General features: G+C 36.7%; 1 protein-coding gene across 2 annotated transcripts; it reads right to left on the bottom strand.

Annotated features, from left to right (window-relative positions):
* Positions 1-1,253: 1,253 nt before the first annotated feature.
* Positions 1,254-89,764, bottom strand: UBE2E3 (ubiquitin conjugating enzyme E2 E3). Of its 2 annotated transcripts, none has more exons than XM_077776355.1 (6): positions 89,655-89,764; positions 88,804-89,022; positions 86,948-86,998; positions 7,161-7,293; positions 3,515-3,662; positions 1,254-1,892 (listed from the first exon to the last, which is right to left on the bottom strand). In XM_077776355.1, exons 2-6 carry the CDS (start codon positions 88,995-88,997, stop codon positions 1,795-1,797), a joined length of 624 nt encoding a protein of 207 aa, XP_077632481.1. In that variant the 5' UTR covers positions 88,998-89,022; positions 89,655-89,764; the 3' UTR covers positions 1,254-1,794. The 2 variants fall into 2 exon arrangements, with proteins under 2 accessions (XP_077632481.1, XP_077632482.1); XM_077776356.1 differs by lacking the exon at positions 89,655-89,764 and adding an exon at positions 89,466-89,601.
* Positions 89,765-122,829: the final 33,065 nt, after the last annotated feature.

The following is a 122,829-nucleotide window of genomic DNA, read 5'->3' as shown; positions in this document are numbered from 1 at the left end:
GGCGCGCAACTGCAGCTCACCTACACAGAAATCCTTACGCTTACATAAAAGGTCCCTGCTCTCATCACACTGACTTGAACTCCATTACAGATTTTTACCACCTAAAGTAGTCAAGGATAAGAGGTTTTCAGAGATCCAAGCCTGAATTCTTCTACCTATTTGCTTAGTGTTCCTTTGTATGTGGAGAGACTAGGGGAAGTGGGTAAGAAGTAAAAAATAGGCATATAAATGTAGCTTTGATTTTACCCTGATTTAAGACTTCTGTTGACCAATACTCAAGTATTGAGTATTCTTAGTGAGGGTCTTTGCAACTATAAATGTTTTACTTTACTATCCTGAAGCAATGTATTTTTATGCTAGTAAGTCCACTCCATAAATTTTAAAGTGGTGCTCTAAGAGGCTCCATATTTAGAACTGGAGAAGACATTTGCTCCATATTCCATTCTCTTGGCTACCTGACCAGAATATTACCTCAATAATTACTATAGTAATTTAAAAAAAGCGCATTTATACTATTTGCCAAACCTGAATATTGCAAAGAAACTAACTCCTGTAAGAAATCTAATAGTTCGTAAACTGTAATGAAAAAGAAGAAACTTGTATTATCTGCAAAATCCTTAAAATATGTTTATTTTTTCCAATTAAGAACTAATGCCGCCTCTGCACACTAATCCAGAGTTCTATTCCACCTTCCCGGCAGACACTGTTGAAACAGTTTCTGTGTTCAACTCTGCCTCTAGCTCTATCTGCTGGCTAAGTGCCACAAAAAGAATGGTAATGCACACCATACACCATGAAAATGCTAGACAGGACTAGAAGTGAAAAATACACCAATGACACAGAAGCACTATCAGATTAAAGTTATTTGACAATATTGTCCAATGGTAGATGGCAATCACCAATTTGGAAACAAAATGTTCTACAAGATAATACCAGATTCCTGAGTGAGGCGCGATTTTATATTATCTTTTGCTCAAATACCGTCTTATCAAAGTAGAGCTTTATGTGTTTTGAAATCAATGGTTTAAAACTCAGTTTTGCATATTTAAGTTCATTATATTTTCTCATCAGTACTTCAAGGGAAAAAAAAAACTCTACACATTTAACAAGATTTCAAATGTTTTCAACTTAACAATTCATTTATTTGTACTGGTCCTTAGTAGTCAGTCTTCATATCCGCATTTTTATCTCGTCAACAATCATCTCAGACACACCTTCTAACAAGATTGACTTAAAATATTACGACAGGAAACTATGCCTTCAGGAGCATGTTTATTGTGTTTGAGATGATACATCAGGTGCTCTCTGAGCTACAAAGGGTAAAAGGAAATCCTCTCATTACAAACTGACAAAGGTAAAAGGTAAAACATTTTTCACAACAGCATGAACCACATACTCAGAAATAGATCTGGGTTTAATACAAATGACATAATTCCTAGTCATCTACGGCTACTTTTATAACTTCATACAGATAATGAATTAGGCTAAAATGCACTATAATATTTGGTAGACTTCAGGACCAGTATCCTTAGTACATCACAAAATACATTTTGATATCCCAAAGAAGCAAGACTTGCAAGTAGGCGTTTTAAACATAACTAATCTACAGCTACAAAGTTCTACTCTTGATAGCATTTACCTTTTTGGGGAGTCTCCCAGTCTCCAAAGGATAAAAGCAGAGAGTAGAATCAGTATAACATATACACAGAAGTCCGTATTGTAAAGGCTATAAAGATCTGCAGCACAGTGAGAAGAGGCCCTCTGCCCCTTCACACTGCACACAAATTATGTGAATTATGTGGCGTATCTCTTGGTCCACTGTCTGGCTATCCTGTCATGTTCTGCTCTGTTGGTCAAATACTGAGTGGCTATGCTTCCAACCAGAGGATCCGCTGAAAAAGTAGAAAGAACATTAAAAAAATAATATATGGTGTCTTGAAGTTACAGTTTCAAGAGTCAATTAAATCGAAACACTAATTTCTAAGGCAGAACCTTGATAGATATATAATGGCTAAATTTTCAAACTTAAAATACTAACATAATCATCTGTATATTTTAATATTCAAATTAAAAATGCCCTTTTAACTAAAAGATGCATGTTGAGTTAATACACTTGTTGTTGTTTTTTAAATGTATGCCTTTAATAAAATACAAAAACTATTTTTTCACTCTTGGCATTTTATTCAGTAATGCTAGGTGACTATGTTTCTACCTTCTTATCAATATTTAAAAATATAAACTTTTAGTGATGCATTTTTAGGGATGCCTGGGTGGCTCAGTCAGTTAAGCATCTGACTAGCTTAGGTCATGATCTCTCGGTTCATGAGTTCAGGCCCTACGTCAGGCTCTGTGCTGACAGAGCCTGGAGGCTGCTTCAGATTCTGTGTCTCCCTTTCTCTCTGCCCCTATCCCACTCGCTCACTCTCTCTCAAAAAATAAACGTTAAAAAAATTTTAAATGCAATTTTTAAATAAAAACTCAAATCTTACAACACAGTGCTACTCAGAATGAAGTGTTTCCTTCATTCTGCAATAACAGGATTCAAATCCTTATCTTTATCTCCATTTGAAAACTTGTCGTTTTGTTTTAAACAGAATTCTAAACTAAAAACTGAATCTCAGCTGTAAACTCCTACTGTGAATTTGTATTTCAAAAAGGTAAATATGTACACACAGCATCATACTTGAAGTGCACCAAAAGAAAGCCAGTGAAAAGAAGAGCCATCTTCCCTCCTGATTCCCAATTACTCAGAAGCCTCTCTACCTAGCAAACTATGTCATCATCTGACAGCATCTCTACCCAGGGACAGTATGCACATGGACAAGCATTTACAATAGGACAGGTATGCGTGCGTACTTTTTTTCGATGCCTGCTCTTCCACTTTATATATTAGCGAGCTTTCTCTATCAGCTCAGTTAGAGCAGCCTCACTCTTTTTAATCCTGTTTTTCTACTTTTAGCATATAGTATAACTGTTGGGCTTAAGATAATAGTTAAGAGCCTTTGGTGATTAGTCCAATATTTAGAAAGAATCATTCTACTTCTTTAAAAATGACCACTTAGTAAGACAGATAACATATGCAAGATCCCAGGCTTAAACGTCACTTTTTCGAGTCAAATACACATATTAATGTGTGGCAATTATGCACTTCTTAAAAATGTTATGAATTATATATTAATGACTTTGAATTTCTAGAATCGTAACCCTAGTCCAACTCTCTCACCAGCTATCACTTTAATATCCACTATTACTACACTTAAAACAACCAATGGTATCCCAAGAAGGAAGGGAGAACAAGAAGCTTTTCATTACTCGGTGGTAGCTTTAAATAAGAAAGTTAATGTGAAGCTCTGGTCTATTCTAACTGAAATGACATTGGTCATTTTCTTGCAAAATGCTTTATGTTGATCTTTCCACCAGTAGCATTTACTTTCTCAAATCCACAGTTAAGGTAACCAAGAAAACACACTGGTTTTTGCAGCCTCATTGTATGTGTTAATAAAGATTTGCTTACCAGGATTGCAATCTGTCAGAAGAGAACAAATCGACAGCAAAACCTTTGAAATAGTCAAAGCAGGACTCCAGTTGTCTTTAAGGATGTCCAGACAGATGACTCCCTGACTGTTGATGTTGCAGTGATAGATTCTCGTGCGGAAAGTAACCTAAGGGCAGTTCCATTAAAAAACAAAGAAAATGAATGCTTTATTACCAACTGAAACTCTCACCAACAAAAGTGAAGGGTAACACGGATAATAAGTAGAAAATAATTTGACTGAAGAGCTAATTAAACACTGGGTGGAAGTAATATCAAAAATAAGTGGTTTTTATTTATTCAATTCAGTTGACAGACATTTCTTTCACCCACCAGAGCAGGAACTATGCTGATTTCACACCAAAGTGAGTTGCTGATTCGCTTGGTTTTCTCTAAATGATACAATAATTCTAGGTACCTATGACCATATATATACCATATACACATATGTGCACACACATGCAGATACAGCCCTCTGTTTAAACATGGCAAGTGAGAAGTGTTTTACTGCCAAGGGTTAGAACTGGTGAAGAATTCTTTTTTTTTTTTTTTGCCATAAAACAAACATTATGCTAGTTTCTTAGTAGGAAAGATCAGTATCAACTCTGCTAATGTCCTGTCATGTATCAGAAAATAATGGACAAAGATTTAAAGAAAGGTTGATGAACACCAATCTATTTTCCAGCCTTTCATTTCTACAACTGGTTCACTATCTTATTAGACTAAGAGAATAAAATGAAACAAGCAAGGTACTTAAGGTACTGAATAAAGGAAACGAACATATCTTTTTTCATGTTTCTATATATGAAAAAAAGGGAATAAATACTGGCAAGTTTCAAAACAATCACAAACATTACTGGGTGGGTAATTCTTAATTTGGAGTTGCAGAAAAAAAAGAAAGTTCCTGACGTCTTAGAACTAGCAGTGTACTATGATCTCCCACATGGAATCTAGAAAGAAAATATTAAAAGCCCTCGAGTGCATTTCTGATAACGGTGCATAATTAAAAACAAGAAAGACAACAGTAATCTAGCAAGGGAGAAGAAGGAAGAGGCTGTACCTCTAGAACTTGTCTAATATAGTACACATATTAGTCATACATCGCATTAATAATACTTACATTGATTTCATGTTCAAATGACAGTATCTTCGGTATACTAGGTTAAATGTTATTAAAATTAATTTCACTTTTTTTTTTTTTTTAATTTTAGAGTGAATATGAGCAGGGGACAGGAGCAGAGGGAGGGAGAGAATATCTTAAGCAGGCTCCACAATGAGCATGGCTCAGCGGGGGCTGATCCTAGGACCCTGGGGCCATGACTTGAGCCAGATGCTCAACCAAGTGAGCAACTCAGACACCCCTCTATCTTTTTTAATGTAGCTTGTAGAATATTTAGAACTATACATGTGGCTTGCATTGTATTTCTATCAGACAACTGTGTTCTAGAAAATGGGAATAGTATGTTTAGATCATTGACAGCTGACTACTCAATAGATGTGTGTAGTTTACAAACACGATGCAATAAATACTTTGAATCCTTTCAGCTATTAATAACCAGTGAACAGAAGATAATTAAATTTGTACTATTCTGCACAAAGTTCAATACTTTATCCGAACTTCAAAAATAAGCAGAACTGTATAAAAATAATTGTACCTAACACCAAGATAAGAGCAGAAGCATTACTTCTTTTTCACTTGTCCAACTACAGATCTGAATAATGCTTAATAATAAATACTGTGTAATATATCTCAGACAAGAAAAATGAATCAACGCGGAAGGTTAGAAAATTAAAATACTGAGACTTCAGCCAAAAAAAAAAAAAAGTAACATGCTAAAATAAAACATAACCACTATACTAACCAAAACAACTGATAGGTTTCAAACTATAACTCTGTATACCTATCTTAGTCAATATCTATTTTACAGTAAAAGATGTTAAGAAAAACAGAAGTCTTTTATTTCATATGCAAATATAATTTTGTAGAAAATAAATCTTGCAAACTTTTCTGCTAATTTTGCTACATCTAAATACTAATTTCAAGAAAAATGAGGCATGTAGAAATAAGTATCACTATTTATAAGTACAGCCCTGAGCTATTTTGCTAAGGTTTTGTTTTCTGTAATACAGAAAACTTAACCATTGAATGCAAATTGAGGAGTTAATGATATACTGGCATTTAACATGTATCATTGTGAATGCAATTTGTAGTATTATTAACATGAGGGCTTTGTTCCTTTATTTAATCTAGCAAGACATACTCTACATCGTTGGGAGAATTAAATAAGTCAATCATTTAAAGAACTTAAGTTCAGATGAGATAGTATAGTATTCAAAACACTGGTAACCCTAGTACACAGCAAATACCTCTAGATGATAGGAAACCTGGGTGTCTCTACTGTGAGGTAGATATCACTAGGTAGAACTGTTGTTACCTTACTAGATAATGGAGAAATAATCCTGGGTTTAAAAAAAAAAAGTCCTTGATTTTTATTTTCTCTCTCCCCCTCCCCACCCTCACCCAAGTATACATGTGAGCACAGGCATTAAATTGCTACATATATTTTAAGTAGTGTAAGGATCATAAGGATCATGAGGAACTATGTTGAAAAGAAAAACATTCCATCATATTTAAAGGCCTGATAACAATATACTTTTCCCTGACATGTCAGAAGTCTCTGTAACTAGACCACAATCATGTTCAGGCTTAATATTGGCAGTTTTTACCTGTTGGCTTGACCATTTTATAATAAGAAGAGGTAACTATTCAGGTAATTGTTATATTTAAGACTTGAAAAATAAGTGCCAATCATTACAAGACACAACCCCTCTGTTATCCATCTAATTCATACTGAGAGACAACTAAGGCTTAAGACACCCAGCCCACCCTTATTCCCATTACTAACTACATCGTATCTACAGAGGGCACAAGGTAAGCTTTTTATTATTTTTTAAATTTTTACATTTTTCAAATGTTTATTCATTTTTGAGAAACAGAGAGAGACAGACCAAGAAAGAGCGTGAGTGGGGGAAGCGCAGAGACAGAGGGAGACACCGAATCAGAAGCAGGCCCCAGGCTCTGAGCTGTCAGCACAAAGCCCGACATGGGGCTCGAACTCACAGGCAGCAAGATCATGACCTGAGCTGAAGTCAGACCCTCAACCAACTGAGCCACCCAGGTGCCCCAAAGTAAGCTTTTTAAATAGTAGTAGTTTCCTTCTTCTTTGCTGTGGTTTTCTAGTTTTGCTGGGAAGAGATGGTAATGAGGACAAAATTCAAGTTACTTAATTCTTATTTCTGCAAATAGGTTTACTTTTTATCCCGAAAGGTATCTCAAGGAAGCTTCATAGGGTATTTTCCCTTATAACATAAATCTAAAATTTATCTCCTAATTGGTGTGCAAAGGTGGCGTATTTTTATTTACAATTAATAAACCCTCTTTCTGCTGACTATTAAGTTATCTGTACAAGGCAGGAAGCAATTTTTCAGTTTTAAAATCCTTGGCTATAAGAGTTTCCATAACAATTCATGAAAAGCAATGAAATGAAAATGATTACATCAGTACATATTTAACCTCTAGAATTTTAGAGAAGGATAAATATTAAAGAATGGACTTGTAGGTTCTTACCTTTGGTGGCTTAAATGGATAATCAGATGAAAAAGTGATATCCAGAAAAAACACACCACCTTCATATACAGAACCTGGTGGACCAAGTATAGTCGATCTCCATTCATAAATGTTATCTCCTTTAGGCCCAGCACTATTTAAAAGAAATTAAAAATCAATGTGTATATCTACAAGCAATAAATGTTAACATCTTAAACCAATTAAGTATTAAAGGGAAATTAGCAATCTAGAGCAATAAGAGACAAATATAAAATACAAAAGAAATAAATTCCAAACGTGTGTATACATATATGTATAAACATATTTGCAAATATCTCCTATTTCCAGAAAAACTGAAAAACAAAGAACACACCTGTATTACTTCACCCAGAACTCCCTGTTAGCATTTTGACCCATTAGCTTTTCGATCTTCTCTCCCTCCCACGCACGCTGTCTGTCTCTCTCTATGTACGCATGTGCACACACACACTGACACCCAGAACTTTTTTTCTGAGTCATTTGAGAGTAAGCTGAATACATCTGGCCCTTTCCCCATAAATACTTAAGTTTTCACATTTCCTAAATTAACCTCCAATATAATCAGAGTACAACCACATTTCAGTAAATAAAATATTAAAAAACACTTGAACCTATTATCTGGAAAATAATGTTGTCAACTGACCCAATAATAATCCCTTTTAAAAAAATTAATTCTCGTCCAGATACAGAATCTACTCGGGATCATCTATGGCTTGTGTCTTTAGTTTTCTTTAATATGGAATGTTTCAGCCTTGACTTTTATAACATTTGAAGAATACAGTCATCCTCCTTTCCCATCATCTCCTTCTTTTAATAGAATGCTCATCTTCTTGGAGTTCTCTGATATTTCATGATTAGATGCAGACAGTGGATTCCTGGCCACAACAGTGCAGAAGTGATGTGTTCTCAGAGTACCAAATATTCACTCACCTGTCCCTAAATGGTGATGTTAACTTTCATCATCTGGATCAAGTGCTATGTGATTTTCCTACTGCTTACTCACTATCTTTTTACTACAACTAATAAGCAACCTTTGCTCTTCAACAAAATTTCTCCCCTAGATTTAACATCCATTTGTCATTCTTGGCTGAACTAAACTTTACCATTTTCCAACTTCAGCATTTCCTTTCCATTTACCAGCTGGCCCTCGATCCCTCTCTTCTCCGGTTTGTATGAATGTGTGTCCTATTCATATGGTCCCACAGATTCTTTTTTTCCCCCTTAATAATTTATACAATTCATCACTGCCTTTAATTGTTTTGATGCTCAAATTATCCCAAATTTGGCCAGTGGGAGCCCCTTCAAAATGGCCCCTCTATTCTTGTGATAGGTTGCTGTATTTTTATAAATACTGCCTTACTTTCTGGCATAACAAGATGTTCCAGGATCAGGCTTGCAATCAGTCATTTCCTTAAGGAGCCCTGGTTCCTTTTAGTCCCATATTTAGGGAATGTGAGAAAGCCAAGCCTGAATGCTGGGTCCTACTAATTCCCAGGCACACTGCACTGTGTTCAACAACACCATTTATAAAATACAAACAAGAAAGATAATTCAAATAAAATTTAAACTCACAATTATTTGCTGATAAGGCATAGCCAATATTCTAAATTCTCTTCAAATTTACCTTATAGAGTTTTATTTTTCCCTAGACTTTCATAAGTTACCTGGACATATAATCCATTTCTTCTTTTAAAGTGACCATTAGTTTACAAATGATCTGCATGTCTGATTGAAAATAAGGGTAAACCAGCAGTGAGAAATCAAACAATTTGATAATCAAAACCTACTGTATTAATTATAATAGGACAGACTTTCAGGTAGGTATAGTCAAAATAACAGCTGTGTATTATTAATCCTGTAAAACAAACTGAACTATAAACATCAGATAGGTGATGCTATGAAATCAAACGTGTGCTCTAAAACACAGTTTGTACAGAAAGGATGTAGAAAACTTGATGGTATAATCAAAGTATTTGCAGCATGTTTTAAAAACCTATCTTTAAGGCAGGTCCATGAACAATAAAATCTTATTACTTTGGCCTATTTAGGGAAAAGTATTTTTTAATGTAAATACTGTTTTACACGTTTCAGTTACAGCAACTGAAACTAATTACAATAATGGCTCACTGTTCTGTCATCATTTGAGAATCAAGTATATTCCCTAAGTGAATTTTCATTGTAACTAAAAACATAAAATTGAGCACTAATTTTGTAAACAAACAAAAAAGGGTTTAACCTGATTCAACAGCATTTCCTTTTCTAAGTTAATTTTTCCCTTGGTGACTTAAAGTAATCATCATAAAATTAAATTATAGTGTCAGAGACTTTTATGGTAGAACTGCTTTACTAAAATGATTCTATACTACACATGTCACACACTTGTAATGTTAAGAATAATAATAGTAATAGTAGGAGTAGTAGTAATAATATTATTATTAACATTAGTTAAGGTTTCCTCTATCCTTTATTGCAAGCCAGGCATTGTTCAAAGCATCATAGGATAACTCATTTCATTCTCCTTACAAAGTAGGTACTATTAGTACATTACTATTTTTAGATGAGGAACAAAGGTTCAGAGAGTTAAATAACTTTCCATATGTCCCAAAGCCACAAAATGACTCAGACAGAACCTGGACAAAATCTGTGAACTAGTCTGCATTGTCTTCAATAGTGTGCTATATTTCCTGTTATAATTTCAGTACTGCTACATCTAATTTAATCTCCAAATTATGCTAATGTCTATTTGTTTAAGAACCCAAAGGGAGCTGTTATCCAAAAAAAAAAACAAAAAACAAAAAACAAAACCCCACAAAAAATCCAAACATTACCACCCAAACACAAACTTCCTCAATAATATTTCTTAGTTCATAGCAGTACTATGTTTCAGAGAATAAAAAGAAGTTAGGTTGGGGTTACTAGACATCTTAATGAATCACAGGATTTCAGAATGAAAAGAATCTGGATGAAGCCAAACCCATCTCTTTACACTTGAAAAGACCAAGGCACAGAAAAGTAAATGGTACATCTTAAATCCCCTCTGCCAGCTGGCAGTAGAGCTGGGATTCCTACACCAAACTTGTATTGGTTCTTAAGTTTGCTGCTTTCTTCTCACTTACACTGTTTTGTCCCAGGGCAAAGGATGTGTTTATTACAGCAGAATATTAAATGACGATTCCTTTGTTGTCTTAGAGAAGACTGAGCAAGGCCAAAGCTTATAGTAGTATGATTCCTTTACTGCTCCAAGAACACTGAGCCTAAGGTGAGTTAGGGCTAAAATTCAGCCCTAGTGTTGTCTGCCTTGTTTGGAATAAGGAGATCCTTACCCTTCTTAGAAGGTGCCACCTGCAAATCCAGACATTCTTGGTTGGGAATGGGGGAGTGAGGTACTGGAAGCAAGAACTGACTCCACCAAAATTCATCCAAAACATTTCTTACAGGCTGGCATCAGACCTGCCACTCAGGCTTCACAGTTGAGTTGAAAATTAGTGATAAATGCTGACAATCTCAAGACAGGTGCTACTCATACCTTTTCATTAGTTCACATTCTGTTTTGCACAAGGGAAACACTCCAGCAGTCCCATATGCCATTCTAGATCACTTGTTGTTTCCCTCTCTGGTGAATCATGTTCACAAGAATATCAAGATACCATTCCCCCAATCTTTATTAAAAAATAAACCTCTATTACTCTACCCCTTCCAGCTCCCATCTCAATGATCTCTGAACAGGCTTTTTACTCCTTATCACTACACTGAAACAGCACTTATCAAAGGTCACCAGTGACCTCATTACCAGACCTAATGCTCATTTCTCAATCCTCATCTTATTTGACTGGCCCAGCAACATATTGACACAGTCGATCACTTCTTTCTCCTTGACATAAACTTCTGTTTTGTTACTAAAATAACATACTTACTGGTTTTCCTCCTAACTCTCCTGGTCCTTTCTTCTCACCTACTAATGCTGTTCTTTATCTCCCTAATCTATAAACATAGCCAGTCCCTCAGAACTCAGTTTTTGGACCTCTTTTCTACTAACATCCACTCTTTTGCTGATCTCATACAATTTTTGTGGCTTCCAACAGCACCAGTAGGCTCTTAATTTCCAAATCTGTATCTCCAGCCTAGAGTTTTATCCTGAATTCCAGAGTTATACATTGAAATGCTTACTAACAGTCTTTATTTTAAAATCCAATATTTGGAAATCTAGTAATTTTGAAAACTGCCTCATATTTATGTAACATGTCCCAAAATGAGTTCCTCATATTCCAATGCCTCCTACAATCCTATTTCAGTTAATGCCAACTCCACTTTTCTAGTTCCTTATGGTGAAAGCACAGACCTCATCTTTAATAACACTTTACCCCGTATCCAGTACATCAGTAAATTCTATTGATTTTATCTTCAAAACAAACCCAAAATTGTACTACTTATCACAACCCCTTACCATCCTGACCCTGATTCAAAACACCAGAATCCCCTCCTGGTTAGTTACAATAGTGTCTCTTCGTCCACCTTTGGCCCTACTCCCACCATGGTGCTCTATTTGCAAATGACAAGCCAGCAAAGCAATAGAAAGTAAGTCAGATCTTCTAACTCTGGTCAAAAAGTTCCAAAGGCTTACCCTCCTGTTTTATGTGAAGATCAAAGCCTTCTGACCTAAAAGGCACTGTATAATTTGCTGCCCCCATTATCACCATCATCCTTCTTATCTGTTCCTCTCTTCCCTGTTCAACTGGCTGTAACAACCTGTTTCTCCAACACACAACATACAGTTCCACCTCAGGCTCTGCATAGATGTATTTCTGCCTGGAATGTTCTTCAAGATGGCAACATGGTTTTAGGATTCATCACTTTCTGCAGGTCTTTTTTTTTTTTTTTTTTTAAATGTTTTATTTATTTCTGAGAGAACGAGAGAGAGAGCGAGCGAGCGTGAGCAGGGGAGGGTCAGAGAGAGGAGGAGATACAGAATCTGAAACAGGCTCCAGGCTCTGAGCTGGCAGTCAGCACAGAGCCCAATGTGGGGCTCCAACCCACAAACCGTCAGATCATGACCTGAGCCGAAGTCGGACGCTTAACCAACTGAGCCACTCAGGTGCCCCTGCAGGTCTTGATTGCAAAGTCACCTTCTCAGTGAGGCCTTTCCTGGCCACTCTCTAAAAATGTGATACTTCATCTCCACATATTTTATACATTCCTTTCTATTTTCTTCTCCATATAATTTATCACTCTCTAATATATAGTTTACTTATATATCTTACTTATTGTCTGTCTCTCTCATTAAAATATAAGCTCCACAAGGTTATAAGATCAGGACTGGGCTGTTTAACTTACAGTGGGTGGTGCTTTTATGGCCTAAAAATTAGAAGTATTTTAGTAACTCAAAGTGACTGAAGAGCTATGGGATCTGCCCAAGGTAAGAAAGGGAGATCACACAGAGAAAGTTTAACAACAGGGGGAAAGAAAGGAGGGGAACGAAGGGAAAGGGAATGTTTTCTTACCTTACCTCCATAAAGAAGCATTCATTTACTTATTTACTTCACTGATAAAACAAAGTAAAATTTATTCCAGTTCTGAGTCAAATTATGAGAAAACAGAGACAAAACTGTTCACTGACACCTCACTATGCACGAATACCAAAAAACAACAACAGAAAAGATTGTTAAGTTCCATGAGGGCTCATTTTTTTGTTTAAATGCTCTTAAGAAAATGAGAAGTACCTTTTTTTTTTTTTTAATTTTTTTTTTTTTAATTTATTTCTAGGAGAGAGAGAGAGAGACAGCGTGAGCAGGGGAGGGTCAGAGAGAGAGGGAGTCACAGACTGAAACAGGCTCCAGGCTCTGAGCTGCAGTCAGCACAGAGCCCGACGCGGGGCTCGAACCCACAAACCGCGAGATCATGACCTAAGCGAAAGTCGGACGCTTAACCGACTAAGCCACCCAGGCGCCCCGAGAAGTACCTTTACTCTATTGTTTTTTTCCCTACAGACATTCATTCCTCCTTTTAAATACCATGTTTCCCACAAGGTAATATATGTTCTACACAAAACAACAGAAGTAAAAAACATGGAGAAAGTTTAGATAGGGTGACAAACTTAGCCTAAAATTTTTGTTACTAGCTGATCTCACTGTTAACAAGTGATATAATTTTAAACATTAGTAGCATGAGGAAGGATATATCAGCAAAATCCATCTTCTCATTGCTTGGATATTAATTCAACAATTACTGTGACTGCAAGGGTCATTAACACTGTCCTTTTCTAGCACTGGAATAATTCCCAACACAAGGTTTCAAATGCTCAATTTAATAAGAGACTCATTTTACAAATATCCATTTTTTAACACAAAGCTTTCACACACACGTTTTAATCCCTACCAAACTAAATGCCAAGATTTATACTAAAATTCCATATGCTTTCTACCCCAATGGCAAAAAGTTCTATCTTAAAATAAGCTGAACTAAATTCAAAGAGAAAAGGACATAACAATGACTTAAGTCAAAACTTGACATAACTATGAAAACTGTGGTGTAATGGTGAATGTTCCATTTGAAATTATTAAAATGTTAAAATGAGCATTCCTATGTGTGTAGGATGCAATTAAAATGAAAAAAAATATCTTACTACATAAAGTTTCTACTGAAGCATGGGTTACATAATGAACCACCTTGAATTAAAGATGCTATAATGGCATTACTTCAATAGGACTTATCCACCCTCATTGAATTTTAAAGTAGTAGGCAGTAATACAAAATCTACTAAAAATATAAATGAAACCAAAAAGAATTAAACACAGGGACAGGTACTCTATGTTCATGCATAAGAAGACTCAAGTGTCAACAGGCTATTTCTTCCCAACTTGATCTATTCAGTCAATACAATCCTAATCAAAATAACATCAAGTTGTTTTGTGGATATCAACAAGCTGATTTATAAAGTTTATATATGCAGAGGCAAAAGAATAGCTCACACAATCCTGAAAGAGAACAAGTCAGACACTACCCAACTTCAAGACTTAGTACAAAAGCAACAGTAATCAAGTCAGGATGGTATTGACAAAAGAACAGAGAAACAGATCAATGGAAGAGAAAAGAGAGCCCAGAAATAGACCCACATAAATAGAGTCAAGTGACCTCTGACAAAAGAGCATAGAAAAGCGAATGGAACAAAGATAAAGGCAGCCTCCTCAAAAAATGGTGCTAGAACAACTGGACATCCAGAAGTAAAAAAATAAAATTTAAACACAGACCTTATATCCTTCACAAACATTAACTCAAAATGGATCACAGAACTACAATAAAATGCAAAACTATAAAACTCCTAAAAATAACACAGGAAAAAAGGTGACTTTAGGTATAGCAATAACTTTTTAGAGACAACAGCAAAGGCACAATCCATGAAAGAAATAACTAAAAGCTGGACCTCATTAAAATTAAAACCTTCTGCACTGCAAAGGACAATGTCAAGAGAATAAAAAGAGAGGCCACATCTGGGGGAAAAAATATATGCTAAAGACACCTGATTAAAGACTGTTGTCCAAGATATACAAAGAACTCTTAAAACACAACAATAAAAAAATAACACAATTTAAAAAATGGGCAAAAGACCTTTACAGACCCTTCACCAAGGAAGATATACAGAAGGCAAATAAATTTATGAAAAGATGTTCAATATCATATGTTGTTATGGACTGAATGTTTGTGTACCCTCAAAATTCATGCTGAATCTGTTTAACTTTCAGTGTTGGTATCAATCAGGAGGGAGGCTATCGAGAAGTTATTAGGTAATGCGCATGTGCCCTTCTTAAATGAAATTAGTGCCCTCATAGAAAAACAAAAACAGACCCCCCCCCCACCCCCCCGTCCCTTCTGCTATGGAAGGACAAAGCAAGAAAACAGCTATCTATGCACGTGGGGGCAGGTACTCACCGGATGCCAAATCTTAGGACTTCCCAGCCTCCTGAACCATAAGAACTAAACTTCTGTTGCTTATAAGCCACCCAGTCTAGGAGTGCCCGGGTGGCTCAGTCAGTTTGACATCTGACTCCTGATTTCAGCTCAGGTCATGATTTTACAGTCGGTGACATGGAGCCCCATGTTGGGCTCTGCACTAAGTATGGAGTCTGCCTGGGATTCTCTCTCCCTCTCTCTTTCAAAATAAATAAATAAACTTAAAAAAAAAAAAAGCCCCCTAATGTATGGTGTTAGAGACATGTCATTAGAGAACTACAAATTAAACCAAAAATGAGGTAACTCTGTACTAGAATGGCCCAAATCTAAAACACTGACAACAACAGATTCTGGCAAGGATGTAGAACAACAGAAACTCTCATTCACTGATGGGAGAAATGGAAAATGGTACAGCAACTGTGGCAGACTGTTTGTTAGTTACTGAAAAACTAAACAAATTCTTACCATATAATCCAGCAATTGTGTTCCTTGGTGTCTAATGAATTGAAAACTTAGGTCCACTCAAAAACCTGCACACAGATGTTTACAATAGATTTATTCATAATGACCCAACAAGGTGAATGGATAAATTGTCGTTCATCCGGATGATGGAGCATCATTCAACGCTCAAAAGAAATGAACTATCAAGCCATGGAAAGTCATGAGGAAAACTTAAATGCATTTTACTAAGTGGAAAAAGCCAATGTCAAAAGGACATATTGTATGTATGACTACAACTATACGACACTCTGGAGAAGGCAAAACTATAAACATAGTTAAAAGATCAGTAGTAGCTAGGGCTTAGTGGGGAGGGAAAGATGAATAAACAGAGTAGAGAAGATCATTAGGACAATAACTATAGGATATATATTCTGTATGATACTACAATGATGATACATGTCATTACACATTTGTCAAAACCCATACAACAAAGAACACCAAGAATGAGACCTAACATAAACTATGAACTTTGAGTGATTAATGATGCATCAAATATAGGTTCATCAACTATAACGTGTCACTATGGTAGTGGGGAGGCTGTGCATGTGGGGACAGTAGGTATATGGGAACTCTGTACTTTCTGCTCAATTCTGCTATGAAACTAAAACTGCTAGTAAAAATATAGTTTATTTTTTAAATGTTTATTTATTGATTTTAAGAGAGAGAGCAAGGGTGGGGCAGAGAGAGAGGGAAAGAGAGAATCCTAAGCAGGCTCTGCATTGTCAACACAAAGACCGATGCTGGGTGCCATCTCATAACTGCAAGATCATGACTTAAGCTGAAATCAGGAACTGGATGTTTGGGAGGCCTGGGTGGCCCAGTTGGCTACCTGTCCCAATTCAGGTCAGGTCACGATCTTGTGGTTTGTGAGTTTGAGCCCCACACCAGGCTCTGTGCTGACAGTACTGAGCCTGCCTGGGATTTTCTCTCTTTCTGTCCGTCTCTGTCTTTCTCTCTGAACTTTCCCCATGCTTGCTTGCTCTCTCTCTCTAAATTAAGTAAACTTTGAAGAAAAAAAAAGTCAGATGCTTAACTGACTGAGCCACCTAGGTACCCCTAAAAATAAAGTTTATTAATTTAAAAAATACAGGGGTGCCTGGGTGGCTCAGTTGGTTGAGTATCCGACTTCGGCTCAGGTCATGATCTCACAGTTCGTGGGTTTGAGCCCCACACCAGGCTCTGTGCTGACAGTACTGAGCCTGCCTGGGATTCTCTCTCTTTCTGTCCGTCTCTGTCTTTCTCTCTGACCTTCCCCCATGCTTGCTTGCTCTCTCTCTCTAAATTAAGTAAACTTTGAAGAAAAAAAGTCAGATGCTTAACTGACTGAGCCACCTAGGTACCCCTAAAAATAAAGTTTTTTAATGTAAAAATACAGGGGTTCCTGGGTGGCTCGGTTGAGTATCTGACTTCGGCTCAGGTCATGATCTCATGGTTTGTGGGTTCGAGCCCCAGGTTGAGCTCTGTGCTGACAGCTAGCTCAGAGCCTGGAGTCTGTTTCAGATTCTGTGTCTCCCTCTCTCTCTGACCCTCCCCTGCTCCTGCTCGCTGGCTTGCTCTCCCTCTCGCTCTCAGAAATAAATAAAACATTAAAAAAATTTTTTTAAATTTTAAAAAATACAAATAAAGTTTAGATGAATAGATATTTCTATATTAATGCAATAAGTAGTACTTAAGTGTTGGCTTATTAAAAAGTTTCCAACCTACAAAGGGATGCTTTCCAAAAATTTGTGTTAAAGTCAGGTACTTAGGAACTTGAACACAGTAATATAAACGGTGGTTTCAATGCTGGCTCACAAAAGACAATTTAAACCACTTCCCCCATAACTTTTGAAGGCATCAAGAATACCTATCCTCCACTACAAACTGTTAATTCCAACACTCATCATCCTTTTTTTCCCCCTCCCAGGTCTTCTACTATCTTTCAGCTGCAAGAAGGGGAGCAAAGGTAATCTTAATTTATCAATGAGGAGTTTGCTTTAACAAGATTATCAGTGGTTGTCGGAGCTTTGGAGTATCTCTGGCATGAAGAAGCAATTTAATTACATTAAGTAACCTCAAATACTAAATGGACATGTGTGAACTAGACTGGAAACCTAAGCAACCTTTGCACTGGGAAAATGTGTGCTAACTGTAATACCAGCAGCAACAACAACAGACAGCAAAGATGGGGCATTTGTATGTTGCCAGGAGTCACTATGTTAAATGCTATATATCTCATTTAATCCTCACGGTAATACTATGAGATAGACACAGTAACTATCCCAGCTTCAGAGATGAGAAAACCAAAGCTCATGGCAGTTAAGCAGCTTCCCCCTAAAGTCTCCTGGTTCCTAAGAAGGCAGACACAGAGAATCTATCTAGAGAACAAATGTAAGCTTAACCACAATTTGTTTTAAGTCAACAGGTGCTTTCCTGAGTGCTCTGGAAATAATCCTATTTCTCTAGGTTGAACGTAATTAGAAGTTCACAACTTATTCGGGAGAGACAAAAGACAACGAGAGAGGGGAGTAGTTTAGGAAACACTACAAGGAAATAATTCTACTAACTAAAAAGATAGGTCTAGCTATCTGTTAGCAGTTCATAATTATCTCCCTATCACCTCCCTCAGAATGACCTTTCTTTCTTTTTTTTAATGTTTTATTTATTTCTGAGAGAGAGCAAGCGAAAGCAAGAGCAGGGGAGGGTCAGAGAGAGAGAGGGGGATACAGAATCTGAAAAAGGCTCCAGGCTCTGAGCTAGCTGTCAGCACAGGGCTCAACCTGGGGCTCGAACCCACGAACCATGAGATCATGACCTGAGCCTAAGTCGGTCGCTTAACCGACTTGAGACACCCAGGTGCCCCCAGACAGACCTCTTTCCAGTAAATATAAGACCTGTGAAGACTGGTGAAAAATGATGGTATTTATTGCTTGTTAACTCCTACTGTGCCTTCTTGAGCATATGAATTCACTCTGAATCTGAAAAATTCTCTGAGCTTTTATAATATGCAAATTACAGTACTTTGCATACTTTCCTCAAAAAATTCAATGGAGAAAATAGAAAGAAATTCATTCATTCACTGAAAATTTAGTAAGTGTTTGCTATTTTGTGCTGAGCACCTACACGGGAAACTAAAGACATACTGGACACTGCCTTCAGGGAGATTACCACCTAGCTGGGGATAAAGATATTTTAAAAAAACACACACACACACACACACACACACACACACACACACACACACAAGCAAAAGAGAAAATTTGGTACAAAGGAGAGTTATACCTTGCTCAGTGCCAGGGGAATGTGACCTAGTTAGGAAGATCAGGGAAGTGTCACAAAGAGAACAAAGCTTGAAATAATATTTGAAACACCTAAAGGGAGTTAACTAGAAGCTTTAAAAGGGAAGAACTGGGGAAGACTGAATAGCAAATGTAAATGCCCTGAGGCAGTAAGGACCAAGGTACAGTATCATGCACTAAAAATGAGGCCAAGGTAGTTAGAAACAAAGTCAACAGGGGAGAGTACAACAAAAAATGAACTAAAGAGGGAAATAGTAACAAATGTCTATGCAGGACCTTGTCCGGCAATATGAAAGATATTTGGTTTTATACTAAAAGCAAGAGAAAGTCAATAAGCATTTTAAGCATGGGAGGGGGTCATACTAATATTCACATTTTGGAAAACCTCCTCAGATTGCTGTGTGGAGAGTGGTGTGGAAGAGGACCAGAGGGGCTGTGGACGGATTACTGTGGTAATCCAGGTGAAGATGGTAGGCTGGACTAAAGCAGTACTTGAGAAAAACAGAAAAGGACAGATTTGAGAGGGATTTCAAAGTTAAAAATCAACCAAAGTTATGTTTTTGCAATATGGAACAGGAGAAGGGGTATCAAGAATAGCTCATAGTTTTTTGGAGTGTACAATGAGATGGATACAGATACCATTTACCAAGATAGGGACCCTGAAAAAGGAGCTCATTTTGGTCCTATTGGGATTAAGATGCTTTAGAGATACACAAGAAATAGATCTCTCAAGGAGATATGTATCTACAACTCAGAGCTGAGGCCTGGGCAGTACATACACATTTGTGAAACCTAGGTACTTAGGTGGGAATTCAGGTCTTGCAGGCAGGGTGGACCAAACTGAGATAAGGGACACGTGAGATGAGATTATGTGTCACAAAAGGCACACCCGTAAGAAGTATATAAGAGAAGGAGAAGGTAAATGAAAGTGAAGCAGAGGAGAGATTAATTACCTGAAGAGATGTAAGAACAAATTGGGTTTGAAAAAGGATGTCAGAATCTAAGGAAGACTTCATCTGGTAAGGATACAGGGATCATATCAACTCACAGTGAGGAAAATAAAGAAGTAATCTAGAAAGATCTCCAAGATATAGGTTAAATTAAAAAAAAGAAAAGGAAGGTACAGAGTAGCATGTGTATATTAATGCTTCTATTATAAACCGCAAAAGCTATCTACATGCATACGCTAGCAGTAAGAACAGACTCCTTCTAGAAAGCTACACAAGAAAATGCTAATAGTGGTTTCCTCTAAGAAGGATCTGATGCTGTGGAATAAAAAGGAACCCACTTTTCACAGTATATTCTTTTTCTATGCTTAATTACTTACTTGTTCAAAAACGCTTTCTTTAATTTAAAGAAATAAGGGGGAAAATCCCAGTGAGTTTTATATCAATGAACATAAAGGATTTTAAATATGTAGAGTGAATTTATACGATAGGTTTTGTTATCCTCAAACCTAAAACTAGAAAATTGTGGTGCCAGAGATACCCTAATTCTGAAATAATGTAGATATATTTATTTAAAAAAAATTTTTTTTGATGCTTATTGATTTTTGAGAGAGAGAGAAACACACAAGTGTGAGTGGGGGAGGGTCAGAGAGAGTGAGAGACACAGAACTTGAAACAGGCTCCAGACTGTGAGCTGTCAGCACAGAGCCTGACACAGGACTCAAACCCACAAACTGCAAAATCATGACCTGGGCTGAAGGTGGACACTTAACTGACTGAGCCACCCAAGGCACCTCTGAAATAATGTAGATTTAATAAGAGCGTTTAGATATCTTAGCTAGAATTACTTACACTTTCTCAAGTACTTTTTTCCTCTGTACATTGTAAAATTAAGGGCTCATCCAAAACTTGAGCCATTTGCCAATATACTGTAAATTAGTATCACAAATCAGTAACAATTCATTGGATCATCTCATTTTTATTTTCCACCTTACACTTTAAGACAAACTATGACTGGGTAAAATACAACTAACAACTTAATAAATGTGCCAAGCTCTAGTCTAGTTTATTGTGAAGTTTAAACTAAACGCAACTCTAATAAAAGTACCCGTTCACTAGTTTTTCTAAATGTTTTAGCTTTGACACTTGATATAAGGGGCAGGTATGTAAATACATACTTCTACGAAGAAATGTTCTATTGTGAGCTGCCCACACAGAATCCCTAACCTGAAAAAGACGTTCAAAATTCAGTAATTCTTATTTTCCTTCTTATATTCAGCTTTACAGAAGATCTTTTTCCTTAGTGGATAATGTACTTACAAAGCTTAATAATATAGGTAGTGCACATAGATATAAAACAGTGAGGCATTCCCAAAACTCAGTGTTAAGGATTCATTCTTGTAACATTTACGGAGTACCTATTATGTGTTGGGCACAGACAGGAACTAAAAATAAGAGTGATGAACAGAACAGATATGACATCTGCCTCATAAAGAATGCACAGATAGTGAACAAACAACATCCAATTATCATTGGATATGGTTATGAAATAACACTAGATAAATGCAAAGTCACCTATGTAAGCAGAATTATCTACCAAAAAGAGTACAAGAAGACATTACTTAACATACTGATCCTTTGTTTTTTTGTCCTAACATATCTAAAGCATGGACTACACTCCCATCAATTAACACTGGTTCACTCAAGTAATAAGGGGAAAGAAAGGTAAGGAATAGGGTGGAGAAATCTTCCAGGTGATTTTAATAAGCAACCTCCTTAAGAACTAGTAAGTTCACCAATGGCATTACCACATTTAAAATCATGAACCACAGAGCTTTGAAAATTACTGATTCCTAGGCTCTACCTAGGAGATTCTGATTTAATCAACACAGCTGTTAAAGAGGTTTAAAAACTGATGGGGTGATATGATGTGCAACTGAGATTCAAAACAACTGGGGGGAAAAGATTTGATATGCAGGAAGAATGGGAAATGAAAGAATGGAAACATAAGAACATATTCCAATTCTCAGATATGAAAGAAGTATCCTGGGCTCTGTAACTGTTACGCCTACTGAGCAGACAGATGTAAGAGACTTTAATAATTTTGCCAAACTCAATACAATATTTGGATTATAGTGATTACTACGGTGATGCTACTCTGGTGGGTTCAGCCAGGAGCATGGCACCCCCCTGCACAACTTCCCTGATCACCACACCTTAAAAAGCTGCAACGGTAACCAGCAGAATACGACAACTTTTTTCCAAGCACTGGTCAAATAAGGGAAGGTTTTTAAAATATTCTTACTCATATAATGCACAAGTAACTTTGCCTAATGTATATCTGCCATTAAAAAGTAAAAGGTTGTTATTGACAGTTTAAGATCCTTGCTCTTTCTGCTCTGTGCTTTCTTGCCATTTCCCTCCCTTTCTGCTTATAAAGCAGCAGACTTAAAAGCATAAACATGAAGTAGAGCTATCAGAAACAGGTAAACTCTTATTTCAAAATCCTACTTGAAAACATTTATTAAATTCTCTCACATTATATTCAACATTTAGAAAAGTCTACATAATAGGAAAATATATTATTAATTGTACGTAATATATAATTATTAAATCTAGAACATTCACCAATAACATCACTAGTTACTACAGGATCGTTGTGCTGTAAAATACTTTTAACAGAACTGAACAATTTGAGACCTGTAACTGCCATTCAAGGATTTAGTAATACCTTATCATCTACAAAAGCAAATATTCACTAAGAAGATCAAGAATACAGTAATCGGGGCGCCTGGGTGGCTTAGTCGGTTAAGCATCTGACTTTCGCTTCGGTCATGATCTCGCGGTTCGTGGGTTCGAGCCCCACGTCGGGCTCTGTGCTGACAGCCAGCTCAGAGCCTGGAGCCTATTTCAGAGTCTGTGTCTCCCTCTCTCTCTGACCCTCCCCTGCTCACGCGGTCTCTCTCTCTCTCTTAGAAATAAAAATTAAAAAAAAAAAAAAAGGAATACAGTCTGGGTGGCTCAGTCGGTTAAGTGTTGGACTTCGGCTTAGGTCATGATCTCATGGTTCGTGGGTTCAAGCCCTACATTAGGCTCTGTGCTGACAGTTCAAGCCTGGAGCCTGCTTCAGATTCTGTGTCTCCCTCTCTCTGCTTCTCTCTCAAAAAATAAATGAAAAAAAAAAAAGAAGAATACATTAATCCATGTGACACAGAACAGTTTTATTGGTATAATAGTGGAATACTAAGATGGGGTCAGAAATTTGATATTACAAAAGCAGTCGCTACACAGTAAGCTAAAACCAAATACTCCTTAGGATAGGCCTGACATAGAACTTGTTACTAATGTAATCCATACTCTGTTATCTCCAGTATTCTCTCTCACCTTGATAGATTCTTTTCTCTATTTCCATCCCATATGATCTGGGCTCTCCCTGAATGCAGTTCAGTCTTTAGCTTCCTACTTTTTGCTATATGTAATGCCACAGATATTATCACCCATTATATATTAATTGCTTAGAAATATCCTATTTCATAGACAGTTCCTAAATCTTCAGTTGTAGCATTGCAGATTTGCATTTATCACTCTGCTTCCTCAAATATTAAACACAGTACTTGTCTGTCCTACTGTCACCTGAAACTCAATGAAGTTAAAGTAATTTTTGAAACAAACCTGCCCTTCTAAAGTCCAAAAATTATAGCACTTGACAAAAGTGCAGGAGGGACAGTCATGTTTATCCACGACTGGTGGGAGGAGGAAGGAGAACAACTTTCTGAGAGAAACTATCCTAAGAGAATAAACACAGATGTGGATGAAGATTTTTCTACAAGGAGGCTGAAATATAACAGTAATGAGACTCAAAATGACTTCAATGTCCAACAAAAAGTACTAAGTTAAATCATTTGTGGTTTTCAAAGAACAATGATAACTAAAAATCAAGTGTTGAAGGTTATTCAGTGGCATGGAAAAATATGGTTAAGGTGAGAAAGGTCACCAAACTATACCAATAGTAACTTAAAAGTGTAAAATATGTATATGGATAAAAACATTAATAGTGGTTATATCTACAGTAAACTCATAGTTGATTATATATGGTTTTGCCTTTGTCTTACCAAATATTGTATAATAATTATACTTCTATAATTAGAAAAAAAAATTTTTAACGGCACTTTATCACCAACTATGAAGGCATAAAACTAACGGTATCAGAAGGGCATGGAAGTCCTTTAGAACCCTTGCAAACATTACTCAGGTCTTTGCTCAAGCCATTTCTTCTCCCTAACCTCATCATTCCTACTTCCTTCAATACTCTATCTGAATTCACTAATAAACAGAAGGCCCTTTGTAATGTTAAGAGGGACTCCTCCTTCTTTTTGAGCTTATCTAGAACATACTGCTATTTGGCTTTTTGGTAAGGGTGCACTGACTGAAGGCCAACTAGAAGTGCACAGGGACTTGAGGTCAAGGAAAAAACAAGAAACATATAAACAACCCCTGAAGGCACAGAATAGTAGCATGTTTCAAAATAACAGCCTTGAATTAACAGGAAAAGACTGAGTGATGTTCAGCACATAATTTGTTTCCTCAGCACATATTCTTTAACACTTAAAATTAATGTGTTAGACCAAAGAGACAGGTCAACTAAATCAAATGTGGTATCCTCGAATGGACCCTGGAATCAAAAAAAGGGAGATTAGTGAAAAACTGATAAAATATAAACAGAGCCTGGAGTTTACTTAACAGAAACTAGTATTAATTTTCTAAGTATCTAATATTAATCCAGTATTAATTTCTGGTTACTAATATTACTTGTCACAAATGTAGCAGAAGACTTCATAAATACTTTGTCATTTGCAATTGCTTTCTATTGCCTAAGGGACAGGCACCAGTACACAGTACTAAGTCAACAGTAGTACTAAGGAAAGTCGATATGACCCTCTCTACTCTGTGGGTAGAGATGAAGTCTTCGCCTGGCACACCAGTGCTCTTCTGGACCACACTGCCTCATGTCCAGGGCTTGGTTTTCATTCAGCTCTCGGAGGGAAGGTTTCAGCCACTACAGCATTAAGAATCTTTTTATTTCACAGCATTCCCAGAAATGGCATCCATTTTTAACAAGTAGTATGGAGCTATACTGATCATTTATATAAAAAATATTTCCTACTAAGCTTCTATGTCCCGTTCAATTTTCCTATGAGTAGAGGTAAAGGTTTTGTCTCACATTTGATACCCTGTATGAGGACCAAAATCTACTTAAAAGGGTAAAAAATAAACAAGAAATGCCACTGAATCTTAGAGGTATTACTCTTCCTTATACTTTTTTAGAGAAAAGGAAATGTGAAGTATCAGAAGGAACCACTAAGAGCCTACTTATGAAAATTCAAGTCTTCCGCTCTCCTAAGGTAAAAAGTATTTCATTTACTGCACAGTCCAACTCTTTTGAACAACTTCACAATGTGACAGTAAGGAGAATGGTTTTATAAAAATCCCAGCAAGTGTTTTGTTAAAAGGCATTTAAACTATGATTATTTTGAATAATAGCTGCTGAAGTGATTTCCTGTCACCAGATTAAACAGTTTTTCTAGTATTTTTAACCTGCGATCTACCTAAGAGCTCTAGTGATTACCTATCCTCATCCTTTATATCACACCTTACACTAAATAGAGATTACATTTTATTCTAACCTTAACAGTTTAGATGTTACAGCATTTTTATATGTCCCAAAGCAGCTAGTATAATGCTTTACACATAACACTCAATGAATGCTTGCTGAATAAATGTCAAACATTATAAAAGGCATCATGGCACAAGATGGATTCTTTATAAAAATTGTTTTGTCCTATCCACCAATTTTTTACTTCATGTACACCAAAAGCCAGGTACTGTAGACTGTGGTAGGGATAAATAAGATGCCACCTAACTAAACTTACAGATATGAAAATGGTTAAATGCAATGGGGTATATAACAGGTGCAAAACTACAGATAGTGCAATGACCCATGGAAGGAGGAGGAGGAGGTATTAATTCTGTTTAACTGGGTTGAATAGGAGGCTCTATGCGTGCCCAAACACATGGCAATCCTCCATTTCCCAGTAAAAGGAGAAAAAGTTTTCCTCAATTTATTTTTTTTTTAAATTTTTAATGCTTATTTTTATTTTTGAATGAGGGAGAGATGGGGAGAGAGACAGACAGAGAGAGAGAGAGAGAGAGAGAGAGAGAAACAGCATGAGCAGAGGAGGGGCAAGGAGAGGGAGACACAGAATCCAAAGCAGGCTCCAGGCTCTGAGCTGTCAGCACAGAGCCTGATGCCGTGCTTAAACTCATCAATCACAAGATCATGACCTGAGCCAAAGTCGGATGCTTAACCAACTGAGCCACCCAGGCACCCCAAGTTTTCCCCAATTTAAGTGTATTAATTTTTGGAACACCAAGGAAGCCGTCACATAGCCACTTAAATTATTTACTAGTTTAGCTACAAATATTTTAAATCACCTAATATAATAATAAATTAACTTGCAAATAATGCTTTCTTCCACTGTTTCATTAAAATTTTATTCAACTCCTTGGGGTGCCTGGGTGGCTCAGCTCGTTAAGTGTCTGATTCTTGGCTTTGGCTCAGGTCATAATCTCATGGTGGTGAGCTGAGCTCCGCGTCAGGCTCTGAGCTGCCACCATTGGAGCCTGCTTGGGACTCTTTCTCCCTCTCTCTCTGCCCCTCCCCTGCTCTCTTTCAAAATAATAAACATTAAAAAAAAAAAAAACTTATTCAACTTCTTATCATTAGTGTTATGATTGTTACTAGAAGTCTTTTCTAGAGTATATTATCTTCACTTCTAAATTACTGAGATGCAGCACTTTTTGATTCTTCAATTGATGCTGTTGTCAAATTTTATCAGCCAAAGTATTGTTTGTACAATGTTAAGACCAATGTTTTTTCATTCAGACTAAAAGGGTATTTATTCATTATATGCTCAATTTAACCATTTATTTTATTCTTTTAACTGTTTTAATCAGGTTGGTTGATGTATAATTTATAATAAAACTCACCATTTTGAAGTAAACAATGTGATGAGTTTTGACAAATGTATATGAATCCTATAACATAGCCACAATCTTGAAACAAACATTTCTACTACCTCAGAAGAGTTCCCTGGTGTTCCTTTGCCGTTAATCTCTTCTTCCCACTCCATGGCTCCTAACAACTACTGATCTACCTTCTGCCATTCTAGTTTTGTCTTTTCTAGAACATCCTATCATTGGCAGCATGCAGTATGTAGGATTCTGTAACTGAATTCATTCGTTTAGCATAATCCCTTTATACTCATCCATGTTGTGGTGTTTAACAGTTCATTCAATCACACAGATACTTCACAAATTTATTCATTCATTCATTCAACTAATTAGTAGACACTGGATTATTTTCAGCTCTGGCCAATTAGAACCACACAACTGCTAGAAATATTCAAAGTACATCTCTGTGGAAGTATGCTTTCATTTCTCTTCAGTAAAAGCCTATAAATGATATTACTGAGTGTATTAGCTTCTTAAAGCTACTACCACAAAGTATTATAACATGGGTGGCTTAAAACAACAGAAATGTACTCCCTTTACAACTGCATAGGCTAGAAGTGTTTCAAGGTGTAGGTAGAGCCATACTGTCTTGAGGCCTCTAGGACTGAATCTGTTTTGTCTTTTCTTATTTTCTGGTACTATCAGTAATCCTTGGCAGCACTTGGTTTACAATCGCATAATTCTAACCTATACTTCCATCGTCATATGGCATTCTCCTTTTATGACTGTCTTTATGTGGCCTTCTCTCCCTTCTTTGTCTTCTGTGGCTTTCTCTTGTAAGAACACAAATCATACTGGATTAAAAACTCCCTATTGCAATATGAATTTATCTTAAGTTGTGATAGTCTTTTTTTTTTTTCTTTTGANGGAAGAATCTTAAGCCAGCTCCACAGCTCAGTGAGGAGCCCAATATGGGGTTTGATCTCAATTAAAAGGCCATGAGATCCTGACCTGAGTTAAAATCAAGAATCAGATGCTTAACCGACTGAGCCACGCAGGTGCCCCCAATGACCTCATTTTTTAAATAAGGTCACATTCTGAGGTACTGAGGGGTAGGACTTAAATATAAATAATAAATTTATAAAAATAAATATACCCTTCTGGGGAACACAATTCGACTGACTACACTGGGTCATATGGTAACTGTATGTTGATAACCAACAAAATGCGAACCTTTATTCAAAGTGACTGTAACATTTTGCCTTGTACCTCAACAGCAATGTAGGTCAGCTCCACATCCTCCCCAATCCTTGGTATGATCCATTTTTGTTTTAAAGTTCATGTGTAGTTGTATCTCACTGTGGTTTTAATTTGCATTTCCTTCATGACTAATGATGTTAAGCATTACTGTTAATTTATAAAGCTTTGTAGGTGACATGCCTATTCAATCCTTTGCCCATTTTGAATTTGCTTCTCACAATTAAGATGTAACAGTTTGTTGAATGCTCTGGATACAAGCCTTTTATCAGATATAGGTTCTGCAAATATTTTTGTCTATAACTTACTTTTAATTTTCTCAACAAAGTCTTTGATCTAGAGGACGTCCAATTTACCCATGTTTTTCTTTTACTTCATGCTTTTTTTGTGTCCTAAGGAATCTTTGCTTAATCTAAGAACATGAAAACTGTTCCATTCTTGAAGTTTTATCATATTTAGCTTTTACATCTAGATTACCATTTTGCATTAATTTTTATGTATGATGAATGGCAACGGTCAAAGCTGGTTATTTTACAAACAGGTATTCAGTTATTCTAGCATCATCTGTTGAAATCCTTTCCCCACAGGATTATTTTGGCACTTCTGTAAAAAGTCAGTTATGTGTAGATTTATCTGGGGACTCTCTATGCTGTTCCACTGATCTGTATGTCTACCTTTCTGCCAATACCACATGATTCCGGTAGCTTTATAATATGTCTCGGAATCAGGTAGTGTGAATCCTCCCATTTCTTCATTTCCAAAAATTAGAATGTCCAAAATGGTGCCAGACACAATCCATTCCCTCCATCCTATCCATTTCAACTTATGAAATACGGTATTTCAAAGATATCATCCCCAAAAAAGACAATTACATCTCTGTTGTTTAAAGAATATACTGTATTAATATCACCTACAACGCTGGAGGCTTACTTTAACATATACCAAAAGTTCAATTTCATATAAAATCAATCTTGAAAACTAAGACAGCTGACTATTAAAAGATCAAAAGAATTCATTACCAGCTTATATTGTCATTATGTAAGCCTCCTCCTGCCCCCATGGCCCCAGTGAAAGAACCCTGAGAACGTACAGAGTAAGATTTGTATTAGCAATAATAATTATCTAAAAATTAATTCATACTCTTTAAAAACATATAAAAACTCAATAAAATGATAATTCTTGTATATAAAGAAAATTTAGTCATTATAAGAACTGTATAATGACTAAAATACCTCAGGAAAAGAGATATTATATATAGATCACTATATCTATCTACATACCTACCTGTATACATTTCCATGTACATCTTGCTAATATTATATAAATCACAGAATAAGTGTTACCTCAGAAATTTTTTACTTCTAGATTTCACTAAAAACTACCGAAAATGGTGTTGTTCCTTAAAGAGAATGCATACAAATACAGAAACAAAAGTTTTTTCTATAATATACACAAATTAAAAATTATGAATCCTAATTCTAAAGTCCTTAAGTTAAACAGTTTATGAATGATATTTATACTATATATTATATAATTTTTCCAAATGAGATTTTGCGAATTATCTAAATAGAATTTACCTATTAGTCAGCTAAGCGTCTGACTCTTGATTTGGGCCTATGTCATAATCTCACATTTCATGGGATCGAGCCCCATGTCAGAAGGCTCTGCACTGTCAGTTAAGAGCCTTGGGATTCTCTCTGTCCACCCCTCACTCCTGCTCGCTCTCTCAAAAAAAAAAAAAAAAGTATCTACCTAGAATTATCTAAACACTAGCACTTTGTTTTTTTCCTCTACATTTCATAAATTGTGTCAAAATTCTTCTGTGAAAATGTTATCACATATCCTTCAAATATGTTAACTTTTGAAAAATCTCCATGACAATGATAAAATTGTGTTTAAGTTCAAATTCTGATTTTTTCTATTACTCAAACCACTTCACCTGTTGAAAGCCATTATTTTGTTCTTCTCAATATCTCTTTTGAGACATCAATATAAGCTGAACTAACATACAATTGAGTATACATACTATAATTTGAGTGGGGCATAAAATAATATTATGACATGCTAGTTCCAGCAAATTTCAGATAGAGTTTGATAAGCCTAAAATTAGGTTTGTGTAAAAATTCCAATGGTTCTAAATGATAGTTGGGATATGGAAGAAATTTAAAAATTATATTTTTCAATCTCATTTTCTTTGTATGTTCAAATTATAATGATACACTTAAATTTTTCTTTTATTTTTCAGACTGAATTTTTCTTTAGAAAAATACTAGCTTAAAAAAAAGCTATAGAGTTAACAAAAGAATATGTACAAATGAAAAAGTACTAAGATTCAAAGAACAAAGAACATATTCAAAAGCACAGCATGATTCACTCTGGTATTTTTTTTGAAACTTCATTATTTTATCCGTATCATCTACACTACAGAGATTCCCTATGATAGCAGCCATTTGAATAAATTAGCCAAACGGTTCTTCTGTAGTCAACATGTATGCAAGAATAATATACATCTCTATCAGATAGCAGAAGCTGACTCTCCAGAAAAATAAATGTTTCCATTTAAATATTAATGTTGAATATGTGTTATTTCATACAATTGCTACCAGATGAATAAGGCCAAGTTCTATTTTTCTTTTCTTTTGAATACTGATGTTCACTTTAGCTTTCATAAGATATTACTTCAGCACAAAGCTTCACAGTGTCAGAGATGTCTCCCAAGGAAAGCTGGGCACAGAATGTGCTCCAAGTAGCACTCTAAGCTTCTGCTTCTTCAGAGAATAAAAGCCTCAGAAGAGTGATTATCAGCAGTTTTTGGTTTCCAGTTCTGGCTAATGGAGTACCTCCCTGATACAGGTTCCCCAAAGCAGAAAATAACTTCTGCACAGTGAGACCTGGTTACATGGCATTTCCAAATCAGCTTTTGTGGGCCTGGCAAACTCTGAGCTAGACAGAAACAACAGTGTTTAAAAAGTCATTAGTCTGGAACCATTTAAATCAGGGGAAAAGCTGACCAAGTTAAACTGTTACACAGTCCCTGTGTTATAGGAGAAGGCACTAAGATATTAACACAGGCCTTTTTTGAGCAGGCATGGTAAAATTTCAAATGAACCATAATAAAACTGAAATAGTGTATATCTTCCAAAATGGAATAAAAAAATAATAAACAAGTAAAAAGTCTTCAATAAATTTACAAAGGGAGAAAGAAAAAGTACAAGAAAAAGGGGGAGGAAGTAGTAAGTCAGGGACAGAAAAAGAAAAATCGGAAGCACTAGGTAGATGAGAGAAACATATTCCAACCACAATAAATGTAAGTAGATCACTTTTCAGAGACTGTAAAACTGAATTCCCCGACACACACACATGCATATACATACAGTAATATGGTACTTTTAAAAGACAAAAAAACCCAAAGCTATGAAGATGTTTCAATTTATTGAGGCCTATCATTTTTTTTTTTTAAATTAATGTTTATTTGACAGAGACACAGCGGAAGCAGGGGAGGGGCAGAGAGAGAGGGAGACACAGAATTGGAGCAGTCTCCAGGCTCTGGGTTGGCTGTCAGCGCAGAGCCCAACACGGGGCTCGAACCCACAAACCGTGAGATCATGACCTGAGCCGAAGTCAGACGCTCAACCGACTGAGCCACCCAGGTGCCCCGAGGCCTATCATTTTTAACTAGCTTTTACCTAATAAAATATCCTCAAGACACTGCTAACAGGAAAGATGAAATAAATGCATACCTTCCCACACTTCCAGTTTTCATTTTGGTTAAGTCAAGCAGGGAAAATAAATGAAAATATAAAATATTTGAACCACAAAATTAATGCAGACATACAGAACTTTATATAATGGAGACATTACAGAACCTTATACCTAACAAATAGAGAAGTCACATTTTTCTCAAACATACTGAAAATACTTACAAAATCTAACCATGTATTAAGCCAAAAAGCAAATTTCATCAAATATTTAAATTCACAGTATCAGAGGACCCACAAATGCAGCTCATATTAAAGTAAAAAAGCTGAGGATCAGCAAGCTAAACATCCTACAACTACAAGAAGAGCTACAGTATAAAGTTACAATAAATAAGAAAGGAAGTTACATAGGGAAGAGTATAAATTATTGAAAAAGAACACAAACACAAAATACAAAATCAACAAAGACTGAAAGGGTTTTTTTTGGCTAAAATTCATAAAATAAATAATCTCAGACAAGAGTGAATGAGAGAAGGCACAAACAACAGACATGAATAAATCTTAGACAAATGATCCTATCCTTAGAGAAATTTAAGTTACCAAAAGGAAGCTACTATGAGAATACTGCTGTAATCAATGAAGTAATTGATTGGTAATTTTCCTCGACATTTTTCCCCACCCCAAACCACCCCAAATGCAAAACTTCCAGATCCAAATATTATTTTACAGAGCTCTAACAAATTTTAAGCAATAAATCATTCCAATTTCCAAAAAATTCCTTCTGAGGCCAATATAACTTTGATATGAAAAAGGCGTTAAAAGTACAAGTTAAAAAGACTTAAAAGCTAATCTTATTAATGAACACAGATGCAAAATTCCTAATAAAAGACCATATCCAAGTGTATATTTATTAAAAAAAGATAATATACAACAACCAAACTGTGATGTTTTTTGCCATCATAAAAACATACAAACTTAATTTCTCATAACAGATAAAATAATCATAAAACCATGATTATTTCTTGATAGCAAATAAACATTTTGATAAAATTTAATAACCAATAAATAGTTTACATAGGAACACTACTAACACAAAATATTTTCTTAGAAAATCAGAAAAAAGGGGAGCGGGACTTTCATTAAAGACTCAAAAGAAACCTCATATTCAAAGATGAAAATCTGTATCATTCTTGTTTAAAATCTGGAATAAGACAGGAGGCACACTTATGATGTTGTAGACCTGAAAATTACAGTAAGAAAAAGAACAGAATGGAAAAGGATTTCAAAAAATAAGGAAACTGGTCATTCAGAAATAACAGGATTGTCTACACAGAAAGCTCAAAAAATACATATGCAAATTATTAGAACTGATAAGACTTTAGGTAAGGGTGCTAGATATAGATAAAAAGACAACAGAAAAAATAAACTTAATTTCTATATAGCAGGACAGGAACTGAAATTTTTAGATGATATAATTTATAATACCACCAAAAATATTAAACACCTAGCAATAATTCTAACAATAGATATGCAATACTTCAATCAAAGAAATCCTAAATTAGTGCTTATGCACTATTAGTGCACTCTTCACAATGAAGAGTCAACATTTTTAAAAATTTTACTTTTCCCTAATTTGATAAACAAATTTGATAAAATGTGAATCAAAACTACAAAAAGAAATTTTTAAGGAACTGATAAGCTGATTCTCAAACTATATGGATGCGTCAAGCAGCTCCTGGTGGAGATATGGATTCTTGCCCTACCAGACATAAAGACTCATGAGAACTATGGTAATCAACACAGGATAACGAAATATTTGTGCAAGGACAGACAACTTTATCAATAAATCAGAAGAGCCTGACATAGAAACACATATACGGAACCATGAAATGACAGAGGTGGCACTCCGGACACTGGAAAGACTATTCAATTCAACAAAGGTATCAGAATACTAAAACAGTCACTCAGATGGGGAAAATACAATTGGACCACTAATTTACACTGTCCAAAGAATCTATTCTTGATAGATTTAAAATAATATCTTCAAATCCTTAGAGCAGGGAAACAGTTCTTAAACCAGACATTAAAAAAAGGGCTAACTATCCAAGAGACTGACAGAAACAAAGTTCACTACACAGAAATAAAAGTTGGAATGGAAGATAAACATAAAAGATGTTCAACTTCATTATCATTCAGGAAAATGCAAAATTAAACTATGACAAGATACAATTTTTACACACGTGAATTAGGAAAAAATCAAAAGCTCTGAAAACCGTCAGTGTTGAAAAGCATCCAGAGCAAAGGGAATTACTACACTCTGCTGGATGGGACCGCACAACGGTGCATCACCTACTTAGCATTAGCTTGCATGGATGAACATAAAACATACTCTGTGACTCCCCCACCCCCCCATCCCATTCCACTACTAGATATATAACTAAAGAACCTATTCACATATACCAGAACACATGTTAAATAAACTTCACGTTAAAATTTCCTATAACAATATTCCCTACTACTACACTATATCACAGTATATTCACATAATACAATGGTATACAGCAATGAAATTTAATGAGCTATATCTACATGCCATGACTCAAACCTTGAAGCAAGAGTTTAGGGAAAAAGGAGTTTTGCCTCAAGGTGGCAATGTAGGAGGATCCTGAACTCACCTCCTCCCATGGACACACTGAATCTACAGCTACATATGGACCAGGTCTCTTTGAAACAAACCTAAAACCTAGCGGAGTTACTCCTATACATTGAGTGAACAAGAAAAAACCCACAATGAAATGGGTAAAAGAGGCTGAGACATGATCTTGCTGTTGCTACTACCCCCCTGGTGTGGGGATCCACATCAGGAGAAAACTCACAACTGAGTTTCTCCCTGAGAAACAAAGGGTTGTTTCTCCCTAAAGAACAAAGGTTTGAACCCCACATCTGGCACAACATTTAAGGTCTGCACCTAAGGACAGGCCCACAAAACATCAGCTCTGAAAGCCAGGAGGGCATATATCCACAATACCCATAAGGTTACTGTAAACTAAGAACCAGGTCTTAAGAGGCTCACACATATTCACAGGGGCTACACTACACCACAGGACCCAGAGGAGAAGCAGCTTATTGAAATACTCAAGTCTTTCCATGAAAGAGGCCTAAGTGCTTATCTTGAAAGCTTCTATTTAAGGGGCAGACATCTAATTTAATACATATTTAGCCTACTGAAATACTCTCCAAAAAACTGCAAAGACCAGTGGGCACCATCTTCAGTCTCTCCCTTCACCTCACTCCAGGTCATGGTAGCTCCTAGAAAGGAGCTTATGAATATGTCTGGCACCCACCCCCTTGACAGCGCAGCTCTGATGGCCACCAGAGCTTGTGTTGACAGGTTCAACAGATGGCAGCAAACAAAGAAACAGTTCTTACGTGGCTATCACCCCAGGGGTCAGTACAGAGAGAGCAGAGAGAACATCCATCTCCCAGTTGTTCTGTGAAAGAGGTTTAATTGCACAACTTTAAAAGATACTACCTAAAAGCCCAGCTTCTAATCGGCTGAATCCATGTGCTGGCTGAGATCCTCCCCTTTGGAACACTGACAAAATGTTAACACACCCTGAATTACTGGGAGCAACTAAGAACAAAGCAGGCTGAATGGACAATCACAAGGTCTGAAAGACACCTAAGAGCTGGGGCAGGGTTAAACAATGGGGTTCATCTAAACTAGGCCATTCCTTTAAAACTGAGAGAGGTGGCTGTTTTATCTAAGGCATAAAAACCAACCCAGAGAGTGAGGGAAAATAAAGAAATAGAGGAATATATTCCAAATGAAGGAAGATAAAACCTTAGAAAGAGAGCTTAATGAAAGAGAAGTGATAAATAGTTCAAAATAGCAGTCATAATGATACTCACTGAAGTCAAGAGAACAATACATAAAGACAGACTTCCAAGAGAGACAGAACATACAAGAAAACACCAAATAGGAGCACCTGGGTGGCTCAGTTGGTTGAGTGTCTGACTCTGGATTTGCATTCAGGTTGTGATCCCAGGGTTGTGGGATCAAGCCCCATGGTGGGCTCTGTGCCTATCACAGAGCCTGCTTGGGATTCTCTCTCTCAAATAAAAAACAAGAAAGGAAGGGGCGCCTGGGTGGCTTAGTCGGTTGGGCGTCCGACTTTCGCTTAGGTCATGATCTCGCGGTTCGTGGGTTCAAGCCCCGCGTCGGGCTCTGTGCTGACTGCCAGCTCAGAGCCTGCAGCCTGTTTCAGTCTGTGACTCCCTCTCTCTCTGACCCTCCCCTGTTCACGCTGTCTCTCTCTCTCCTAGAAATAAATAAAACATTAAAAAAAAAAAACTTGTAAAAAAAAAAAAAAAAAAACAAGAAAGGAAAATACCAAACAGAAATCATACAGATCAAGAATATAGTAACTGAACTGGTAACTACAATGAAGGGTGTTCAGCTGACCTTAGGACCAGCCACCTTAAGGACTCATCCAATCAGCGCAACCACGCCCATTAAAAAAACAAAGACTGAAAGAAAGAAAAAAAGTGGAGACAGCCTGTGGGACTTATTGGACAACAGCAAGTGTACTAACATTTGCATTATAAAAGTCTCAGAAAGAAAAGAGAGCGGAAGAAAAGTTTTTTGAAGAAATAAAGACTGAAAACTTCACTAACCTGGAGAAGGACAGCCCAAAAGATCCAGGAAGCCCAAAAGGACCCAAATAAGATGACTCCAAAGAGACCCACATCAAGACACATCATAATTAAAATGTCAGGAAAGACAAGGAGAGAATCTTAAAAGTAGTCTGAAAAAAACAACTTGTAACATACAAGAATAACATAACTGGATTTTTTAGCAGACATTTTGCAGGCCAGAAGGAACTGGAAAGATAGAATTCAAAGTGCTTGAAGGGAAAAGAAAAAAAAAAAAAAGCCAAAAAACAAGAATACTCTACCAGCAAAACTGTCCTTCAAAGTTCAGTAAGAGAGTTTTTCAGACATGCAAAGGCTAAAGGATTTCACCACCAGACCAGCCTTACAAGAAACATTACAGGGACTTTTTAGCTGAAGTGAAAGGGTGCTAATTAGTAACAGAAACACATATGAAAGTACAAATCTCTCCTTAAAGCAAATAAATAAATAATAAAACTCAGAACATTCCACTGCTGAAAAGGTGTTTGGTTAATCATTTGGGAATCTAGCTTGAAGGTTTAAAAGATAAAAGTATTAAAAGCAGTGATAACTATAATACTTTTGTTAATGGATACACAAGACAAAAAAGTGTTAAGTAGTGGTAACATAAACATAAAACACCCGGGAAGAGGGTAAAAACATAGACACTTAGAATGAGTTCATTCAAAGTTAAGTTGCTATTAACTGTTAGAAGTTATTTAATGTAAGCCTCTAGTAACCACACAGCAAAATCTTACAACACCTGCACAAAAGATAAAAAGAATGTAAGCATATCACTACAGAAAATAAATCACAAACAAGCAAGAGAAGAGGAAAAGCACAAAGGAATTATACAACATCCAGAAACAATGAACAAAATGGCAGTAAGTCCATCCCTATCAATAATTACTTTAAATGTATATGGGCTACCTTCTCCAGTCAAAAAACAAAGACTAGCAGATGCATTAAAAAAGCCCACAGCTACCAACACATTCACTCCAAGAGATTCACTTTAAATATAAGGAAACACAGAGACTAAAAGTAAAGAGATGGAAAAAGAATCCATGCAAATGGAAAGTAATAGACAAAACAGACTTTAAGGACAAAGAATGCACTAAGAGACAAATAAGGTTGATAAAGAAAATCCAACAAGAAAATAGAACACTTGTAAATATTTATAAACCAAACATAAGAGAACCTAAACATGTAAAACAAATATTAACAGGTACAAAGAGAGAAATATAAATAAAATAACAGCAGAGGACTTTAATTCTCCTTTTTAATCAATGCACAGTTCATCTAGACCAAAAATCAACAAGGCAGCCTTAAATGACAGGCTAGACTGGATGGACTTAACAGACATGTACAGAACATTTCATCCAAAAGCAAAATATATCTTTTCACGCACACATGGAACATTTCTAGGATAAATCATGTTAGACCACAAAACCAGTCTTAATAAACTTAAGAAGACTGAAATCATATCAAGCACCTTTTCCAACTACAATAGTATGACACCATAAATCAATTACAAAAAGAAAACTATACAACACACAAATATGTGAAGATTAAACAACATGCTACTGAACAACCACTGGGTCAAAGAATAAATTTTTAAAAATTAAAAAAATACCTTGACACAAATGAAAATACAACACACCAAAGCTTATGGAATGCAGCAAAACCAGTTCTAAGAGAAAGGTTCATAATGCATACAATTAAGACACAAGAAAGATGTCAATTAAAATTACAAACCTAACTTTATACTTCAAAAAACTAGAAAAAGAACAAACTAAGCCAAAAGTTGAAGGAAGAAAATAATAAAGATAAGAGCAAAAATAAATGACATAGAAGCTAAAAGACAAAGGAAATGAAACTAAGAGCTGGTTTTTTGAAAGGTAAAATAGAAAAGCCATCAGCCAGACTCACCAAGAAAATGTGAGAGGACTCAAAGTTAGGGGGAAAAGAAAAACAAAAAAACAGCAGATAAAACAATGGATAGCACAAAGGATCATGAGACTACTATTAACACTTATGCACCAAAAGACTGGACGAAGAGAAGAAGTGGATAAATATCCAGAAACACACAATCTATCCAAGATGTAATCATGAAGAAATAAAAAATCTGAACAGAGCAATTACCAGTAAGGAGATTGAATTAATAGTCAAAACCACCCAACAAACACAAGTGCAGGACCAGATGACTTCACTGGTGAACTGCACCAAACATTTAAGAAGAATTCATACCAATCCTTCTCAAATTCTTCCAAAAAATAGAAAAAATGGTAACACTTCCAAAGTCATTTTATAAGATCATCATACTCTGATACCAAAACCAGACAAGGACACTATAAGATAATTATAAGCCAATAACCCTGATAAACATAGATATAAAAATCCTCAACAAAATATGAAGAAATCATATTCAACAGTACATTAAAAAGATCATATACCATGATCAAATTACATTTACTGCAGGAATGCAAGGATGGTTCAATATATGCAAATCAGTTACTGTGATACACTACATTAATAAAATGAAGGATGAAAATCAGTATCATCTTGGGGTGCCTGGGTGGCTCAGCAGGTGGAGCGTCTGACTCTTGCTTTTGGTTTAGGTAATGATCTCGCAGTTGGTGAGTTCAAGTCCTACACGGGACTCTGTACAGACAGCACAGAGCCTGGAGCCTGCTTTAGATTCTGTGTCTCCCTCTCTCTCTGCCACTCTCCCACTTGCGTTCTCTCTCTCTCTCTCTCTCTCTCTCTGGCAAAAATAAATACTAAAAAAATATTTTTTAAGAATCATTATCTCAATAGATGAAGAAAAAGAATCTGATAAAACTCAACATTTATGATAAAAACTCTCAAGAAAGTGGGTATAGAGAGAACATAATAAAGCCAATAATCTCAAGCACATCATACTCAATGAAGAAAAGCTTAAAACTTTTCCTCTATGATTAGAAACAATATGATGATAACTACTCCCACCACTTTTATTTGATCCAGTATTGAAAATTCTAGCTCGAACAAATGGATCCAAACCAGAAAAGTTAAACTGCCTCTGCAGGTGGCATGATATCATAAAGATAACCCTAAGGATTACACCAAAACAGTGTTAGAACAATAAGTAAATTCAGTTACAGGACACACACACACACACAAAATCAAATGCACAAAGTCAGTTGAGTTTCTATACACTAACAATGATTTAGCAGTGAAATTAAGAAAACAATTCCATTTACAATTGCCATCAAAAAGAATAAAATATCTAGAAATGAATTTTACCAGGTAGGTGAAAGACCTGTACAATAAAAACTTTAAGACATGATGAAACAAATAGAAGAAATAAATGGAAAGATAATCCATGCTCATAAATGACAAGACTCAAGATTATGAAAACATTCACACTGCTCAAAGCAATCTACAGAGTGAATGCAATCTTTATCAAAATTCCAACGACATTTTTCACAGAAATAAAACAATCCCAAAATTCATATGGTGTAACTACAAAAGATTCCAAATAACCAAACCAATCTTGACAAGAAAGATTAAACCTGGAGGCATCACACTTCTTGATTTTTAACTTTATTACAAAGCTGTAGTGATCAAAACAGTACAGTATTGGCATAAAAATACATACATGAAATGAATAGAACAGAACAGGGTCCAGAAATAAACCCATGCATATTTAGTCAATTAATTTACAACAAAAGCGCCAAGAATATACAGTGGGAAAAGGACAGTCTCTTAAAGAAATGGTGCTAAGGACAACAGCACTGGTAGGAATTTACCCAAGGGATACAGGAGTGCTGATGCATAGGGTCACATGTACCCCAATGTTCATAGCAGCAGTTTCAGCAATAGCCAAATCATGGAAAGAGCCTAAGTGTCCATCAACTGATGAATGGATAAAGAAGATGTGGTTCATCTATACAATGGAATACCCATGGCAATGAGAAAGAATGAAATCTGGCCATTTGTAGCAACTTGGATGGACCTTGAGGGTGTTACGCTGAGCAAAATAAGTCAGGCAGAGAAGGACAGATACCATATGTTTGCGCATATAGGTGGATTAGGAGGAACTTAACGGAGGAGCAGGGAGGAGGAGGAGGAGGAGGGGAAAATAGTTGGAGAGAGGGAGGGAGGAAAACCATGAAAGACTCTTGAATGCTGAAAACAAACTGATGGTTGATGGGGGTGGAGGAGAGGGAAAGGAGGGTGATGGGCATGGAGGGCACTTGTTGGGATGAGAACTGGGTGTTATATGGAAACCAACTTGACAATAACTATTTAAGAAAAAAAAAAAAGAAACGGTGCTGGAGAAACTGGACAAATGCTTACAAAAGAATGTAACCTTACCATTATCTTATACTATAGACAAAAATCAACTCAAAATGGATAGAGACTTGAAGGTAATACCAGAAACCATAAGATTCCTAAAAGCTTCTACCCAGCAAAGGAAACCATCAGCAAAATGAAAAGGCAAACCACTGAATGGGAGAAAATATTTGCAAATCACCCATCTAATGAAGAAGTTAATATTCAAAATATATAAAAAACTCATACAACTCAAATGCAAAAGAACTATCTGATTAAAAATGGGCAGAGGGGCAGCTCTTTCTGCCCACAGGTCCTGTCCTCGTGCTTTAATAAAATCACCATTTTTGCACCAATAGTAATAATAAATAATAAAAAAATAAACAAAAATGGGCAGGAGATCTGAAAACACAATTTCCCAAAGACTGAGCCACCGAAGCACCTCAAGATACTGATTACCAAAAAAATGTCCAAATAAGTTTTTAACAGACATCTTAAGAACATTCCTAAATGCAGTGTAAATTAGGAACACTAGATAAAATTAGAAGTTTGAATATTGTGCACGATGCTCATTCACAAATCTTACAAATAATTAGCTTCATGGACAGAGGTATTTGATTAGTAAAGTTGATACTGAAACATTTAAAATAGCAATTTCCTGGGTAACTGGTTATCAACCTTACCTATGCAATAACCGTAAAAATGATACAAAATGCCATATGGTCAACAGACTCAAATTAGACAGGAGTTCTAATCAATTAATAGAAGTTTACTGACAATATATGTACAATACATCCAGTACTGCCATTACCAAAGGTTTAAACACAACCAACAGTGCTTGACGCAAAAGACATGTGTATCTCATCTACAAAGAGGCCAGACCAGAGACAAACATTTAAATTAATGGCATTACTGCAACTTGAAGAACACTAATTAATCCCATCTAGTCCTCATTAGATGCAGCTTTTCCATGCTCTTGTTTCTCAACCTTTGGAGGGCATTTCCCAAGGATTAGCAAAAAATGGATCAAAGATTTAATAACTGAGTGACAGAAAACACACACACACACCTCTTCCCTACCTTCAAACAAAAAACATATGGAAATAAGCAGAAATCCAAATGCTCCATGAGAGACTGAAGCTGTGTTTTAACTGAAGCAGTTACCTAAGGTTTATTCAGTGTCTTCTTAAATTAAAAAAAAAAAAATTCAGATTACCAAAAAAAATGCCAAAACAATTTTTTTAATGTTTCTTTATTGGGGGGGGAGGGGGAGAGAGAGAGGGAGAGAGAGGGAGAGAAAGCAGAGGAGGAGCAGAGAGAGAGAGAGGGAGACAGAAACTGAACCCAGGCTCCCAGCTGTCAGCACAGAGCCCAATGCAAGGGCTCAAACTCAGACTGTGAGGTCATGACCTAGGCCAAGTTGGGCACTTAACCAACTGAGCCACCCAAGCACCCACCAAATAAATTCATAGAATATGTACTCTATATCTGCAATACTCAAAAAACCTGTTTTTCTACTTCCATGAAAATGTCTAAAATATTAGCCTCAAATCATTATATTCCAAATTTTTTACTAATCTTTCAAAGGGTTTGAGTTTGCTTTTTCAGTTTTTCCTGATGTTTTAATTAGAGCTATTTATGTATTCATTATCCCAACACACTCGATCCTGCAACAAGTCTCTTCAGTTCTTTTTTTAAACAATAACCATTTTACGTTCATTTATTTATTTTGAGAGTGAGTGGGGGAGAGGCAGAGTGTGTGAATCCCAAGAAGGCTCTGCACGGTCAGCACAGAGTCAGTCATGAAGCTCAATCCCACAAACTGTGAGATGATGACCTGAGCGGAAACCAAGAGTCAGTCAGACACTTAACCTACTGAGCCACCCAAGCGTCCCAAGTCTTTTCAGTTCTATCATCATTTTATTAACTATTCTATAAACTCTCTAAATGAAATAAAATTGCTTCTTGGTATTATTCAAATTTTAACATTTTTGTGAACACTGAAAATAATCTGTACACATTTTAGACAAAATGTGAGTGCAAATTTATGTGAAAATTTCCATAAATCCATTTCCCACTCCTTTGAAAATTGCTTCCATACAAAACTGAACTATCTTAGAGTGCTTTAAAAACAAAAAAGGAAGGGCTGTCCACTGACATTAAACTCGTTCTTACAGAAGACAAGGTGTGAACTCAAATTTTTCTGTCTTCTTTTTTATTAAGACAGATTGTCACTAAAATGAATCTACTGCTAATGTATGTAGATGTGATTCTCCAATATTATTAATAGCCAATAATATGATTCAAATCCAGAATTAATTTAATATAATGACCATGTATTTCCATAATTTTTGAGACAAGTTCAATAACACAGCATGGTAGTTGCTTAAATCTGGAGAGTGACATGTGGTATTTAACAACAGTAATTAACACTATCTCTAAGATAACTGTTCTAAAATAGTACCTTTAGATGCATACATTCCAGGCAATTATACCTGTTTTCACAATAAATCAGGTAGAAAAATATTAAAGTTATCTTGCCTGACAGGGCTAAACACATTTAACACTAAATACCAAGGGAAAAAAGTCAACATCTTCATTGACAGAATCAACATGACACCATGAAAAGTCTATTTGTAAATAAAATGCTGCTAATAAAAATGAAAACATGTTCAGAAAATAAATTCACTTCACTGACTGTATGTTATTAGGATCAGGATTTCTGCTGTATTTACTAGGCTAGTGAATACAGTTAGGAATTCAAGTATCTTAGCAAAGTGGTCTGGTTTTTGGACAAATGCCCAGACCTACCCTAAATCCTAACCTGTACCTCTAAGCAGTGTTGTCCCTAAAAATTATTTGCTATTTTTAATTCTCCAAGAATACTTCCACCTTCGGTCCCAAGAACCCTGGCCAGGTGTGAATAACCAAAGTCACATAAAATGGTTATGTAGAATTCTAAAACTCTAGTTAATAAAACTATTTTTTTAATTGGCTATCTTGCAATGAGAACATGAGAATTATTCTGCTATTGTTCTACTTCTATTAGTAGAGCTAATGTGAAATAATATTATAATATATATCACAAAACCTATTTAAGAAATTGTATTTGAATTACTACCTATGGGTGGTCACTGTAAATTTTTAGTTTTGTGGTACGCTGTTAACATTTTCAGAATAAAATGCTGAGAGAAAAACAGATTTCTATGACACTGTATCTTATCTACCCAGTAGCATGCTGCAATTATTCTATTTACAAAGTCCTTATATATAAAATGTAAAGTTTGAAAATAAGTTGAAAAAAATTCAAAGTGTTATTTATACTTCTATAATTCTATGTTATTATAGCTTCACCCATCTTGGTTACTGCTTGTTCATTCCATGACGACTGAAACTCAGTTTCTAAAATACTAAATATTAAATCTTCCTTCCGTTTTGAAAAGTTTTCTGGATTGTTTTTCATAGAAGGCAAGTAGATGATAGGATGGCAGATGAAAGGACAGTCTCACTTGTTCCTAAACGAAGTCTTAATCCATGATTCACCTTAAGAATCAATCTTATATATACAGAGTCAACCATTTTCTGAGAACAAGTCAGTCAAAAGACTAATTAATCTTGGAAGAAGACAGAAGATATTAAAACAAGTATGTTTTAAAAAATCCTTTTTTGGGGGGCACCTGGGGAGCTCAGTTGGTTGAACACCTGATTCTTGATTTTGGCTCAGGTCATGATCTCACGAGTTGTGAGATCAAGTCCTGTGTCAGGCAGCGCAGGAAGCCTGCTTGAGATCCTCTCCCTCTCTCTCTCTCTTCCCCTCCCCAACTTGTGCTCTTTCCCTCTCAAAATAAATAAGCATTTAAAAAAAAAACCTTTAGTGACTCATTGCTAAAGCCCCCATAATGGCTTTAATTGGCTTATAATGGAGGACTGATCATATGTGGTCTCCTCCTACATGATCTCTTGCAATGATAGTAAAAGTGGGGAGATGAGAAGTAACCAATCAAATCAACAACAAACATTTGAGTGCTAGGAGAGGTTACAAATACGAGAAATATCATAAAACACAAGTTTTTCAATTGCTCTATCACCCCCTCATAGCAAGGGGGTAAAGGAGGAATAAAAAGGGTCTATTTAAATTTAGGAGAATAATAATAGTAATAATTATGATAGCTAACATTTACTGAGCACCAACAAGTAGTGGGCATTATTTTAAATATGTTCCATGTATCAGTTTATTGAATTCTGCCACCAAAATCACGGGGTGGATACTATTACTATCCTCACTGTATAAAAGAAATTGAGGCACAGGGGCGCCTGGGTGGCTCAGCAGGTTAAGCATCTGATTTCAGCTCATGTCATGATCTCATGGTTCATGAGTTTGAGCCCCACTTTGGGCCATACTAATCTTGAGCCTGCTTGGGATTCTGTGTCTGCCTCTCTATCTGCCCCTCCCCCACTTGCCCTGTCACTCTTTCTCTAAAATAAACATTAAGAAAAAAATTTTTTTAAGAAAGAAATTGAGGTACAGAGAACTTAATGGACCTAAATGCACACATCAAGTAAGAGACGACACCAAGATAGAGCCCATACTCATAACCCCTTTGCTATACTCAATGTTCCTGATTTTTACACCCAGAAATACCTGAAGGTTGACTATTACTGAGTAAGGCAGTAAAAGGGATGCTGCATGCTCACTACAGTGATCAAAGTCCTCTGTCTTCCTTCTGATACCACACAGTAATTCATGATTCTTTTAAGTTCCAGATTCCTTATCATCAAAGAAAAGGGCAAAGCATTAAATTTATTCATTACAAATATCACTGATAATAGAGATTTTGTGGCTACACTGAGTAATCAGAAGACAAACAGAATGTACTATTTACTATAAACATAAAATTGGGAAATTAAGATAAAAATTATCTGAATCCAACCTTAACAACTTAAAAACAACTCATTCTTTCACTGTTCTGTATATAGTTGATCCTCATTCATTCATGGATTTTGAAACTGAATTCACCTACTCCCCAAAATGTATTTATATACTCCAAATGAATACTAGCAGTGTTTTTTCAGTCATTCGAGGCATATGTAGAGTGGCAGAAAATTTGAGTCCCAGCTGAGGTAGAATAAGGCAATACTCTGCCTTCTTGTTTCAGCTCTCATATTGTAAGAAAGTGTTCTTTTCAGAGTCCACTCAGTACCACATTTTTTGCATTTTTGTGCTTTTCACTGTTTTAAATGGCCCCTAAGTACAGTGCTGACGTGCTGCCTAGTGTCCCTACATGGAAGAAAGCTCTGGTGTACCTTATGAGAAAATACATAGTACCACTGGCGGTAGGTTCAATGATAATGAATTAACAGTATGTATTAAATATGGGGTCTTTAAACAGAAACATAGGAGCGCCCGGGTGGCTCAGTTGGCTGAGTAACCAACTCTTGATTTCAGTGGAGGCCATGATCTCATGGGTCATGAGACTGAGCCCACACAGGGGTCTATGCTTAAGATTCTCTCCTTCTCTATCTCACTCTCTTTAAAAAAAAAAAAAAAAAAATTAAAAAGAAAAAAAACCACTTCAAACAAACAAACAAAAAACCCAGGACCAGAAGTTCTATACTGACGTGTCAATGAAATGTAACCAGAGGCTCACAGGAACCTAACCCTGTATTTCTTCTAGGAGCAATGGTTCAGTGTTCACTAATTCAACGTTCACGGCAACATAACCACTGCAAAGAATGAAAATCAAATGAATTTCCTTTTGAAATCATCTGATAAATTTTCCTGAAATGAACAGAGCTAGCAAAATTAACCGTATTTTCAAGAGTCAAGCTTAAATTTCCCAACTATCAGAAAACATTCTTTTAAAAAAAACAGTCGTCCATGATTCCTAGATTTACAGTATATTTACCATAACAATCATTAATTGAAAGATATCAAAACACATTCCCACTCAAGTTCTGATATCACTGTTAATGCTATACTACTCCATCTATACTGCATCTTAACGATTTCCAAAACGATACACACATTATTATTTACCTTTGTAAAAGTTGTGAGTGAGGTAAGATTACTTTTACTCTTAACAAAACAAATGATCAAGAGAGAAAAATTGGTGGTTTCACATACAGGCAACAGTAAAGGCATGGATTCTCAGAACTGTTACTCTGAACCTGAAGATGCACTTGGAAATCATTTAAGTAAACAAAATTCAAAAACATTTTCCAACGTACATATGGTTCCTGAAAACGGTAAGTATAAGCCAACAGAAACAGTCTAACAGAGTATTAAGAAATCTATCAGTTCACATATCACTAAATCACTATACTTGGTTCCATGACCACAGATATTAATATATTACACATCTAAAAAAGTTGTAAGAACTATTTATAATTATTTGAATAATTAATTTTTAAAATGTGGACAAGAAAAGTATAATTCAAGAGAATATATAATATCGAGAGAAAAACAACACTCCACTGAGATTAATAATCTTGTTTCCCAGTAGAAGTACCACAATCCTGACTTACGCGTTTTCAGTTGTAACTATATTATATAGGGAAGTCCACAAAGACTGGTATACTGCTGTAGCAATTATCTACTCCAAATTTCTATACCCATTCAGCCACCTTTCTCCAAGTAATTACTGCTTTTTTATGCATGACTATCTATAAAACTATTGACAAAGTATGCAACAACTTTTTAATTTCAGAAACATTAAAATACTGAAACATTTCTAAATAAAATACTATGAAACAGGGAAGGATAAAATTACCCCTTTCTTTTCTGCCTTCTATCATTCTCTAAATCTAAAAATTTAATAAAAATTATAATCTACCCTGTTAGATTTTATACTGACATCAAAGAATTACTGGGTATGTTAAGGTGAATTTAAAATTTTCCAGTTCCGGGGCACCTGGGCGGCTCACAATAAATTAAGCGTTTGACTTCAGCTCAGGTTATGATCTCACGGTTTGTGAGTTCGAGCTCTGCATCAGACTCTGCTGACAGCTCTGGAGTCTGCTTCAGATTCTGTCTCCCTCTCTCTCTCTCTGTCCTACCCCGCTCACACTCTCTCTCAAAAATAAGTAAACACTGAAAAAATTTTTTTCTAGTTCCTATGACTAATATTTTTTCTTATGCGTTACATATGAAATCTACTTTTAACTGTTCACCAGTTCTTTCTAACTGTTCACTGAAAGTTCTTTCTTTCAGCTTTATATGAACAACTAGTTTGAACATTTCTTCTGAATCTACGCTAGGGCTTTTATTTGATCTTAGACACCAGAAACAAAAAAGAGTTTGGTAACATTTGCTCAACAGATGGAAAGGTGGTAGTGACAGTGTTGAAAGAATTAGGAAATGAAAAGTAAAAGGACAATATTTGGTTTTAGTAATTATTTATGACCATAATTTTAATAGCTGTTATGGTTTGAATTGTGTCCTGTCCCTCCTCCCAAAGATGTGTTGAAGTCCTAACCTGTAGTACCTCAAAATGTGACCATATTTGGAAACAGAATCATTGCAAAGTATGCTGAGATCATAAGTAAGTAAAGTTGGCCCTTAATCCAATATGGCTTCTATCTTTATAAGAAGAGAAAAGACACAGATACACTGAAGAGGGCCATGTGACAAAGGAGACAGAAACTGGAATGATGTATTAACTATAAGTCAAGGAATGCCAGTAAACACCAAAAGTAAGTTAAAAGAGGTAAGGAAAGATTCTCCTCTACAAGTTTCAGAGGGAGCACCTTGCCTACACCTTGGTTTTGAGACCTTCTGGCCCCCAGAATTGTGAGACAGTAAGTTTATGTTTAAAGCCATTCAGTTTGGGGTATGTTGTTCCAGAGCCCAAAGAAAGTAAAACATCAACCTTCAAAAAAACAACAACAACAACAACAACAACAAAAAACCCAACACCTAATACTATTTAAATAGACAAAAAAATTACTAGTGCATTATGCCCTGCAATGAAAATGAGTTTTGCTATAATTACAAATGAAGCTCCCAACTCCTCGGAGTTCTGTGGTTGCCATTATTCCTTCAAAATGCAAAATTAAAATAAAATCCATGCTGTGTTTTCTGAAGTAACAACCTGAAACAATAAGTTAAGAATGCCACTGCACAGTGTATTTTCAAAGTTTGAAAGTTTATAGTAGGAGGGAAAGAGATTAATGCAAAGTTAATATGCTTCTGAGTGACATTTATGGGGAGAGAATTTTGAGCACTGGCTGAACATGCTTCATGATTTAATGTCTGTCAACTAAGAATTTTACAGGCCCATATTCTCATCAATTTTAGAGTAGCAAGGGAACTTCAGAATTTTCGGTTCCAACTTCGTCATTTTATAACGAAAAATCTGAGAGCAGGGAACCAAATTTCTTCTGCTTCTAGCCTAGACAAGTGATGATCAAGAAAATAATTCTCCCTTATACAAACGGCATGAGCTCTTCTAGATCCTCCAGATACTGGGGGAAAGCAAGCCAAACACACACACACTATGGTCATTTATTGAAATATTACCATTGTATCAAACCAAAGATGAAGAATCCTGGTTGAATGAAAAACAAGAATAAGAAAATCCAAACTAAGTCCTGGGATTAAAATGACTTCCTTCTTCAAGTCTTCAGAACCTGCTTATTAAAAGGCTAGTAAAAGGACAAACATTAGAAATTGAAAGAAAGGGTGCATGGATGTATCAGTTGGTTAAGCAGACTACGGCTCAGGCTCCTGAGTTCCAGTCCTACACTGGGCTTTCTGCTGTCAGTACAGAGCCCACTTTGGATCCCCGTTTCTCTGCCTCTCATGAAAGAGAGAAAGGGAGGGAAGGAGCGAGGGAGGGAAGGAAGGAAGGAAGGAAGGAAGGAAGGAAGGAAGGAAGGAAGGAAGGAAGGAAAGACAGACAGACAAAGAAAGGGAGGGAGGGAGGAAGGGAAGGAAGGAGGCAGGGAGGGAGGGAGGGAAGGAAGGAAGGAAGGAAGGAAGGAAGGACAGACAGACAAAGGAAGGGAGGGAGGGAGGAAGGGAAGGAAGGAGGGAGGGAGAGAGGGAAGGAAGGAAGGAAGGAAAGCAGCAGGAAGGAAGGAAGGAAGGAAGGAAGGAAGGAAGGAAGGAAGGAAGGAATTGAAACAAAATGCAGAGGTGTCAGCAGTAAGATAGTTTTAGCTATCTACACTCTCCTGAGTCCCTTAGACCCAAAATCTAATTATGAATTAAACATCTGCATTGAAATACATGTATATACACATATATGTATATAAATACACAACACTTCCTTAGATATACAGTACACACACTGTCTTCCTATAGATCAAATGTATTATATATACAGATGAAGGTATTTTTTAAATGTTTATTTTTGAGAAGAGGCAGAAGATGAGCAGGGGAGGGACAGAGAGAGGGAGACACAGAATCTGAAGCAGGCTCCAGGCTCTGAGCTGTCAGCACGAAACCCAACGTAGGGCTTGAACTCATGAACTGTGAGATCTTGACCTGAGCCCAAGTCGGATGCTTACCCAACTGAGCCACCCAGGTGTCACTATACAGATGAAAATATTAACCACATGTGTAAACATGGATGGTTATGTGTATTATGTGTGTATTTATGTATGCATGTACAGAACCAGAATACATTCTTCCAAGAGGCAGAATATGTAAATATAAATAGTAATTTTTAGATTTTAGTGGCATAAGGTACTACTGTAATATAATCTTTTTATTAGTTATTCAAGAATATCCATTTTAGAAAAGATGGCCAATGAAGTATGAAGAGCAAAGTAAAAGAAAGCCCGACAGGCATGAAGGAACCCAAGCACAGTCAACATGGCAGTCTCCTTTCATAGAACTAGGTAAAAACTAAAAGAATAGCAACAAAACTAAGGTGAACTTCTATGTAGAAAGAGAAGGCAGAAAGTAATGACACTGTTGGAAGAAAATGGAGAAAAAAGTAAACGAAACTGAGAGGGAACTGGAAGACGGCTATAGGCAACATGAGAGCAGGGAGTCCTGTCACCCAGAAAACCTGCAGCAGTGGGACACTCAGTGTCTCAGATCAGTCACTCTCTTTAGAAAGGCAGACTATCCCCCCTCCTATCCCCTGGTTATAAAAGCCTCCGCCCCTTTTTAGCTGGGAGCTGAAAGACAAGGCAAGCTACAAGAAGTATTTAAATTAAAAGTTTTAAATCTTTCATTTAGCACTGTTTATAAATAAAAACACAGAGCACAAGAGACTAAGAACTTCTACACAAAATATGTCAAGGGAGAAAGCCAGAGCTAGAAGGGACAGATAAATCAAATCTACAAGTAAACATATTTACCAAAAGGGTGGTGTTCACAGGAGTACCACATCGAAAAAGGATGCTTTTAGACAGTATACAAACGGTCTTCTGAAGAAAATTTTCTAGAACTGTAGTACTCGTGGTCCAGTCTTAGGAGAAAAACTGTTGGTTTAATACTGGAGAAAATCACACTTGGTTCCCCACCACACCGTGCTCCCAGCGCAGCCTCCGGGGTCCCAGCCTCAGATGTACCCACACATGAGCTTTCGTTTCTGACCTCTCCAACAAGCCCTTCTCGTCCTCGTCCCAGTGGTTCCCCTGGGGCCTCAGCCTTCATCTGACAATCCTTTGATGTCAGGAGAGCTCAGACCACTGTTCTGCTTTAATCTGAGGTCCCAGTCCAATGCTGCTTCTTGACTTCCCAATCCCTGTGTCCCCTCTTCAGGCTCTACTATCCTTCCCTCTCCCAGAAAGTGTTCCATCCTCTCCCTTCTAGACTCTGATAATCCAGGTGCACTCTTGGCCAAACTCTGTCTCCTAAACCCCACCTCACCACCACCACCCCACCACTGCCCACCGCTTTCTTTTAAATCAAATGCAGGTGCTCCTGATTTGATTCCCATCTTCTTGTGTTTGATACAGTTCTCAAATGGGATCCGAACTGACAGTCCCAAACCTGCTTCTCTGATACGTTCTGGCATTTCCAGGCCCTGGCCTCCAATTCAGTTTTCTTTCTCTCTGGGCCCTTGGTTCTTCATATTTTTCAAACATATTTATTTTTGCCTAGGGAAAAAGAGAGTGTTCCTTGTCTTTGCAGTCTTTCATATCAGTTTGTTCAGTTGTGTTTTTATTTACCAAGAAGTTTCCTTCTGAAATAAATTTAAGTAAAATCTATAAATATAGATTAAAAGAATAAACCAAATAAGTAACAGTAATAGTGACACACTGATAGGACAACAGTTGTTAAAATGGTACAAAATTCATGAAATTTGTGAAACACTGATGCTCTGTAAAAAACCATCAGTCTGGGGGTCAACAGTTGTGGTGGGTATTCTACCTTTATCACTTGTCAACTTACCCGGCTTCATCTGTAAAATGGAGCTAACATGGGCAGCCTCATGGGATGGATTTAAGAACTAAATGAGAAAATACTAAGAAAATGACACAGTGCCTGTCACATAGTTGCTGCTTAATAAAGCTGCATTTTGTCATAGCTTTGACTGAGAAGGTAAAGGTTTGTGCATCTAAACTGGCAGCAAATATAGGACTGAAATTCAGTTCTTCTAACACCAAACAGCTTACACTGTTCACTGCCATTTATTTCAAAGCCTGCATATGAATGCCTGAGGCAGAATGTAGATATTTTACCTTCCTAAGAATTCCTCTAACTTGATAAAAGTAGGTTAACTGGACAAATTTTAATCTCACTGGCAGTTACTCCAATCTAATTTTCAAAGCTCTAACATACTCCATGGTATTTTACAACATTGTCCACGGGGTGTGAGGAGGACCCAATTTCTACTTTGGGCTCTTAAGTATATGTCATCTCTAGTACATGGGGCAAGGACCAAGTAGCTACTTACTGATTATACCCATTTCAGACTACTTTGCATTCTTTTAAGTACTTACCAAATTTTTTTTTTTTTAACCATTCACTTTTAATGTAGTCTGTAGCATCTTTTTTAAATGTCTATTATTTCTTGGGGACTTCCTAAGCCAATTAGCTTGGGTTTTTTTTAATACCAATAATTAAGTGCTGAAATGATAAATGCAAAGTAAAAAGTCTTCCCTTTATCATTTAATGGAAATTGTTCATTTTTCCAAGAATGCAGACATTGTCTTTTAACACTGCCACTAGCTTGTTTCAACAAGACTACACTTAATCATTTGTTTCACCGCTTGTTTTTTTTATTTTTTGTTTTTAAAAACAAAATCCTTTAGGAGCATGTGGGTGGCTCAGTTGGTTAAGTGTCCAACTTCAGCTCAGGTCATATCTCCTGGTTTGTTAAATTTGAGCCCCGCATTGGGCTCTGTGCTGACAGCTCAGAGCCTGAAGCCTGCTTCCAAGTCTGTGTCTCCCTCTCTCTCTCTGCCCCTCCCTCCCTCTCTCTCTCTCTCTAGATAAATACACATTAAAAATTGTTTTAAATAATAAAAATACAATCCTTTACATTTGTACGTCTTTATTCCAAAAATCTATCAAGTACTATGTTTTCCTGATTTGTTTAGACAAATCCTGCAGTTATTGACAAACGCTCCAGATCTATTAGAATTTAAAAAAAAACAATTTAGTTTGGGAAGAACACATTTAACTTACAAGCTACATGATAAAGTAAACCTAAGTAAAAATCTGATTTTGAAAATAGCCTAATGCAGCCATAGGTAGGAGTGGTCTTAAATATTTGGCCATAAACACCTTATTTCAATTTTTAAGGATCCTTTTGTATGCCCCTTTAAACTAAACTTACAGTAAAGATATATACAGTTCTACCCTCATCTTTTTCTCTCTTGATCATTAAACATTTAAAGGTGTCGAGCCCCCCCCCCATTTTAAAATGGGATAAATTTCATATAAAAAAATCTCTTTACTTCATATTCCTCTACAGCTACTGGCCTCAGTCCCTCTCCTCCCCACACTGACTAAACTTGAAAGCTGGCTCACCAGTTCTTTTTCCACTCACTTTTCATGCTACTCCCATTTGTCTGTACCAACAACTTTTCAAAAACATTTTTGCTAAAGTCACCTCCAAGAGGCCAAATCCACTAGGCATTATTCAATCATCAACTTACTTGACTCTGATACACCCTTGAAACACTACCTTCCTTAGGTTTCCTTGACTTCTATCCTGGTTTTTCCTCCTACCTCTCAGGTCACTCTCTCACTCTTACTGCTGATGTAGCCTCCTCCAATCACCCATTAAGAGATGTTACTCCTCAGAGTTCTTTTCTAAAATTTATCTTCTCTGTCTACATTCACCTAAGTGAACTGTATTGATACCTCTACACCTAAACCTGCCATCTATATACCTAACTTTCTCAAACAATTATTTCCAGTCCAGGCTGCTTCTCTGAGCCAGACTACCAACATTCCATTTTCAGTCAATGTCTCTCATGTAACTCAAACTCAATTCATTCAAAAATGAACTTAGAATCTTCCCCCTAACTTAGCCCACCACAACCACAACCACTGAAAACAAAAACAAAACAAAACCTCCATCCACACTTTGGCCTTTCTTCAGGCTTCCTGATCTCAAATATGGCACCACCTCCACCCAACTGCTCGTGTCAGACACCTGGGAGCTATACCTAACACCCCATCTCCTTCACCATCCACATCTTTCCAATCACAAGATTCTGTCCATCTTTGCCACATCTCTCACAGGTATCTACTTCTTTCCATCACCAGTGCCACCACCATCAGCCTTCTCCTGAACTACCAAACTATCAGAAGCATATTAATGGGTCTGCCCGCACCTCCTAAGAGCTATCTTCCATAGCAGCTTATATTTTTCAAAAATGACCAAATCAATACTTGAGGTGCAAGTGTTTTCTAGAACCTTGTTCCCAATAAGAGGCATGGTTCATCTCTCCTCTCTGGAATTTAGGCGGGGCTTTGGAACGAACCTGATGAAGGGAATACAGCTCAAGTGATGCCTTATGACTTCCAAGGCTAGATCACAAAAGGCAATGAGGCTTCCACTTAGTTCTCTCTCTTACTCTCTCAGAATGCTTGCCTCAGTGCTTACTCTGGAGGCAGTTAGCTCTATATTACGAGGACATTTAAGCAGCCTATGAAGAGACCTATGTGGTGAAAAAATAAGGCCTCCTGCCAACAGACAGTGAGGAACTGAGACCTCCTGCCAATAGGTGTGTGAGTGAGCCACTGAGAAAATGGATTCTCTAACCTAATCAAGTCTGTGGATAACTACAGCCTGCTGTTACCATGACTGCAACTCGATGGAAGATCTTGAGCCAGAACCACTCAGCTAATCCTCTCCTAAATTTTGGACTCATAAAAAGTATAGTATAATAATGTTTCCTATTTTAGCCTAAGTTGTGGGGTAATTTATTAAGTAGCAATAGATAACACACCCCTATAGTAGGTACATTATCATAATACTTAGTGTTTTTTCTTTGTTACATTTAACATCTTTGCAATTAAAGAAAAATTAAGGTATATGTCTTCCTATATAAAGAAGAGAATATGCACACAGACAAAGCCTCACTTATTCAATGTTACATGTTTGATACCAAGTAAGGACACCATTTTGTGTGATGCATAGTAGGAACTCCGAAACATTCAATGAAAAATGTCAACATTTACCAGTATCTCTAAATTCATAACTACAAATGTGTTATAACGATTAAACTTTAGTTTAATGTGTGTGCATCAAATGGCTTAATACTTCAATTTAAAACACAGATTTACTTACAAATAAATAACAAAGAGAAGTGTATGTGTGTGTTGGTATGTGTGTGTATCAAAGTATTTGTATACATACAATATACTGAAGTCATTTTGCTAGTTAAATCTTCCGAACTGGCTTCAGACATAACAAAGTGATTACTTTATGGCATTAAATGTGAAATTTCTGTGTGCTTATCTGATATTGTATGGTTGTCACATAAATGACTTAGAATCAATTACACACAGAGACATGAATCCATGAAATGTGTATACATGTGTGTGTGTGTGCGCGCATATACACAAAGACACACACCCTTGACCACATATGTTTGTTTTTTAAGGTCTAGCAAGGTACCTAAAATACACCTAGGACATAATGTAAACCATAAGACAATACTAATTCTAATGACAACTGTAACTGACAACCACCTTGGTTTTTTATCAACTGAATAAAACAGAATAAAATACTTAAGTTATATTACAAATTTATAGCATACACTATTATATATAACAGATTTGCTAAAGCTAATCTAATCGGTGTTGCTAACAGCAATGCTGCATAAAAAAGGAATATGCATACTATTCAAAAATGTCACGCTTGGCAGGGGGTAAAACAAATCTGTAGCTAGTGACCAATCATATTCTATTTTCTCAAAAGAAAATAATTTTTCCACCTCCCACCTAGTAACAGAGTTCTCTACCTTGCAGTGAAGCAAAACAGAGCTGCCCTTCCACATAAAATGATAGCTTAATTCTGAAAACACTAAAGTGACAGGAAAACATGATACAGTCTATGGAGTCCACTTTGCCTACCCAAACCATACTCAGGGAATTTAAAAACAAACAAATAAAAATATTGTCCATAAAGTAAAATTAAATAATAAAAAAAAGTTGGTCAATCTTTATCATATGTTCTTCGTAAAAGCAGTTAAAAGGAGGACATATGGTATGTTCATTTCAAAAGCTAAAATAAGAACAATAAATAATGGTATGATCCAATTATTATAACAATACTTGCAAGAGGATCTCAGTGATTAAACTGTTACAGCTCACACAATGCTGACATTAAGACTTTAAGACAAAAGTTGAAAAATGGAAGAACATTAAGTGGCAACTAATATAGTTATAAATGACACTTCTATATCATGATTCCTTTGTAGTCTTGGGTTTATCTTTCTAAAAGAAAATTTGGTTTGAGGAGCACCGGAATTAACACTGGACTGGAGCCTAGAGATCTGAACTTTTGTTCTGGTTCTGATCAAAAATGAGTCAGGATCCTGTGGCCAAGTCACTAAGTCACTCCTTGAGTTTACTAACAAAGTGAGGGGCTTATAGTGGATAAGTCCATAATGGCCCTACCTGTCATGATGTGCAGCTAAAGCTAGTAAGTCTTCAGTAGGAAATTTTAACTCACGACACTAACAAGGAAATGAGTAGGTTCATCTTTGCAGAGGTACTCCAAAATCACAGAAAAGTCTGAGACACACTTGAGTATTGCCAATAAGCACATCCATGTAAGAGTAAAATGAAAAGAAAAAAGAGGATGTAACACAAACTGCCAGCAGGAGGTAGATATATTCAATACTATAAAACATCATACTTCTTTCTATCAAAAAGGAATTTTTTCCTAACATCAAAGGCTGTTTTATTCTGAAGTCCCACTAGAAAACACTGTTTATCCAAACGTAGAAAAGAGAAAAGTATAATATGATATTGAGAAAAATTCTACCAGCTACTGTTAGAAAAATTCTACTAGCTACTGTTTTCCTTTTATATCTAACTATAAAACCAACTTCACATATAACTTCTGAATCCATTTTTGGCAGCTACAAAACAATTGCCAAAATCTAACTGCAACAGTGCCAATCCTACTAGAATTTTTACACCATAGCAAGGAGAATTTTCAATCTCATAGAAATATTAAAAACCTGCACAGTGTCTGCAAATAATCTGCCTTTCCATTACCAAAGAGCACACAAAAAGATTAAGGCAGAAAGGCAAAACTGAAATATATGACTATCCCTTTGACTTCTACAGCTAAGAAAACCAACCACTACTCTTATTTTAAAAAGGAATCAACTAAAAGCAACTACATCAAGCAATAATGCTTCAATATTATAAACGATAGAACAAATCAGAAATAGTAGTACAATAAGATGTTAGCAACCAGCTCTAACACCCCTGAAATTTTACTTTCTACTTATTGATTTCTTTGAATGAACACAGGAAGTATACAGAGAAGCACAACTAAAAAGAATACAGCCTACCTACCACAAATAGGTATCTTCTAATTATTACATGTGTTATACACGACATAATTCTTTGGCAGGCTTTCATCTTATTCTGTTTCTAGTTCATAAAACATTACCCTGGTCCAAGAAGGGTTTAAGAACAAAAATGGATGTGACTGGAATCCGGTTACAACCACATATCTGACTAGACTAGAATAGAAAAGAGTAACAGCATATACAATATCAAAATACAAATACATCAGAGGACAATTAAAAAGTAAACAAATGTATTAAACTGGAATAGTTTATCAAGAAAAATAACAGACTGTACTTTTATGATAAAAAAATTTATAAGGTAGATAAACACCAATGTGCTTTTAATACCACCTTGCAATTCTACATATTAAGAAATTTTTAAAACTGTGCTTTGTACATTTCTTGGAGAGACTAGTATTAGCATGTACTTTAGAGTACAGGAGTCATATGAAATTTTCACAATCAACATTTTAGTAGAAGAATGTAAACACTCAAAGGAAGAAAATTATATTTGTTCACTGACTCCAAACATTTTCTGTACACTACAAACAAATATGACAATTTAATAATTCATAGATAGCATTATAGATAAATAGCAAAAAAAGATCATTTACTTTTCAGTTACTTGTTTAGTAATGTGCCCATATCTCAATATGAAAAATACTACATGTCCAGGAAAAACATCACACTACGCATTAAATTAACAATTACTGAAGAAAATCAGGGATTAAATAGGATATTCTTTCAAAAGGAGCAGACACAGGTGACACAATGTCGGAGTTGGCTTATAGAAATAACTACTTCTTTTGCCTTTTTACCATTTTATACAACAGTATAAAATGTGCTGTTTTAGAATAACCATCTTTAGCATTGCTATAGTATCTAGTGCATCAAGACCCAATCTTATTTCATTAAAACTAATTATAGCCGGGGGCGCCTGGGTGGCTTAGTTGGTTAAGTGTCCGACTTTCACTTAGGTCATGATCTCACGGTTCGTGGGTTCGAACCCCACGTCGGGCTCTGTGCTGACTGCCAGCTCAGAGCCTGGAGCCTGTTTCAGTCTGTGACTCCCTCTCTCTCTGACCCTCCCCTGCTCATGCTGTGTCTCTCTCTCTCTCTCTCCTAGAAATAAATAAAACATTAAAAAAAAAACTATAGCCTAGTCTGATGAGGAAAGACTAACGTGAGACTGACAGACTTTGTCAAAGACTCCCAGGGAGAAACATGGTCATAATCTAACAATTATTTCAAACTCAGCTCTGCAGAAATTAAACCATCACCTTTCAGTGTCTGTTTCATGTCTGCTTGTTAAGAAGCTGACCTGCCTTAAGCATGCCTACTGCTCTCTGACTCCCTTAAAGTGTGTCCTTTCCCCCAGGCCAAAGCCACTGAGGAATTCCCTTCCTTCCCTCTCCACTACCCTCCTTTACCACCACACACTGTTGTGAGAGCCAGGTCATTTCTCACTGCAAGAACCCAGGGCTGCCTGTAGAACTGCCCTCAATGGCCTGGAACTGGGAAACCTTTCCTGACACAATCAGGGATGTAATATATATCCCTGGACCTCAGCTGGAACAAAGAATGAATTTTTCCACCGGGAGTCAATTTCTATGCATACAAACAAAATGTCTGTGGCCACTTTAACAACTTGCTAGACCAGTGCAGTGTAGCAGTTAAAAGCACGAACTCTGGAATCTGAGTTCAAATCTCGGTTCTACCTTTACCAACTGCATGATTCTAGGCAATTACGTTAACTCTCTATAACTCAGTTTTCTCATCTCAAAGTGAAAAGAACATTCCTAAGACTGCTATAGACTTGGAACAATGCCTGGCACATAGTAATTATTCAATAAATACTAGCAGAATCATTTGCAAAGCATCCAGCCAAACCTCAGGTAGAAAAATAAAACGTTTATGCAAAATAACTGCCTGTTTGGTATAGTAATCATATTCACTTATACTGTAGAGACCCCATGATGTCACAACTGATAACATTATCACTAAATCCAAAGCTTTTTTTTTTTTTCTAATTTTTTTAATGTTTTATTTACTTCTGAGAGAGAGAGACAGACTGAGCAGGGGAGGGTCAAAGAGAGAGGGAGACACAGAATCCGAAACAGGCTCCAGGCTCTGAGCTAGCTGTCAACACAGAGCCCGACGCGGGGCTGGAACCCACGAACCGCGAGATCATGACCTGAGCCGAAGTCGGACGCCTAACCGACTGAGCCACCTGGGCGCCTCTAAAGCCAAAGCTTTAATGGATTATCTTGACATCTGTCAAGTCCTACTTTAAAAAGCCAGACTCCTGGCTATTCATAATACAAAATACTGTATTTGTATGGTTTAATTTTCAATATATGCTTGGGATATAAGCACAGAATGACTTTTTCATTCCTGTAGAAGTTTGGATAAAATAAAAGTTTAAGACTCCATTCACAATACGGTAGCCACTTGCCACATGTGGCTATTAAATGTTTCAATAAGTAAAATAAAATCAGAAATTCAGTTACTGAATCATACTAGTCACATCTAAAGTGCTCACTTCCCACATGTGGCAGACATTAAAGTTTGCTATCATTGTACAAAGTTCTTTTGGACAACGCTGGTATAGACCAAGTGCTGTGGCACTACTTACTGTCTGCTCTACCAGCCTCCATTCCTGCTCTTGCCTACTACTGAGTGGTGGCACAAAGAACAGGTTGAGGCAGTGTTACTCCTGCAGAAAGAGCATAGCTGGAGACCAAAACTGATCCAATGGAAGGTTCAGGGGCCTAACTAATTCTAACTCCAATTTCTATCTCCTCACTAGAGAACAATGTTCTATAGCTATTCACCCAGGTATTTCCAAGCACAAAGGAAAGAAAATAGAGATGGTCAATTTTTATTTAGTTCACTTTTACTTAGTTCCATTTCCTCTTCTTTTCCCAGTTCAGTCTAATTGCTTTATAAAACAAAACAAAACAAAAAAGTACGAATCAGGTTTGCTTACCAATGGAGGGCTAACAGCTGGAACTGACTAAGTAGTTGTGTGGGAAACAAGCTGGCCATGTTTCTCCCCATGCCACACCACCCACTGTCCAGATGAGGGAAAAGGATAAGGAAACAAGCTGTTCCCACTGGACTCAAGAACTCTGAAAACCTGAAGGGTCACTTCTTTTCTTTTTTCTCATCTTACTGAAAGGGGTGGTGGGCATATAGGATCTAATTTAATCCAATTGTTAACTCCACAGTGTGAAATCACCACAAGCTGCATGAAAAGACAGAATTATCAAATCTGAGTCAAGAGAGTTGGAACAATTCTCAAACACTGAGGGATGATAGAGACCTGAGACTGTTTGGCTCAAAATATTACATCCTCAGAGATGCCACAAGTTAAGCTAGTTCATTGTTTCATAGTACTTCCAACGTATTATCTTTAGAAAGGAGATTAAATATAAAACATTCTAAACTCTGCATGGCTTTTAAAAGTAATTTTATTCTGAAACTTAGAAATGTTTAAGTATTTTTAGTAGTACTTTCTTCAAAGATTATCTTTCCTCAAAGATTATTCCTTCAAAAATTAGTCTTCTCTGAAGTGTTACAGCACCCACAAAGGGTTTCTAATTAGTATGTATTATTTGTGAAACAAATGTTTGGAGGTTGAGTTGCCTTATGATGAAAAGACCCAGAGTGGGTTGCCCGACTTAGCAAATAAAAATACAGGATAATCTCTCTGAATCACTTCTTATTAACTGCACACAAATCTATAATTATCTCAAAATAAAAACTTCAATTCAAGAAAAGCAGAATAGCAAGTTAAATTTGAAATTTAAGATAGACAAGGAATATTTAGTATAAGTATATCCCGTGTATATTTGGGACATACTTATACTAACAAGTTATTATTTACTTGAAATTCAGATTAAATTAGGTATACTGTATTTTAACTGCCCTTTCTAGACCCAAAGGTATTCATTAGCCTTCACGGAACCTGAGGTTGACAAAATCTAAAATCACAATCAACATGTATAGAGTAAATGCAGATTACTACAGAGAGGTGTGCTTTTAAAACAAGTAAAGACATGCCTGTAGGCATGCCCTATGTCTCTGAATCTAATTTCAGTTCAAGAGAATCTTGTTAGAGAAATTTTTTCTACATTAGCTGTGCTCAATTCAAGCTCCCACTCCAGCTCCCACTCTGTTAATTTCATCCTCTTGACACAAATTCCGAATAGTGCCACATACTTGTACCTCTCTACCTTCTTCAGCTCAGGCTTGAGCTCTGAGTGAAGGACTCTGGAAATGTCTCCTTATTTGTTCCTACAGAAGAACTAGGCTTAGACCCTCTCCGTTCCAGCTATGGCAGACACCTACCCCTCAGCCCATCCACTGGATATTTAGATCAAGAGCTCTTGATTTACTTGTAACTATATATACAGGCCAAAATTTTGGTTACAGGCTTTTAAAACCTGCCAGAAATAGTTCAAGACATCTAGTTCAGGTTTAACCAACAAGCAAACTTGTTTTGGTAAGGTCATTTCAAAAAACTAATTAATTCAATTCTCTATACAAGCATACATCATCTTATTATGCTTTGCTTTATTGTACTTCACTTTATTGTGCTTCACGGATGCTGTGTTTTTTATAAATTGAAGTTTGTGGCAACCCTGCTTCAAGCAAGTCATCAGTGCCATTTTTTCCAACAGCCATTTGCTTACTTTGTGTCTTTGTGCCACATTTCAGTAGTTCTGGCAATATTTCAGAATTTTTCATTATTATTTTATTTATTTAGTGATCTGTGATCAGAGATCTTTTAAGTCACTACTGGAATTGTTCTGGGATGCCATGAACTGCAACCAAAATAGGAGGAACTTAATGAATGTGTTCGGACTGCTCCACTGATCAACTATTCCCGTCTCTCTCCTGCTCCTTCAGACTCCCTATTCCCTGAGACACAACAATATTGAAATGAGGCCAGTTAATAATCCTACAATGGCCTCTAACTGTTCAAGTGAAAGGAAGAGTCACAGATCTGTCACTATTCCAGTAAACACACTAATGATAAGAAAGTGAAACAGCCTTATTGCTGTTATGGAGAAACCTTTAGTGGTCTAGGCAGAAGATCAAACCAGCCATAACATTAACCTTAAGTCAAAGCTTAATCCAGAGCAAAGCCCTAACTCTCTCTAATTCTTTGAAGGATGACAGAGGTGAGAAAGCTACAGAAGAAAAGCTGGAAGCTAGTAAAGGCTGGCTTGTGAGGTGTAAAGAAAGAAGCCGTCTCTGTAACATAAAAGTGGAAAATGAACCACCAAGTGTTGATGTAGAAGCTGCAGCCTGTCATCCAGAAGATGCAGCTAAGATAATTAATGCAAATAAAATCTAGCTAAAATAATTAATGAAAGTGGCTACATTAAAGAACAGGTTTTCAATGTAGTATGAAACCGCCTTTTACTGGAAAAAGATGCGATCTAGGATTTTCATAGCTAGAGAGGAGAAGTCAATGTCTAGCTTCAAAACATCAAAGAACAGGCTGACTCTTGTTAGGAGCTAATACAGCTGGTAACCTTAACCTGAAGCCATTGCTCATTTATCATTCTGAAAATACTAGAGCCCTTAAGAATTATGCTAAATACATTCTGTCTGTACCCTGGCAAATGAAACAACAAAGCCTAGATAACAGTACATTTGTTTATAACCTGGCTTACTTACTAAATATTTTAAACCCACTGCTGAGACCTATTGTGCAGAAAAAAAAAGATTCCTTTCAAAATACTACTGCTCATTGACAATACACCTGGTCATTCAAGAGCTCTGATGGAGATGTACAATGAGATTAACATTGTTTTCATGCTTGCTAACACACTATTCACTCTTCAGCCCATGGGTCAAGGAGTCATTTCAACTTCCAGGTCTTACTATTTAAGAAATACATTTCAGAACGCTAGAGCTGACATAGATAGTGATTCCTCTGATAGATATTGTCAAAGTAATTTGGAAAACTCCTAGAGAGGATTGGCCACTGTAGATGCCATCTCAAGAACACCTGTGATTCATGGGAAAAGGTCAAAATATCAACATTAACAAGAGTTTGGAAGTTGATTCCAACCCTCATGGATGACTTCAAAGGGTTTCAAGATTTCATTGAAGGAGTAACTGCAGATGTGTTAAAAACAGCAAAATAATAAGAAGTGGAGCCTGAAGATGTGACTGAATTGCTACAATCTCATGATAAAACTTTAATGGATGAGGGGCACCTGGGTGGCTCAGTGGGTTAAGCACCCGACTTCAGCTCAGGTCATGATCTCACATGATTTGTGAGTTTGAGCCCCATGTCAGGCTCTGTGCTGACAGCTCAGAGCCTGGAGCCTGCTTCGGATTCTGTGTCTCCTTCTCTCCCTGCCCCTCCCTCATTTGTGTTCTATCTCCCTCTGTCTCTCAAAAAATTACATAAATGTAAAACAATTACAAAAAAAACTTTAATGGATGAAAAGTTGCTTCCTATGGATGAGCAAAGAGAGTACTTTAAGATGGAATCTACTCCTGGTGAAGATGCTGTGAAGACTGTTGGAACGACAGCAAAGGATTTAGAATACTACATAAACATAGTTGATAAAGTAGAGGCTGGGTTTGAGAAAATGGACTCCAACTTTGAAAGAAGTTCTACTCTGGTACAGTGCTATCAAACAGCATCACATACCACACACAAATCACTTGTGAGTTAATCAATGCAGCAAACTTCATTGTTGTCTTATTTTAAGAAATTACCATGGGAGCACCTGGGTGGCTCAGCTGGTTAAGCATCCAACTCCTGATTTTGGCTCAGGTTATGATCTCACAGTTCATGAAGCCCCAAGTCAGGGTGTGGAGCCTACTTAAGATTCTCTCTCTCCTCCCTCTGCTGCCTCCCCTGGGAGGGAGGGAAGGAGGGGAGGAGGGAGGAAGGGAGGAAGGGAGGAAGGCAGGAAGGCAGGCAGGCAGGCAGGAAGGCAGGCAGGAAGGCAGGAAGGAAAACTACCATGGCTATCTCTACCCTCATCAACCACCACCCTAATCAGTCAGTAGCTATGAACATGGAGGCAAAACCCTCCACCAGCAAAAAAACAAAAAAACATAGGACTCTCTGAAAGTTTAGATGATGATTAGCATTTATAAGCCATAAAGTATTTTTAAATTAAGGTATGGTATTTTTTTTTTAATTTTTTAATGTTTTATTTATTTCTAGGAGAGAGAGAGAGAGAGAGACAGCGTGAGCAGGGGAGGGTCAGAGAGAGAGGGAGTCACAGACTGAAACAGGCTCCTGGCTCTGAGCTGGCAGTCAGCACAGAGTCCGACGCGGGGCTCGAACCCACGAACTGCGAGATCATGACCTAAGCGAAAGTCGGACGCTTAACCGACTAAGCCACCCAGGCGCCCCGATATTTTTTTTAAATATAATGCTATTGTACACTTAGTAGATTGCAGCATAGTGCAAACATAACTTTTATACACATTGGGAAACCAAGATATTCATTTGACTCACTTTATTGTGATATTTACTTTATTACAATAGTCTGGAACCAAATCCCCAAAATCTCAGAAGCATTGCCTATAAACATCTTTGCTGTTCCACAACTCAAATATATTTATAAAGAACATCTAAGACACAGATATCCAGAGATTGAAACTATAAATATAAATCTGCTAAACTGAAAGAAATAGACATTTATATAACCACAACAAGTTCTTCAATAGTTCTTATAACGGGAAGCTATAAATCAGGGGAATCAAATTCAAATGCTCTAAAGTGCCAAGCAAGTAATGTACATTAGTTAAGTAAGCCAGCATACTGGGAAAAGTGAGGACTATGGTGAAACAAAAAAGGCTTGCCACCCCAGAAGAGATGCATATTGATTTGCCACTCAGCTCTATTTACTTGACTTGTGGTAACTCATTTCACATTTGCAGCCCTTCTCATAATCTATATATGGAGTTATATAGGTGGAGTTAATGCAACAGTCTCCAGGACAGAGTGTCACCTAGGCATGAACCATATGCATGTTACATTTCACTCCACTCCACTCACTCCATTGTGACTGATTCAATGATGAATCCAATTAGTGTTAACGAGATGCAGTAAGACTTGTGATGGAAATATTGGAGCCAGGACTCACACTATTTCATACTTCATCTGAATCTGAAGGATGTAGCTGGATGATACCAGCAGTTACCTGGTGTCTCCAACAAGAAAACCAGTCTCATTATGGAGTCAACTAAATGGGAGTAAAGCCAACAGATGGGAGGTAAGTCAGATGCTGGGGACATGCTTACAGGCCAGTTCTACACTGAACTTTTCAGTAATGTGAAACAACTTATTCGGTTGTGTCATTTTTCAGTTATACCCTACAAACTTATGTGTCTCTTAAGCCAGTCTGGTTTGAGGTTTCTACTACTGCAACCAACTGAGTCTTGATAAAGGCATTCAAAGTCAATCTTTAAAAATAACTCACACAAACACACAGTGCTGAGTCTGGCCTACAGGTTGCCAATATGCAAGTATACGCAAGTGTAAGTCTTTGGGTTTTATTTAAAATTCTTTCAAAACATTTTCTATACAAGATACAGCCTACCTTAAGATTTAACATACAAACACTAGCCTTCAAAACTACACTTGGCAAAAGGCCAAGAAGCAAGGGCAGTGTTGGTTGTCACTTACTATAGAACATATATTACTTTTTTCCACAATAGACTATAATGCCTTCACCTCTTTAAAAGAAACAAGCTCTAAGCATGTGCATTTAACACAAACATAAACTGACAAGTAGTCTTTGTCACAGAGTACTGTCTAAACAGATTATCCTTACTCTTTCACCCCCCACACCCACACACACCTGATGCCATCAGAACATCTAAGGCAGTATGATGAACAGCATGACCACTGGGATCAGAGAGACTTGAGTTTGAATCTTATTTTCACCATTAATCAGTATGTCTTTAGACAAGCTGCATAAGATTTGAGATTAATAAATCTAAAAGATTTATTCTTATTTTTTTAATGGTTTTTGTTTTTGTTTTTGTTTTTTTTGAGAGAGAGAGAAAGGGAGGGCATGAGCAGGGGAAGGGCAGAGAGAGAGACGCACACAGAATCCGAAGCAGGTTCCAGGCTCTGAGCTGTTAGCACAGAGCATGATGCAGGGCTAGAACTCACAAATCGTAAGATTATGACCTGAGCCAAAGCTGGACACTTAACCAACTGAGCCACCCAGGAGCCCCTATTCTTATCTCTAAAAAGATAATAGCATCTCCCTGAGAGAAGTGAAAATAATACCTGTAAATTACCCAACAAAGTACCTAACATAGTCAATAAGTAATAGCTATTGTTTCAAATGGGTATGCACACCTACAATTAAGTGACACGGGTCATAATTCAAGAAAACAGTAAATGGCAATAAAAATGTACAAGACCAGAGGTCATGGAAAATACAGGTGGGTTCTATCATGTATTATGTACAAATAAATTTTGTTTTAGGAAGTTTTTAAACATTAAAATATAGTGTTCAAAAACAACAAATTGCCTTATGGCATTAGGGTAGTGAATAAAAATCACAGTCAAAAAATGAAACTAACCATATCTTATTTAAAGTTTATATCAAATAAAGTCCAACTATAATTAGATTAAGTCAACTTTAAATCGGGAGACAATGTCATCCCTCCTAGAAGTTCTCAGAAAGACATAAATAATTTGAATTAAAGTTATTTACAAAGCACTTCTATAAATGTCCAGAGTGAGAACACTACATTTATTCTTTAAAGGTTGTCTGAAACATGAGTATTGCTAACGGCAAGATTATCTATAATAAGATAAAACATTTATAAATATGTTAGTTCATGTTTGCTTAGAAGGTGTTAATATAAAAAAAAAAATCAAACTCCTAACAAATGATCTTTCAGCTTAGAAAAACAAGAAAGCCAATGAAAAAAGAACAGAGAGACTCTCTCTCAATTATGCATATACAACCGTAAGATACCAATAACGAACAATCATGGGCAGAGAGATTTGTGTTTCAAAACAAAATCCTCTGGAAAACAGCTTGCATTTCTGTACTGACTGCTGAACTTTTGGACCTTTCACATCTAACTACCTCTAGCCAAAAAGGGTTATTAATCTTCCTTTTATAAACAGGAGTGTGCCTGTTTCTTGAAATCTATGCACAGTAAAAAGAGGTAAAAGGGAGTGAAAGGCAAGTTTATCCATTAGTATGTGGATGGATACAGGGCAAACATTCTAAATACAGGCTATCCATTAAAGTAGCCAGTAGTTACCCATGGCTATTAGTAAGCCCTTACAGAGTAACTAGTATAAACTGAAGTAAGTCAAGTGTAAAACATACACCAGATTTCAAAGATATTGTACCAAAAAAGAGTTAAAATAGTTCATTAATAATTTTATGTTGGTTACATGCTGAAATAATAATTTTGGATATTCAAGTTAATAAAAATATATTAAAATTAATTTCACATTATTTCTCAATTTTTAATGTGGATACTAGAAAATAAAAAATTATATAGGTGGCTTATATGATGTTTTTATTACACAACACTGTTTTAAATCATGGCACCTAAACTTAAAAGTCAAAATTTTTCTTCATTTATAATTATTTCTAAACTTGTTTTTACCAATAAAGTTGTATATATGTATGTATGTGCCACTTTACACAATCTATGTTTCCTGTTCCTCTCCCACACATTTTCATACAACCTCTCAGGATGCCTTGCTAACAGCAGCAAATGATATAAAATAAACATAGTAATTAATATGATATAGATTACTCCTGAAAATAGATCAGAAAACATTATGCTGTTACTAATGTACTAGTGTTTTTATCATGCAGCCAACAACTGATAACACATTTTCATTAAAAAAAATCCACAAAACCATCTACTCCATGAGGTAGTTAGGGAGGCCAACCATTAAGTCAATCCAATTCCTAAAATTCCATCTGCCTGCTAGGTGTAGAAGGCCGCGTAGACTTCCAGCTAATGCCAACTGGGTATCTACTGTATTGCCTGTTATGATATTTAAGCCCCGGAATCTCCATGTGCAGCAGCTAGAAAAGCACAAACAACTTCCTTGTAAACTTCCATTATTAAAACATAGAGACATGGACAAACATCACAGTTTTATTCTTTAGTAACAAAATATTTTGGAGAAAACCATCTTACTGGAGGATTACAGGAATAAAACAGTCAAATCTCCACATCCCTATTTGAAAATAGATGAACAGATTTGAAGTCGAACTGCATCCAGATCATTTCCCCCCAGAATCATCTACTTGTCTATTAGTTACCCAAGTCTGTTTAATCAACTCAAGTTGCAGGCTAATCCGTTACTTCTAAATCTCAACTCCTCTTTCAATACCGGGCAAAGACTTCCCATTGCCCTTACATATCAGGATCCTTATCTTCAGTTTTGAGAGTTCATATAGCCACTCCAGGCCTAATCTCTATTTTTTTTCTACTTTTCTGCCTATTTCTTCCATTGCACTTGAGGTGCTCTTTGAACCCACCCCTTCTCGGAATCCTCTTTTATTATATTTCTACTTCTTGTTCCCTTACACATTCAGACCTGGCAGGTGGACTTCCAGGACTCAAGGCAAAACATAATTTTTCTTTTCCCCACCTATTTAAGAAGCTATTTATTTTTTTAAATATTTATTTATTTTTGAGACAGAGAGAGGGCAAGAGGGAGAGTGTGAGAGGGAGAGAGACAGAGGGTGAGTGGGGGAGGGGCAGAGAGGGAGGGAGACACAGGATCTTAAGCAGACTCCAGGCTCTGAGCTGTCTGTCAGCGGGGCTTGAACTCACAAAGCATGAGATCATGACCTAAGCCAAAGTCGGATGCTTAACCGCCTGAGCCACCCAAGCTCCCCTTTAAGGAGCTCTTTAAATTCTTTCAACATACAAGCTCTCAATTTTCTGGAGGTTATACAGTTATTTCTCTCCCACCTATCTTTCTTTAAAAAGTGACATTTTATTTTGATTCTTTGTACTAGTTGACATTAAATGCAACAACTCATTTATAAAACTCCAGAGTTTAGAAAGTATTTTTCTGAACAGTTGGTTCATAGGTTTCAACAGGTTTTTGAAGCAGTCCAAGTAGCGCAACCTCTCCAATGTTGCTTCCGGTTTTTGCCTCTTTAAGAGCTTCTGTGAATTCATATCTTTCATCTGATCATTATGAATCTTGTTATCTTTATTATGGACATGAGCTTCTTCTTCTTTGCAACGCTGATGCAAACATTTTTCCTGTGTTTTTAAAGTTTTGTTCTTTTACACAGCACAAGAGCTCTTACTTTACATATTAGAATTTCAATCATCTCCTTAATTCTGCTTATGGATTCAAACCTAAAGTTAATCTTTGGGGTCTAATCATGGCCACCACACTGCACTGACACCAAGGGTGTCACATATACTAAACTCTGTGCTGTGGTGTGTTGAACACAATACAGTATAAATGACACCCCCTGGAGTTGTACAATGTGGATGTTCTGGAAAAACTGACAATATATATGCCGAGTTTCCAAAGTTTTCCAACAGTTTGACTTTTTACAATATACTTAAGATTTTCATCCATCTGGAGCTTATATTCGAAAAGTTGTGATTAATAATTTTTAAAAAATTGTTTATTCTAATTTCACTTAGTAAGTAATCTTAACTCCATGTTTTGAAAAGTTACTTTAACAGTATTTTTAAAGGTTTGTTTAATACACTAAGTCTCTCAATCTGAACTTCTTTTCAACAAAACTTAAAAACATTCATAATGCCAGAAACTGTGCTAACTGCTGGCAATAAAAAATGTAAAAGGTGGTTACAGAACACAAAAATCTTAGTCTTACCACAGAAGTCAGTCAATGACCAGAGCGTGTCATAATTTTTTTTAGTTAAGTCCCATTCACCCTTGCTATGTGTGGACTAGAAATGTTGTTTAAATTTTGTACATAATTGACTCTAATATCTCATTTTTCATAAATATGTTGGTTTATTTTTCCACGTAACAACTGCCATTTACCACAACATGTAACACAGAGCAGTTATGTAATATCTAATACTAAAAAACAGATGAAATAAGATTACTACCCATATTTATGAGAGAGAAAGTAAATAACTTGTTCAAAATCTCGGTTACTTTGTGAAGCTGGGATTGACCTTATATTTGTCTAAGTCAGTTGCAGTTCCAGGATATATTAAAAAGGACAACGGCGGATGGAAGAATCAGTTCAAGACCTGTATCAGTCTCTGCACCGCCTATTTGGGATTCTCTGGTCTTTCTCTCTGCCCCTCCCGGACTCACACTCTGTCTCTCTCTCTCTCTCTCTCTCTCAACAACAAGGATGATGACAAAAAGTTCTACAATGTAAAGGACATTTTGCCTGATGGGTGGGTAGAGGTTCTACCTTGTCTCCGCCTTCCCAATATTTATCCCTGTTCTTTTTCAAACTTTATATTATACTCAGTTATCATACAACTACAATGGTGGCATCCTTGGCTTTACTCCCCTCAAATTAAATGAACTGTTCACAAGTATTTTCTATAAGCAGAAATTGGCTTTTTGTTAAAGGAAAGTATATTTTATTATTTTAAGGGAGAATACCTTTCTACTTCAATGTTTAAATTGGGAGTCAGTTAAAACATACCAAATGATGCGCAGTATCACAAGCGATTAGGGAAATAAAATCCAAACCACAATGAGATGCTCCTTCACCACCACTAAGATGCTTAGAGTCAAAAAACCAGAAAAGAGGTGCGGTAGGATGTAAAGAAACTGGACCCCTTAGACACTGTTGGTGGGAAACTAAAATGTTACAGCTCTGGTGCAAAGCGGTTTGGCAAAAGATAAACAGAGGCTTACATGACAATCCACTCCTAGAAATATACCCCAAAGAGCTGGGAACAGGTATTCAAACAAGTGCTTATACACAAATGTCCACAGTAGCACCATTCAGAGCAACCAGTGGTGGAAATGACCCAAATGTCTGTAACTGATAAATGGATAAAATATACCAATGCTTTCATTTGGTATTCTAAATTTCAAAATGTTCAATAATTTTTCTTCTGTAGCCTACTATAGTAGTATGTCACAGGACTGGAAGCTGCCACTCTGCACAGTGTTGTGACAAGCTTCCCTTGTTTGAGAAGTAACAGTCTAATAAATGAATTCTACTTGTTTTTACAATTTTCATACTGCTGGTCTATGATGAGGTCAGACAACTGTCATTTCGGCAGCACTGGATCATGCGTGGGGATTTAGATTATACTTGTCTCAAAACAGGCTTAAGGTAGTTTTTCATGTTCTCCTATGCTCTAGAGTAAGAGATAAGAAAATATCTACAACTTAGAAGTTTAAAACACCTTATCCGTAAATCTATAGAGAAAAGTATTTAACAAAAGTATAAAGTAAACATTTTTAAGTCACTTTACAAATACATTAATTCATGTTTTCAAATGAATCATCTTCTGTTAATTACCTTAAGAGACTGCTGTTGAATTATTTTATTTTCTTGTTTTTTAAATAGAAACATATGAGTGAGATTTAGAGATGTCTCTGGAGTTATTAGCTCATTCATCTTCCTCCAAGGTTGCATCTTATTAAGTTCTGATTTACTTCTGTTTTCAGCTGTTTGCACTAAAATTTCACGTCCTCATTAAGTCATTAGTTACATACACATATACAGAGCCTAAGTTTAGCAGACCCCTCTACACATACTTTTACCAATACTTTGGTATTATGACACTGGCATTCAAAGTATAGGGGATGCTTAAAATAGCTAGCCATTAAAATTAATTAAGAAACATGAGTTTAACTGTTCTTCTCTAGCTTTACCAAGAATAAATAGTATTTTATTATCTCCTCTGCCCCATTCCCACTATTGCCATCCCAAATAAGACCTTAAGTCTCAGAGTGCTGATTCTCAAAAAAATGAGGAGAGGGCCACAAGTACCTGATCCTAAGCCATGTTTCTTAAAATACACATTCTCAGGCCAGGCTTGGAACTCCTAAATCAAAATGTCTGCTCTGAATAATTGATTATAAGAATCTTGATTCACCAAGCCAAACCAGAACAATGCCCTTGCCCACACACAGCATGAGAGTAAGATGACCCAATAATTTAGCATACTGACTGGGGTATGTCTGAAAATGAAAAGAAATGCTATTAATAACTCACTGAGAAACAGATATAAGCCAGGATGTATGGTCAAACAGGGTTCCTGTAGTGGTCCAAACTTTGAGAATTTGGCTAGTTTCGGAACCACTTTCAACCAACAATTTCATTAAAATTATCCTGAAGTGTAATGCAAGAATATTATGCTAAAAGCTGAAAATACAAAGAAACATAAGACCCATACTCAGGTCTGGTGCCCAGTCCAGTTGGAAAGAAAGGACAAATGACAAGAGGTAGTAAGTAGCAGAGAATAAATAATAATGTGTAAGTCTCTTGAAAAAGAGATGTGCAGGAAAGGCTTCACAAAATGCAGGATTTGGAATGGGCCTTCCCGGCTCACTACTTCGTGGAGGATGAAAGCCAATCAAGGTGATGAGAGAAGATAAACAAAGATGGCAGAGCCTAGAAAACCCATTTCATGCCCAGAAGGTGGGAAACAGACCCACTGACACTAGAGCACAGGGCTTTTATACACAACAGAAGATACAAATAAAGTCAGGAGCCAAGTGCAGAATAGGCTGATGGTCAATCCCTGCGATTTCTGAGGTAATTCTGTAATCAAAAGGCCCTCTGACACAATGTGGCAAGAGTACCCAGGGGAGACAAGAAGAGATAAAAGATACACTCTTGAAATAAGAATAATACCATGTGTAACTGGAAATACTACATACTAAAAAAGAGTAATTAGGAAAAGAAATATTTCAGAAACAACAGAAAGAAGTTGAAAAGTAAAGAAACAAAGCAAGGTGTGCACTTAAAACAACAACAGAAAATGAACTATAAATAAATCATATGAAGAAAACACTGACAGCTAAGATTACCAGAAGACATTTCTGAAATAATACAGAAGAAAAGCTAGATTACAAAAAGATGAAAGAAACACAAGACAGAAAAGTGTAGAAGTGGCTGTACACATGGCTCAATAAAGATGAATGGGGGGCTGGAGAGTAGGAAATAGAGAAAAGATGACAGAATTAAATGTGCTTTTAAATAATCTCTGAAAAACAGGAACGATTAATAGAGAGACTAGAAATAAAAGAAAATGAAACACTGAGTTTGAGGCAATGGGCTAGCAGAAAAATCCCATTAGGTACACAGATTTTCCTGTAAATAAAATATAATTTCACTAAATAATAAAAAGATTGAAAGAATATTCAAAGACACGTATTTGCAAGAGACTGTGTAATACGTAAGCTATGCTAAGCTCATGCACAAAATTCAAATTTAGTATAAGAGTTCAGAGTTCAGGGCAGGTGTAAAAAGAAAAAGGCTAGAGGAAGAAAACTTCTATTTTTGCATAGAAGACATAGGATGTAAAATCCCAGACATTTTACAAGTAATTTAAAATTTAAATTTTAAAGTAAAATTTACTTTACTTACTTATTTAGAGCAAGCGCACACATGGGAAGAGGGAGGGACAGAGAGAATCGCAAGCAGGCAGCATGCTGTCAGCACAGAGATCGAGCTTGGCGCAGGGCTAGATAGGTCTCAGGAACCATGAGATCACAACCTGAGCCAAAATCAAGAGTCAGATGCTTACCTGACTGAGCCTGCCAGGTTCTCCTAGACCAGTAATCTTTAACTGGAAGTGATTAACCCCTTCCTCTTCAAGGCATCTGGAAATGGGAGAAGGTGGTTTCTGGCAGCCATAATCCTGGAAGGAGCCCCACTGGCATTTAGTCAGCAGAATCCAAGGATGCTCAATGTCTTCCAAGGAAAAGCACAATCCAGCCCAAAATGCCAAGGGGGCCCCTGATGAGAAACACCGTGAGTAGACAAGGAAGGCTGCTTATCCTGCATATTTTTTACCATAACAGGGTTGATTTTTAGATTCATTTCTTGTGATAAATTAATTTGATTCCAATAAAGGCCCTTGCATTCCACCTCGATTTATTTTAATTCAGAACTTAAAAATAGACCTGTTGTTCTAATAAGAGTATTTCAGTCATTCTAATGCTAAGACTTTCTAAGTATCCATTAACAAATGATCAAGAGTGGCTAGGAGAATGTCACCATGTTTAAAAAAATAACTAAACTATGCATTCAGTTTTTGAAATAATATCTAGGGCAATAGTTTGGTTCAATGTATTTGCATTATTTTTTTACCACTCTATATGTCCATGCAATTTTTATACATCCAAAATTTCCTAAGGCAAAGCAATTTAAGCTGAAGTTTAAAATGAAGACAGTGTGTAAGGATTGTAATGGCAATATACGGAAGTACTGCAATGATATGAATCACAATAAATATTGAGTTCACAATGTTCTGAAAAGGACACTAGAAAACCAACTATAATTTTGAAAAAAAAAAAAAAAAAAAACTAAAAATAAACTGTTAAACATACAAGGGAAAGAATTAAGCATTGACTCTACCTTCACTAGGTAACTTACCCAATTGGGTTAACAAAGAAATGATGTGGTTAAGTTTCTCATCAGAGATCTACTCCAATGGCTGCTAACATGACAGAAAGAAAATCAGATCTTACAAATATCCTGATAGAAAAGCACTTAAGAGGCAACTTGTCAAAAAAAAAAAAAAGAAAAGAAAACCCAAACTTGAATTTGATCAAGCCTCTTGACCTCAACTCCAAAAGTTAGAGGAAATACTGAACCCAAAGAAAGCTTTAAACTATGCCATAGGAATGCAATAAGTTAAAATCCAGACTCTCAGAAACCCCACCCAGTTCTTTCAATAAATTGTGAAAATAAGAGGGAATGAGAATTAAGTAAAAAGGGGTCCTTATCTTTTGAAAATGCACAGTGCATACCTGTTTTTTTAAAAACACAGATGAAATGATGTCTGAGATTTGCTTCGATGTAATATGGGGTGGGGGGGGGTAAAATGAATGGGATTATAGATGAAACAACATTGTCCAAATTACTCAAACTGGGTGAAGGCTATATGGGGATTCATCATACTAGTCTGTCTACTTTCAATATACGCTTCAAATTGTCCGTAACGAAAAGTTAACTTAAAAAAAAAAAAAAAAAAAACTAAGAAACCTCATCAGGAAGGGAAAACAATCACTTGCAACATATTGATTTTAGGGTTTAAAAAATAAAAGAAAATGAATGCTTGGCATAGTCCTCTAATGGATATTGGGATATTAAGCATCTGGGAAGATAAGAAATATCTTTTAAAATTGTAAACAGACACTGGTGTAAATAAAATAAAGAAAATGTAAAGGTATACTAGTTAAAATTGCCACTGAATTCCACATGGAACACATGCATCTAAGTTCATGTTCAAACCCATCGAATGACAGATTTTTCCTCATTGCGATAGCAGGTAAACTTACAAGCACATATATCACAAATCCAACAAATATTACCAATACCCTTAGAAGCAAGTGTGAAACAAAAATAAAACCATAAAGCCAAGGCCCTATGGTACCCTCTATATTTTGCTGTTGCTACTGTTTAAATTGAGAAGACTACAGAAAGCAATAGGAAGCCATAAAAAATATGTAGCCACAATCTTCTGAGATCGATTCTCTTGGGGACCCTGAATAAATGGATTCTTGACCTACTAAAATTTAATGTGAAAAAATGATCCATTTGTAAAGGACCTATAAGATTGTAAATGGCAAAACAAACTACAAATAACCACCCTCAGAAAGGGAATGTATGTTGTTTATAAAAAGTGAGAGCATGGATGTAAAGGGAGAATCATCATGATGATTTATAAGTGAAGGAAAATAAAATAAAAAGGTAACAAAATTCATGTTTCCCTAGGCCTTTCATTCAGACCAAAACATGTGGAGCTATACTCCCAAAAGCAATTTCAGACAAGAGATGTCTTTATTTTTCCCCAGACAAGCTAGAAGTTAAACAGAATGACAAAGTGTATTTGCTCTGGGACAGTGAAGCGGCAAAGAAACTTTGGAATGGCGTAACTGCTCCAAATCTCTCCAAAGCAGGCAGGCTAAACCACAGACAGTGAATGGAGACGGAAATATTGCAATTCCTTTAAGTTTTGTTTGCTGCAAATAACCATTAAATTAAAATAATTATTATATACACCAAGGATCAAGAGGGGACTGAAATTTTTTTTAATGTAATGATCCTAGAACTTTGGCCTTACTGCTCTTATTTTTGAGGTTAATCACTTCCTACGGACCACCACATCCGAAACAGGTGTTAGTTCATCTTATCCTATTTATCTATATACACTTATAAAACCAATGAAGTGTCAACAAAGAGAAATATGTCAAAGCTTTAGAATTTAACTTTAATACCGCCTTTAGACAAAATGCAAGGCACAGACTGATACATAAAACTCATTAGTTTCATTAATCTAAAATGGAACTATATAAACCTAGCAGGTCACCCTAAGAACATCAGGTCTATTTTGCTAAGTGGACCAGCTGCTTTTCCAAAGAGACCCATAAGGGAAAAGCAAATCCCCATACTACTATCTGGGAAAATTTTCTGTATAAATTCACAAATTTAGGAAAAACAGTTATTAAATGAACTATAAAAAGACAAAATTAAGAGGAATCTAATATGAAGCCAAAGTTGTTAAAAAGTGAGATCTAGAGCCAGTATTAAAAAATAGTGGTGCACATGCTGCTGAGAAATCAGCATTAAAATTCTCTTAAAATCCTATAGGATTCAGATTTTTCTCCATAAAGCTAGAAATTCTTATCTGCAGAGGGATTTTTTCCAACTTCAAAGCAATTCATAAACATGGACTGCTTCACAATACCCTAGAGAAAAAAGTAGAGGTAGATTTAAAGATATTCCTCTGCCCACAGGAAAGCCATACACAAAGAACTACATAGCAGAGAACAAAGATTTGCCTTTTCTGTTATGATCATACTCAGTCCCTGACCTTCTTTCTTACAGGGGAAGAGAATAGGGCAGGAGAGCTGACAACTGCGAGAATGCTCTCTGAAAAGAAACTGCTTAAATGATTCAAAAAAAAAAAAACAGCAAGAGGCTAGTACCCCAAAGCCAAAGAAGGAAACTTTTTTTTTTTTTAATATTTATTTTGAGAGAGTGAACGTGTAAGTGGGGAAGGGAAGAGAGAGAATCACAAGCCAGGTTCGGGCTCTGCATTGTCACCATAGAGCCTGAAGCAAGGCTCAATCTTACGAACCATGGGATCACAACCTGATAAGAAATTAAGAGTCGGATGCTCAATCAACTGAGCCACCCAGGCTTCCCAAGGAAATTCTTTTCTTCTCCAACTCATCATCTGAACCTTATTTGCCAGGTTCTAAACCTTACACGAAGAGTATTCTTGGATCCTTCAAGAAACTATAAACAAACAAATGGGATACGCTTAAACTAAGTATGAACCTACAGACCCATAATCAACTTGGAATATTTTTACCAGATTTCTCAAGCAGCACGGTACAAAAGCCAAAGTGATTACTTTTATATCAAAAAGTAAGCCTAGATTTTTGCCCTGCACCTATTAAATATATGCACTACGTATGTGACATGTGGCAATTTTCTCAACCATTCTAAGATTCAATTTTGAAATCTTAACAAGAATGATTCTTTATAGGGTTCTTTTGGGAACTGAACAAGTTGCTGTATTTGCAGGCACTATAGTATGGAATCCAGGACAGTTGTCAGGCTGGATGCTCAATTATCTCCTCTTTTGAAGTGAGAGTGAAAGTCATCTATTCTTGGAAGTATACACATCCTTTGTGGCAGAAAACCTGATTTCTCACTGAATATCCATATGCTCCCCCACATTTTCCAGCCCCCTCGCAGTTAGTTGAGGCCATGTGATTAATTCACGTCTTCCTTCTAGACCAGAGCACTTAAAAGCTGGCACATGACCCTCCAGCTCTTTGCCTGGACACATGTTTCAAATGGCAGAACTACAAGAGGCAAGCAGCACAAACTGGAGTCCACACATGAAAGAGCTACCCAGGAGAGCTCCTGGACCTACAGTGGACTTCATATGAGCAAGAGAAATAAACCTTTATATGTTTAGGAGTATAAGCCACCTGGATTTGTGAACAAGGCAAAATTTAAAGTATCCTCTTATAGCCCAATTATATGCAAATGCTGCAGGACAAAATGCATACATAAAACTGGCAAGTTCTCTGTTTAATATTAAAGGACATCTTGTTTACAGTATAATTTTATGTATTTAGAAAAAAAGGAAATGATCAAAAGACAATATTTAATAATAAACTGGAAAAGTAATCCAACATATACAAACAACTTAAAAAGAAACTGGTATTTATAATTTCACCTTAAGGGGAAAGAATTCTAAAAATCAAGTGTCTAAATTTTTTCTAGTTAAGCGTACAAGTTATACAACATCAACAACAAAAAGCTATTATCCAAAAATAGAAAGTGAAAAACTAAAAACAGCTATTCGGAAACACAAAGAAAAGCAGACCAACTTTAAAACACTTTTTCACTATAAGTGACTGTAGTCAATTGTCATTGTAATAGAGGTAGTATAGGACCACACCTGCTTATCCACAGTTCTGAAATCCCAAAGCCCTAAATTCAAAGTCTGGGGAAAAATAATTTAGCAGCGACACCAAACATGAATTAACCTGAAACTATCTGTAGTTTCTACTTATTGCATTTAGTATAAATATTCATACATTTTTGGTGTAGAAATATGATGCGTCTGAAGATCCCACTGGGGATGTTACCTAAGATACAGCAAACACATCATATTCCCTTTCTAAAATCTAAAATTTTCTGTACTCTGAAACACATCTGGCCCCAAGGGTTGGAAATAAAAGAAATGTGGACTTAGAACAACAATAGAAGTGAATATTCTCTGTATGGTCTTAATGATAAAAATAAACACCAAATCAAGAGCATGGCTTTCTAACCTGTTTGTAATTCAATGTAAAACTGAATTTTGATGAGTTTCCAATGATATTTCTCCTTGATACACTGTACTTCAATATTTCTGGTAGCAGCCTAAAGCTAGATCATGCAGGGGTATAATTAACTGGTAGAAAACAGAAAAGAAATAAAAATACTGCCGAAAGCATTTCTGGCCTCAACAGACCATAATTTAGTAGGTATTCAATGTAGCCATTCCTGTGGTTTCACATAAAAAACAACACACATTAGGTCAAAAAATATACAAGAAATGTAAACCATAGTATGGGAGTAGCAGAGGTAGAGCCATCAGCTCTAGAAAAGGTGCAGGACAATGTACTAAGCAGTCATTACTAATACGACAGGAAAATGACAAAAGGCAAACTATCCAACAAGTCAGGAGGCTAGGTATCAGAATAACTATCTACAGCAGGATTTCACAACCTGAGCACAACTGACTTTTAATCCAGATGATTCTTTGCGGTAGAGGGGTTGTCCTACACACTGTAGGACATTTAGCAGGACCCGTGACCTCTACTCACTAAGTATCAGTAGCAACCCCTCTTCCCCCAGTTGTGAAAGCAAAAAAGTCGCCTGGCATTGCCAACTGTTCCTTAGGCTTTTTTTTTGGAGGGGGGTGGAGGGCGGGCAGGGAGGAGAAGGGAGACAGAATTTACCCCCAATTGAGAACCACGGATCCAGAGGCAGAAGGAAGATTTGAAGTTCAAAGAGTTTCTTCTTTCGGGAGTGCCTGGCGCTTCAGTTGGTTAAGCATTCAACTTTAGCTCAGGTCATGATCTCATGATTCGAGAGTTCAAGTCCCACGTCAGGCTCTGTGCTGACAGCTCAGAGCCTGGAGCCCCTTCAGATTCTGTGTCTCCCTCTCTCTCTGCTCCTCCCCAACTCACGCTCTGTCTCTCTGTCTCTCAAAAACGAATAAATGTTAAAAAAAAAAAATTATTTTTTTTCAAGTTTCTTCTTCTAGAGTCTAATAAAATACCAAATATACTTCCCTGTCAAAAGATGAAAGAAAACGTTCTATTTCTCTCGATCTGTAAGTGGCTTTATTGTATGTTTTTAATCTGTTTTGTAGGGAAGATGAGAATGGTAGGATCAAACTCTCCATTCTCAATCTGAATGCCCCTGCACTCCAAGCATGAAACAGTTGTTGACTTTCTCACAGCTAAACATATCCATCTGTTGTTACAGCAACTCTCTCAAAGAGGGAATAAGGTACCAACTGGTTAGCTATAGAAAGCAACAAAACAATTGGGAGTAAATGTCCACAGTTTTCACCTACTTTCTAACTATATTACCTGCTTTGAGCATAATAGGTCCCTAATAAAAACGTGACCTTTTGGGGGAAGAATAGTGTTTCCAAACACATCATTCTTTTGGAAAAAGTTTTTAGTCACCCCAGCGCTGGGTCCTCCTGCTGCACTGGCACATATGAGAGAAATAATTAGGCTCACTATGATTATCAATTTCCATTTATAATAGAAGTAGAAGCTAAATGCCTTTGAATAATCATATTAAAAATTCTAACTATGAAAAAAAGTAAAGACTATGTGGGATTTTTAATTGATTTTCTCCAATCCAAAGTCACCATTTTGCCTGGAAGTTCTATTCCTGTTAGTTTGACAGATTTCAATTTAGCTATTAATTTAACAAATTTTCACATGCAGAACACTGTGTAAAGCAAGAGTTACAGAAATGTATAAGCCCATCCTCCTTTCAAAGGGACACTTACTCTTGCAGAAAGCAGACATAAAAAAGCAAATAATCACCATATACAGCATTAACACACCACAGTATTTCAGCTGTGCTCAAGTTAGTATTAGCTTAAGAAAACATAAAACATCATTTAAAATTATCAGTAATGCCCAAGTCTCCAAAAAAATCCTCATGATTTTTTTTAACGTTTTTTATTTATTTCTGAGAGAGAGACAAGACAGAGAGACAGCATGAGCAGGGGAGGGTCAGAGAAAGAGGGAGATACAGAATCTGAAGCAGGCTCCAGGCTCTGAGCTAGCTGTCAGCACAGAGCTCGACACAGGGCTCGAACCCACAAACCGTAAGCTCATGACCTGAGCCGAAGCCGGACGCTTAACCGAATGAGCCACCCAGGCGCCCCAATCCTCATGGTTTTTGAGAGACTGTGCAGATGCCAAAACATAACAAATAATAATATGCATCAGTATATGTCCACAGTGGGGTGGTAAGGAAAACACCTTCAATCAGAGTGATTGTGTATTTATCTATTTTAGAAATCAAACTTCCAGTTAAGAGACAGTTAAGTCTCTTTTTTATTAAAATAGAGAGTTTTAGGATTGGTTTTTGAAGAAAGGAATTAAATGGATAAACGGGATACAGTTTTGTTTTAAAAAATAGGGTATCTTTACAGAGCACACGCTAACATGAACAATAACAAAAATCAAATGTATAAGTAAAAAAGAAAAAAGCTATCTATATGTGGGGGATTTAAAGTCAAGTGCTGTATAAGCAACCAACTAAGCTATAGATATCATGTGCTACTTTGATTATAACCTGTTTTCTTAAACCAATTACAAAAAGCTTCCAAAGCCACAGACAAGGAGAAAAAGTCGCTGTTTAGGTTACTGGCAAACTACATCAATTCAGAATCTAATTTTTCAAATATTAATATAACCTCATTCTCAGTAAATCTGTAAATTTTAATAACAATATTTTAAAGGGCAAACATAACTATCACCTTTATTTCAAAAATTTTCATTACAATTTACTGCAGAGAGAGACAGAGCATTCTCCATGATTTAAGTATCATTAACTTTATGCATATTCCTTTAAACGGGATACACTATTTCTTCATCTTTGCCCAATGTTCTTAGGTTTTCTTTTTTAGTCAAGTTCCAAGAACTCCTTTTAGTTACATACATGTAAAATTTTGTTTACATGTTCTCAAACAAATAGATGTTAAGTTGATTAAAATAAAATTACTCCCATATATAGTAGGATGTTGATGCACCGGAGAAAAAGCCAGCAAGAGTGAGGGCGTCTGGCTAAGTAAGTTCCTCTTTCCCTTCATCATGCTGTGGCCACTTTACTGACCCAATTTACACCATTACCAAACTTTAAAACATATTAACATTTAATCCTCACAATAAACCTGTGGGGGGGGGGGTGATTATTTTAATCTCCATTTTCCATTTAAGAAAACTGAAAGACAGAAATATATCCTAACTGATCTAAGATAACACAGCTAAGTAAAAGGGAGAGTGGGGACTGGACCCAAACCAATGCTGTTGAAACCTTAATGAGCTACAATTCCCCTGGGAATCCTGCTGAAATTCAGTTTCTGAGTCCGTACTTCTGCAGTGGGGGAGGCAAGATTTTGCATTTCTGACGATCTTACCTGTGCTGCAGACATTGCTGATCTGAAGATTCACCCTGTGGGCAAGCAAAGTTCTAATCTACCCTAGAAAATGTTGGCAAGTGGTGGTGACCCTCAAAAGGAGGCAGAGCTCACCCACCGTTAGACAATGAGAAGCTTATGAGTAAATCAGGGATTGCCAACGTCTGGTTTAGAACTTAATTGCTTCCTTTAATAATTTTGTATTTAAAAGAAAAATGCTGGCAAAATTACAAGTATTATAGTACTTTTCAGGTTTTGCAAGTGAACACATTATAATAAATACTTGGTATTATTATATCTCCCTCCAAATAAGGCCTTTCCTACATCTAAAAACTATTACAAATGCCTCTGAGTGTGTAACTTTAGCACAGATTCAATCTGAACATATTAAGGAATATTTTGAGTGTATTATTTGTGCTTTCTCATATATGGAAAGAACTAGAGATGGAGTTAAAACTCCAGCAACTTCCTCAACTTTTGTCACTCATATAAGAGGTTACTGTGAGCGGACAAGGGCACCCTCTGGGAAACAGATGGAACATAAATGTCTTAATAGCACATTACTCAACAATTCTAGTTAATCACCTTCTCCAAAAACAAAGAAATGCCCATAACACAACCTCCCTCCATTCTCACTGATGTATCAACTATTTATACCATAGTCTAAAATACAGTATGTAAATAATATAAACTAAAGCCAGTATATAAATATTATATCCCTACATTTTGAATGCTCTGGCCTAAGGCACTCCAATACTAAAAAGTGAAATACCATCAAATCACTGGAAATAACATTTATCAAACTTTTATTCCACCAGGAAAAGAAATATCATTACTATCAAAATATATTCAAACACATTTAAAGCCACACATTTAATTCAACAGGTAAGTCTATCCTAAGATCACCCTTGGTGTACTCATGTTAGACACGGCTATATACTAAGGGAATGTATAACATAACAAACAGAACATTTTATAAATAAAACACATGAAAGGAGGAAGGGATCTAAGAGAAATCTTACTCTCATCGGAGTAATTTTGGTTTTGCTGAATTTTCTTGTATTTCAATCAACTTTTTCCTGAATGTACACAAACATACTTTACATTTCTTCCCTGAGGAAAAATTAAGTCCGTCAAACACTTTGACAAGCTTGTAAAAATTATTTTCAAAACCATAATGGAATTCTGATTAATTAACTAGACATGAAAGTCAAGCATCAAAGTCAGAAAAGTATTAGGTTTCATAGATTTCAGGCAACATGAATTCATACATTTTAGGATTTATTAATATAGAATCCCATTTTTAACTATAACATTAATAAATTTAACCTGTACAATTACCATAAAGCTAAAATTCTTACCCATGCTCCCGAGAAATACAAGAGCACCACAATCTGCCACGTATTGGATATGATGGCAAAAATACAATACAAATTCAGACTTAGCTGTCAAAATCTTGAAATGCCTCCACTGAACACTCAATATTCTAAATTCCTGCTCAAGGACAAGAACTAGATCATATTCCACCCCCCAGAAAATCTGAAGACACTTAGAATAAAAGACACAAAAGTATCTAACTGTTTTACATGTCAGGCACCTGAATAAGACTGTCCCCAACTAGTAAGACACAACTTCTCCCGGTTCCCAGTTAAGACTCATCATTTTCTGTTTGTTTTCTGTTTAGTCACACAGCCACAAAGAAATTCGTGTACTAAAAGAATCAGAGAACTGAAATATATAATTTGCAATACTTTACAGCCACTGCAAGTTGTGACAAGGGAACGTGCAGATGATGTATTCCAGGTTATTGTTTGCAAGCCCACACGTTTGCTATTCACTGATCACCAAAGGTGAAGCATTTCATGGACTGAAACAACATATGGTATATAAGGAGAAAAATAAACAAGTTAAACTTTCTGCCTCCTAGAAACATTCTACTTCCTCTAAAACAATCCTCAGCGACCTTGTGGAACTATTCCTGGGTTAAACATGTAAAGCATACTTCTTCAGCAACTGCAACATTACACTTCTGCTCCAAGGGCATTCAACACATTCTCTACTAGGCTCTCTAGACTTGCACACACATGCTAGTTTGTGCCATTTGCAGAAAATCAACAGAAACCTTTAAAAATGTTTGACCTTACATGTAATTTTAAAACATTCAAGTATTTTGAATTGATAGATCTTTGTATCTTTTATAATGGGAAATATCAGAACACACTCTGCAAGTTAAGTAATTCTTCCAGAGAGCAAATTTAACTTGACCTCGCTAAATGGCTACAGATTTGACACACCACTGAGAAGGCTAGAAGGAAAACTTTGATTTATTTATTCTCTAAAGCAGCACTGTTCGATAGAAATATAATGCAAGCCACATACGTAATTTTAAATTTTGCATTAGGCACATTAAAATGGTAAAAAAGTAAAATTTTAAAACATTCTATGTAACTTATCATATCCAACATATTATCATTTAAACATGTAATAGATTACTTTTTAAAAACAATAAGGTATTTTACATTCTCTTCTTCATAGGAAGTTCTCCAAAATTTACTTGCAGCACATCTCATGCTGGACAATTAAAGTGGTCCCTAGCCACAAGTAGCTAGTGGCTGCATTACTGGACAGCACAGCTCCTAATACTTTGAGAGCTGACATACCACTACCTGATTAAAGCTAGTTTATGTTCCTGTTTGCCTTTTGAGCTGACATAGCTGATTACAAATATGAGCAAAACTGTTAATTCACTGAACAGATCAGGATCAGATCACCTTATCTAAGGGTCTGGTTTAATACACATGAGAAGCAACTGAATTATACCCAATTATATCTCAAGGAGACTTTGGAGATAGGTCTGATCATCCCAAGTGAACACAACTTGCAACAAAAATATAGGTGAGACAAGAAAACATGTTCACATCAAACCATAACACTGCCTGATTTCTAGCTGCCACGCTCACCCTGGAGCACATCTCTATGCAAATTATCTACAAAACTGTTTTTTCTAACTTTGATGAATTTTGGAAGCCATAAAGTCACTGGTGAAAAACAAAGCATTAAGTAAGACAAACTAAAAAAATGTTTAACGAAAAAGATAATCAACCAGTTACTTTTAATGCACCTTATACCGACAATCTTAAATTATTCCATAGGAGTTTCACCGAAATGAGTTCTTCCTACAAATTCCAATCCATATGCTGCTTTTCATACACGTATTCCAAGGACCAAAATTAGCAAGAATTTCCCCCAAGTAATTAAGACATTCGATTAAAATGTAAATAATTCCAAGAATGCATTCTCCAGAAAACAACTAGAAGCATGAGCTTAGCACATAAAATTTGTCCTTAAGGCACATTACGGAATAAATCAAACAGAAACTATACCCTTGTTTATGGCATTTACATTTTGTAACACCACATTCAGCAATTTCTAAATTTGGAAGGTCAGTTCAGATTGCACACAAGCAGTAACTTTAAAGCTTAGCAAAATTTTAGAAGTTTCTGCAATATAGTTCTGAATAAAGCCTCTACAGAAATGTTACAAGAGAACAAAAATCAGCACCATTCACACTAATCTCAGTTAAGAAGCACAAAATCAGTATATACATAAATTCCAAATGTATGATACATGCTAAAGAGTGTTTTACCCCAAACTTGGTTAATTCACCTTAGACAATTTTTGTTTCATGCACTTGCAAAGCTGACAAGAAGCAAATGTAGCTGCTTCTGCAGCACACATATCCCAAGCCGATCCATTAATCTCTCGGTATTTTTGCACATTTTGAAATCAAAACAACAAAATTTGTTTCTTACCTGCAGTTAGGAGGAGGATCGAGAGTTATTTCAGCTAGCTCCTTCTGAATTCTGTTAGTGAAATGAGAACAGACAAAAAGGATTTCAGATAGTCTACAGAATAACCGGGGAATTACACTGCCCTCTACCACCATGCAGTTAAATGCAAGGCTCTCTTTGCCTTCAGTAATGCTAACATGGCTGCTTCCTCTTTGTTCTCAGAGGCATAACCCAAATCCCTTAACAGAAACTTTGCAGCTTTTTTTCTCACTTGCTACTGTAAATAAGTATGACATTCACACCACATTTTAGAAATAGTCCTCTACTAGTACTCAATAGAGGCTATAAAATCTATTTTAAAACACTTTTTACCAAAGAAATTCTCTTTTCAAGCTTATATGCAAATGAGACAAGAAGGGAGGAGGGAAAGCACTAGAATATTTGACAATGACTTCAAGTCACTTTTAGAGAGGTAAGAATTAGCAAGCTATTATATGAGCACACTAACAGGTTTGACAATATTTTATGTCAAAAAAAAGTTTCAAATTTACACACATCTTGACCAGTGAAAAACTTCTAAAGGACTCTGACCTTATTTAACCAATTTTGTTTTCCCTAATCTTAAGTACAGCACTAAAATTGAACAAATTTGGGGGGAAAGAAATCATAAGATATATAGCCTTGAGTTAAGGGGGGAGGAAGCAGTTCTCTGATTTTATTCAAATTTAAAATGCTTTCAGAACTTAAGATGTGTTTTATATATTCCTCAACAAGATCACAGCAAACTGAGAATTCTGAATTATTTAAAAGACTGCTGTTATTTAATAAAATATCCTCAAGTTTTTAATACCTGATTATTGATACAGTAGAGGTGAAAATCCACAGAAAAATAAGAGTGCTTCTAAATCAGAGAACTCAATATTTGAACAGGTTTTATACTTCTTTTTCCTTTAGTTGTGACCAATAAAAAATCAACAAAATGTCAATACTGGGTAATGCTATAAACATATATAATGTATAATTAATAGAATTCATGGATATTCCCCTACAACTACCAGTGGAGTCTCAATGACACAATCTTTTTTTTTTTTTTTTGCCATCAAAGATAACAAATCAACAGGAAACAAATGACCTTTCACATATACCCAACAAAATGTTTCTTCTGCTGTTGAGTATTAACATGTCAAGCATATCCGCAAGTTTTAGAGTGAAGAGTCACAAGCACAACGAAAGTTTTCAATAGCCCACTGCCACCCAAAATTGTAAATGGCTACATCGCAGTTTTATTTACACTCACAAGAAAATAGAGGCATAACCGTGAGTTAACTACAAAAAGTAATAACCTGGGATGCGTGACTTAAAGTCACGTTCGTAAAACTGAAAGCAAATTTGGAGCACAATTTTAAGTCTGCCTTCAGATGTTGTCAAGGCCTTGTATTTACAAATTTTCTAGCAACCATAATCATTTCTAATCATTAAGTTTCATGAAGAGAGGTGCTGCTGATCTCTAGAAGTGTCACTTTCAATGAAGAAGCGTATGACTCATAAAAAGGAACATCCTCAATGTACCAGCTAATTTGGGCTCACCAAATTTTCCTTGCCAACTCCTAAAACAATCTGTCAAAACGTTGGTCCAATCTCTACTCAAGGACACTTTTCTTACTGAAGTTACCAAAGTACAGAGTAAGTTTGCTTAAAAGTACAGTTCTAGGGAGGTGGTTTATGTACCACCTAAAGAATGACAACTCAGTCAAGTGCAAATAAAAGTGATCATGAAGTAAATATTTTTGAACTATTGCTACTGATGTAAAACCAACAAAAGTGTCCAACCGTTTGGAAGACAACCTGATAATGTGCTTAATCCTTTCACACATTACCTTTTAGCACTAGTGGATAACTTAGCAGTGGTTTTGCTAGAGAGTTTGGTGTTTTTCTTCTGCTGGGTGGCAGAAGGTTTTCTTTCTTCTTGTTCCTCAGGCTCTGGAGCGGCTGGGTCTCGTTGGTCCGCATCTGAACTACCACTGCTGGTGCTGGGGCTCTCATCATCGGACCTTTGCCTATCACTGGACATCTTGGTGAAGTTATTTCTCGGAAAACTTTTAAAGAGAAAAGGAGGAAAGAAAGGAAATGGTAAGTCTCAGAAATAGACCAGTAGCAGTTTCTTCTCTCAATATTCACCCAAAATCCTTATTTTAATGAAAACACTTCAAAGTGCTCACACTTATCTCATCACACAGCAAGGTTACTGGGGAGGTGAGGTGTCTTCACAACGCCAGCGTTCAAGGATTTACCGAACTCAAGTTAGAAAACCCACTCACATTTTTTTCCATCCCTTGGACAATCTATCAATTGTCTACTTTCTCAGAAGGCACGAAGCAGATTTGCCAGGGAACTTAGGCAGCGAGCATTAATAACATATGACACGCTGTAAATAACAGATCTCGCTGAAAAATGTTAAAAAGTCACTAATAACGTCTAAATATTTACACACTGACATTGGTCAAAGCTACCAAATTCCCTTTCCGAGAGGAAAACATACCCTGTTAATCGCCCATATGCTTATTTAAGGTGGCGATTCCTTCTCTGTGCACGTAAGCCTTTAAACACAACACTTAGGAATTTAAAAATCAACTAACAAGCCGCTTTAGCCGTTTCCACGGCCAGCAGCGAAGATTCATCCGGCCAAGACCGAGCTGCCACCCTGGGAAAAGCAGAATCCAAACTGCACCTTCTGCAAAGCTCCCAATGCCATCAAGGTTCCTCGCTCAATTTTTACATCACGCACCGACATTTTGTCCAAAATAACGAAAAAAAAATCAGAGGCAAAACAAACAAACAAAGCCCNAGAGGGCGGGGGCGCGGGCGCCGTCTCGCGGGGCCGCTGTGCCGCGGGGTGGCTTCCGGCCTGAGCCCGCCTCCAGAGCAAGGCTGCCCATTGAGCTACCCGCCCCGCAGGCTGGGCCCGGGGTGCCTTAGGGGCAGGCGGGCTGAGGTCATCCCCAGGGCTGGCCACATCCCCTCTGCCTGCGCTGGGGCCGGCGTAGACCTCGAGGCCCCTACGTTTGGGAAGGGCCCTGGACGCGTGGTCGGGAGTCCCTCTCTGCCCTGGAAAGCTGGGAACTCATGGGTGTCGTTGACGAGGCCAGGCACGCCCGCGGAGGAAAACTGCCCCTTGCCCCCTGGGAGCCACAGGGGCAAGATGAAGTCTAGGGCACTGAAGGAGGAAAAGAGGGTTTAGAGACTAGGGGACCAATCTCTGCTTCTCTTTGGCCCTCAGCCTACCAAAGGCAGCAGTCCTTCGGATTGCTTTAAAGATTTAAAAATTCAAAACGTTATTTTAAATGTCCTGCTCCAGATTTTTTAAAGTGAAGAAAGGGAGTTAGGGGGGCTCAAACCTGACTTTCTTGCAGGGCCCTTCGGATGTGCGTGCTAGATATCAGTTCTGGAAAAAGAAGCCCTGAGTGGTGCTGGGTCAGAACGTCCACACACACACACACACACACACACACACACACACAACTGAAGATGGGGGGATAACGAAGGTTAGTTTTGTTCTAGCATTCTCTTTTAGAGTGTCCAGGTGAACGCTGCAGTTTTTGCCCCAGGCATAAAGTAGCCAGAAGTACAAAAACTTCCTGTTTGCAGTCCAGATCTCCTCCAGCTACTGAGAACTTGCTCCAGGGATGGAGCCCCAGAGGAATTGGTGGATTCCTCTCCCACAAGTGTGCAGGGGGGGTGCTGGGAGAATGTGGAGTTCACAGAGGGAGTGACAATGGCAGTCATAAGAGATGAACCAGACTAAAAGAAAAAAGGAGGAGGAAATTAAAAAAAAGACTGAATGAGCCAACGTATTTACTTATTTTTCCTCCAAACAGAAAACTTTTGGTAAAGGGCTGCTTACAACTCCGAACAGTAAGTTACATTTCTGTAATTTTCCAGACACAGAGTCATTCAGTGAGCTTTATGGAGGGCTGTGCTGCTACGTGCTGGACACAAAATCCACTCATTCAAATGCTGTGTGAGACTGAAGCCAGTTCTCTCTGTTCTGTGCCAGAAGCTCCCCAGGCCAGAAGGAGACCAGATCATGAAAGTTCCCCAGGTTGATAAGGAGGAAGGAGACTCCAGTCAGAATGAACAGCATGTCTCAAGAAATGATAAAGAGAAAGCATGACGTGTGTGTTGACAAGCATTTCGATTTGCGTGGATCAAAGGGTGCCTGTGGAAAGCTTGTTAGTGAAACTAAGACAGAAGGTACTCCCCAACTTTTACACTGAGGCTACAGGACAAGCCAGCCAAGTTGGAGTTTGGGCTTTCTTTGTTTGGAATGGGGAGCTATTGAAGGAAAAGCTACTTGGGGGCGCCTAGGCGGCTCAGTCGTTAAGCGTCTGACTTCAACTCTGGTCGTGACTCCTGGTTTGTGAGTTCAAGCCCCATGTTGAGCTCTGCTGACAGCTCAGAGCCTGGAGCCTGCTTCGGACTCCGTGTTCTCCTCTCTCTCTCCCCCTTCTCTGTTCACACACTCTCTCTCTCAAAAATAAATAAATATTAAAAAAATGTTTTTAAAAAAACTATTTGTAAAAGTGGATTCTTTTAGAAAATACGTATCACAGAAGTAGCCTGAGGGTCCAGAGGCCCATTGCAGATAGGATTTGGGTGGGGCTAAGAGATTGGGAGATAAAGATATTCAGTTGTGTTTTGGTAGCATCTATTTTGGGCTGAAAAGCCAGGGAACTGGATTCTAATCTCATTCTACCAGGTTTTTGTGACCTATGGCATGTTACTTGTTCTGACTAATTCTTCTCATATGTAAAAGAAGCCTGTAGCTTGCAAAGTTTCTAAGTGTTCTCTTACTTAACAATTCCATGATTCTGGGGCGCCTGGGTGACTCAGGCGGTTAAGCATCCAACTCTTGATTTCTGCTCAGGTTATGGTCTCATGGTTGGTGGGTTCAAGCCCCACACAGGGCTCTGTGCTGACCATGCAGAGCTTTCTTAGGATTGTCTCCCACCCTCTCTCTCTCTCTGCCCCTCCCTTTCTCTCAAAGAATAAGTAAACTTGAAAAAAAAATTTTAAACTTACATGATTCCTCAACATGTCTGAAGTCATGAAGTTCCACTCCACATTCACTCAACAGAATATGGTACTTAGGCACCACCAGATGTCGGGAAATTAGAATGAAACATGGGTGCTGCTCTTCTGGAGCTCAGTAGGTATTGGGACAGTTGGAAATGTAGGCTATGGACAGGTAAGTGCCCCATTAAAGGAGTTAACAGAATGAGTAGAGTGTTATTATCAGTTAATGGGTAATGGAATTATTAATTCAGCTTGGGGTTAGAAGTCCTGGGTGGGTCAAAAGACATAACAGTGAACTGGGCCTGGAGGAATGAATGGATGGTAATATAGATAATGCTCTGGGCAAAGTAACTGGGACATAATAGATGTTCAATAAATATAACTTATCATATTGCTAAAGTCACTGTAAAGAAAATGAATGGCTCCTTAAGATTAGGGGGAGGAGTGGTCTGCCCCCAAAATATTAGGTACCCAGCTGCCTTTATTCACCGGACTAAATGACTAAACATGTCATTCAAGTGATTCTTTCCAGCTCACAGGTCTGCAAGATAAGATGACTTGTAAATTAAGGAACTTGTAAATTACGAATTGTTTCTAACATGAAACAATTCCTCACAAGACACCTTTTTTTTGGTAATTATTTTATCTGCTTCTTGTGTCTGCCATGTCTACCCTTGAAATTAGGGATCATGTTTTATAGGCATATAAATTTGACCTACCGCGATTATTCCATAAAGTACGTAATAAAAATTTTCCCATATGGCCCCTCAAAACGGTGCCACGAAGCAGACACCAGCTACCACAAGAGGATTGTTTCCTCTCAGTCTCCTGTTTCTCTCTTGTTGGTGTAGGGTCCTGCCGCTTTCTCACTCACAACCCTGAGAGAGGCAGAGATAAGAAGAAAGATACCAAATCCAATGGCAACAGATGTCGCCATAATTACCTTCTCTCTCCTTTTCCCCCACGTTATGTGACCAAAAGAGACCTTTCATTATAAGAGGAGAGAAGGCAGGCCCCAGAATCCTTTAGTTTAGGAGATGCTTTCTCTTGAAACTTTAAGTGAGGCTCAGTGCTATATGTGTACATAAATATATGTGTGTGTATAACTAAGAATTTTACAGGAATATATCATTTGTGTTGCCTAAGCAGTTTCTGAATTGCTGAATTGTATAAGCTTTGGTGAGGCTACTGATCTTTTTAAATCACCCACCAAAGCCAGCACCATACCTCACAACATAATGGAGACTGAATAAACACCAAATGCCTTTCGTTGCATTCAGAATGCTTTTGTTTGTTTCTTTCCACTTCACATCCCTTCATTTTACCCCTTTCTTTTTCTCAGGCTGTTTCAGATGCTACCTAGTTACTTGTATCCTTTCGTCCTCTGGCGATACATTTTTTTCTTTCTACCCATAAAAATGGATGGGTTTACAAGGAAGTCATTTCTTGGCCCAGGCTTAGTTTAGAAGCCATGTTTGCTTGCCATTCTTAGTCTCAGTGTCTCTAAGGTCTCCAAGATCCAGTGCACTGCTTGACATCTGTGTGCTCCCTCCATTGCATCATGGATGGAAAGCCTGTGGTGTGCTAGACCCTAGGCCGGGCCCTGGAAATGGACAGGTGCTTAAACCTCCCTTTGACTTCAAGGACTTCAGGGCCCAAAACTCAGCAATCATTTCCTGCTTTTCTCCTTTGAGATAACTCTGAGGGTAAATACCAAAAAGGCTCATGTATTTATTCCATAAAGAGTTCATACACATTAAAATAAAACATAAGCACCTTAAATAGAGCAAAAGCATGATCAGAAAAATTTTCAAAGAACTACATATTTTTTAAACTTATTAAAAAAAACACAAACCCTCAGGGTGCCTGGGTGGCTCAGTGAGTTGAACANAATTTTTAAAAACTCAAATCTTGCTAGTTACCAAAAAAGGAAAATTTTAAAATAATCAACAAAAACAATTTTTAGTGATATAATCATTGCAAATTGCTAAAAAAAAAAGTTCCCTTTGTCCATTTCCACTGGCAGTGAAAGTTAGTACTAACCTTTTGAAAAGCAATCTGGAAATTTGTGTCAAGAAGCTTACATGTGTTCATAGCCTTTAACCAACTTTCTCCATGTGAAGAAAAGTATCTTAAGGAAACATTCTAAATGTGGAAAAAAATAACATTAAAAAATTAGAAATGTCCAATTCTAGGAAAATGATTACTCAAACTGATTCACATGACACAATGAAATTTGCACTTATTAAAATAAGATATATGAGGAGTATGCAAAATACAAAAATGAATTATGATAAAATGTTAATGACGGCAGGAGTTGTCTATTTTGCGAGGTCAAAGCCTGACTTGATGCCTACTAAGGTATCTGGGACAAAGTAATTGCTCAATAAATACCTATCAAATAAATATGCACCACATCTTTACAACTAGCAAAGCAAACTATCTGAAAGAAACATACTCCAAAACGTTAACTGTGCCCTATTTTAGAGCAACTATGAATAACTCTTTTCAGTCTGTATTATTTTTCTAATTATTTTTAAATAGGCTGGTGCTACCTTTAAAATGAAAAAAAGATATGAATAATTGCAGAGGCATATATTTTGGTGAAAATCCCTTTTGAACAGTTTTTTTAAAATATTTTTATGAACAGTTTTTTAAATTGTTATTTATAAACAAAAAGAAATGAAAATTCAAGTAGACTGTTTTAGAATTTGTCAAAATTTTCATACATGCACCAAGTTGAAACAACGAAATAGACAAAATGGTTTGCAATATAAAGTTTAATATAATCACACATAATTCTGTTTAAGCTTATAAAATTATCAGATCACTATAGACAGTTAAATAACATGTTATAAACTCCAAGTTATTCATAACAATACATTGCCTTAAAAACAAACCAAAAAAACCACCAAGAAATGTCTATTAAAATGAGGCACTACATTCTTGTCCACAAAATTTGCAAATCTAGAAATTCTAAGATGTCAAATACCTGTGAGAATATTATGAGAAGAGCACTTTCCTATATTGCTGGTGGCACTGTAAATTGATACAACCTTTTTTTGGAAGGCAATTTGGCAATGTATTTCAAGAGCCATAAAAATGTTCATACCCTTTAACCTAGTAATTCTACTTCTGGGAATCTATCCTAAGGAAATAATCCAAAATATTAAAAAATGCCATATGCCTGACAATGTTTATCCCAGTGTAATTTATACTATATAAAAATGGAAACCACTCAAACTGTCCAACGTAAAGCTATGTTTTAGTAAATTATGGTCCATTCACTCAATGGAATATACATGAATGTAAAATAGTGAGCACTGTATCAATTTTACCATCATATCCTTTTTGTGGTAATACTTTTCTACAAGATCAGCTCATGCCCTGGTTAATTAATAAGACTAACAAGAGATGTTGTGCATCAACTTTTTAACTGATGTTTTTACTTAACATTATGGCACTTAAATTTTTCTGAGATGCTTTACAGTATCTCAAGTGTAAAATCATTTTAAGTATATGCTTTATGCTTCAGAAAACAAAATGTGCAATATGATTGTCTGGAAAATGTATCAAAGAGATTCGGAAGAAATATGCAAGCAATCATTTTGGGTTAAGGGCCTGTTTACTTGTGATTCTGGCTACCTTTTATTACATTATACAAGTGGTTACCCACTTGGAAGAGAATCAGTAAGAAATGATATGCTTTACTGTGGGGCTGCAAAAAAGCGGTTTTATTGAACTTGATAAATAAATTTACATTTTAGTTGAGTGCCTTTATAACTAAAGTAAAATAATGTATTTTATCTTTTTAAATTTGTTTAATGTTTATTTATTTCTGAGGGAGAGAGACAGCATGAGCAGGGGAGGGTCAGAGAGAGAGGGAGACATAAAATCCGGAGCAGGCTCCAGGCTCTGAGCTAGCTGTCAGCACAGAGCCCAACGCGGGGCTCAAACCCACGAACCGTGATATCATGACCTAAGCCAAAGTCGGATGCTTAACTGACTGAGCCACCCAGGTGCCCCGAAAATAATGTATTTTAAATGGGAATATTAACTAAATATGTTGAGAGTTTTCCTCATGCTTTTCAGGTCCAAATTCTACAGGTTTGTCATAATTTATAGAAGATCTCAAAGGTATGCCTAGTATAATGTCAGAGTGAATATTTTAACTTCTCTGGATTATAATGTCTTAAAATAACTCAGATAAAATAAACTCACAGAACGATATGAAGAGGTTAAAAAAAGTGATAATTTTTAGTAAGAATATATACTCCGTCTGTGGTGGAGGTAACAAGTACAACCAACTTGGACTCAGAAATACGATATGACTTCCCTAAAGTCTTAAACGTAGCTCTTGAGGGAACTGGAGATAGAACTTTGGGATTTTGTCCCTATTCCACTATACTGTCGTATACACCAGAGCATATAAGTCCAGTTTCCCAAGTCCCCAGCTCCTATAGAGATGTAAAAAGGATGTCAGTAGAAAGTTCTTTTAAGTTTAACAGTCTTTCCTCTCCTTTTTCAGAAGCATGAGAATGATCTTCTCTGATAACTGATATGATATTAGTAATCCTATTACAATCATTCCTAATGCCCTATATATTTCTATAATATTTATCACATTTTATAAATAAGTATTTATTTGTGTGAATACTTCTTTAATTTATTTCTATCCCTACCAGAATGAAATCAGGGACCATATCTGGTTTTTATGTCCCATACAGTGCCTAGCATATAATATTTAGTAAATAATTCCTGAATGAATGAATGAATAATTGAATGAATGGATGAATGGGCAAGCTACCTTCCCACTCAAAATCAATTGAAGGAAATGATATAGAATAACAATAAGAAGAAACACGATCATTTTATACTGCCTAATATACTTATGTATCTGATTTTTAGAAAAAGTAGGATAGGCCAACCACACAGGAATCCAAAAGTAATTAGAAAAATTTGAAGACCATAGGATCACACATTGAAATAAATCAAGGGTGTTTGGCATGTGACCCTAACCTCTGAAATACATGTCAAGAGAACAATTACCACATTTTCTCACCAAATTTCTTACAGAACCATGGTCAGAGAATGACTACTGGCTTATATAGTAGAGCAGTAAAATTTTCCTTCCTGTTTATGAAACGTCTACATTGAAGAGATCAAGTTATATGTTCTATAAAGCTAAATTTTAGCAACAAAGATTAAAATCAATCAACCCCAATCAATCTCAGACCCATTGGCAGAGATATTTTAAAAGGACTGATGGCAAAATAAAACTGTTATAGATTTGGTCCAACTTTCTCTAGCTCTTAATCAGTCAATCGTGGTCATCGACCCAGAAAGCTGGCATCTTGGGTTTTAGTTCTGATTACATTGCTTCAGCCTTTTAGATGCCAGTTTCCTCATCAGCAAAATGAAAGAGTCTAGAGATTCTTTCCAATTTGTATGCATAAATCTGTATGATTTATGCGACTGAGTAAATAAGTGCTGTTGAACAAACTAAATTAACTAACATGGCTGGTAGTGCTTTTTTAAACACTAACAGTGCTTAACGGTGAGCCTTGTGCCAGCAATGATTTAAGGCCATATGTATCCACACGAGCTGATTAACTGCTAAAATTCAATTTGGCTTTTATAAACTTGAATGTCTTTCTTAAATACAGTCTACTGTAACCAGCCACCCTACTCCACAGCCACCCCAGGAAACCCCAGTTACTTTGGCTATATGAATATATATGCATCCAAACCAGATATTAATTTAAGTGGAAAAATATATACCTGAAATTCCAGTTGTTTAAAATTTTGTAAAGAAAATAATGTTTTTATGTATCTATTTTTTAATATTTTAGGAAATATATACATAGTAATATGTATATATTGAAATAATATATATGAAATAATATTTTATGAAAATAATACAATATTTTCATGTATCTATTTTTTAATATTTATTTGTTTATTTTGATAAACACATGGGTGTATGCCCAAGGGAGGGGGTCAGATAGAGAGAAGAAAAGAGAGAAGCCCAAGCAGGCTCCATGCTGTCAGCACAAAGCCCAGTGTGGAGCTCAACTCCACTAACTTTGAGATCATGACCTGAGCCAAAACAAGAGCCAGACACTTAACCGACTGAACTACCCAGCCACCCTTAATCAAGGTTTGTTTGTTTTTTTTTTTTTAATAGGGTTGTTTACATCAGGTGAGATTCCCACTTCCTGGTCAGATTCATTCCAAAATGAATTTTCTTTCACCCCTAGAAAAATTTTAAGAAGTCCATAACTTATCAATGGCCATTTTTGCCATACCCACGAAAACCCCCCACAAAAGTGAACTTAGCAGATACAATTATTTCCATATCTGAAACTTTACTCTGAAACTTTACTCATATAACAAATGGAACACATGCCTTTTAAAGGTCAAACAGAGCACAGTGCTAGAAGATACGTGCCAAACAAGACAGGACACCATCTCTGCTAAGTTTACAATCTAGCAGGATGGTTAAAAGGGAAGGCTTCAAAATCCAAGAGCAGAAGTTACTTGCCTAAAATATAACAGCAGAATGTCATTCACCTACTCTTCATGTAATAAGCAATGCCTTGGAATTGTGCTTTTACTGCCTTCAAATACATTACCAGAAGCCAGAGGATGTAAAAGAGGGATTTTATATGCTTACTCAACAAACAAACATTTAGAACCTGTTCAACAAATAAGAAAACTGTGGGATGCCTGTGAGGCTTAGTCGGTTGAGCGTCCGACTTTTCGCTTAGGTCATGATTTCGCAGTTTGTGGGTTCGAGCCCCGCGTCAGGCTCTGTGCTGACTGCCAGCTCAGAGCCTGGAGCCTGTTTCAGAGTCTGTGACTCCCTCTCTCTCTGACCCTCCCCTGCTTATGATCTCTCTCTCTCTCTCTCTCCCTCTCTCTCTCTCTCCCTCCTAGAAATAAATAAAACATTAAAAAAAAAAACCAAATAAGNAGCTTTCCAGCTAAGGTACTTCAGATAACTGATTTCTTTCACTGAGTCCCTACTGTCACAACTATATCCTCAGTGTCTAGCACTCTCTTGGAGCTCAGTAAATATTTGTTGAATGATAAACAGTTTTATAATACTCTTTTATGCTGTAGTTTATATACATTGATGGATTTAATATTCCCAATAGCCCGAATGAGGCAGGTACTGTTATCATGTAGTAAAGCTACAGATGAAGAAACAAAGGGAGAGAGATGAAAGCAACTTGCCCAAAGTCATATTATTACTAAAGGATGGACCCTGGCCAGGCCCCCCATGCTCTTGACCATTATGCTATGCTACTTCTAAATAACTAAGTGGCATTCCAAGTGATAGGATGGGAGGGAGGAGAAGGAATCAATGGCATCATCATTGGCCCAAGTCAGAAGGGTAAGAATTGGGGACCCTGGGACAGGCCGGAGATATTGATAGTCAGTGAAGAATGGAGTACTGTGGTTTTAGGATCCCAAGGAGGTTACTTTGGGACACTCTTTGGATAGTGGAGTTGACAGAGACTGCTCAGTGAGAAAGAGACATGTAAGAAGCTCCTATTAAAATCAGGAATTATTTGTGGTCCTTCTGGGCAATTTTTCTTCTGCCAGTCTCTCTCTCTATAGTTCATCCTCCTTCCTAGGCCATTCCCTTCCTCTGTCCCTTTCTTCTACTATCCCTTTTCGCCTGTTATACAGTTGACCTAAATTTTAAATTATTGTATTTATTAAATGAAATGTATATATCATCCCACTCTGTCTCTGAACTTCCGTGAACACAACTGAAGTTATTCAAAACTGTTCCTTATCAGTGCAATAAATGCAGGCCAATATATTACACTTAAGACCAATGACTCTTAATAGAAGAAAAGTCTCCCAAAGTGGACTTATTCTTAAAAAGTAAGAGATCATGAAAATAAATCTTGGCACTCCATCAATTCAATATTAGAAGAGATTGCCAAATCTTAAATACAAAGCATCTCATGTTGAAGTTTAACATTTTCTTTTAAGTTAGAAAGTATTGCCAAATTTAGATTTAAGGACATTTTAACATTAATTAGACTCTTCACTTTAGAGTGGGAGAAGGCGTTTGCTTGGGCCTGACATCAGGAAAGGGATTGTTTACAGAACACTGAAATTTCTCAGTTTCTGAAAAAAAAAAACCCACTAAAACACTGATAAATTATATTTGTACATTTAACTATGTGCATGTATAAAAATAATAGTGAGTCATTAACAGGAGTTGTCTAGAAAAAATTCTCACCATATCCAGGCAATTTCTGCCTACTCTGGTACAAACAGTATATGGATTAATGACTTAATCTGAACATACTTAGTCTAATTAGTAAAACAGTGCAAATATAAACACATATATATTGTGCATGTGTGCACAGATAGTCAATTTGCCAGAAGAGTAAACACTTGTTTGTTACAGAATAAAAATAAGGATTAACATTACAGCATTCACAACCACATAACTTAATAAGCTACATAACTTAGGTGGTAAAAATATGGAATAAGTAAAAACCAGTATCAGGGACTGACATCGGGAAAATACAGAGAGACTCTACATTGCCTAAGCTAAGTAGCTACAATGTGTTTTGATGTGCAGTATGTGTGATGTAAAATCCAAACAAAGGAGATCCCATTTTAAAGAGATTGATTTGGGGTGAGGGAAGGGGATGTGATATTCATCTCTGTATAGCTTCTTAAAACTGATTTACCGCAGTGGCTTGTGGAAGTAACAGATGTTTATTTGAATGAATATTCATTCGCTGACATCAAATCCCAGTAGATGACACTTTCCTCTTAAGAGGTCATATTTTCCTCTTGCAGAGTGTTTGCCATTGCGGTTGCCAATTGTCTATTTAGAAGACATAACACTAAGGAGCGATGTAAAGTGGAGTATTGATGTATAATGATGTAGAGTCTGATCCAAAGGTAAATATGCTAATTAGAAACAGCGATAACACCGGATATAAACATCATAGTGACTTACCTTATCCTTGACAGCATCATGATAGCTTCTAATCAACCAATCATGAATTTTCTTTTAAATTACCTCATTAGTACGCAGGTTGAGTTGTGAAAACATTTATTTAAGAAAGAACATTACCATGAAGTGAGGTGACTTTAAATCACCATAGAAACCAAATAGAGAACTTTATTGTGAAGAAGTTTTAAAAAAGTCATAAAATTCTGTATGAATGAAAATTATTATTATTTGGGGCCTAGCCGCATCTCTACTACTTGCTGTACAAAATCTTGCTTTTCCCTATGTGTGTTTTTAGAGAAAACAGCAATATCAGAAGTACAGATAGCCTATTACAATTGTTTGTTTCATAAATTCATGAATTGCGGCCAGTTTATCATACCTAAATTTACTTTGGCTCTGCAAGAGATTATTTTGGCAGAAATTTTATTAGTGTGTCAAATTGTCTTTTAAGGATATTGGCCAGGATTACTGCCTAAGATGGTAAGTTATAAATTTTAAATCTTATTACTATACACTCCCACTCCCCTCCCCCAAGACAGTAGTACCATTGAATTTCCTGGTGCTACCATCCAAACATAAATTTGTTACAGAATTCCAGAAACAAATAAGATTATTTTAAAAGCAGAGTTACAGTGAGGTAATGCTCTTGTTATATTTCTTGGTTCATAAAGTGCCTATAGTATTTAGCAACATAACTCTCAATTATCTATGGTGTTAGGAACAGATATATATGGCAAAATCTGTAACTAATTCAAAAGTATCACTATAAGCCTTTAAAGTCAGCCTTCTTTCTCATACTCACAGATGTATTTTCTAGTATCTAACCTTTTTATTAGTGATTCTCAACTTAGTCTGCACATTAGAATCATCTTGTGATGTTTGGGGAGCTGTTAAAAATCCTGATGCACAGGGGCACTTGGGCGGCTCAGCAGGTTAAGCGTTCAACTTCGGCTCAGGTCTTGATCTCACAGTTCACAAGTTTAAGCCCCACATCAGGCTTTGCACTGACCACTCAGAGCCTGCAGCCTGCTTCAGATTCTCTCTTTCTCTGTCTCTCTCTCTCTCTCTGTCTCTCTCTCAAAAATAAATAAATAAACATTAAAAAAATCCTGATGCACAGATCACACTCCTGATTAATTAAATCATATGCTTCAGGAGTGAGACCCATACATTAGCAGTTTTTTAAAGTTCTCCTGGATGATTCCAATATATGGTCAAGGTCAAGAACTTCTTAGTGGTAGGGATGCTGAGAATTGGTGAACTGGAGAAACAAGAAGAAAAGAACCTCTACTTACTAAATTAAAAAGTAAATGTCAGTGATTGTTCAAACTGCTTTATACCAATGATATGCAGAAACATATTAGGATATTTTTTTCAGATTACTTCAAAAATCATATCTTCAATTCCATTTATTATACGAGAGAGTACATTTCTATATTTTAGAAGTGTTCATCTATTTACCAAGATTGAAATACACCAGTAATATGTTTCCTCTCTATGTCAATGTATAATAATTATTATTAATTTGTGTTCTTTTTCAAAGCAGTTTTGAAACTCACCAAAAATACTTTATTAATTAAAAAACTATATAATATACATATTATTGTGTAGTCATGATGCAATGATGAAAATGAAAATTTTTCAAATGGTACTTGGAGTTAGCACGGATGTCCTTGGGAAGTGGATTTTAGCAATTCTCAAATTGGGGGGGGAAACAATAAATCTGTACTTTGTGATGTTAATCCTTGAAGTTTACTTATTTTCATGAAGTATGTCTTCCTGAGTTATCTTAAAAGGATTATCCTATAAGAAAGATGAATCACAGTAGGGACAGAAAAACTCCTCCAACTTTAATGTAATTTCAATAAGTTGCAAGCAGTGATTTATTTGCCTAGAAACAATATAATTAATATCCAAGGCAGTATAGTACAGTGATTGGATTCAAATAAACCAGGGTCCAAAACCCAGCTCTGCCCCTCCTGGCCATATTTCCTAGAACATATCGTTCACCTAGTCCAGGACTCACTTTGCTCAGCTATAAAAGAGGCATATTTATATCTTCTGTGCAAGGTTGTTAGTCGTGGGAGATTAAATGGGGGAATGTTGACAGAGCCCATAGCATAATACCTGGTACATAGTAGCCTTGAATAAATGGTAGTTATTTTTCAATTATTTAAGCCAGTTTTTTGAAGGCCTATTTTCCCCCTGAGTAATGCTAGTATGCTAGTTTTTAAATATATGCTATTTTTTATAAGTACCCACCACAGACTTGACATTCATGAAGGTTACAGGAAATCTTTGCATATTCTTAAATTTAGACGTAGAGTGGCAGGGAGAGTGTGAGTTGCTGCATGGGTGCATTCACGGCTCTGTGAGTGGAGTGCATAACCCACCACGCTCATTCACAAGCTGAGGTACTGGGCCTGGGACCAAACAGGAAACGTGCAATATATGTTTCAGCAAAGCCAAAATCACCTCCCATCACAGACTATCGCAGGTACTACTGAAGAGTGGGAATCAAGAATGTTAAATCATCACAGTATAAGGGTCTCCTGATTCTATATATATTACATTTCATTGATTCTAACGTGCACATTTTAACATCTCTGAAATCAAAATGTACCATCCAATCAATGATGTCTTAAATCACTCTCAGCCAGGCAGCACTTCTGATGTAGTCGGCATTGCCTGTGACTGCGTGAGCTTGGCCATAGCTCTTCATATTGTCGTGATGCATAATAAATACCCAAGGCCAAGTGCGTTTAAGAAAATTCTTTAAATAACTATAAAGTAAAAATTCTAAGTGATAAAAAATAGCGTCATAGTTTAACTGGCAGTACTTTTTCTTCCCTAATGGCACATAAAATAATAATGCATCTTAGAATCTAAACTTTAATTTAATATATTTTGTGTAATAATCTGCAGTGGTTTTTGCAAAGCAATTGGCCAAATATGCTTCAAAGACCTTCACAATGTGCATATATCCAACAATTTCAATGCTTGAAATTCATCCTAAATAAATAATCAAATTCAAACCACATGAATACTTCTCTCTCAGTTGCTGTTTAGGCTAAATTTGTTAATCTGACAGACCGACAGAATAATGCCCCCCAAGTCTAGCAGAAAAACAGAGGTCCGTATCCTAATCTTTGGAACTTATGAATATTAAGGTCACATGGCAAAGGAAAATTAAGGTTGTGGATGAATTAAGGTAGCTAGTCAGTGGATCTTAAAATAGGGAGAGTATATGGGGCACCTGGGTGGCTTAGTTGATTAAGCATCTGGCTTTGGCTCAGGTCATGATCTCACGGTTTGTGGGTTCAAGCCCCAAGTTGGACTCTGCGCTGACAGCTCAGAGCCTGGAGCCTGTTTCAGATTCTGTGCCTCCCTCTCTCTCTGCCCCTCTCCCACTTGAGCTCTGTCTCTCCGTCTCTCAAAAATAAATAAACATTAATTTTTTTTGTTGTTATTAAATAGGGAGAGAATCCTGGATTATCTAGGTGGGCCTAATGTAATCACAAGGATCGTTAAAAGTGAAAGAGTGAGGCAGAAGAAAAGGTTCTGAAAAGGAAATGTAGAGAAGGAAGAGGTTGGAATAACAAGACATGGTAGGAGACTTGATCTGCTGTTAGTGACTTTGAGGGTGGAGGAAAGAGATACAAACCAAGGAATGCAGGAGACCTCTGGAAGCCAGGCAAAGACCAAGGTGAGGAAATGCTTTCTCCCCCAGAGCCTGTAAAGGAGGATGCTGCCCTCAGCACACCTTGATGTTAGCCCAGCAAGATCCAGGTCAGACTTTAACCTACAGAACAGCAAGATAATAAATGTTTGTTGGTGTAAACCACTAAATTTGTGGCAATTTATTGTATCAGCAATAAGTAACTAATATGGTTGATAAGGTAGAAACATTTTTATGATTGATTATCTGCAGTAGACGAATAGTTACTAGACTTGTAAATTTAATATAGCAGTAAAAGTTCCAAAAAATGTTAGGACCAATTGCCAGTTTTTAATTTTGCTGCCTTATTCTAAACTTAACTGCTTAGAATGATAACATAACATCAGCATATTGTAACATAGCTTTAAAAACGAATAGTAAGATAAATATAACATATAGGAGCAAATATTTAAATAAATTTAATTTAGAAAAAACATTCTCTTCCTCACTTAATCCAAAGACCAATAAAAATATTCCACACCGGCACTATTCTAGGATCAAACATTTGCAAACCTCTGTACTAGATGCATTTTGTTGATTTTAGTGTGAGGGTCTTAGAGTCCTCTACAAAGAGGGAGATTGGCGTGACAACAAACAACAAAACTGCATTTGTGAGGGCTCCACTCTCCTGACCTAATCACCTCTCTGAAGGTCCTACTCCTGATAACGTCACCCTAGGGGTGAGGATTTTAACATGTGAATTATAAAATATGTATGAAAATAAGCCAGTTAAAAATGGGCAAAGGATGTGAATAGACATGTCTTAAGAGAAGACATACAAATGGCCAACAGGTACATGAAAAGAATCTCAACACTACTAGTCATCAGGGAAATGCAAATCAAAACCACAATGAGACATCACTTCACACCTGTTAAAACGGCTATTATCAAAACGACAATAGTGTCATGAGGTTGTGGAGAAAAGGGAAACTGTGTTCATGTGGTTGGGAATGTAAATTAGCACGGCCATTGTGGAAAACAACATGGGGGTTCCTCAGAAAATTAAAAGTTGAGCTACGTACCATGCAATCCAGTGATCCCACTTCAGGGTATATGGCCAAAAGAAATCTGGAGCTCAGAGAAGATAAAAGTAGAAAAATAAACGTAAATTAAAGTCTGTCTCATCTTCAGCTCACTCACAATCAGTGTCAAAAACTGAGAAAATTGAACGACATTTTCATATTTAAAATAATGTGTTGAAATAAATAATCTCCACATGTATTCAAAGTGAGAAATGATCACATTTCTTAGCAATACTAAGCATCTGGGGTCCTAGTTGCTTGAAAAATCCTAACATTTTTAGTTCCTACAGCAGAGAACACGTGTTCAGTTGCCTGACCTTTCTCAGTGCTTCCATAATCCTCTTTTTTCCCCCCATCTCTGCCTCAAACACAGAAAAAAAAATCCACATCTCCTTGGTGGTCATATAAAAACTATAGCAATAACTGGAAAATATCAGAATATTGATAATTCTATACCCCAAATATCCCATAGATTCTCAGAATGCTGCCACAGAACAATTTTTACTGCTACTGTTACTAACTCCATCACTGCCACAAGTAGTAATATTCAGAGTATTAAGAATCATATTCGGAGTTGCTGTCATTTTTAAATGGAGCACGTACAATGCGCTACAGACTTGGCCTGCATTTTCTCATTTTTTCTCACTATAAATGTACACCACCTCACTATAAATGTTCACCATTTCACAGAGAGACAAACTGAGTTGAAAGAGCTTAAGTAACTAACTTATGGTCACACAGTAAGTGCCGAACTCTACATTTGAAGCCAGGCAGCCCTTAATATTCTGTGCTTTTTAAGCATTAAACTTAACTGCCCGTCAGTCTTCTGAACTTACCAAATGGAACTTCTGAAAACACATTGAATTAGTAACAATTTTTGTGGTTGCTAATATTATAACAAAAATTCTTTGAAATTATTAAAATTTAAAAAAAAAATTATATATTTTTGAGAGAGCACATAGGCTGGGGAGGGGCAGAGAGAGACAGAGACACAGAATCCAGAGCAGGCTCCAGGCGTTGAGCTGTCAGCACAGAACCTGACACAGTGCTTGAACTCATGAGAGCTATGAAATTGTGATCTGAGCCAAAGTCAGGTGCCTAACCAACTGAGTCCCCCGGTGCCCCTGAAATTATTTTTAAACCCTGTACTGATGCAAAAAAGTAACATTCTCAGATTAAAATTGATCAGTATAGATACTTTGAAAATATACCTCAAAAAGCACTCTATTTTTTTTTTTGGCTTTCTTCCACAATTATTATTTATTGATTTATTGATTGATTGATTTGATTGATTTTATTTTAATTTACTTTTTAATTTACATTCAAGTTAGCATATAGTGCTATAGTGATTTAAGGAGTAGAACCCAGTGATTCATCCCCTGCATATAACACCCAGTGCTCATCTCAGTGAGTGTCCTCCTTAACGCCCCTTGCCTGTTTAGCCCATCCCTCCTCCCATAACCGCTCCAGCAACCCTCAGCTTGTTCTCTATATTTAAATAAGAGTCTCTTGTGTTTTGTCCCCCCAATCCTTGTCTTTATATTGTTTTTTGCTTCCCTTCCTTTATGTTCATCTGTTTTGTATCTTAAATTCCACATATAGGTGAAATCATATGATATTTGCCTTTCTCTGACTGACCAGTTTCGCTTAGCATAATACACTCTAGTTCCATCCATGTTGCAAATGGCAAGATTTCATTCTTTTTGATTGCCAAGTAATACTTCATTGTGTATACATACATACATATATATGTATATATATATACATATATATATATACATACATATATATTGACCTTTCAATATATATCACATATTCATCTGTCAATGGACATTTGGGCTCTCCATACTTTGGCTATTGTCAATAGTGAAAAAGCACTCTTCTTTAAATAATTGACAGTTTGATAACCCTACACATTTTCTCTTGGGTCATAATTGAGATGCATGGTTTTAACTAATGCCAATCCACTGGTGAAATCCAATTCTTTAACCCTAATACCAGCTTCTCTTTCTAGTTCCATTCTCTGCATACATTGCATTGGGTCTTTTCCAAAAAGATATTTCATCATCATCTAAAAAATAAATGTCTAAAAAATTATTTTCCCCAACAACCTTGTTATATATAAATTCCCTCATTGTCTCTTAGCATACTAGTTTTCCCCCTTACTCTTTTTACCACAATTTGTAATTCAGTATTTATTTGCTCATATGTTTTTCTACATCACTAGTATGATTTCTAGTTAAACAAAGATTACTTGGGACAAGAGCAAATTATATCTGTATCTCCTCCTGTGTTCAGGGACTTGGCAAATATCAAGACCATCCACATTCACACGGTCCAAGCCAGAAAATGTTAAGTCAACAGAGACTTGCTCTCCTTCATTTCCACTCTAGTGAGAGTTCAGGTCTTTTATATTCTCTTTGTATAATTGCTATAACCTCTTTATTGGACTCCTTCCTACTGGTTTTATCTTCAAATGATTTTTCCCACTCCTATCAGAGTGGTCTTTCTAAAGTGGTATTTGTCAATTTTGTGACCTATGGCTTCTAAGATGTTTTCTTCCTTTACCTTCTATGAAGTTCCACAGAGATCTCATCAAACATCACTTTCTGCTGTTTATATCCCCAAATCGGGAGATATATTCATATGCTTTTAAAAAGCAAATCCTCCAAGATATGGGCCTTGATCTCCACAGCCTCTCTCATTTTGAGAAATAATATTGTTGTTGACATAAACTTACTTAAAATTCCTTAATGGTTCTACATCATCTAGCATTGATTTTCAAATCTGTGATTTTCATAGCACTGGTAGTTTTGCTTAAGCTGGATCTCATTTTGTCATTTCATTTTCATAACTGAATAAAATATTTTTACAATTCTATCTTTACTTTGGTGATGATTGAAGGCAATTTAAACAAGTGTAATGTGGATGATCTTAATGACTACCTTATTCAGTGCCCTTGCTTATTATTATGTTTGCGATAGCATGCATGAAGACTAGTGTAACTATTTGTGTTGTGGGCTAAAGGTGAAAAGAAAAATAGTGAAGTACAACAGAGATTGCAAGTTGCCTACCAATAATCTGTTAATAAGCAGTTGTTCTTGTTTCCTCAGTAACAGAACCACAAGTCAGTCTCTAAGAAAGGCTGTTTCCTAGCATCCTCTGCAGCTAGGTATGACCACAGGATATAATTGGAGGTGCCATGTGCAATTTCTGGGGAGTGTCCTTTATGAGAGAAAACATGTCGTTTTCCTTCACTTTTCTCTATTCTGCTGTGTAGAATGTATTCTTATGCCTGAAGCTGGAGCATGCTTCTCAGTGGATGAGATATTTAGGGCCCATTTAGGGCCAACAAAATGATAGTCCCAGTCTTTGATACTGTAGAGACTACACCAAACTGTATCACCTTCCCAGACATATACAAGAGAGTAACAAACATTTATCCAGTTTAAATTAAGTATTTGGATTGTGGTCACTTATAAATGAACTTATGAGTACATAAATTCAATACTCAAAACATTCTTAAGTGAAGGTCAAATGACATTAAAGTGGGTTGTATAAATTAGAATTCATAATAGTTCAAATAGGAAAAAGTGTGCGATAAATGGAGTCATTACATGATGCACAATCATATCAACATGCTAAACTCTGAAGATCTATTGCTGAAGCCAAAGGCAGAGTCATAGTCATTGAGGAAGCATCTGTTTAGCTCAACAAACAACTCCATCCCACAACTGAAATGGGTGTTATTAGACTGAAATTTAATGGTTTCACAATTTCTTTTTATGTTTATTTTCTTTATTTGGGGGGAGTGAAGAGAGAGAGAGAGAGAGAGAGAGAAAGAGAATCCCAAGCAGACTCTGTGCTGTTAGGGTAGAGCCCAATGCAGGGCTCAATCTCATAAACTGTGAGATCATGACCTGAGCCAAAATCAAGAGTCAAACACTTAACTGACTGAGACACCCAGGTGTCCCCACAATTTTTCTTTAAATTTCATTTGGAAATACTGGTGGCCAGTTCCAGTTTGTTTTTCCTATTAAAACAGTCCCCATATTACACTAATTTTAGAAACATTGACCAGCTTACTATAATGTTTAATTCTCCTTCCAGAATCTGATTAAAGGAGTCTCTGGGGGTGTGTGGATCTATAACTTTAATAAGTGTTCCAGGTGATCCTAATGTAGCTAGTCTGCTGGGAAAAAACTGGTTTATCTGAATCCTTAAATTGTTTCACAAATCCTTTTAATGTCTGCCCCTTCCAACCCCTCCAGCTTCTTTTCTCACAGTCACCACACCTTTGTCCTTACAGTTACAATAAACAACTTCAACTGCCTTTAAAGTTGAAAACCCTGTTTTTACTCTGTTCTGTGACATACATCTTTCTTCTGCTTGAAATACTTCCTTCATGCTTTCCTTTGACTAAATCCTATTTCATTCAAAATCAGCCTTGACTTCCTAAAGTAAGCTTCCTTTTATTCCCCTAATGCCCCTCCTCAATGCTAACAGCATCTAGGACCAACCGCTATTTCTGTCGATCATCACCCTCTATTATCATTGTTATTCGTTGTCCACCCTGTTAGACCTGGTAGGATTAGTAATATTCCATTTGGTATCTGGATTGCCTAGTATAATTCCTGGTCATTACAGGGACTCAACAGATGCTTTCTACCTGAATTAATGATAAAGGGAATGAATGAAGGAGTGAACAAGCCATATTATATATTCCAAACATATGGAGGTTCTAAGATTTCACCAAGATCTTTGATATAAATTTACCCTTATCACACAAAACACAATAGGGCATTGTAGTCTATTAAGGTTAATTATAAAAATCAGACTATATAATGATATAGTTATTCACAGAAGACCACATTTAATATAGTTAGCAGCCCATTCTCAACACCCAAAACTTGATTGGGCAAATTTCAAGATAGTTATTATTGTTATGTAACAAATTATTCTAAAACTCAGTGGTTGGAAAGAGCAAACATTTTATCACCTCAAGCAGTCTGTGGATCAGGAATTTGACAGGAGCTTAGTTGGATGGTTCTGGATCACGGTTACTCCTGAGGTTGCAACCTAGCTGTCAGCCAGGGCAGTGGACTCCTCTTGAAGGAGTATCCACTTCCAAGCTCACTCGTGTGGCTCTTGGTAAGGGTCAGAATATTTACTTCAAAGATCACTCCCGTACACCTTCTCACAGAACAGCCTCACACTATGACAACTGGATTCCCCAAGGTCACTCAAAAAAGAGCAAGATTCAAGAGAGAATGAGAGAGTGAGAGAGTGAGTAAGAGAACTCAAGGCAGGAGCCAGTTTTTTTATAATCGAATATCAAAAGGGGTATAATATTACCTTTGTCATACTGTATTTGTTAGAAGTGAGTCACTAAGTCTAGTGCACATTCAAAGGGAGGTGATATACAGAGTATGACTATCAGGCAAAGGGAGGTGATATACAGAGTATGACTATCAGGTGGTAGGAATCACTGGGGGCCATCGTACAGGCTGCCAACCAATACATATTCTCTATATTTCAGATATATTTTAAATAGAACAAAATAGCAACATATTACAAGTTAAAATTCACAAAAATTTAAGTGGTGAAAATAAATAGCATAGAAGAAAGCATTTAAATAATGTTTAAACTATTTTTCCCAGGTTTACTGAGATATAACTGACATACAACATGGTGTATGTTTAAGGTGTACAACATGATGATTTGCTATATGGATACATACAAAATGATCACCACAGTAGGATTAGTTAACAACCATCACCTCACATAGTTACATTTCTTTTCCCTTGTGACGAGATCAACTCTTTTTGCCATTTTCAAATATGCAATATATTTAATTAGTCATTGAGCTGTGCAGAACTCATTCAGCTTATCACTGGAAGCTTGTGCCTTTTGATCACCTTCACCTAATTCCCCCACCTGCCAGCTAGTTCTGGCAACCACACAAATGATCTCTGTTTTTTATGAGTTTGGTTTTTATTTTAGATTCCACACAGAAGGGAGACAGTATTTATCTCTCTAAACTCAATGTTTAAAATGGACGTATGTTATTTTAGAGGTGGCTTTTGAGACAATATATTGTGGATACAATCTATCTAACAGTCATCAAAATGGTTATGGGGGGCACGTTTGTGATTCAGTCGGTTGAGCATCTGACTTTGGCTCAGGTCATGATCTCATGGTTGGTGAGTTCAAGCCCCATGTTGGGTTCTGTGCTGACAGAGCCTGGAGGCTGCGCCAGATTCTGTGTCTCCTCTCTCTGTCCCTCTCCCTCTAGTTTCTCCCTCCCTCCCTCTCTCCCTCCCCTTCTCCCTCTCTCAGAAATAAACAAACATTAACATTTTTTTTTAATAATTAATGGTCTATGCCTGTTTTGGAATTAGAGTCAGGTTAAGGCCTTAGTTCCAAACATAATCCAAAGGTTCCTGACCATCAAAATATAATAAGTGAAAACAATCATTTGCTATGGCTATTGTATTTAACTGTTACCATTAGCATCATCTACTTTGTCTCTTAACTGAAGGGGAAATAATGTTCTCTTAATTATCATGTTAACCATATTCTACTTACATACATATGTCTCTAGGTGGTTGGTGTGATTCCTTAAAATAAACTAGAAGTTAAGGCAATATTACCATGCAATAGTAACCTCCTTCTATTCCTGATGTGCTTCAACAAAGAAATAGTTAAGAACACAAGATTTTGAATTTCATATGCCTTGAAAAAGCAGCAATAAGCAAATGCCCATGACTGAATCATAGTAAAAATTTCCAGTCATGATTAAAAGCAATTGTATGTTACTGGCTCTATGCTCTTCACCCGTATTTAATAGAACTGAACTTACAAGATGAAAAGCCCATGCCCATTCTTCATTGTATTCTTCCTTAAATAACAGACAGAGGTCTACGTTTAGTTTTCCAAAGCCCTGAGACCCTTGGAAGAGAGGGTTGTAATTGTCCCAGAGGATGCTGAAGGTGAACACTGAAAGTAAAGACTGGAACACCTGACCCAGAGTCAATTTATCATCATGGTTGCTTCTACCTGGAAATCAACTAGATCACCTTTCACAAGAGGTCAGTCAGGGGCTCCTATTTCGGGTAAACAAGTAGGGTTTGGTTAACTACTTTGGGGGATTCAGAAAAGTAGAGAAAGATCATGGAGTGCACGATTTGGTTGGAGAGATGAGACAAAGCCATAACAAAATGGCACTATGGAGTATCATATAATAGATAATGAAAAGCATTGCAATTAGGCACCACACCAACTTTTTATCCATTTATTTTACTTCATCATGTCCCCTAAATTATTTAAGGTAGCTCACAAGAGTTGCATGAATATGACATTAAAAAATAATTATATGAAGCTTCAGAAGAGAAGAGGGTTCCCTTAGGCAGACTTTATAAGGAAGAACTGATGTAGATAAGTAGAGAGAAGTGGAGATCATTTTAGTCAGGAAATAAGGAAAACAAGAAAGATGGTATTCCTCTTGTATATCTGGGGACAACAGTTCAATTTATCTCAAATGAAAAATTTAAAGTTAAGAATTGGTGTTTGTTTGCTAGGACTGCTGTAGCAAAGCATCACCAACTGAATGGCTCAGACAGCAGAAATGTATTGCCTCACAGGGAGTTCAGAAGTCTGACATGCTCCCTCTGGACGTGATAGCAAACAATTTATTCAAGGCTATATCATAGCTTCTGGTAGCTCCTTGACTTGTTCTTGCTGTGTGCATAGGTCTGGGCCCAAATTTTCCCTTTCAGAAGGATACCAGTCATACTGGGTAAGGAGCCCACCCTGCTCCAGAATGAGCTTATGTTAACTATCACATCTGCAATGATCTCATTTCCCCTAATGCCAAATAAGGTCACATTGTAAGATACTAGGAGTAGAGACTTCAGCATACGAATTTTGAAGCAGACACGATTCAGCCTACACTAAAGCCTAAGGAGTCTCCTTGAGTTCATAGTCAGTGGTGAGTTACTAAGTGATTTTTTTTCCAGTTTTCTTTGTGTTAGGAAACTGATGTGTTCCAGCAGATCTTTTTGAAAGATATGTCTAGTTCTAGTGGGCAATAATAATTGAAGAGGCTGTAACCCAGAGGCAGAGAGGCTAATTTTAGATTGTTTGATGTCTACAATGTAGTACATAGCCTACAAGGGGCTGCATGATCTGACCACACTACCTTAGCAGCCTCAGGGCAAACCATTCTCCTCCTCTCTTAGTCTTCTATCCAACTTGGCTTTGTCCCAGTATTCCGAATGCCCCAAGTCCTGTCCTCCTCAGTTTTCTTGAACACATTGTTCGTTATGCCTAGATTACTCTCCTTGCTTCACTTACTTAATGCCTCCACTTCAGAGCTCAAAACATAGGGCATGTCCTCAAGAAACTTCAGCCTGAGCTCTCCAGACTAGATAGGTCTCTCTAGTTATTTGCTGTTAACAATTCTGTCTTTCTTCCATAAAGCATTACCACAATCGTAGTTATAGGATTAATTCTGTAATTTGTCATTTACTGTCTATCCACCCTGCTAGACTATACATTCCATGTGGGTAGCAACAGCCTCTGTCCTAGTATCACAGCCTATGCACAGTAGGCACTAAATACATATTAGTTGTGTGAAAGAGGTAATGAAAACCTGTGCTAGTGTGGGAGCCACAGGAATAGAAAAGAAAGGACAGAGAACAGGTTCAGGAAAGATTATAATTTGGTAATGGGGATATGGTGGGCAAGAAAGAAGTCAAAGATTGCTCAAAGATTTCAAGTGTGAGAGAAGAGTGGTGCCAGTAATAGAAATGATGCAGGGAACCTGAGTGGCTCTGTCGGTTGAGCGTCCTGACTTCAGCTCAGGTCATGATCTCATGGTTCACGGGTTCAAGCCCCACATAGGGCTCTGTGCTCTCTCTCGCTCTCACTTTCAAAAATAACTAAACATTAAAAAAATTAAAAGAAAATGATGCTAGTGGAAGGTAGCTTGGGAGTACCATTTTTTGGCACTTCTTTTTTTAATGTTTATTTTTGAGAGAGAGAGCGCAATTCAGGGAGAGGCAGAGAGAGAGGGGAGCAGACAATCTGAAGTGGGCTCTGGGCTGACAGTACACAGCTCAACGTGGGCCTTGAACTCATGAACTGTGAGATCATGACCTGAGCTGAAGTCTGACACTCAAGTGACTGAGCCACTCAGGCACCCCTTTGGCACCTTTAATGTAAGGTGGATGATAAGACACAAGTAGAAACACCAATTAGTCAAAGAAAGGAAGGTAGACAGATACTTGAGGTTGATGTATGCCTCTCAGGCAGATTTCAGGAAGCTCTTGACAACCACTCTTGAAGGACAAGATGTTCCATCTTATTGGATCTGCATTTCCAATACTGTATCTTCACAGCTATTTTTCATATGTGTATAAGTATTTTTATTACAATATTCTTCATTAATGTAGATAATTTGGACTATAACGAAAAAAATAGGGGCACCTGGATGGCTCAGTTGGTTAAGTACCTAACTTGGCTTTAGCTCAGGTCATGATCTCATGGTTTTGTGAGTTCCAGCCTGCGTCGGGCTCCATGCCAATGGAGCAGAGCCTATGTGGGATTCTCTCTCTCCCTCTCTCTATGTCTCTCCCCAACCTGTGCTATCTCTGTCTCTCTCAAAATAAATAAGTATGCTTTAAAAAAAAAGAAAAAAGAGAAAAATATAATAAAAGACCTTGTAAACTAGGTACACCTGAGTAGAAAATTGGCTTGGCTTACAATAAAAATACATACATTGGTATAACACTTTTGGATGGTCATTTGAAAATGTGACATAAAACATTTAAAATAATAGTATACTGGATCACCTCTATGTTTAGGGATTTAATCAAAATAATTAATCAGGTATGTGTATAAGGTTTGCATAGAGGGAGGCACTCACTTTACCTAGACATGACATGGTTGAATTTTCTTTCAGGAAATTTTCTATGTTGGGTCTTACTGTATGAATAGTTTAAAAAATTCAGGCAGGTCACACAATGTATACAATTTCAAACTTTACCTTTCCCCCCATCTTTGGTCATAATCATATATTAGTTTATGTCCTAATAACCTAATAATTAGAGATTATTTTCATCCTTTCTTTTGTAAATATACTATGATAAACATCTGTATACAAATCTAATTTGTCCAAAGATGATCAGCTGTGAGCACAAAGTAGAATTGCTGTGTTTTTTAAAGACTCATGATGCATTATCAAATGATCTTCCAAGAAGGTGAACCAACTTATACTCACACTAGCAGGAGATGACATTTTATAGTGACAACAAATTCTGGCCAAGTTTATAGCTATCTCTGTTTCGATCTAAACGACTCACTGTGTCTATTCAGTGTCAAGTAAGCACAGTCTGGGTTTAAGAAAAGAAGGAAAGGAGGTCACCACCATGCACTGGTCATTAGCGACACAAATTTAGGGTAAATGGACTTTTAGCAATGTTATATATATTTCAGTCTACTTACTTTGAGTTAACTTGAATTGAACATAGGTATAGCTTGAATATAGAACCAACATCTATCTTAGAAATAAATGTCACTGGTTACCCTCCATTTTTATTTCTCAGAGAAATGTTTAAGTTTTGATTGAGGCATTATAGCACTATGTGTGCTATATGTGAGTATCAGCATCTTAGCTGTGTATGTCAGTCTCTACTTGATTCCCCTTTAAGCTCTGCTGCATTTAAAGGAGAGGATCCAGCAGTAATAACAGTTGCCAAAAGGAAACTATTCTGAAAACGTTTTTCTTCCCAAACTGGGATTCAGACTAAATAAGCAATGCTCAAACGTTTTATGCAAGGGTGATTCTCCAATGAACTCTTACACATTATTTCATCATAGATGTTTTTAAACTGGGAGCATAACTTATTGAATTGCATTTGCTGCACTAAAAACCATGAAAAGCCTCTTTGCAGAGACAAATGAGAATCCCATTTTCTAGAATAGAGATACATAATGTTGGGCAATTTAGGGAAAAAAAATCTGCCGCTCTTATAAAAATTCCATTCTGAAATGGAGAAAAAAATTAAGTCAAACAAAAATAGAGAAAGACAGAATGGAAACTGAAGATCACCTTAGAAAAGCAGCAGAATCAGGAAGAGCAAAATATAACTACCTTAAACAGGCAAGTAACTCTGAAATTAAAATGTTTTTTAAGTTGAAAATTCCTTTATATTTTATTGCCTCAACTAAGATAATTTTACAATTTTTAAATTATGCCCTTTCTCTCTCCTCAAACACTACAAAATTAATCTTACATTCATGAAAAGCTTTTATGTGAACATCAATGAGGAGTGTTTTTTCTGCATGGATGAAGAAATTTGGCTTAAAAATTTGATTAGTTATACGTGTTTGGAAACAGCTTATATGTAATACAACGGTTTCCACTTAAACACGAGGTTGTGATTATATACATCCCTGCAGATGTGAAATTTAAAAATAACAACATTCACTGAATGACACAATACATTATTTAAAAACCCATAGCAGACTGTACTGTACTTTGCTATTTTAAGACTTTTTTCTAAATGTTAAGAATTCATTGGTAGTGCCAATTCTATCCAAGTTATGATGGAGGTTTTAGATGAGTGTAGGATATTTTTATCCAACCAATATTTATTTTCCCCTTTAGCCTTACTAATAAATTCTCATTTTGTTCAAGGCAACAAACTGCATCACTAAAAATACTGACTTCCTGATGTTGCCATGGGTAACATGAAACACTTCTGGCCAAAGACAAGTGTCTGCTGTGCACATACTCTCCTAAGACAAGTACTACTCCTTCACTCATCCATCTCATTCTTTCCTGACGCAGATGTGAAATGTGGTGGAGTAAGAATCATCTTGCAACAATAAGGCAATACGCATGATGAGAATGGCTAAGGGTAGAGGAACATGAAGATGGAAGGAGACTGGGTCCCTGATGATGTCACTACATGTCACTATATCCAAGCCTTGGAATGCTCATAACTAGTCTTGTTTAGTTTTCATTTTTGTTTTTATTATTTTTTTAATGACACAAATAACTCTTCTATGAAGCCCCTGTGGTAGAGTTTTCTCTTATTTACAACTCTGCACATTCTTACTCATGCACTGACCAGTTCTTTTACAGTTCTTTGTTTTTTTTCTGGTTAGGTGAGCAGTACCAAGTACATATGAGAGAAAAAGACAGAGAAAGAGGGAGGCATTTAAATTAAAATAGCAAAACAATTCCATGCAATTTGTAAATAGCCACTGCCCCACGCCACCCAAATGTCTGACACTTGCCCTAGTAATCTTGGTTATTTCCCTGAGGGCTATCAGATTTTCTAACATCCCCCATGGATCCCAGTTCAATGTCAGGCACAGCAAGTGGCCTCCAGAACCTAGCTCCATGGTGCCCTGCATCCCTCAAGACAGATCTTCCTTGTGCCTTAAGGCTGTTAAATGTTTTTAATGTCATCTTAGATAAAACGTTACTTATTTATAAGAACACCATAAATGATATTTTACATACCTTAAATAATAAATGTTGTATTCAATTCCCATTTACTGTTCTTATAGAAAACTTTCAGAATTCCTTTCTCTCTTAGTTTCAACTACATATCCATACATTTATTGTCTTTCATAGAAGATAATCTGGATAACAAGCTCTTGTTCATTTCTGGGTCTACCGATGCTTTTTTGATGTTCTGTGCCTATGGTTATTTAAGCTTATGCTCCAGGCACCTGCAGCATTGTCAGGCCTGCTTTGTCCTCCCACCTGATTGCCTTAATGAAAGGACACAGAACAACTTGGATATTTGTACTGGAAAAAAACTGTGAGCCATCTGTATTTAATATATTCATCATCATAAAGCAGGTATTTCTTCCTTTCCTTCCAAATACTCATTTTTGTAAGCTCTCAGCCCTTTCTATGATCCCCTCAAGCCAAAGAACATGTATTTGGCTTCCTTCCCTTTCTCCTTACAGATGTCACAAGGAGACAATCTTAACGTCTGCATTTACGTTTCCTCCTCTTCTCTTTAAACTTTATATCCCATTATGAAAGAGGAAGCTTCATTTTTACTTCTCCAACTGCATTTCATGTCTAGTCTCTATTTTCCTTTCCCAAATTTTACTTTATCTAATTAGATGCAGTCGGAGGGCTCACCGTTGTCTTATCATGGAACTGAAACCCTCATAGCTATTGAAAGTATATACAAAGGGAATTTCATGGTTGGATGGGGGTAGGAAGAGATCACTAAATTCAGCGAGCTACTTGCTCTGTTGGGTAATACATTTTCAGAATTGTTGTAAATTATAATATAGTATGTATGTATTAAGGGATAGATTTGTAAAGGATACAATCATGTCTCTCATACAAATAAAAATGTAAACATGTCAAAGATTTTGTTTAACCTAGTAATTAACAAGGGAACCAGTAGATGTTACAACCAGTTCAAAAGACAACTTAGATGAGAAATGCTGAGATGAGTATATCAATAAATAAAACACAGGCTAAAAGAAGTCATTGTCTAGAGAGCAGTAATCAATAGAGCATTTTACCAGACAATTTGCATTTCTATGGAAAGGAATTATTGTATTACTTTTGTAGTAATACAATTTCTATCTCTACAAAGGTGTAAAACACTCCAGTAAAGACAAGCAAAGGTGGTCACCAGATGTATGAACTAGCAAGGATACGCCATAATTTTAGTCCTTCAGTTTTTCCTTTCATAGATGACCTGGTGAGACATACCCAAAAGGTTGTGCTCTTTCTTGATCTGCATCCTTGGGAACAAGCTTTTTAGACTTTCCTAGGAGCACATAAAAATAGGGGTGAGGGAGCGCAGTTTTAAAGGACAAGACTAGGAAACTGAGTAAAAGAGACAGATTGTCCTCGCCCAATTAGGGGTAAATGTTCAAAGCTTGGGCCCTAGAACCACAGTTTATATGGTTCATATCTCATTTTTTTGCCACTTACCTGTATGTCACATACTGGACAAGTTACTTAATCTTTTGACTACTCTGTCTGGGTAATGGGGTATTTAGTAATTCCTTACTGAAAAGTTTGTTGAAGGAGTCAAGTGAGATCACCTAAGTAAAATGCTTAACATAATAAATGGCTTGGCAAAGTGCCCGATAAGTGTTAGTTGTCATTGTTAATATTATAATTTTCTCTTAAGTGAAACTAATATGTCCAAGTTAAACTAGCTCAGAAATATATAGCATCAAATTATTTTTAAAAGTTTTACTAAGGCATAATTAGTATATAATAAACTAGATATGAAGTTTACAATTTAAGTTTGATATATAAGTATCGTGAAACCATCACCATAATGAACGTGTCCATCACCTAAAAACGTTCCTTCATCACTCTATAATTTCTACCTTCTACACTACTCAGTTTCCCATCTTCATCCCCGGACAGCTGATCTAATTTTTATCACTATAGATTAGTTTGCATTTTCTATATTTTATTTTGAGAGAGACAGAAAGCACGTATGAATAGAGGAGGGGCAGAGAGAGAGAGAAAGAGGGAGAGAGAGAATCCCAAACAGGCTCCATGCTCCGTACAGAGCCTGAAACAGGGCTCAATCTCTCAATCTCACAACGTGATATCATGACCTGAGGTGAAATCAAGAGTCAGATGTTCAACTGAGTGAGCCACCCAAATGTCCCTAGTTTGCATTTTCTAGAATGTTTATAAAAGGAAATATATGGTATTCTTTTTTTGTCTGGCTTCTTTCACTCAGCTAATTATTTTGAGATTCATTTATGCTATACTTTGTATTAATAGTTTATTCTTTTCAATTGCCTAGTACCATTCCATTGTATGTATATACCACAATTTATTTACCCATCCAGCTATTCACAGAATTTGGATTTTTGGACATTACAAATGAAACCATCATAAACATTCACGTACAGGTGTTTATATGGATAAATGCATTAATTGGGTAAATACCCAAGAGTGGGATGGCTAAATCATATGTGGGTACGTACATGTTAACTTTTTAAGAAACTGCTAGACTATTTTCCAAACTGGTTGTATGATTTTTCATTCCCGCCAATGTGTATGAAAACTCCTCTTGCTCTACCTCCTTGTCAACACTTGGTATGATCAGACTTTAATTTTAGTGATTCTAATAATTACATGGTTAAAACCTCATTGTGGTTTTAAGTTATACCGCTTTAATGATTAATAATATTGAACATCTTTTCCTGTGCTTGTCATGTACTTCTGAGTTAATATAAGGTGCTTCGCTAAAACTATTGTGGGACTTTGGTCAGTTGGATAGTAAATTCACGAGTAATACACTTCATCTATTTAAAACCCATAGCCATAACAGATGGAATGTAAAATCTGTAGACGGAGTCCACAACATGTAAACATCTTGATGGCTCATAAACCGATAGAAATATGAGTAAGTGGGACTGAAGTAGAAGGCCTGCCAGATGATGAGCGTGGAAACAGAAGTGGGGAAACGATGGTTCCCATTGGTAATGAAGATTAAAAATCCTCCACAGGCAATAAGGGATCTGGGCTGACTCGTAGCTTAAAGCCAGTGGCTGAAGTGGAACCTTTTCTACTCACCCCTATGAAAGGAAGCTGATATAGGAAAGGGCCCATATTTTACCCGCCACATCCTTGCTGCTAACCCTCTGTCTGGGGGTCACAGGAAGGTGTAGCTATGGTAGCAGGAAGCAAGGAAACTTGCAACTGCAAATGGAGTCAAGCTGCCCTCTGGCCCTGGGCCTAAATCCATAGGTCATGATAGCGTGAGATCCGAAAACACATTATAAGACTCAATTCTGGACCAGCAGTCTGAAAGGGTGGGAGAGAAAGTAAAAGTAAGATAGGTGGATGAGAGAGACTGAGGACTAAAACAACCAATCACAACAAAATCTACCCCTCAAAATGAACCTCCATGAAAAAAGTATTGATAAAAACAAGACAGCCCACAAAGTTAAAAAGCAGAGCTTACATTCACCTCAAATGAAATCAGTTGCATGGCACAAGATGACAAAGATCTTAAATAAGTGTGTTCCTTCAAAGAAAGAAAAGAAATTACATTCATTATGAGAACAAGATTTTATGAAACAAAAAAGGCATAAGAAGAGAATATATGGATATGAAAAAAAGTTACAAAATTAGAAATTAAAAACTATACTTGTGATACAAAATGGAGAAGAAATTCTAGGCAGGTACGGGAAACTAAAGCATGGCCATTCATTTTGTTGTAGCTCCTGCTATCGAAAGAAGGAGTTTACTTCTCTGTGACTTGTTTTAGCCAATGGATCACTAGCAAAAGTGATGCAAGTAGAGGCCTGGAAAGTATTGGGTCTTATACATTCATGCTGCTGGGAACACTAAAGCCACCATGGAAAAAGCCCTGGTTACCTCCTGGGCAGTGAGGGAGCATGTGGAATGAGAGGTTCAGCCACCTCAGCTGTCTCGCATCTCAGTGAAGCCCAGACTCTAGCTGACCTGCCAGGTAGCTGTAGTGCATGAGGGGGTCCAGGCAAGGCTGGCAGAAAAGCCACCTTGCCAACCCACTATCTCATGAGAAACCATAAATTGTTCTGATTTCAAACCACTACATTTTGAAGTGATTCTTTAGACAATAGATAATTGACCCACTGGCATAGTAAAAGAGAGAATTAGGGAATGAGAAAGATAGCCTGCGGAATTCACCAAAAACAGCCTAGAGGGACAAAACAGATTAAAGTATGAAAAGGCAATTAAGATATAAAAAGGATAGATGTGAAGATTCTAACTCCTTCTAACAAGAGTCTTAGGGGCAGAGTATGAAAGGAATGGCATAACAATGGAAGCAACAGTAGCTTGGAATTTTTCAGAACTGAAAACATTCATGAGTCTCTAGCTCCAAAACTCCTAAGGTGTATTTTATGGAGTTAATAATTAGCACATAAAGTAAAACTTACCATTCTTATAAGCTGTTTACATATCCACTTGGCGAGAATGTGAATTCTGCTCAAGTTAAACTGAAGAAGGTCAGTTTCTCCTTTTAAAATCCAAGCTTTTTTAAAATTCAACAAGTGGCCAGGATGGTGGTGGGAACCTCCTTGT

This window comes from Crocuta crocuta, unplaced genomic scaffold (genome assembly GCF_008692635.1).
Source record: "Crocuta crocuta isolate KB4526 unplaced genomic scaffold, BGI_CrCroc_1.0 scaffold17, whole genome shotgun sequence".
Taxonomy (NCBI): domain Eukaryota; kingdom Metazoa; phylum Chordata; class Mammalia; order Carnivora; family Hyaenidae; genus Crocuta; species Crocuta crocuta.
The sequence above is the reverse complement of the archived record's forward strand: the minus strand, read 5'-3'. Positions and strand labels throughout refer to the sequence as shown.

Bases quoted from the DNA above. Each gene is read 5' to 3' on its own strand.
- UBE2E3 (XM_077776355.1), bottom strand. From the start codon at position 88,997: ATGTCCAGTGATAGGCAAAGGTCCGATGATGAGAGCCCCAGCACCAGC. The intron at 7,294-86,947 runs GTAAGAAACAAA...TCTTTTAAATAG, and splicing joins GATCCTCCTCCTAACTGCAG to TGCTGGGCCTAAAGGAGATA. The intron at 3,663-7,160 runs GTAAGAACCTAC...AACTGCCCTTAG, and splicing joins ATCCATTTAAGCCACCAAAG to GTTACTTTCCGCACGAGAAT.